Source organism: Salvelinus fontinalis, chromosome 2 (assembly GCF_029448725.1).
Source record: "Salvelinus fontinalis isolate EN_2023a chromosome 2, ASM2944872v1, whole genome shotgun sequence".
NCBI lineage: Eukaryota > Metazoa > Chordata > Actinopteri > Salmoniformes > Salmonidae > Salvelinus > Salvelinus fontinalis.
Genome location: NC_074666.1, coordinates 60280774 through 60413997, shown reverse-complemented (window position 1 = coordinate 60413997; position 133224 = coordinate 60280774). Strand labels below are relative to the sequence as shown.

At 43.2% G+C, this 133224-nt stretch overlaps 3 protein-coding genes and 1 non-coding gene across 7 annotated transcripts; 2 read left to right on the top strand and 2 right to left on the bottom strand.

The window, feature by feature from the left end:
• Positions 1 to 27008: 27008 nt before the first annotated feature.
• LOC129822436 (interleukin-3 receptor class 2 subunit beta-like) lies at positions 27009 to 39159 on the bottom strand. Of its 2 annotated transcripts, none has more exons than XM_055880721.1 (13): positions 38884 to 39159; positions 38479 to 38608; positions 38153 to 38304; positions 37801 to 37955; positions 34642 to 34786; positions 34166 to 34301; positions 33827 to 33981; positions 33304 to 33431; positions 32879 to 33062; positions 31957 to 32053; positions 31196 to 31265; positions 30412 to 30521; positions 27009 to 30289 (listed from the first exon to the last, which is right to left on the bottom strand). In XM_055880721.1, the coding sequence occupies exons 1-13, from the start codon at positions 39032 to 39034 to the stop codon at positions 29476 to 29478; spliced, it is 2427 nt and encodes an 808-aa protein (XP_055736696.1). In that variant the 5' UTR covers positions 39035 to 39159; the 3' UTR covers positions 27009 to 29475. The 2 variants fall into 2 exon arrangements, with proteins under 2 accessions (XP_055736696.1, XP_055736704.1); XM_055880729.1 differs by having other exon boundaries at positions 30412 to 30518.
• Positions 39160 to 51664: 12505 nt separating this feature from the next.
• Positions 51665 to 103462, top strand: LOC129822421 (parvalbumin-7-like). 2 transcript variants are annotated; one of them, XM_055880702.1, is made up of 5 exons: positions 51665 to 51919; positions 100180 to 100248; positions 102248 to 102380; positions 102633 to 102742; positions 102867 to 103462. In XM_055880702.1, exons 2-5 carry the CDS (start codon positions 100188 to 100190, stop codon positions 102890 to 102892), a joined length of 330 nt encoding a protein of 109 aa, XP_055736677.1. In that variant the 5' UTR covers positions 51665 to 51919; positions 100180 to 100187; the 3' UTR covers positions 102893 to 103462. The 2 variants fall into 2 exon arrangements, with proteins under 2 accessions (XP_055736677.1, XP_055736685.1); XM_055880710.1 differs by lacking the exon at positions 51665 to 51919 and adding an exon at positions 92681 to 92747.
• On the top strand, positions 95643 to 95718 carry trnaa-ugc (transfer RNA alanine (anticodon UGC)). The gene has a single exon. It is a non-coding gene; the product is annotated as a tRNA-Ala (tRNA).
• A 523-nt stretch (positions 103463 to 103985) lies between the features above and the next one.
• LOC129822409 (brain-specific angiogenesis inhibitor 1-associated protein 2-like protein 2) lies at positions 103986 to 128923 on the bottom strand. 2 transcript variants are annotated; one of them, XM_055880680.1, is made up of 13 exons: positions 124760 to 128923; positions 124350 to 124509; positions 123593 to 123679; positions 114659 to 114720; positions 114280 to 114351; positions 113452 to 113532; positions 112946 to 113071; positions 112272 to 112461; positions 111783 to 112002; positions 111440 to 111505; positions 111082 to 111253; positions 110416 to 110459; positions 103986 to 107592 (listed from the first exon to the last, which is right to left on the bottom strand). In XM_055880680.1, the coding sequence occupies exons 1-13, from the start codon at positions 124811 to 124813 to the stop codon at positions 107514 to 107516; spliced, it is 1413 nt and encodes a 470-aa protein (XP_055736655.1). In that variant the 5' UTR covers positions 124814 to 128923; the 3' UTR covers positions 103986 to 107513. The 2 variants fall into 2 exon arrangements, with proteins under 2 accessions (XP_055736655.1, XP_055736664.1); XM_055880689.1 differs by having other exon boundaries at positions 124350 to 124425.
• Positions 128924 to 133224: the final 4301 nt, after the last annotated feature.

Sequence of the window (133224 nt, the reverse complement as noted above, 5' to 3'; positions counted from 1 at the left end):
GAGCTTTCCTCTGACGCCGTCTAGTATATAGGTATTGGATGGCAGGTAGCTTGGCCCCAGTGATGTACTGGGCCGTACGCATTACCCTCTGTAGCGCCTTACAGCCAGATGCCGAGCAGGATGCTCTCGTTGGTGCAGCTGTAGAACTTTTTCAGGATCTGGGGACCCATGCCAAATCTTTTCAGTCTCCCGAGGGGGAAAAAGTGTTGTCGTGCCCTCTTCAAGACTGTCTTGGTGTGTTTGGACCATGATAGTTTGTTAGTGATGTACACACAAAGGAACTTTCGACCCGCTCCACTACAGCCCAGTCAATGTTAATTGGGGCCTGTTCGGCCCACCTTTTCCTGTAGTCCATGATCAGCTCCTTTGTCTTGCTCACATCGAGGGAGAGGTTGTTGTCCTGGCACCACAGTGCCAGGTCTCTGACTGCCTCCCTATAGGCTGTCTCATCGTTGTCGGTGATCAGGCCAACCACTGTTGTGTTGTCAGCAAACTTAATGATGGTGTTGTTGGGTGAACAGGGAGTACAGGAGGGGACTAAGCACACACTCCTGAGGGGCCCCAGTGTTGAGGATCAGCGTAGCAGACGTGTTGTTGCCTACCCTTAGCACCTGGGGGCGGCCCGTCAGGAAGCCCAGGATCCAGTTGCAGAGGGAGGTCTTTAGTCCCAGGGTCCTTAGCTTAGTGATGAGCTTTGTGGGCACTATGGTGTTGAACGCTGAGCTGTAGTCAATGAATAGCATTCTCACATAGGTGCTCCTTTTGTCCGGGTGGGAAAGGGCAGTGTGGAGTACAATTGAGATTGCATCATCTGTGGATCTGATGGGGCGGTATGCGAGTGGGTCTAGGGTACCCGCGAGAAAGCTGTTGATGTGAAGCATGACCAGCCTTTCAAAGCACTTCATGGCTACCGACGTGTGTGCAACGGGGCGGTAATCATTTAGGCAGGTTACCTTCGCTTTCTTGGGCACAGGGACTATGGTGGACTGCTTGAAACATGTAGGTATTACAGACTCGGTCAGGGAGAGGTTGAAAATGTCAGTGAAGACACTTGCCAGTTGATCATCGCATTCATATGTTTATATGTTGAAGTTGAAATGGTGCTGGAATAGTGGAGGCAGTTCCAGTATTCTTTGCAACTTGCAGGAACTCTCCGTGGTTCTAAATCAATAGTTGTTCATTAGTCCAAAAATGTTGGAAACATTAACTTTCTTGACCATGCTGTAGGACATGTAACTGTTTGATACATGCAATATGCTTTGTGGACTTTACTGGACAGAGGTTGTTCTCCGGTTTTGTGATGAAACAAAGGTTTTGTTGAATTTATTCTGCCACTGTGTCTTCTTATTGTTATAAGTTATAGAGAAAAACAATGTAATTATCACAACACATAGGTTGTAATATTTCTCTTTTTTCTGGCTTGGCTTCCCACTGATTTTACCCACACATCGCTACTGTTGGGGATAGAAGCTGTTCAGGAGCCATTTGGTGTCAGACTTGATGCACCGGTACCGCTTGCCGTGCGGAAGCAGAGATAACAGTCTATGGCTTGGGTGGCCTTCCGGGCCTTCCTTTCACACCGCCTGATATAGAGGTCCTGGATGGCAGGGACCTCGGCCCCAGTGATGTGCTGGGCTGTCCGCACCACCCTCTGTAGCGCCATGGGATTGAAGGTGGTGCTGCTGTCATACCAAACAGTGATGCATCCAGTCAAGATGCTTCCATTGTTGCAGCTGTATAACCTTTTGAGGATTTGAGGGCCAAGGGGAAAAAAACTTTTCAACTTCCCGAGGGGGAAGAGGCGCTGTTGCGCCTTCTTCGTGACTGTACGCGTGGACCATTTTATGTCCTTAGTGATTTGGACATGCAGGAACTTGAAGCTCGCGACCCATTCCACTGCAGCCCTGTTGATGTCCATGGGGGCATGCTCACCATCACGTAGATATTTTGCGTTGAAATGACGTGGAAACAAAGTTGATTCAACCAGTTTTTGCCCATTAGGATACTTTAAATGATTTTGTGAAGTCATGTCTATCTGTTTCCAAAATAGAATAAGGCCTATAGGCCAGAACCAGTGGAAGTGACTCGAATTTACCACTGTCACATTCTAAACCTATCAGGTCCATTTACTTTATTTTACTTCAGTTTGTGAGAGTTGGTCGAGAGAGAGTTCCCTTAAACGAAACAATACATTTTTGTCTGTGAGCCAACAATAAGGACGAACAAGGTGAGGCAGAGCGATCAGAATATCTTAGAGAAGTTTGAGAAAAAAAGACTTACAGATTCGAAAAGCAACTCGTGCTTTTTCACAGAGAAGCATCAACAACAGATGAGTATGAAGTGGGAACCAGCTGGGAAAAAACTGCTATGTAAACTGCACTTTGGTTCTCTGACAGTGTTTTGGCGCGTGAGTCTCTCGCTGATGCAGTGCTGAGGCGAAAATGCAGCAGGTGCTCATTCCAAAGCGACTGCGGTGGGGACACACATGAACTCTGGCACACCTCGTCATTCTGTGGTTTACTTTGCACACTTACCCTCTACTCGACTTCTGGAACCCACAAACTCAGCTGTAAAACTGCATCTCAGCCCCTGCTACATGCAGCACATTTTCATATTATCTCAATATCTTCCACTTCTCTGTGACTGATTATGGCCTTTGAACTCAGTAGCTGTCCCTCTCGTGTATATTGGGCTTGGGCACACACGACATAGCTTTATGTTCCTCTCAAGACAAGTCCCAGAATCCCATACCCAAGGCCCATGGCCCTACCGTCAACCTCACATCCCCATACTACTTTTAAACAGCACACCATCTCAACATTCAGCACAGAGGTGGGAGGATATATTCAAGGAAGGGATGGGGAAGTTGTTTAACCCCCACAAACATAAAACAACAATGAGAGAGCACAGAGGTGGGCCTGTTGACTGGCCCAATAGCCCCCCAGTTGATTGGGTTCATTCACCATGGCAGTGGGTGTCTGTGTGGGACCAGGGACCATGACTAAGGAGACATGGTTCGCAGATGACTGGGCCACCCCTACACTGATCTGGGTCATTGGATCAGAACAACACCATCCCCAACTCTGGACATTCACTTCCCCTGCCATGTGAGATATCTCATCCTCTTTCTCGGTTTGTAGGGACTGTTCAACCTTCCAACTCTGTTCCTCTTCTGCCCTTTCTCCACTGGTATTCAATGATGACTTGAGTGGAGCAGGGGATTGTGGCGTGGACAGGGTAAGTGATAGATGCCATGGTTCTGGTGGTGATAGCACCCTTAGAAATCTCCTGAAGGCTTCACAGTTTTCTTCTTTTCTATATTTAGGCATTATATCTACAGCACTCTGCAAGCTAACACACACACACACACACACACACACGGGTGCAACATTGGTTTTAGAAGTGTGAGGGACAAAACCTTTCGGGGGGTCTGGGGGTCCTACCTAAAGCTAAAACCCTTTTGGGGTCATTTTGGGCTCACTTTTATTGTAAATAAGAATAGAATACATTTCTAAACACTTCTACATGAATGTGGATACTACCATGATTCTGGATTGGTCACTTTGGAGTAACTTTTATTGTAAATAAGAATAGAATGTTTCTACCACTTCGACATTCATCTGGATGCTACTGTACCGTGAATGAATCGGGAATAATGATGAGTGAGAAAGTTATAGACGCACAAATATCATACCCCCCAAAAATGCTAGCTTCCCCTGTTATTGTAATGGTGAGAGGTTAGCATGTCTTGGGGGTATGATATTTGTGCATCTGTAACTTTCTCAGTCATCGTTATTCGCGATTCATTCGTGGTAGCATCCACATTAATGTAGAAGTGTTAGGAACATTCTATTCTTATTTACAATAAAAGTGACTCCAAAATGATAATACATTATTTACCATTTATTTCATTTTGGCACGAAATACTCTAAAACACAACCTAAACAAACAGCAAATGCATCCAACAAATGTGTAGTCACAAGCGTGATGTAATCATTGCGTGCTATGAATGTGGGACCAAATACTTTTTACTTCTTTAAGACACATACAAGTGAATTTGTCCCAATACTTTTGCTCCCTTGAAATGGGGGGACAATGTACACAAAGTGATCTAATGTCTAAACGGTTCACCCGATATGGATGAAAATACCCTCAAATTAAAGCTGACTGTCTTCAATTTAACTTAGTCATTGTTTGATTTAAATACACACTTTTAGAGTATAGATCCAAAAGAAGAAGAAAATCCAATAATTACGGAGGGCACTGTAATTCATATCATAGGCCTATCAATACTGTAGAGCTCATTTTACTGGCACACAATATAGCTGGATTTCCCCATCCTGCTCCTAGACGTCCACCACCCTGCAGCCCCCCAACACAACACACCCCACTCAGCTTTAGGATCTTAGTGAAACATTCATTATTGGTTTCAGGTGTGTTAGGCCAAGGGTAGAGTGACAACCAAGAACCCCAGGGCCGGGACTGAGCAGCCCAGCAGCTAGGGATCTCCCCTGACGTGGGCATGTTTGCAATACAGACTTCTTTTGTCGTACAATATTCCATATAAGGCATCCAGACCTTATGAAAGTTATCCAGTATACCTTTAATCTTGTAATAAATCAAATCTAGTGATACATAACTTGACATTTCTGACATCCATTGTGACATAGTGGGAGGCTAACCAACCTTCCCATTAAACACCAGCTGGCGGGTGTGTTAAGGGACATATTCAATTTCTCCCTATCCCAGTCTGCTGTCCCCACATGCTTCAAGATGGCCACCATTGTTCCTGTACACAAGAAGGCAAAGGTAACTGAACTAAATAACTATCGCCGCTTTGCCTCTCACTTCTGTCATCATGAAGTGCTTTGAGATACTCGTCAAGGATCATATCCCCTCCAACTTACCTGTCACCCTAGACCCACTGCAATTTGCATACCGGGCCAATAGGTCCACAGACGATGCAATCGCCATCACACTGCACACCGCCCTATCCCATCTGGACAAAAGGAATACCTATGCAAGAATGATATTCATTGACTACAGCTCAGCATTCAACACCATAGTACCCTCCAAGCTCATCATTAAGCTTGAGGCCCTGGGTCTCAACCCTGCCCTATGCAATTGGGTCCTGGACTTCCTGACGGACCGCCCCCAGGTGGTGAAGGTAGGAAACAACATCTCCACTTCGCTGATCCTAAACACTGGGCCCCCACAAGGGTGCGTGCTCAGCTCCCTCCTGTACTCACTGTTCACCCATGACTGCGTGGCCATGCACGCCTCCAACTCGATCATCAAGTTTGCAGACGACACAACAGTAGTAGGCTTGACCACCAACAACGACGAGACAGACTTCAAGGAGGAGATGAGGGCACTCGGAGTGTGGTGTCAGGAAAACAACCTCTCACTCAACGTCAACAAAACAAAGGAGATGATCGTGGACTTCAGGAAACTGCAGAGGGAGCACCCCCCTATCCACATCGACAGGACAGCAGTGGAGACGGTGGAAAGTTAAGTTCCTCAGCGTACACATCATGGACAAACTGAAATTATCCACCCACACAGACAGTGTGGTGAAGAAGGCGCAACAGCACCTCTTCAATCTCAGGAGGCTGAAGTAATTTGGCCTGTCACCTAAAACCCTCACAAACTTTTACAGATGCACAATTGAGAGCATCCTGTCGGGCTGTATCACCTCCTGGTACGACAACTGCACCGATCACAACCGCCGGGCTACCCAGAGGGTGGTGCGGTTTGCACAACACATCACCGGGGGCAAACTACCTGCCCTCCAGGACACCTACAGTACCACACCCGATGTCACAGGAAGGCCAAATAGATAATCAAGAACAACAACCACTCGAGCCACTGCCTGTTCACCCTGCTACCATCCAGAAGGCAAGGTCAGTACAGGTGTATCAAAGCTGGGACAGAGAGACTGAAAAACAGCCATCACTAACACAGAGAGGCTGCTGCCTACATACAGACTTGAAATCATTGGCCACCCTAACAAATGGATCACTAGTCACTTTATTAATGCCACTTTAACAATGATGTTTACATATCTTGCATTACTCCTCCCATATGTATATACTGTATTTTACACCATCTATTGCATCTTGCCTATGCCGCTCGGTCATTGCTCATCCATATATTTATATATACATATTCTTAATCCATCCATTTACTTAGATGTTTGTGTATTAGGTAGTTGTTGTGGAATTGTTAGATTACTTGTTAGATATTGCTGCACTGTCGGAATTAGAAGCACAAGCATTTCACTACACTCGCAATAACATCTGCTAACCATGTGTATGTGACCAATAACATTTGATTGGATTTTGATTTTATTTAATGGCAATGCATCTCTTAGCTGCTATAAATGCTAGGTTACACAGTTTCTTCAGATAACAGTCTCCAGTATCAACATTTCCAAGGAAACAAAAACAGTCAGAAGGGAGAATCTGTAAACATGCTGACATAAAATAACATTCTCTTTTCCAGAATACAGCCAACCTTCACAAGACCATAACATATGCAAATGTGTCCCCTTTTATTTTTTACACCACCAGCAGAAGAATTACATTTCAGAGTGCATGATATGCCATTTCACTGTCATATAGTACGTTCTATGGATGGTCTTAAAACCTGTCTGGCTCCGGCGTTCCGCTAGCGGAACTCCTCCCACATTCCACTGAAAAGGCAGAGCGCGAAATTCAAAAGATATTTTTTAGAAATATTTAACTTTCACACATTAACAAGTCCAATACAGCAAATGAAAGATACACATCTTGTGAATCCAGTCAACATGTCTGATTTTTTAAATGTTTTACAGCGAAAACACCACATATATTTATGTTAGCTCACCACCAAATACAAAAAAGGACAGACATTTTTCACAGCACAGGTAGCATGAACAAAACCAACCTAACTAACCAAGAACCAACCAAACTAACCAAGAAACAACTTCATCAGATGACAGTCTTATAACATGTTATACAATAAATCTATGTTTTGTTCAAAAAATGTGCATATTTGAGGTATAAATCAGTTTTGCATTGCAGCTACCATCACAGCTACCGTCAGAAATAGAAACGAAGCAGCCAGAGTAATTACAGACACCAACGTCAAATACCTAAATACTCATCTTAAAACATTTTAAAACATCTTAAAACATTTCTGAAAACTTTCCGATTTTTTAAGTGTTTTACAGCGAAAACACAATATAGCCTTATATTAGCTTACTACAATAGCCTACCACACTACTGCATTCATTCATCAAGGCACGTTAGCGATAGCAATAGGCACGTTAGCGATAGGGAATAAACCAGCAAAAGATATTAATTTTCACTAACCTTCATAAACCTTCATCAGATGACAGTCCTATAACATCAGGTTATACATACACTTATATTTTGTTCGAAAATGTGCATATTTAGAGCTGAAATCAGTGGTTATACATTGTGCTAACGTAGCATCTTTTTCCCAGAATGTGCGGATATTTTTATGACACTCCAACTATTCTGACCAAATAACTATTCATAAACGTTACTAGAAAATATATGTTGTATAGGAAATGATAGATACACTAGTTCTTAATGCAATCGCCGTGTTAGAATTCTAAAAATAACTTCATTACGATATGCAGTTTACGTTATGGCGAGAGCCTGCCCAAAACCTGGCCGCAAACGACTATTTCACATGTTCGACAGATATATGAAATAGCATCATAAAATGGGTCCTACTTTTGATGATCTTTCATCAGAATGTTGTACAAGGGGTCCTTTGTCGGGAACAATCGTTGTTTGGATTTAGAATGTCCTCTTCTCCAGTCAATTAGCACGGAAAGCTCTCCTTCCTGAACAAAGGCACAAAACGCAACACGCCTAACGTCCCGAATAAATTTTAATAATCTAATAAAACTATATTGAAAAAACATACTTTACGATGATATTGTCACATGTATCAAATAAAATCAAAGCCGGAGATATTAGTCGTCCATAACGACAGCTTATCAGAAGGCAAATCCAGGTCCCTTCACGCGCTCTATCAAGTTACACACTCCATTTCTTCTTTCACTGCCTGTCGACATCTAGTGGAAGACGTATGAAGTGCATGTATTCTAATAAATATCAAGGACTTTTATAGGCAGGCCCTAGAACAGTGCATCGATTTCAGATTTTCCACTTCCTGTCAGGAAGTTTGCTGCAAAAGGAGTTTTGTTTTACTCACAGATATAATTCAAACGGTTTTAGAAACTAGAGAGTGTTTTCTATTCAATAGTAATAATAATATGCATATTGTACGAGCAAGAATTGAGTACGAGGCCGTTTAAATTGGGCACGATTTTCCCCCAAAGTGAAAACATCGCCCTCTGTCCTCAACAGGTTTTAAACTGCAGTAATTTATGTCTGAGATTATATGAAAAAGACTGGGTATTCAACCATATCTGTATCCATTCATCATCATTAATAGTGTCTCCCAGGTCTTCCTCACATTTTTGTTTTACATGTTTTGTGCCATCGGGAAAAGCCTCTCAGCAATTGATACAGTTTGGAAATCAACTTTAGAGGTTTGACAGACTGCCTTAATATAGTTTCAATCTTTGAAGCTTCTTGCTTGTCCAGTGTTTGCTGCACAGGGAGAATAAAGTGTTGCATCTGCAAAAGTTCACCTTAGCTCCATCACAGACTGGTCTTCCCTGGTTGCCTGACCCTGCTGAGATCCCAGTCGCCATATGAACCTGCTCAGATGAGGCATGTCAAATAATTACCTTGGTGTACATTTATACATTATTTCATCCAAGAATAGAGTCAATGGTTCAATAATGGAAATGACCATTATTCCCAGATCCCAGACTTGAGACAGTAGCCCATCCATCAACTCAAGATCGAACTTTGTATCCATTCACTGGTTGTTATAATATACTGCAAAATTCACCTGAGCTCCGAAGACTGGTCTTCCCTGGCTGTCTAACACTGCTGGGACACCTGTCACCATCTGATCCTGTTAAGACATGATGAGCATAGTGTTGTGTACCGACTGTGCATCATGACAACGATGCCTGTAGAGCTGTTTATACCATGTCACTGTGAAAAGTAGGGAATTAGCTAGGGAAACTGACATATCAATAACATTACATTGCTATTCTGACCCCCTCAAAAATTCACATTGCGCTGTCAAAAACCAGAAGTCAGAATACTGCTCTTCAATCGTTTGGCCGCTGGTTTCATCATTTGATTCAGGTCTAGACTTGTATGATTGAGGCAAAAAGAATAGCTACAGTTCGTGAGCTAGCTACCTAGCTAACGTTAGCCAACAATTGGCTTGCTCTAATGGTATATCAACTGGCAAAAACTAGCCAAGTTAATTTACTTCTGTTGATACAGGACAAAACAAAGGCTACAAAACATTGCCATACCCACAACAGCTGTTTTCTACTGCTTCCTGACAGACAGCTAGAGACTAGAGCTGTACTGGCTGTGGTAGCTACAGTACTAGCTAGCTAGCTAGTTCATTCACTTCAGAGAGAACTTCAGTCGAGAGGGGATGAAACATGTAGCTAAAGCATTAGTTAACGTTTCATGTCAGTTACACTACAAACTCAGTACTGTGAATATATTTTTTCTGTTAAGTCAAATAGCAGTTACCTTGCCAGCTACATCAATCACATGAAGATTTGTGTTTACTTTTACAACTCATAGAAAAAGCACACACAAACAGCTGCTTATGTTCACACGCTCTGTGGTGTCTGTACTGTGGTGTCTGTGCTCCTAAATCCAGCCGGTTGAAACGCCAAACAGCCTACCCGACCGCTCTGAGGCATCCATATGGTCCTTATGCACACGATGCCCCTTTTTGTATCACAGTGAAAGTTGTGCCCCTGCACACACACACACACACACACACACACACACACACACACACACACACACACACACACACACACACACACACACACACACACACACACACACACACACACACACACACACACACACACACACACGGAGGAAGAAATCAAGCCAGAATAAGATAACAGGAAGATCCCTTGTGCTGCAGGGAAATATAAAGATCATATCCATTTTGTGTGTGTGTGTGTGTGTGTGTGTGTGTGTGTGTGTGTGTGTGTGTGTGTGTGTGTGTGTGTGTGTGTGTGTGTGTGTGTGTGTGTGTGTGTGTGTGTGTGTGTGTGTGTGTGTGTGTGTGTGTGTGTGTGTGTGTGTGTGTGCGTGTGTGCGTGCGTGTGTGTCGTGTGTCCCAGTACTAAAGGAAGACTACAGATGACCTGTAGCCTAATGTTGCTTACTTAATTGGGAGAGTCCTCAATGTCTCCTTCACAAAGCTTTTGTGGCTCCCTCACTACCTCCATCTCTTTGACGTAGAGAGCATGGAACATGTTATTTTACTACATGAAAAGTCTGCAAACATCAGTAAACAACTTTTTCACTTCTCTGTTCAATTTCCAAGACTTTCACATGATCAGAGATATAACAAGCCTGAGTCTCTGTTCCAAATGGCAGCCTATTCCCTACTTAGTGCACTACTTTTGTGTAGGGCCTTATGGGAAGCATATTTAGAGGCGTAAGAATTAGGGGAAGGTCCATTGAACACAAAGTCTCAAAGTACTGCAGTGCATGGTGGTAGTTTTTTTTTTTTTGGTTGTAGGTCATTCCTGAGTTGGAATTACAGTGTAGGAGTGGAGGCTCCTTAAAGGAGGAAGTGGAGGATAATCCTCCTCGGTGAATTTCATGAAAATAAAATAGTGAAACATTTAAAATATATATATTTTTTAGATGAAACTATACTAAATACTGCATATTCACGTCACCAGATTTATTTATTTATTTTTATTTCACCTTTATTTAACCAGGTAGGCTAGTTGAGAACAAGTTTACAACTGCGACCTGGCGAAGATAAACCAAAGCAGTGCGACACAAACAACAACACAGAGTTACACATGGAATAAACAAACATACAGTCAATAATACAATAGAAAAAGTATATATACAATGTGTGCAAATGAGGTAGGATAAGGGAGGTAAGGCAATAAATAGGCCATAGTGGCGAGATAATTACAATATAGCAATTAAGCACTGGAGTGATAGATGTGCAGAGGATGAATGTGCAAGTAGAGATACTGGGGTGCAAAGGAGCAAAATAAATAACAGTATAGGGATGAGGTAGTTGGATGGGCAATTTACAGATGAGCTATGTACAGTTGTATGGATCTGTGAGCTGCTCTGACAGCTGGTGCTTAAAGCTAGTCAGGGAGATATGAGTCTCCAGCTTCAGTGATTTTTGCAGTTCGTTCCAGTCATTGGCAGCAGAGAACTGGAAGGAAAGGCGGCCGAAGGAGGAATTGGCTTTGGGGGTGACCAGTGAAATATACCTGCTGGAGCACGTGCTACGGGTGGGTGCTGCTATGCTGACCAGTGAGCTGAGACCTAGCAAAGACTTATAGATGACATGGAGCCAGTGGGTTTGGCGACGAACATGAAGCGAGGGCCAGCCAACGAGAGCATACAGGTTGCAGGGGTGGGTAGTATATGAGGCTTTGGTGACAAAACGGATGGCACTGTGATAGACTGCATCCAATTTGCTGAGTAGAGTGTTGGAGACTATTTTGTAAATTACATCGCCGAAGTCAAGGATCGGTAGGATGGTCAGTTTTACGAGGGTATGTTTGGCAGCATGAGTAAAGGATGTTCTGTTGCGAAATAGGAAGCCGATTCTAGATTTAATTTTGGATTGGAGATGCTTAACGTGAGTCTGGAAGGAGAGTTTACAGTCTAACCAGACATTTAGGTATTTGTCGTTGTCCACATATTCTAAGTCCAGAGTAGTGATGCTGGCCGGGCGGGCAGGTGTGGGCAGCGATTGGTTGAAGAGCGTGCATTTAGTTTTATTTGCAATTAAGAGCAGTTGGAGGCCACGGAAGGAGAGTTGTATGGCATTGAAGCTCGTCTGGAGGTTAGTTAACACAGTGTCCAAAGAATGGCCAGAAGTATACAGAATGGTGTCGTCTGCGTAAAGGTGGATCAGAGAATCGCCAGCAGCAAGAGCGACATCATTGATGTATACAGAGAACATAGTCGGCCCGAGGATTGAGCCCTGTGGCACCCCCATAGAGACTGCCAGAGGTCCGGACAACAGACCCTCCGATTTGACACACTAAATTCTGTCTGAGAAGTAGTTGGTGAACCAGGTGAGGCAGTCATTTGAGAAACCAAGGCTGTTGAGTCTGCCGATAAGAATGTGGTGGTTGACAGAGTCGAAAGCCTTGGCCAGGTTGACGAATACAGCTGCACAGTATTGTCTCTTATCGATGGCGGTTATGCTATCGTTTAGGAACTTGAGCATGGCTGAGGTGAACCCATGACCAGCTCGGAAACCAGATTGCATAGCGGAGAAGGTACGGTGGGATTCGAAATGGTCGGTGATCTGTTTGTTAACTTGGCTTTCGAAGACCTTAGAAAGGCAGGGTATGATAGATATAGGTCTGTAGTGTTAGTGTACTGCATAATCATAACGAGTTTACTAACGCGTTAGTTGTAGTAGCTACAATATATATACAAAAGTATGTGTACACCCCTTCAAATTAGTGGATTTGGCTATTACAGGTGACAGGTGTATAAAATCAAGCACACAGCCATGCAATCTCCATAGACAAACATTGGCAATAGAATGGCCTTACTGAAGAACTCAGTGACTTTCAACATGGCACCGTCATAGGATGCCACCTTTCCAACAAGTCAGTTAGTCAAATGTCTGCCCCGGTCAACTGTAAGTGCTGTTATTGTGAAGTGGAAACATCTAGGAGCAACAATGGCTCAGCCACAAAGTGATAGTCCACAGAAGCTCACAGAAAAGGGCCACCGAGGGCTGAAGCGCGTAGCGAGTAGAAATCATCTGGCCTCGGTTGCAAAACTCACTACCGAGTACCAAACTGCCTCTGGAAGCAACGTCAGCACAAGAACTGTTCATCAGGAACTTCATAAAATGGGTTTCCATGGCCGAGCAGCGAGACACAAGCCTAAGATCACAATGTGCAATGCCAAGCGTTAGCTGGAGTGGTGTAAAGCTCGCCGCCATTGGACTCTGGAGCAGAGGAAACACATTCTCTGGAGGGATGAATCACGCTTCACCATCTGGCAGTCCGACGGACGAATCTGGGTTTGGCGGATGCCAGGAGAACGCTACATACCCAAATGCATAGTGCCAACTGTAAAGTTTGGTGGAAGGGGAATAAAGGTCTGGGGCTGTATTTCATGGTTCGGGCTAGTTCCAGTGAGGGGAAATCTTAATGCTACAGAATACAATTGCATTCTAGATGATTCTGTGCCTTCATCTTTGTGGCAACAGTTTGGGGAAGGCCCTTTCCTGTTTCAGCATGATACCATGACTAATGCTCTTGTGGCTAAATGGAAGCAAGTCCCCACAGCAATGTTCCAACATCTAGTGGAAAGCCTTCCCAGAAGAGTGGAGGCTGTTATAGCAGCAACGGGGGGACTAACTCCAAATGAAATCCCATGATTTTGGAATGAGATGCTCGATGAGCAAGTGTCCACATACTTTTGGTCATGTAGTGTATGTTGACTATGACGTTATCTAATATAGTCTTAATGATGTAGGCTGTGTGTAGCAGTTAGCGGTTATGTTATAACATTTTGTCTTGGAAAGCTTTTTTCGCCTGGTCACAGAATGGTGTGTAGATGCGAGAAGGAATTATACAATGAGCAAAGCGATCATGCTGTTTGTATGTGGCTGCTATGTAAGTGAACTGTATTTGGTGATGATCAGGGGTGTATTCATTCCGCTGATTCTGTTGAAAAAAATTTCTTAAACGGAACCTAATGAAACGAAACGGGGATAAACATACCTGAATTTGTCCTGAACTGAACTGTTGGACTAATGACTACACCCTACATCAGCTAGATGCAGGCAACAGCGTGCAAGGCAGTATTGAATGTGTCACTGTCCGTCCCCTTGATTACTTTTCTCTCGACCGATGTTGTAAATGTTCATTCGTAGGCTAGGTTGTAGCAACCTCACGATGGATATAGGGAACATTTGAGTATCATGTAGTAGCCTAAACCTATCGATGTTCCATTGAACTGGGTGAATGGAATATAAATGGCAATCATCCAAAATGCTGTAATAGAAGTAAGGCCATGCTCATAAATGTTTTTAATAATCCTCCCTAATCTTAAACAGCACTGACTGCCACTGCAGTGTAGGTATGTGTAGGCCTACCCTTCAGAACTGATCTAAAGACAGAGGTAGCGTACTGTGCTTGGGGTTTCCTGTAGTTGCCATGGTGGGTAAATGACGTGTTGAAAACTGGTCTTGGCTCTTCTCGTTTTATGTTTTCGGTTGGCTTTGGAACTTGAAAGTGTTGTTTGGAATGTTCAAGCCTAAAGCTCCTCAATTGTGATCCTTTTTTAAATTGCATACAGTCTTCGGGTGGGGGGGGGTGATATAATGGCGTCCTCTGTGGCACTACCTGGTGGCTCCCGCCTGTCAGGGGTGAGGTTGACCTAGATGAATTGATCCTGTCGAAAATAGAACAAAAAACTTTGAACAAGCCGTTGCATAAGCATCTGTGTGGCGCCATGCACCCCCTACACCTTCTTCACTTTTTATTTTCTTGTTCTTATTTACGACAAAGGATGGGGACATACAGTACACAGACAAGCCCCCAAGCCCCCATTCCAGACATCACCGACTCTACCTCAACCCAAGCCGACCTCTCTCTCTCCCTTCTGTCTTTCTCTCTCTGTCTATTTCCCTTTATCTCTCCCCCCTCTCTCTGTGAACAATAGAACTGTGGTGGTGACAGAGGAATGTGGGACAGAGGAATGTGAGTGTTTTGGGGGCAGTTTCAGCATCTGAACCAGTCTGGAATGTTTGGAAAAAATGAATCACCTTTTTACCTTCACGCCACGGTCAAGGCCGTTATCACAATAGTAAAAAAAAAGCTATATGAGCATGTTTGGGGGCAGTTTGACCGACATGCACACAAACAACACACACACACACACACACGTCTCTGAACTGAACCTCAGAAGACAGGATGCTGTACCTTGTGAACAGGAAGTAGTACCTTGTGATGGGTTGAAAACACAGGAAGTTCTTATCATCATGCCTGAAATTCTTGCATTGTGTTTTCTGTGCAGACAGAGACACGCACAAGTACACACACACACACACAACACAAATGACGAATGACACCCACACTAAGGGCCACTGAGATATTAACCATGAATATATGCTACTGTAATTCTCACATACTGACACCAGCTCAGAAAGTGGTTAGTTGGATGAGCAGATACACATGGTCATACATTTGATGATAAGTCATTCAGTACTGCAGACACAGGAATATTCCCCACGAGCCAGGCTTTAGCTGCCAACAGACAAACCAAATTTCAACGTTCAAATACCTGGAGACCTAGCACCTATAAGCAGAAACATACAGGGACTGGAGAGAAACTAGGTTTTTCACCAAATTAAAATAAAACATTTAAAATATGAACACAAATGTTTTTCATAACTTCTCACAAAATCGAACGAGTGACACTGCACAATTTCAATTCAACTACTTCAGTAAAAGTAATTCTCCATAACCAGGTTTACATCCAACCATTTAATGCGGATTAATTACCTGACGGATGGCAAAACCGGATAGCAACTATTAACAACTATTGATTTAGAACCACAGAGAGTTAACGCAAGTCGCAAAGAAAACAGGAGCTGGCTCCACCATTCCAGCACCATTTCAACTTCAACATGATCAAATCCCCTCCGCATAGTTTAATAAAGTGACAACTAAAATATACCAAAAACTATTTAGTCCAATCAACATAAACTAAATATGATGTGGCTGTCCATGGTTCTGATTTCTGTGTGCATGTGTGTGCATGTATATTCATGCAAGTAGAAAAACATGTTGACTCACCCTACTTGTAGAGAAACGCCAATGCCATAGTCCTCTCTTTCATGTTGACGCATTAACATCTGCTAACCATGTGTATGTGACCAATAAAGTTTGATTTGATTTGAAACGGTCTATCACTGTCACACAGTACACACTTTTATTTGTTGATGTCCTAGGCTACCTGGCTAAAATGCTATCTCGCTAGCCTAACTTCATGGGCAACGTTAGCTAGTTAACATGAATCAATCAATCAATCAAATGTATTTATATAGCCCTTCTTACATCAGCTGATATATCAAAGTGCTGTACAGAACCCCAGCCTAAAACCCCAAACAGCAAGCAATGCAGGTGTAGAAGCACGGTAAAAATACGATTTGTGGTTAAATTCATTCGGTACATGAATTTAACCACAAATCGTATTTTTACGTGAACTACTTTCATCTGCAATAAGTCTGTTTGATGGAAACATCTCTGGTGGGAAAATGAGCATATTATTTTATCCAGATTTGAGAATATTTGCATAAAAATCTGTCGCAAATTGGACGGAAACCTAGCTTATATGTGCGGCCGAAATGGCACCCTATTCCCTACAGTGCCCAATTTTGATGTTCTGGAAACTACTGGATGTAGCCCTCATGTCTGCTCCACTTTTTCAGGTTTTCTGGAATGATTCCAAGAAAACCAAAAAAGTACAGCGCTGCTGAGGCCCTTTGCTCCTTTAGGAGCTATAAAGAATAAGTCAAGTCATGTGCTAACTTTATTGGTTAGCCCCGAATCCAGCCATGATATAAGGTTTCACGAGTAGGATCAAGATCCATAGGTCAAAAAGTTCCCAGAGAGCAAGGTTCTGGAGAGACTGCATAAATCTGAGAAAGAAAGGTGACGAGAGCGGGAGCAAAAGTGAGATACACTTACTCTAGCGTAAAGGTGGGTCAAGAACATCATAAAACAGAAGTACGTGTTGAAAAAGAAAGGAAAAAGAGGGAATAGAGGAAAGAGGTGGTGGGGTCTTGAGGGGTCCACCGGGTGCTGAGAGCCCTGACTAGAGGGATTATAAATCTCAGATGGGGTGTATGAACAGCTGTTTCTCTCCCACTCCAGATGTCTGTCAGAGAGGGGGTGCCACAGAGACAACATATATGTGCACAAGAAAGAGGCTTGAATTATCCAAGCATATATTGTACTTCATGTATATATATATATTTTTTTTTTTACAGTATTTTTATTGTAATTTCACAATTTTCACCCATATTAGGAGATACAACAACAGAGACAAGGCAAAAAAATATAAATATACATATACATACACATACACACACATACGCACACCACTTTCCTCTCCCCGCTTCGCTTCTCTCACCCTATCCCCATCATTGCGTCTCTCAATACATACATTTTAAACAAACTTACAAACAGAAATTAAACAAAAAAGCTTGGTTTAAACTAAGAAGTTAGTTTCCACACATGGAACATACAGTGTAATTCTGAATACATAGATCACCACCATTCTAAGGGAATCCTTGCAGCATAATAGCTGAAACCTCAGGTTCTAGGTCATTTAGATAGGGTTCCCACACTTTGTAGAACTGATCTGTTTTAGAATGCAATGTACATGTCAGATATTCCAGAGGCACCCATTTAAATAGTATCTTATGCCAATCTTTAATAGAAGGAACCTTATTGCTAATCCACCGTAAAAGGATGTTTTTCCTTGCAGCAAAGGTAAGGATGTTGTAAAGCCTCCTCTTACACACAGAAGTAACATGCCTACTAGGAAGACCCAACAGTAAAGAAACTGGGTCCAATTCTAGATCAACCCCTAGGATCTTTTCAATTTCTTGCAGAACACCAGACCAGTATCTTTGTATTTTGGTACATGACCATAAACAATGTGTTAGGGTGCCTGTATCAGTTTTGCATTTAAGACACTGAGGGGAAGAGGGGCTAAAGGCATGTCTGCGATTTGGGGATATATGCAATCGGTGTATTATTCTTAATTGGATTGCTCTAGTACGATTACATATAGATATTGTTTTTGCATATCTCCAAATGTCCTCCCACATCTCTTCGTCAATAGTCACAGACAATTCTTTCTCCCACACTTGTTTCACCCTCTGTGTGTCGACAGCAGGAAATGACCTTAAAGCATCATAAAACAGACTTACAGACATTTTCCTTTGTGGAAAAAAAAGCATTCTCTCAATGACCGACATATCAGGGTTACCAATTAAGGAGGTGCTCTTCACAATATAATGTCTTACTTGTAGGAAGCGGAAAAAGTCCTGCTTTGGGAGTCGATATTTCTCTACCATCTGCTCGAATGACAATGGAATCTTATCAGCAAATAAGTCATTTAGTCTGCGTATGCCCTTATTAAGCCAAAGGTTAAAGCCAGCATCCAGCAATCCTGGACCAAAATCTGTGTTGTTAAGAATTGGGGTAAGAGCAGAGGTGAGTTTGGACCTTCCCAGGAAGCGCTGAACTGCCCTCCAAACCTTGAGTGTGTTAAGTGTAATAGGATTATTGCAGTGATCTTCTACAGACTTGAAACTTCTGAAAAATAAAATATCCTGTAAGGGGTATTTTGAAAGAGAAGTCTCAATGTCTAACCAAATAGAGGAGTCATCGTTTGTGATCCAATCAGAAATATAACATAGGTGGGCACACCACTGATATAACCTGATATTGGGCAGATCCAAGCCCCCCATAGAACTTGGCAGCTGCAATATTGCCATCTTAAGCCTTGGCTTGCGTTTGCTCCATATGAAGGAACTTAGCCATCCATTTACATCCTTTATTACCTTATTGGAGAGTAATACTGGGATCATTTGGATTGGGTAAAGTAGTCTAGGTAAAATGTTCATTTTCAAGAGGGATATTCTACCCAACCAAGAAATCGGGAGAGAGTTCCAGCGCTCCAGATCCTGTCTTATTGTATCAAACAAGGGAACAAAATTGGCTTTGTACATTTGCTGGAATTTAGGAGTTACAAATATACCCAGATACGTAAAGCCTGAGGGATAATAATTTAATAATATTAATAAGAGATGTAGTTGAGGTCTCGGGATTAGAGATGAATATCAGGACATCATCAGCATACAAGCTTATTTTATGGTGAACATCACTAATGAGCAGCCCCTGTATAGCAGGCGTTACCCTGATGGCCTCGGCCAGCGGTTCCATAGCGAGTGCAAATATGAGGGGGGACAAAGGGCAGCCCTGTCTGGTACCCCTGTATATAGAGAAGCTATTTGACCGTAGCCCATTAGTAAGGACAGCAGCCTGAGGATCCTCATATAAAACTTTCACCCATTTTATAAAGTTGTCCCCTAGACCAAATTTATTTAGAGCAAAGAGTAGGTAAGACCACTCCACACGATCAAATGCTTTCTCAGCATCTAGGGAGAGCACAAGACCATCCCTAGCACTTTGTTGGTAGGCTTGAATTACATTAAGAAGCAGCCTGACATTGTTGCACGACTTACGGCCCTTAATGAAACCAGTTTGGTCTCCTTTCACAATTAGTGGCAGTGAGCCCTCTAATCTTGTGGCTAGAATTTTACAAAGTAATTTTCTATCCACATTCAGAAGGGAAATTGGTCTGTACGAGGAACAAGACTCTGGACATTTTCTCTTTTTGAGAATAAGTGATATGTTGGCTTCCCTCAGCGTTTGAGGGAAAATTAGTGGTTAAACATATCACGCAATGGCTCAAGGATCAGGCCATGAAACTCTTTATAGAATTCACTACCAAACCCGTCTGGTCCTGGGGCCTTATCGTTTTGCAGATTCTTAATTGCGAACATTATCTCTTCCTCGGTAATAGGGGCATTAAGGAGAGACCTCTGTTCTTCAGAGATAGTAGGGAGCTCAATCTTAGAAAATAAATTCTCCATTAATTTGGGTGCGTCATTTGGCAGTTCTGAGGCATAAAGATTTGCATAGAATTTCTTAAATGAGTCATTTATCAATTTATTTTCATATAAATGATTGCCATCTAAATCAGTAATAGTAGCAATTGACTGTGAGTCAGCTCTCTTTTTAGCTAGGTACGCCAAGTACTTTCCTGGCTTATCGCCATGTTCATATAGTTTTTGCCTGACAAATCCCATTTTCTTTTCAGCGTCCTGTGTTAGGAGAGAGTCCAACGTTGATCTGAGAACTGATATTTCCTTTAATAAGGCAGGAGTGGGAGTTTTAATGTAGTCCTTCTCTTTAGTTCCTAATTCAACCTCTAACCTTTTTTGCTTTTCACGCTTTTTCCGCCTCTTAGTGGCTGTGTATGACATAATCAGACCCCTGGCGTACGCTTTACAGGTTTCCCAAAGGAGCGAGGGATTATCTGTTGATTGAGAGTTAATAGAGAAAAATGCTTTAAACTCTGTAATAAAATATGATGTGAACGTGTGGTCTTTAAGGATGGTTGTATTCAACCTCCAATGTCTTGACAGATGGAATGCCCCGTTGAGTTTTATGTCCAGGATCACCTCCGCATGATCAGATATGACTATGCTTCCTATCCTAGTGGATAAAACAGACTGCAAAGACGTCCTGGGCATAAAAAAGTAATCTATTCTAGTCTGACATCCATGAGGTGCAGAGAAAAAAGTGAACTCTCTGTTGGAGGGGTGAAAAGTTCTCCAAAACATCAGCATACCCCAGATCATCACAAATAGCTTTAAGTGACTTAGCTCGAGGAGAGAGTGAAGCTATACCGCTGGGCAACTTATCAATAAGAGGGTTCAACAAACAATTAAAATCTCCTCCAACCACTGCAGTGTCTGAGTTTTATTCTGAAAAGTCTAGAAATACCTTAGTAAGGAAATCAGGGGGTGGGCAGGGGGGGGAAGTAAATATTCATTATGGAGATGTTCTGCCCTTGTAAAGTACCATTAATTATAACAAAGCGACCAAGTTTATCTTTCACACAATTCAAGACCTTAAGTGGTAAGTTCTTCTTCACAAGAATTGCTACACCTCTACTTCTGGATGTAAATAATGAGAAAAACACTTGACCAAACCCCCCTTGTTGTAATTTCAGATGCTCCTTATCATCCAAATGAGTTTCTTGCAACAGGGCAATATCAATATTTTCTTTCTTCAAAAAAGACAGTACCTTCTTCCTTTTAATGGGATTATGGCTCCCTCTAATGTTCCATGTACATACACGCAGTGTGTTACCTGCCATTGCACTTTGACCGTTTCCTATTCAGACTGAATCCCACTGTAAAAATGGGGTGGTACCTTTTTCCATGTGCTGAACTCTCTTCTATCTCACCGAGCATAACCAAACGATATGAACCCTGAACTCTAACTATACTAAACCCAAAAATTAAACATGTAAAGATCCAAAAGGGGGTTTTCCCACTAGCTAACATGCAGGGGATTTCAACTTTCCAATGTCGACTCTTAAGTCTGCATTGCCACTCAATAGCCTCGTCCTTTATACATATGAAAATGAAAATCAATAGGAGATTGAGGCTCTTCCACCTAAAACCAAGCCCGGGCACCAATATAGATTCACCCATATCTCAGCCTGAGCTATAGCGGCAGTTACTTTAGCAAGAAAAATAATAAAAATACGAATATTACTGAACCGGAGCATGTGAGAACTCACACCACTGTTTCCTGATCAGATTCAAATAAGATAATAAAGTTATCCAATGCTGCGGCGGCGCAGCTTAAAGTTATTTACCCGAGAGAGTCAATAAACGCAGCAGCCTCCTCAGGTGTGGAGAGTTTCTTAGGCGATCCGTTGACCATAATCTTCAATGTGGCCGGGTACAACAGAGCGTAGTCCATCTTCATTCTCCTGAGTCGAGCCTTCGCCTCATCAAACCCTTTGCGTCTTCGTACAACCGCTGTGGAATAATCATTGAAGAATGAGACCTTTGGACCTTTACGTTGTCTACCGTCAGAGCCGATGTTTCTAGCCGCATCCATAACGCGCTGCTTGTCGGTGAAGTTGTGGAACTTTATAACCACTGGCCGTGGGCGCTGGTTGGGACCGGGTATCGGTGCTTGAGAGCGATGGGCTCTGTCCAGCTTCACACGACCAGCCTTAGTGTCCATTTGTAAGTAGTCAGGGATCCATTCCTCAAAAATTTTTACTGAACGTGTCCCTTCAGAATTTTCCGGGAGTCCCACAACCCGAATATTGCATCTGCGTCCTCGATTATCCAAGTCGTCAATGTGCTCCGCCATTTCGCGCACCTGTTTCTCAAGTGCTTTCATCTTAGCGTCCATAGATGTAGTTGAAGCTTCCATTGTAGCAATTCTTCCTTCCGCCTCATCGACACGTTTGACCACCCTCTGTAACTCAGCTGAATGGCCTGCTATTGCTTCCAAGACCGTTCTTATCTTAACATCGATAACTTTAGTAATGTTGTCCGTCATCTTTTGAATCACCAGGTCCATTGTGCCTGGATCCGCAACGGTGTTAGCTTCGCTAACGTAAGCTAGCTCCTCCTGCACATCTACAGGGATGGTGGTTTTGGTCGAGTTCTTAGTAGCTCTGCTGGGCATGTTGTCGGAGATTTTTGAGAAATAACCGTCAAGACTCATTGCAGGATAACTTATTTAGCCAATTCTACCACTTTATCAAGCTAGAAGATTAATGAAAGAATATAAATTTACGAATGCCACGGGAGCTCGCTGGAACACAGTGTTCTCTCTACGGCGCCATTTTGTCCCCCCCCATGCATATTTTCTATAATATGTGTCTGTAGCAGTGGAGGCTGCTGAGGAGAGGACAGTCATAATAATAATGTCTGGAATGGAGTGAATGGATGATAACTATGTGTTTGATACCATTCCATTCACTACATTCCGGCCATTATTATGATCCGTCCTCCCCTCAGCAGCCTCCACTGGTCTGTAGCTTATATGTAGGTATATACAGTGCATTACGAAAGCATTCAGACCCCTTGACTTTCTCCACATTTTGTTACGTTACAGCCTTATTCTAAAATTGATTAAATAGTTTTTTTACCCCTCATTAATCTACACACAATACCCCATAATGACAAAGCAAAGGTACATAACTATTCAGACCATTTACTCAGTACTTTGTTGAAGCACCTTTGGCAGTGATTACAGCCTCGAGTCTTCTTTGGTATGATGCTACAAGCTTGCCATACCTGTATTTGGGAAGTTTCTCCCATTCTTCTCTGCAGATCCTCTCAAGCTCTGTCAGGTGGGATGTGGAGCATCGTTGACAACTATTTTCAGGTCTCTCCAGAGACGTTCGATCGGGTTCAAGTCCGGGCTCTGGCTGGGCCACTCAAGGACATTCAGAGACTTGTTCCGAAGCCACTCCTGCATTGTCTTGGCTCTGTGCTTAGGATTGTTGTCCTGTTGGAAGGTGGACCTTTGCCCCAGTATGAGGTCCTGAGCGCTCTGGAGCAGGTTTTTCATCTAGGATCTCTCTGTACTTTGCTCCTTTCATCTTTACCTCCATCCTGACTAGTCTCGCAGTCCCTGCCGCTGGAAAACATCCCCACAGCATGATGCTGCCACCACCATGCTTCACCGTAGGGAGGGTACCGGGTTTCCTCCAGATGTGACGCTTGGCATTCAGGCCAAAGACTTCAATATTGGTTTCATCAAACCAGAGAATCTTGTTTCTAATGGTCAGAGAGTCCTTTAGGTGCCTTTTGGCAAACTCCAAGCAGACTGTCGTGCCTTTTACTGCAGAGTGGCTTCCGTCTGGCCACTTTACCATAAAGCCCTGATCGGTGGAGTGCAGCAGAGATGGTTGTCCTTCTGGAAGGTTCTCCCATCTCCACAGAGGAACTCTAGAGCTCTGTCAGAGTAACCATCGGGTTCTTGGTCATCTCCCTGACCAAGGCCCTTCTTCGCCAATTGCTCAGGTTGGCTGGGTGGCCAGTTCTAGGAAGAGTCTTGGTGGTTCCAAACTTCTTCCTTCTAAGAATGTTGGAGGCCACTGTGTTCTTGGGGACCTTCAATGCTGCAGACATTTTTGGTACCCTTCCCAGATCTGTGCCTTGACAATGGACAATTCCTTCGAACTCAATGCTTGGTTTTTGCTTGTCAACTGTGGGAACGTACACTGCTCAAAAAAATAAAGGGAACCCTTAAACAACACAATGTAACTCCAAGTCAATCACACTTCTGTGAAATCAAACTGTCCACTTAGGAAGCAACACTGATTGACAATACATTTCACATGCTGTTGTGCAAATGGTATAGACAAAAGGTGGAAAATATAGGCAATTAGCAAGACACCCCCAAAAAAAGAGTGATTCTGCAGGTGGTGACCACAGACCACTTCTCAGTTTCTATGCTACCTGGCTGATGTTTTGGTCACTTTTGAATGATGGCGGTGCTCTCACTCTAGTGGTAGCATGAGACGGAGTCTACAACCCACACAAGTGGCTCAGGTAGTGCAGTTCATCCAGGATGGCACATCAATGCGAGCTGTGGCAAAAAGGTTTGCTATGTCTGTCAGCGTAGTGTCCAGAGCATGGAGGCGCTACCAGGAGACAGGTCAGTACATCAGGAGACGTGGAGGAGGCCGTAGGAGGGCAACAACCCAGCAGCAGGACCGCTACCTCCGCCTTTGTGCAAGGAGGTGCACTGCCAGAGCCCTGCAAAATGACCTCCAGCAGGCCACAAATGTGCATGTGTCTGCTCAAACGGTCAGAAACAGACTCCATGAGGGGGGTATGAGGGCCCGACGTCCACAGGTGGGGGTTGTGCTTACAGCCCAACACCGTGCAGGACGTTTGGCATTTGCCAGAGAACACCAAGATTGGCAAATTCGCCACTGGCGTCCTGTGCTCTTCACAGATGAAAGAAGGTTCGAGAGAGCCTTAGAGAGCCTTTTTATTTCTCTTTTTGGTTAGGTCGGGGTGTGATTTTGGTCGGCACTCTATGTGTTCTATTTCTTTGTTGGCCGGGTAGGGTTCCCAATCAGAGGCAGCTGTCTATCATTGTCTCTGATTGGGGATCATACTTAGGCAGCCTGTTTTCCACCTTAGTTTGTGGGATCTTGTTTTGTACAGTTACTGTGTAGCCTGCAGAACGTTACGTTCGTTTATCTTTTGTTTGGTGTTCATCTAAATAAAGAAAGATGTACGCTTACCACGCTGCACCTTGGTCCAATCCATCTTTCAATGAGCGTAACAGAAGATCCCACCACCAAAGGACCAAGCAGCGTGGCCAGGAGGAGCAGGGATCCTGGGCCCGGGAGAAAAGGGAGACATCATGGACATGGGAGGAGATTATGGCAGGGGACAATACCCTGCCATGGAAGCAGGCGGAGGCAGCGAAGGAGGATCAACGATGACTCCGGGATTCGCAACCACGACGGAGGCCCGAGAGGCAGTCCCAAATGTTTTTGGGGGGAGGCACAAGGAGTGGTCGGCGGAGCCGAGGGGTGAACCAGAGCCAGTCAGGGAGTCGAGTGGGGAACTCGACGAAAGATTCCGGAGAGAGGTGTTGGCGTTGAGAGCACTGCAGAGCGGGCGAGCTGAGGAGCGTGACACCAGTCCGGTGTCATATGCACCAGTTTCACGCATCTGGCCTCCAGTGCGCCACCCCAGTCCGGTACGTCCTGTGTCTCAGTCGCTCACACACTCGCTTTAAGGAGCGTGTGACCGTCCAGGCACCGTGTTATGCGGTTCTACGCATGTGATGTGATAAAATGTGATAAAATGTGACAACATGTGAAGCAACATGTGATAACATGAAACTACACATGTGACAACGTGAGCACATTTTAACAAAGCTGAGATTTACTTTGAAGTCCAAAGTGCACGAATACAGGTGTGGTGGTGTAGCCGAAATATCATAATGCCGTGAACCAAGAGGTTGTGAGTTCAAATCCCACACATTGAATAATAATTATTGTATAAATAAACATACACCATGTAGTCAAATATGTAAGATGAAAACACTGTATGTTAAAAGCACATTTTTTGTTGTCCAAAAACATGTTTTCACATGTGAAATGTCACGTGAACTGTTCAAAAAACACAATCGTTCAAATGCGAAATGTCATGTGAAATGTTCCAAAAACACGTTTTCAAATGCGAAATGTCATGTGAAATGTTCCAAAAACACATTTTCAAATGTGAAATGTCACATGTGAGAAGTGTTCTCAAAAAACACATGAAACACATGTATTTTTGCGTGTATGTCATTCAAACTTCCCTACATAGTGAATAGGGAGGCATTTGGGACTCAAACTTCCCTACATTGTGAATAGGGAGGCATTCGGGACTCAAACTTCCCTATGGAATAAATCTTCTCAGGGATAGCCCCCTTTATTTCAATTTTTGCCTAAATGACCTACCCAAATCTAACTGCCTGTAGCTCAGGCCCTGAAGCAAGGATATGCATATTGTTGGTATCATTTGAAAGTAAACACTTGGAAGTTTGTGGAAATTTGAATTGAATGTAGGAGAATTTTACACAATAGATCTGGTAGAAGAAAATACAAAGAAAAAATCAACCAGCTTTTTTTTACCACCATCTTTGAAATGCAAGAGAAAGGTCCCAGTTCTGGCAATCACTCTGGTTGTAATTCTGATGGTGTCCACAAGATTGCAGCAGTGTATGTGAAAAGTTTCAGACGGATAACTTGAAGTAATGAGCGTTCTACATGACATTTAGTTTGAAGTCACCCAGGTACATTTGGGCAAATCGGGTACATTTGCATTCATATTACATTTTTCTGCAAGAATATCGTCAAATCTGTATATTTGGACTTTGATTTAGCTTTTCCAGTATGAGCAGTCATGTTATAAGTTCAACATTTGCAAAACAACCAGTTTTCATAACTTCATAACACCGAACTTCCCTACATAGTGAATAGGGAGGCATTTGCGACTCAAACCTCCCTACATAGTGAATAGGGAGGCATTTGGGACTCAAACCTCTTCTGATGTGTAACAAGGGAGATTTACATGTATCTCTTCCTGGGGTCGATAGTACGCCACATTTTTTATATACGCGAGGGGAGGTCCTCGGGACTAATCTAAAACATACAGGATCTCAAACATCAGGGAGTGGAGCATGGGAATAATAGTTATAACGAACAATATAAGAGGTATAGCGAACAACATTCATTTATTTTACAGCAAACAAAACAATATTTTCATCTTCATCTCCAGGCATACATGTTCCTTGGAAGCTCTAGCTCATACTCATTCCCTATCACAGGACATAAACAAACTTTAGTTGACATACAAATCCACAATTACATTCGATATATGCCTGAGCTATGGCATAACACAGATCAGATCAATTACTCGTGGTCACAGAACATGTAGCACAATATTCTCAGGAGGGCATGCCATAGGTGAAGGAGAGCGGGTCAAATTGGCATACGGGTACTCTTGCCATAAACAAAAGATCCCCGGATATGCTTCAGAATTTGGACTAACCCAGTGTCGCCACTCCCATCCTCCCTGCGCATGCCAACCTTACCATGGTAATGCCAATCTGTAGAACAACAAGAACAGCCAGGTTAAATACTGAAGGCCACACCCTTAATTACAATCAACAATCTCACACACTTGGCACTGACAGAGGCACGAGGCTACATTCACCAACTTAACAGTTCCACCCTGTTACATCTTTCCCCTCTATTTTTGAAATGTGTTCTCACATTTAACCAAGAAAGCAAAAAGCTTGCCACACAGACCCTTAAAACACGTGGGCCCCTCAGGGGTGCGTGCTTAGTCCCCTCATGTACTCCCTGTTCACCTACGACTGCTTGGCCGCCCACAACTCCAACACCATCATTAAGGTTGCTGAGACCACCTACAGAGAGGAGGTCAGTGACCTGGCAGTGTGGTGCCAGGACAACAGCCTCTCCCTCAACATCAGCAAGACAAAGGAGCTGATCGTGGACTACAGGAAACGGAGAGCCGAGCACGCGCCTACCACATCGATGGGGCTGTTGTGGAGCAGGATGAAAGATTCAAGTTCCTTAGTTCCACATCACTAACAAATAAACATGATCCACACACACCTACACATTCGTGAAGAAGGTACGACAAGGCCTCTTCCCCCTCAGGAGGCTGATAATATTTAGCATGGGCCCTCAGATCCTCAAAAAGTTCTACAGCTGCACCATAAAAGGCATCTTGACTCGCTGCATCACTGCTTGGTATGGCAACTGCTTGGCATCCGACTGCAAGGCGCTACAGAGGGTAGTTCGTATGCCCCTGCCGTCCAAGACCTCTATACCAGGCGGTGTCAGAGGAAAACATTTGTCAAATACTCCATCCACCCAAGTCACAGACTGTTCTCTCTGCTACGACACGGCAAGCGGTACCGATACACCATGTCTGGAACCAACAGGACCCTGAACAGCTTCTACCGCCAAGCCATGAGACTGCTAAATAGTTAATCAAATAGATACCCGGACTATCTGCATTGACCCTTTTTGCACTAACTCTTTTGACTCATCACATACGCTGCTGCTACTGTTTATTATCTATCCTGTTGCCTAGTCACTTTACCCCTTACCTATATGTACATATCAACCTCAATCACCTCGTATCCATACACATCTACTCAGTACTGGTACCCTGTGTATATAACCAAGTTATCATTACTCATTGTGGATTTATTCCTTGTGTTATTCTCTTTTTCTATGTTTTTCTCTCTGCATTGTTAGAAAGGACCATATTTAAGCATTTCACTGTAAGTCTACACCAGTTGTTTACAAAGCTTGTGACGAATGACATTTGACCAGGAGACCGTCATCACTGTTCGCATTCTGTAATACAGCACTTTGTGGCCCGCGGGCCGACCCCTGCTGTAGAACGACAGGTACAGCCACTGGCACTGACAGAGGCATAAGGCTGCGTTCACCCGCTCAACAGTGCCACCCTGTTACACATGTGCCATCTATGTGATGTGGAGGAAACCTGGGAATCTGGCCCTCAGTCACCTTACCACCCAGAGAGGAATGGCTTACTGCAGTATGCTTCTGTGTTTGTAGTTAGTCCTTACAGTAGAATCCATAGGGGCGACAGCGTAGCCTAGCGGTTAGAGCATTGGACTGGTAACCGAAAGGTTGCAAGATCAAATCCCCGAGCTGACGAGATACAAATCTATTGTTCTTCCCCTGAACAAGGCAGTTAACCCACTGTGCCTGGTCTGTCATTGAAAAAGACAATTTATTCTTAACTGACTTGTCTAGTTAAATAAATAGGCCACCTCTGAGTTCAACAGATACACAGTAAGTACAGTGCTGCCATCTGCTGGGCATTGTGAGTAACCAAGGGAGGCTTCTCTATGAGGCTCCAACAGTTTTCCCTCCCAGAAATAGAAGTGTTTCTCAATCTCAACCCAGTCTTCAGTGAACACAAATCAGTAGTTTTACACATGTGGTCCATTCCAACACGAACACACCTGAATGAACTAGTCCAACAAATAACCAAGCTCTTGTGATTAGTTGAGACAGGTGTGTTAGTGTTAGAATGGATCAAATATTGAGAACAGTGATGTATAGTGGCCCTCATGTAGTCCAGCATTAGATGGGGTTAGCTAGTTAGCTAAGTGGCTAGCTGGGACAGTCTGACATAGGGATCCTCCTTGCACTGCTCCTCCTTGCACTGCTCCTCCTGCCTCATCTGCCTCCTACAGGCCTGCTGCTCTTGACTGCCCCCTTTAGGTGGTCCAGAAGACTGCACATGGTCCCAGCCCCCAAGTGCCTGTAGGGCCGGGAGGAAGCAGTACCCAGAGGTGTGTAGGGTAGGGCCCACTGGGGGCAAGGTGAGGGGGGTGGTGGTGGTGGTGGTGGGAGGGGTGTACGCTGGAGGATGGTCTTCATTCTCACTTGGTGGTGAGCAGGTGGACATAGAGCCAGGTCCGGGTGGGAGGAGCTCTGACTTGGGCCATGCCATGATGTCGTTGTTGCCGTTGTTGTTACCAGTGTTCTTACTGTCGTCCGCTACTACAGCGCTCGTAACAACATCCGACACTCCCTCTGTTGATCTGGACAGGCCACCACAGGCCTGAGGCATCGCCACGTAGTCCTCACTCGACTCCGAGAGGGATGGGGCAGACCTCTCCGAGGAGGACGGAGAAGTGGGTTCAGAGTTAGAGAGAGTGTTGTCGGACTCCTCACAGGGAGGCTCCAGACTCAGAAACTCACTCGGCGCCGGTGAACTGTCGCCACAGAAGATGTAAGGGCCACTGAAGCTGAAGCCGGATGAGTCTAGAGCAGGAGGGCCAGATCTGTCCACAGACAGCAAGTGGCGGGAGGAAGAGTTTGGGTCACACTTCTTCCACCCCTCCTTGGTAATGGAATGGAACAGTCCATTGGCCTTTACATCTGGGTTCAACCACAATGGACTATCTGAAGAGCTGCAACACAACACAGTGAGGTAAGGGTTAGGGTTGAGCCAGGTCACCATGTGTACGAGTTATCTTTTTTAAGTGTTGGATAGTGTAGGTTAAATAAGTATAAAGATATGAGCTAGTTTTACCAGCTGGAGCAGAGACTGTTATCCTCCCTGCTCTCCTGTGTCTGTACCCTGCAGATGTAGGTCTTCTCACTTCTCTCACTCTCATGGAATAACAACCTATCAGAAGACTTCTAGGAAAGAGAGGACATACCATTATCTGTGAGTGATGAACGATGAAAGATGGATGGATACATGCAGGCACGTGCACAGATAGGGGTCTACCTTTACTCTCCCACCTGCCCCTTTGCCCTCCCACTCGCCCTTTTGGGTGGCGGTATATTTTGTGTATACAGTTTTTGTGCTTGTTGTTCTGAACCCATTGCCCCCAAGTCGTCGTGACATTGTCAAGTTCACAAACTAGCAGATTTACATCAATCAACGTGAATGATTAGCTGATAGCCGACCCTCGTATCCCGATGTCAATCATGTCTTTTGGAGGCACTGTAACTAGCTGGTTTACAATCTTGAAAGTGAGTGTGTTGTTGCAGAAATAAATAGGCCAATGCTAAAGCGTGTTTAAATGTTCGCTACAGAGGCAGTTAGTATGTTATGAATTTCGAGATATGAATTGCCATTTTTTTTTTTCATTTTGAGCACCTGCCCAGTAAAAGGTCTGTGCACAGCCCTGGATACACACAATGGAATTTATAGTGGTTATGAAAAATGATCTTTGTGCACAGTCTAGATGATTTGTATTATTATTGAGTGCAGTTGTCATATATTCAATAGCTGAGTAGTCCACAGCGAGATGCTTTGTGAATAATGCTGGATGAATACTCAGCCATTCAGATGTATTCAGACTTACCTTAATGACCTCTCCCAGTACCTTGCTCTTGAGGGGAGACGGGACAGACACCTCCCACAGGACTACCCTCCTACAGACAGAAAACGAACTCATGAATCAATGGATGGACGAATGAATAGAATGACAGCTAACCGCCAAAATAAAGGAAACACCAACACAACTTTGGCATAGATTCTACAAGTTTCTGGAATTCTATTGGAGGGATGCAATGCCATTCTTCCATGAGAAATTACATCATTTGATGTTTTGTTGATGGTGGTGGAAACCGCTGTCTCAGGCGCCGCCCCAGAATCCCCCATAAGTGTTCAATTGGGTTGGGATCTGGTGACTGAGACGGCCATGGCATGTGGTTTATATGGCTTTCATTCTCATCAACCCATTCAGTGACCACTCGTGCCCTGTGGATAGGGCCATTGTCATCCTATTGTGTTCCCATAGCTATGGTAGCCAAAATAATTGCCTGCCCAGCATTTCTATGCATGACCCTAAGCATGATGGGATGTCAATTGCTTAATTAACTCAGGAACCACACGTGTGTGGAAGCACCGGCTTTAACACTAGTAATAACACAAGGGCATCTACTTGGTAAATATTTTATTTTTCTTGAACAGCACTGTTGGTTAAGGGCTTGTAAGTAAGCATTTCACGGTAAAATTGGCACTTGTTGTAATTCGGCCCATGTGACAAATAAAGTTTGATTTGAAGGGTGAATTAAAATGGTAGAAAACAGTAGAAACAGTTGGAGAAGTCTGAGTAATCACCTGTGACAGGCTGGTATGGTAACGTAGAGAGCGATGAAGACAATGGCCACCAGTATACTGATGAAGACGTAGAGGAAGGTGGTGATGGACCAGGAAGCTACCAGGAGACATGGGACAAAAGATGCATATGTGAGAGTGGGAAATGTAGTTGATTATCATCGATGAGTAATTTATTAGTAGTGTCTGGATATTCCTGTCTGTCATGTGATCTGATTGAGATGGTGGTTTCTTCAAGAGAACAAAGTCACATTTGATCAGCTCCTGTATGCTGCCTTCATCAAGTCTAGTCTTCATTTCTTTTTATTTCACTCTCCGAACCCTCCAAACGGCGTGTTCAACACATTTCAATATTATTTTCTCATTTTTTTATTTTCTCATTTTTCACACGAAAGCAAATATCGTGGCTTCACATAAGACTGACACATGGCAGCAAAAAAAACCCGCTCTTTAATACTTAATGAAAGACTTAACATTTGTTTTTGAAAACATTCTTCAAGGGATATGAACTTTGGTGCTTTTTCATTCAGCATCTCATGAATAGATAATCATATTATAGTTTTTAGAGCTCTGCTATTTTGACTCACATGGCTGGCACGTCTAGATGAATTGTAAATAATAAAATATGGTTCACATCCCCCCCATTTGTACTTATTTCAGTGCAGACTGGTTATCTGTGATGATAAAATATGTTTTCAGAGTTATTTGAAAAAAATAATAGAATTCGCTTGGTCCAAGTTTGTGCTCTTGCCAACTCCATTGCTGTCATTGTGAAGCAATATACAGCAATTGACATGACAATGAGTGACAAGGAGTTGGCATAATAGCAAAAACAGACTCTCTCAGGCTAGAATAGAATACAACAATAGATTAGAATACTATTAAAAACATGCTTCAACCAGGAGTTACCATCTAGGTCCATTACCTGGTTGTGTGGTCCACTCCACTGGGTCGGTCCATTCTGAGGGGCGTCCGTCAAAAGTATCACCCTTTCCCGGGACCACCAGGGCTCTCACCTTAACCAGGTAGCAGTCAGAGGGGCGCAGGGACACCCCCAGGATGGAGAGCGAGCGGGACCCCTGGGAGACATTGAGGAATGTAGTATCCTCCTGAAAAAGAGAAGGTTGGACAGAACCAAGTGAGACACAGTCGAATTATCAGTCATTGTCAAATGATCTATTCATTGAGATGCTTAAAAAAGCATCAGCCTCTCTCGCTTGATGAGCGTTCTTTAGCTGATGAACTAGAGATGATCAAATGTAATAGTGAAAATGAAAAGACATTGCTTTTGGATCATCCCACTTCCTGTGAAAGTATAGCACAAAAAATAAGATCAAATACTTCTCCTACCTGAGTCTCATTACTCCAGTAGTGCACCTGATAAGTGAGATCAACTTTAGAATTTGGCGGATTCCATTTTAGAATCCAGTTCCCATCTCTCTCTTCTATCTGCACTTTGAGTGGACGGTTTGGACGAACTGTGTAGAGAGAGACATCAAGAATCAGACATTATGAATCTTTAAAGAGATTGAACGGGATCTTAAGTACTTACGAATGTATTTATTTTTTGCAGGACGTAACATATTGTACTAAATGGATGACGTCGTACACAGTTGTGCACAATTTCCCGGGACCCGTTTTGGCTCATGAGCACTAATTTCTAAACCACTGGCTGAAATTATACAAAACCTTCTAGAAAATTGTGCCTGTAATACCACAATATAAACTCCAGGTGGAAGCACTGATACACAATCACTGAGGCAGTATATTTTATGGGTTGCAACAAAACAAATATCATCATAAATTGAGTCTCAGCTATGAGATTTTATACTCCCCCAAATATCACCCCTGTCTCGGTGTGGAAATGACTCACTGTTTTTGTGCGTTTTAAACGCTTTGCTGTTGCGTGTGGGTACGAGCTCCACCTCTAGCTGCTCTAAGTCTTGGACATGGAAGGAGCAGCTGTATTTGAGCATTGGACCCCTGGATGGAACGCCGACCATGGTGTTATCACAGCATTTTTGGGCTCTGTAGAGATGGTCGAAAGGAAGAGAGAAATGGATGGATGGGTGGAGAAGAGGGAGGACAATGCTGTGAAAGAGAGTAGTCATCTATGACACTGAAGTGTAGTCAACTGTTCTGTCTCATCCATGGGCACGCGCACATGAGCGCACACACACACACAAAGGCATACACACAGATCTTAACTCACGGTGCAGTGTGGTTGTGTTTGCAGGACAGATGGAAGGTAAGGAACTGAGCCAGGTCTCTCTTCACCTCCCAGCTGCATGTCACCGCAGTCTCATTATCCAACACACACTGCGAATTGGAGGGGCCTGGCACAGAGTCTGAGTGAGGGAGGGACGGGAGGTGAGGGAGGGAGGGAGCAGGAGGACAGGAGGAAGAGAGAAACAGAAAGAGAGGGAGAGAGAGAGAGGGGGAATTAGGGAGGACGGGAGTGAACAAAAGGAAAGTAAAAATTGATGCACGACTGAGCAATGCTAACATGACGTGATCACAACTCTCTGACACCTCTAAGTAAATCACATGCCATCGCAAGTCGGTCCTTACAATTTCATTACAAACTCATTACAATGCTATCAAACTAATTACATTTCATTGTATGACATTACATTATGGAGGACAGAGGATGGAGTATGTTTATGTATATGTAGGGTTTCCACTCACCCTCCTCAGTCCACCAGGTCACTAGGGGGCTCCACTCGCTCCACACTCCCGTCTTCCCTCTTGCCCTCACTTTGGCTTCATACTGGAAGCCGGGCACCTGAGCCTCAGCCTTCACACTCAGCTGGGTGTCCTGAACCTCCACTGCCTGCACAGAGAGAAACAGACAAAGAATATTGAGTCCCAAATGGCATAGTGCCCCACAAGGCTGTGGTCTAAAGTTGTGTCCTATAAAGGCAATAGGATGCCATTTGGCACGCACATTATGTGTGCATCTCAATTGACTAAAGTGGCTCTCCATTGGGCACAGACATCAATTCAACATCTATTCCACGTTGGCTCAACATAATTGAACATAAACATCATTGAAACAACATGGAAACAGCGTTGATTCAACCAGTGTGTTCCTTTCTTTGTTTCCTTTCCTTCATCTGCACTAGTGTGAAGCACCTGGTCTGGACAGGTGAAAGTAGACTTCCTGAAAGACTCTTTCAAACTGCTTCCACCTATCCTGTGGCTTGAATCAGTGCATATGAAAGGGTGGAAACCACTTCAGACTATTGAGACAGAGCCCTGATCTTTATATGACTCCCACCGGTGGTTTTATTTCCTATACTATTGCCGTGCGATATCCTCTCAGTCTTAGATAGTGGCGTGGTAATCCTTGGTAAGGATCGTGACGAGCTAGAACACGGACGTCACCAGGATTTTGGGTCAGCCCCAAATCTTTTGCGCTGTTGCAATGGTGTGAAAAAAATGGTAGTCAACTGAATGCGCCACTTATACTGAACAAAAAAATAAACGCAACATGCAACAGTTTCAAAAATTTGACTGAGTTACAGTTATAAGGAAATCAGTCAATTATAATAAATTCATTAGGCCCTAATCTATGGATTTCACATGACTGGCCAGGGGCACAGACATGGGTGGGCCTGGCTCCAAAGGGTGTATGCCTATGCCCACCCATGTCTGTGCCCCTGGCCAGTCATGTGAAATCCATAGATTAGGGCCTAATGAATTTATTATAATTGACTGATTTCCTTATAACTGTAACTCAGTCAAATTTTTGAAACTGTTGCATGTTGCGTTTGGGCTGGCGTTGTTACACGTTGTCTTCGGTTGTGAGGCTGGTTGGACGTACTGCCAAATTCTCTAAAACGACGTTGGAGGCGGCTTATGGTAGAGATATTAACATGACATTTTCTGACAAGTGCTGGTGGACATTTCTGCAGTGGTGGACATTCCTGCAGCCATTTCTCAGAATGGTGCAATGTCTAGCAAGATCACTTAATGATTCATTCGTATTCTACATAACAAACCAACTACACTGCTCAAAAAAATAAAGGCAACACTTAAACAACACAATGTAACTCCAAGTCAATCACACTTCTGTGAAATCAAACTGTCCACTTAGGAAGCAACACTGATTGACAATAAATTTCACATGCTGTTGTGCAAATGGAATTGACAAAAGGTGGAAATTATAGGCAATTAGCAAGTGGTTCTGCAGGTGGTGACCACAGACCACTTCTCAGTTCCTATGCTTCCTGGCTGATGTTTTGGTCACTTTTGAATGCTGGCGGTGCTTTCACTCTAGTGGTAGCATGAGACGGAGTCTACAACCCACACAAGTGGCTCAGGTAGTGCAGCTCATCCCGGATGGCACATCAATGTGAGCTGTGGCAAGAAGGTTTGCTGTGTCTGCCAGCGTAGTGTCCAGAGCATGGAGGCGCTACCAGGAGACAGGCCAGTACATCAGGAGACGTGGAGAAGGCCGTAGGAGGGCAACAATCCAGCAGCAGGACCGCTACCTCCGCCTTTGTGCAAGGAGGAGCACTGCCAGAGCCCTGCAAAATGACCTCCAGCAGGCCACAAATTGTTTCAAAAAGTCATAAGGCCTACATCGTTTTAACAACAATATAGCTGAAACCACTAATGGCTTCATTGATTTACTGAATTTATTCTCTTGTAATTTTAGGCTAGGCTGTTTGCTGCTTGATTATTTAAAATATTACTGTAACAGTAGGCCTACCTATACAATAACCTCGTATGGGGTTACTGACCACAATCCATTTAATTAATAATAAGAAGTGTTGATTATTTGGCCTTGGGGGGAGCATAGCACATGGAAGAAACCATAGCGCTGCAGGAAGGGGTGCTGGAAGTGCTGCAGATAAATTGAATTCATTTTGACAAATTATATAATTACTCCTGTCTTTATAAAAATACATGAAATATTTATATAATTATTTAAAATATTTGCTGTAGATTGTGTTTTGTCACATTGTGAGCGATTGCGGCAAATATAAAACGGCTGATTGTTGAGTTGTGGCTGTCAATGAACAGCAGGCATTTAAGACATGGGTTGTTTGTTTTAGCAGCTTGACATTTAGATAATTTGTGTGGTATAAAAAAATATTACTGTAATGTCTCCAGTCATGTAAAATGATTTACAGGAAATTACAGGAATTGATTTTTAGAAAAGACCCTTTTTTCTCTCACCCACAAACCCCTCAGCCCCTGGTCTTCAGGACTGAGCCCCCAAATGTTATGAAACTCTGGTGATACCACTGGGCAGGAAGCAAAGGGGTAGTGATGAATCATTTTAAAGAAGTGATTCATCATTTTGTCACTGAGCAAAACTACCCTAAGCTTGTGCGGGTTTTGCGGGGGATGTCTCATGCCATGATGAAAAACCTAGTCAGAAAACATAAGCAATATGTTTACTAACACTCTTAAAAAAACAGGTGGTATCTAGAACCTGAACAGGTTATTTGGCTGTTCCCAAGGAGAACCCGTTGAAGAACACTTTTTGGTTCCAGGTAGAACCCTATTGGGTTCCACGTAGAACCCTTTCCCATGGAGGGTTCTACATGGAACCCAAAAGAGTTCTAACTGGAACCAAAAAGGGTTCTCCTATGGGTGCAATCGAAGAACCCCTTTGGAACCCATTTTTCTAAGAGTGTATACTGCATTTATGAAGATTCAGAAGCACAAGTCTTAGATGAATAGGTCTTTAAGAGCACATTGTATGTAACCTGGTCCCAGATTTGTTTGAGCTTTTTGGCTGCTGTCCTTGACAATGAGTAACAGGGAGTTGGCAATATATAGCATAAACAAGATATGGCACTCAAGCTAATTGTTTGTTACTCCAGTACATACTGTCCAGTCATCCTGGTTAGACCTCCTGTAGTTGACCTGGTAGTTGAGAGTAGCGGTCAAGAGGGATGATGGGGGGTAGGGGCTTTCCCAGCTGAGCAAACGGTCCCCTCTCTCTACAAGCTGCTGGGATAGGTGGACTGGTGCACGCACCCTCACTGTAATACACACATGCACACACTGTCAAAAACAAATCAACACATACATGAATAGTCAAATACAGATATAGGACCCTATATATTTTGACTGAATTTGGTGATATGCTAGCTAACTTGTAACTCAAATGAAACATGTAAACGTAAAGTAATTGAGAACCAATGACTTATGACAGGGGTCCTGCAATGTTTAAACTCACCATTCTTAGACAAAAGCAGGGCAGGGGGACAGGAGGTATTGAAGAAGAAGACATGGTTGGTATTGATGCCAAAGTCATCAGTGTTGTACTGACACTGGGGAGGGAGCTTGATGTTGTTGGGATTCGGTGCTGGCTGACCACACAAGGACTCACTAGAGGGTCGGAGAAAGAGGGAGACATGAGTTCATTGACTACATTATTTTTCGGTGTCCACCCCTCCCTCCCTCCCTCCCCCCCTCCCTCCCTCCCTCCCTCCCTCCCTCCCTCCCTCCCTCCATCCCTCCATCCCTCCATCCCTCTCATCACCCCATCAGCTCTATCCTTACCGGTTCTCAGGGCTGTCCCAGTATAATAGGGCTAACGGTTGTGAGGACGGGTGTGGACTCTCCTCCCAGCTACAGCGGACGTAGGAGGTGTAGTCATTGTAGCACCGCAGGGACTCAAGCACAGGGGACACTATGGAGAGAGGGAGTGGGAAGAAGGATATAGACAATATAATTAGAACACATTGTGCTGTATGATGTAGTGTACAGTTCTCTCTATAGAGTAGAAAATATGATCTACAGTCACTTCTGGAAAAAATGTATTTCCAAGTGGGTGGCAGTGTTGTGCTAGTGTCTGTATCTTAATAAGACTTTCTATAATGTCCACAACTAAACATTTAATGTCTAAATTATACATTTTGTTGTCATCGATATCTGCTAAAAAGATTCTTAGACTTAGACGCCTACCGTGATATTGTTTGTTGTCCTGGATTGTGCAGCGTTCTTGTCCATTATAGCAAAGGACCAGGAGAGGGAGAAGTGATCCACAAGACATCCAGAAGAGGGGCATGTTTTCCGGGGAGCGCAGGAGGACAGGTCCCCTGGAGCAGAAGAACATGGGTAAGGGTCAGTAGGTGGGTCTCAGTAATTAACCTTCTTGGTCTAGACCATCTTGGGCCCGCATTATGTGGACTGACTGCTATATCTGTCAGAGTTCAGAGAAAAATGGCTCAGATACAAAAAGTCTCTCTCTCTCTCTCTCTCTCTCTCTCTCTCTCTCTCTCTCTCTCTCTCTCTCTCTCTCTCTCTCTCTCTCTCTCTCTCTCTCTCTCTCTCTCTCTCTCTCTCTCTCTCTCTCTCTCTCTCTCTCTCTCTCTCTCTCTCTCATATGAACGTGCACACACACGCAAATATCATAATTCTCGGAAAAAATGACATCATTACCACTCACTTCCCTTACAGTATATTCTTCACTAAGTGACTCTGATGTTCCTCCTACCATCCGCTGTAACCACACATCCGTTCCTCTCGCCCTTGTTTGCTTTCTCTGGCTTCAATATGTTCCAAATGGCACCCTATTCCCTATATAAAGTGCACACTACCCTATGGGACCCAGTCAATAGTATTGAACTTTGTATTATGGTGGCATTTTGGACGTAGCCTCTGTTCTTTATGATTGTGGTACGGTCTTCACTGTAATGTCCTTTTATCAGCCACAGACATTTTGGAAGAGAAGCGTGAAAAAAAAGTGGCGGAGAGTTGTGACTGTAGTGGCGTTAAGAAATCCCCATCAGATACTGTGTGTGTGTGTCTGTGTCTCTGTGTGTGTTTGTCTGTGTCTATGCGTGCGTTTCAAAAAAGAAGCATTCTAAGAATACATTGTGGGATAGAGGTTAAAATACAAAGAGATGGTAAGAATCCCCAAAAATGAACACTTGTATGTAAGCTTATTTATACAACTTAAGTTGTTCTCGCCTAGTCTCCTATTCAGTGTTCAGTGAATTCTGTAGTTCTATTTCCAAGAAGTTATGGTGTATGTCAAGACTCATGCCAAATGTGTCCGGTCTGTTGCCTCAACTGTATCTGCTTCCTCTTTTCATGTGGCTGTTTACCATGTGGTCAAAAAATGACACTTAATCAACAGTGTGATCAGTACACTCCCAGTGAGCACAAAACATTGAAAAAAAACTTTTCTACCTAAAATACACATTTTCAACCAAAAGGGTATCTTTTCAACATTTTCAACAAAAAAAAGGTGTCTTTTCAACATTTTCAACGTTTTCAACATCATTTCACGTATTGTGCTCATAGGGCTATAGTATGGAATGAAATGCTGCACTGAGGGTAGCATACGTAGCTTAGTGTGTATAGTATGCATAAATTATGAATATCACTTTCACACAATTTATCTAAAATAACTTATTCCTTTTCTGTCATCGTATAATTGTCTTGCTGTTACACAAGAGTGAGCTTTTAGCCCAGGCCTTTTATGGGTGATGGGGATTTCCAGTGACGTGCTACTGAACAGTGTGAAGATTGATCAGTGAAGTCTCTTAGTTGGTTCAGACAGTGTCATGTCAGTACAGTAATTATCTTCGTCCCAAATGGCACCCTATTCTCTATATAGTACACTACTTTTGACCAGATCCCTATGGTCCCTGGTCAAAAGTAGTGCATTAAATAGGGAATAGGGTGCCATTTGAGACGCAAACCATTGATGTCCTTTATGTCCTTTTGGCGTGCCAGGACTGCACTTCAGTAGCAGAGCAAATCCATTGTATAATACACCAGTCCTTAGCTAGCACACCGACAGACAGGGAAACGCCTGAGTCTGGATCCTGTGTCCCAAATGGCACGGAGTCTGGAGCTGTGCTGGGCTGCTAGAGCAGCTTATCCAGGCTCACTGTGGCGTGAAGGGAGAGGCTCGATATCTGTAGAAGAACTCCTGTCTAGTCCCTAGCAGGGAGACGACTTGACTCTGTTAAGTGCATGTTACTCACATAGACCACTGATGAGGTTTTTAAGCTGACTCAAAGGCCCAAATCTACAATCGAATATCATTACTGCGACACATCACAGAAAGAGCAGTGACAATTGAGGATAATGATAAAGCAACACAAGCTCCAAAGAAAACACCACCATAAACGCCGCAGCAGAGATATGCCATCCCTAGCCATTTTAATGATGGTGTGTGGGACAGGCTGTGGTGCTGTCTATAGACTATGGACTGTGTGGCTGTTTTATTTACAGAATATTTTGGCATAGGGGAGACCGGGGATGGTTGTAACACAGGATAGTTGTAACACTCAATATCTCTAATCAGTAACAAGCTAGAATCATGTGACTCACTGTGCACATGGTCAGTTAAGTCCTCCATCCTCATGTGAAGAAACAAGACCCTGTGATAAACTTTGCAGATTTTATTGACCGAAATATGATTTTGAGGTAAAAAAAAAATCAAATGCCATTACCAAATGTATGTGGGTGATGGCATCACCTGCTTTGTTGTTTGAATCACAAAACTTTTATCAGGTTTATAACCAGTGTGTGTAGATACATTTGATGTAAGTTAGCCATGCTAAAGTTTGAACTTATGAAGATAACTAATGGCTGCAAGGGTCAGGGTTAGTTGGAACAAGCCTAAGGGAATGCAAATTATGGGCCCTCCAAGCCTGTACCCCAGGACTACCATACCAAGGTTACAACTGTGACTCTGATTCAGTGAGCATGTCCAGCATTCACTCACACACACACACACACACACACACACACACACACACACACACACACACACACACACACACACACACACACACACACACACACACACACACCAATCACACACAAACATGGAAAGAAACATGTGGTTTTGGAAAACTTCCCATGTGACATTTCACATGTCAATTGATGTGTTTTTAGAACACTTCACATTTCCAAAACGAATGCAATCATTATTCACCCAGGGCAAACTCCTCCCACCGGGGCAAACTCCTCCCACCGGGGCAAACTCCTCCCACCGGGGCAACCTGTGTCCGATACTCAAATCCCCTCAGTATCTCATGTGAAGTGTTCTAAAACCACATTTGCACATGATTTCACATGTGACATTTCACAAATAGTGTAATTTCATGGTATCACATGGTATCACATGTTGCATCCCCACATTTATTTAACATGAGATCATGTTCTCACATGTCACATGTGTAGTTTCGTGCTGCAACATGTTGCTTCGCATGTTGTCACGTTATCACATAAACTTTACATAAAATGACATGTGATACATGAGGAATTCAAATGTTTAGTCCAGATGTTGTTGATTCGTTGTCCGATGTTGTTTAGTTGAGAAGGGACAGCTAATGGAACGTAAAAATAAACCGTTTATGATTTGTATTATTATTTTATTATTTCTGCCGCACAAATTTTGAAACATGGCAATGTTATGATTTTATAATTTTTTTCAAACTGTTACGTTTCACTACAAGCCCTGTTACTGACCGAGGAGGTGGGATAAATTTTAACATTTCACTCCTTGTATTTGAGACAAAGTCACACCTTGTCTGTTTGATTTAGAGAGTTAATACCAAATGTAGCAGACAGATGGAAGCTGTTCCTATCACATTTTGAATGTACTGTAGGTGCTCCAACAATCTCTGAGAACTTTTTCAAATGCTCAAAGTGCTACAACCTTCCCCGGTCTCCCCTATGTTAGCTGACAGTCAAACAGCGCAAAAGTGAAACCAAAACCTACATTGACGGTTAATTTTATTAATTCATTTTGAGACTTTGGCTTAAGTCCATCCTCAACCCCATCCGCAACTTCGTAGCTCATCGCAAGCCTACTAGATGGTAATAGGGGTTCGCATTGCCCCTAGTGGACGGTAGGACATTGACATTGAAATAAAATGACACCCAGTGCCATAATTTCACCATTTCAATTACGGCATTGGGTGTCATATTCCACTAGAGTCTGGCCTGTGATAAAGTCAGGGTCTGCATCACAAATGGGACCTAATTCCCTACATTATGCACTACTTTTACCCAGAAAATGATTTGGGATGCAACAAGTCCTTATTATGTTTGTTTCTTTACTTCACTTCCATAACTAGCACAAATAAGCCATAGTCCTGTGCCATCTGTCCCCGGCTGTAACCTCTTTCTACAACTACTGTTCTACCTTTGTATTCAAATGAACTTGTTCTATTCAATTCTATTTGATTCCATTCTATTTCTGTAAGGCCCCTGACCCCTATCCCTCACGAGCAGCAGTCATACAGTGCCCTTCTAATGACAAACCTGGCATGTCTGTATCAGTCACACAGACAATTAACCCCTGAGTCACTGAGCTCAGATCAGATACTCTCAGCAACACTGTTCACTTCACTCCCACCAGACTCCACCTGGTCGCGTACTCAGAGACACCTCTCTAGTCAGTCAGACACGGTTGTTGTTTTTGCATTTCAGAAAACACCATTTGACTTTTTCACAAAAGCGTCACTTTCTGTGGATTATCAATTATACTATGTTGGACTATGACCTTGTTGTTTAGGTTAAAACAATCTGGCATACTCTTAATCTCTACTCAGTCCACTCAGAAGAGGATGGACCACACGTCTGACCCGGGTCTCCTTTCTGTTTCTTCCCTCTACTGAGTTTTTTTTCCTGGCCACTGTGTTCTCACTTCTGCTTTTATTGGTCTTTGGTGTCTAGGCCGGGTTAATATAAAGCACTTTGTGACAACTGCTGATGTTAAAAGGGCTTTGTCAAATAAATGCGATTGATTGGTTGATTAAAGTCAAAGAGTGTGAATGGGATGTAACAGTACATTGCAGTTTGTTCGCGTTCAACTCCCTTTTCCATTCACCATCTGGCTGCCAATTAAATGCTTTAACATTGTGTAACGTACACGCCGGGAGGACCAAACAAAGGAACAAACATGCGCCGCATACTGAACGTGAGAGAAAATAATAACACCTAAGGACTGATAACAACTGAGGGCTAAATAAAGGGGGAGTAATCAGGGTAGTGATGAAGTCCAGGTGTGCGTAATGATGGGGCACAGGTGTGCGTAATGATGGTTGCCAGGTGTACGTAATGATGGGTTGCCATAACGGAGCGGTGGGGCGGGAGTAAACGTGACACATTGTAACTATCTGTCATCTAGAGACCGGCAGAACTAGGATCAAAGAGTTAGCCAGATAACTTGCCTAAATATTTTTCTTTTTGTATTTCTTTTTTAAAGATGAGCTTGACATGGGTATGGTCTTATTGGCTCAACAACCCAAAACACATGTCTAAGTTTAGCTTTCTTAATTAACCAGAAAATCAATAGTTATTTATCAAAGTTAGCTGGCTAGATTCTGCTTTGTTGTGTACCCCTCTGAAGTGTCTTAATGTGTTGTTGTGTCTCACTTGCGTTAACTTCCTGGAAGAAAGTGCCAAACTAAGCAGCAAGTAGTTCCTCTTTTTTTCTCTGAAATAAATGTGCTCTTAGAATTGTCTCGTGGGTATTCGGTGCCTTTCCAAAGAAGGAGATATTCTATCATCAAATACAGTAATCGGTTGCACTGTACATCATTTCACACGTTATCACAGTGTTGAGAAATATTGATACATACAGTAACTAAAGAGGAGGAACTTACTGTTCTCAACACAATGCCCTCGCCACCCTAGATTATAACAGTGATTGTAATAGTGATACCGTTAGGTTTTTGAAAGGTGTTATGTGTAGAATTCGCACTCTGCATAAGGGTGTTATAGAAGTACGCCTATTATGCAGAGTGCGAATTCAACCGTGACATTAGGGGTCTCTGTACTGAAACATGTTTGTGGGCCTAATAATATCAAATGCATGACCTTTTAATGTGGCATGAACACAACCAGTCATGATATTTTTCATCTGATTGTCAAACAAATCACTTCAAAAAGTAGGCATGTTCGTCCACTCCAAAAATGATTCCAGCATCCAAACTGCGTCGACCTGCGCCATTTGATGAATGGAAATAGACATCTGTTACAAAACACCAAAAAGTGTGCCTAATGACATGTGCAGATTGCCTATGATTAGGCCTACATGAATTAGTTCTATATTGATTAGTCCTACATTAATTGATGCTCTTGCTGACAAATTAACTTTTTATTATAGCCTGAAAAGTCGGGACACCTGAAATGGGGCTGAAACTGGCCCGGGAAATACAGGATGATCATGCTAACACACATGGTCAATTTACTAGACGAGGCTACAATGTGTATTACCATGAACTTCAAAAGGGCCTACCAGTAGCCAGTGATGTATTGTTAAAAAAAAAAATGTGAGTAAACTCTGACTGCCGGTCGCGTGAAAAAAGTAATACTCCCTATACTTTCAATGCATTTAAAAAAAAGTGGTTAACAGTGTTTGCTTGTGTTTACCCTCCACTAGGCCTAATCACTGCCACACGAACACACCCAGAATAGGTAGCCTACATTCAATATATAGTCATTCGAGTTGAATCTAAACATGTTTTACACCCTAGTACATGAGTTGTCCATAGTTCGTGTGTTAATGCTTGGAGTCGTCACAGATCGTGTAACATACCTTTCTTTCCTTACATGAATGACATTTATGACAGTGGTATTTGTCATTATTAAGCATTTAACAATTAAATTAGAACACTGAACTTAAACGCCGTACCAAATCAAGGATCTTAGAGATCAACAGAAATGCACTGTAGGTCTAAGTGTAACTATGCCTACTTAACGTTTCATTCCGTTTCCCTGTGAAAACAGTTTTCATGGGAACACAACTCTAAAATAATGTAGGCCTATGCCGTTGCAAAATGTAAAGCTTCTAACCGAAAGAGTCACCTGTAGGCCTACTGCCATTAATGTATACTTGTTGAATGGATGTGCATTGGTGTCTAGCTGTAGGCTAGTTGTCTAGTAATATTGTCAACCATCATCAGCTGATCCAGGAAAGAAAACAAACAATGATAGAAAAGAATGAAGCTAGATAAATGGTCTACTTCCTCTGGACACAGACAGCACGGAGAACAGCAGGAATCGCGCGCACCTGACAAACAAAAGCAAAGACGCTCTCTTAACAGTTGACTGACAAAAGTAAACAATGATAAATCAATGAATAAATCTAATGCATTGGAATAAAGGCAAATTTTTTTTTTATCAAGGACGCATGGCAAACAAATGGCGAAAATGAGGACACACAAAGGAAAATCTGAGGCCGAAATTCAGCACTACTGAATGAACAACTTTGCCACATAAAAATAAATGGTTTAAACCATTACAGAGAGGTCGGGGTGTTTGTTTCATTGAAATATTTTATTTTCATATTTACTACTGTAAAACATATTTACCACTGCATTTTAAACAAATTGGAGAATGGTTAAATTAGCATTATTTAGAGACCCCTCCCAAAGTTTGACTTTTGTTGCATTTTGGGGAGTTAACGTCTCATCAGGGAAACTGGCTCCCTCGTAATGCCCTTACGCCAATAAACCTCTGAAAATGCCCCTAGGCAAACGCAATTTATATTAACCTCACCACTCCCATCTAGTGACCACAAAATTGTACTCTCATACAGTTGATCAGAAAAGGAAATGTCATTTTCAGTTGATTTTCAATGTAATGTTTGTTTTTAGAAAACCCTTCCATAGTGAGTTCACAATCATATGGACAGTTTTCCTAATAGGCACTCTTCTCAGAAATAGATTTTCAGAAGATACTTACACACGTCTCATAAAAAATGGCTTTTCTCCAGGGCTTCTTCTTTTTGTTACTGACAGACATTTCATCATGCATAATTTCCACGCTACTATGTCACAAGAATGACTTGTGATAGAGCAAAGCAACAGAAATAGGAAGCCGATTCTAGATTTAATTTTGGATTGGAGATGCTTAATGTGAGTCTGGAAGGAGAGTTTACAGTCTAACCAGACACCTAGGTATTTGTAGTTGTCCACATATTCTAAGTCAGAACCGTCCAGAGTAGTGATGCTAGACGGGCGGGCGGGTGCGGACAGTGATCGGTTGAAGAGCACGCATTTAGTTTTGCTTGCATTTAAGAGCAGTTGGAGGCCACGGAAGGAGAGTTGTATGGCATTGAAGCTCGTCTGGAGGTTTGTTAACACAGTGTCCAAAGAAGGACCAGATGTATACAGAATGGTGTCGTCTGCGTAGAGGTGGATCAAAGAATCACCAGCAGCAAGAACGACATCATTGATGTCTACCGAGAAAAGAGTCGGCTCGAGAATTGAACCCTGTGGCACCCCCATAGAGACGGACAACAAGCCCTCCGATTTGACACACTGAACTCTGTCTGAGAAGTAGTTGGTGAACTAGGCAAGGCAGTCATTTGAGAAACCAAGGCAGTTGAATCTGCCTATAAGAATGTGGTGATAGACAGAGTCGAAAGCCTTGGCCAGGTCGATGATTTCGGCTGCACAGTATTGTCTTTTATCGATGGCGGTTATCATATCGTTTAGGACGTTGAGCGTGGCTGAGGTGCACCCATGACCAGCTTGGGAACCAAATTGCATAGCGGAGAAGGTACGGTGGGATTCGAAATGGTCGGTGATCTGTTTGTTAACTTGGCTTTCGAAGACTTTTGAATGGCAGGGTAGGATAGATATAGATCTGTAACATAGAGTCTGTAGTGTCACCCCCTTTGAAGAGGGGGATGACCGCAACAGCTTTCCAATCTTTAGGGATCTCAGACGATACGAAAGAGAGGCTAATATTAGGGGTTGCAACATTTCCATTTACATTTCCATTTAAGTCATTTAGCAGACGCTCTCATCCAGAGCGACTTACAAATTGGTGCATTCACCTTGTGATATCCAGTGGAACAACCACTTTACAATAGTGCATCTAAATCTTTTAAGGGGGGGGGGGGGGGTTAGAAGGATTACTTTATCCTATCCTAGGTATTCCTTAAAGAGGTGGGGTTTCAGGTGTCTCCGGAAGGTGGTGATTGACTCTGCTGACCTGGCGTCGTGAGGGAGTTTGTTCCACCATTGGGGTGTCAGAGCAGCGAACAGCTTTGACTGGGCTGAGCGGGAACTGTACTTCCTCAGAGGTAGGGAGGCGAGCAGGCCAGAGGTGGATGAACGCAGTGCCCTTGTTTGGGTGTAGGGCCTGATCAGAGCCTGAAGTTACGGAGGTGCCGTTTCCCTCACAGCTCCGTAGGCAAGCACCATGGTCTTGTAGCGGATGCGAGCTTCAACTGGAAGCCAGTGGAGAGAGCGGAGGAGCGGGGTGACGTGAGAGAATTTGGGAAGGTTGAACACCAGACGGGCTGCGGCGTTCTGGATGAGTGGTAGGGGTTTAATGGCACAGGCAGGGAGCCCAGCCAACAGCGAGTTGCAGTAATCCAGACGGGAGATGACAAGTGTCTGGATTAGGACCTGCGCCGCTTCCTGTGTGAGGCAGGGTCGTACTCTGCGAATGTTGTAGAGCATGAACCTACAGGAACGAGTCACCGCCTTGATGTTAGTTGAGAACGACAGGGTGTTGTCCAGGATCACGCCAAGGTTCTTAGCACTCTGGGAGGAGGACACAATGGAGTTGTCAACCGTGATGGCGAGATCATGGAACGGGCAGTCCTTCCCCGGGAGGAAGAGCAGCTCCGTCTTGCCGAGGTTCAGCTTGAGGTGGTGATCCGTCATCCACACTGATATGTCTGCCAGACATGCAGAGATGCGATTCACCACCTGGTTATTGCGGCGGATCAATTGCGGCGGATCATTTTAGAAAGAGAGGGTCCAGATTGTCTAGCCCAGCTGATTTGTAGGGGTCCAGATTTTGCAGCTCTTTCCAAAAATCGGCTATCTGGATTTGGGTGAAGGAGAAATGGGGGAGGCTTGGGCAAGTTGCTGTGGGGGGTACAGAGCTGTTGACCGGGGTAGGGGTAGCCAGTTGGAAAGCATGGCCAGCCGTAGAAAAATGCTTATTGAAATTCTAGATTATAGTAGATTTATCAGTGGTGACAGTGTTTCCTAGGCTCAGTGCAGTGGGCAGATGGGAGGAGGTGATCTTATTCACTTTACAGTGTCCCAGAACTTTTTGGAGTTTGATCTACAGGATGCAAATTTCTGTTTGAAAATGCCTTCCTAACTTTCCTAACTGCCTGTGGGGCTTTTCGATGCTAATGCAATACGCCACAGGATGTTTTTGTGCTGGTCAAGGGCAGTCAGGTCTAGAGTGAACCAGGGGCTATATCTGTTCCTGGTTCTACATTTTTGGGATGGGGCATGCTTATTTAAGATTGTGAGGAAAGCAGTTTTAAAGAATAACCAGGCATCCTCTACTGATGGGATGAGGTCAATATCCTTCCAGGATGCCCGGGCCATGTCGATTAGAAAGGCCTGCTCGCTGAAGTGTTTTAGGGAGCGTTTGACTGTGATGAGGGGTGGTCGTTTGACCACGGACCCATTACGGACGCAGGCAATGAGGCAGTGATCGCTGAGATCCTGGCTGAAGACAGCAGAGGTGTATTTAGAGGGCAGGTTGGTCAGGATGATATCTATGAGGGTGCCCGTGTTTACGGATTTAGGGCTGTACCTGGTATGTTCCATGATAATTTGTGTGAGATTATGGGCATCTATTTTAGATTGTTGGATGGCCGGGGTGTTAAGCATATCCCAGTTTAGGTCACCTAACAGTACAAACTCTGAAGATAAATGGGGGGCAATTAATTGACATATGATGTCCAGGTTACAGCTGGGGGCTGAGGGGGGTCTATAACAAGCGGCAACAGTGAGAGACTTATTTCTGGAAAGGTGGATTTTTAAAAGTAGAAGCTCGAACTAATGTAACCTTATAGGACCATTTAGACCAATAGATAGAGAGGGATGGATGGGAGAGAGCTGTTAAGTTCGGACTCCCCTTTATAGATACATTATTGTAATTATAAGGCACTTGGGGTTTTAATCTAAGTGAAGTGCTTTGGGGAGATAAGGCAGTGGACGGGCAGAGCGGAGGAGATACCTCTCTAAAACTGCCTTTGAATGAGATGTATGGAGGGGAGCGGATGTGCATCCACAGCACATCGTGTCGGCTTTGTCTTAAAGCCTCTCTCTCCATCTCTCTCATTCCCTCTCTCTCCATCTCTCTCATTCCCTCTCTCTCCATCTCTCTCATTCCCTCTCTCATTCCCTCTCTCATTCCCTCTCTCATTCCCTCTCTCATTCCCTCTCTCATTCCCTCTCTCTCTCTCATTCCCTCTCTCTCATTCCCTCTCTCTCATTCTCTCTCTCTCATTCTCTCTCTCTCTCTCTCTCTCTCTCTCTCTCTCTCTCTCTCTCTCTCTCTCTCTCTCTCTCTCTCTCTCTCTCTCTCTCTCTCTCTCTCTCTCTCTCTCTCTCTCTCTCTCTCTCTCTCTCTCTCTCTCTCTCTCTCTCTCTCTCTCTCTCTCTCTCTCTCTCTCTCTCTCTCTCTCTCTCTCTCTCTCTCTCTCTCTCTCTCTCTCTCTCTCTCTCTCTCTCTCTCTCTCTCTCTCTCTCTCTCTCTCTCTCTCTCTCTCTCTCTCTCTCTCTCTAATCGCTAAGGTAGAAGTCCACTCTGACTTCTCAACATCTCACTCACTACAAAGAGATGTAACATAGTAAGAGTCAATTATATGACATGTTTCAAATTCTAACGTTAGCTAGGTGGCTAAGTCTCTAATGCTAACATTAGCTAGGTGGCTAATGTTAGCTAGGCTAGGGCTTAGGGGTTAAGGTTAGAGTTAAGGTTCGGAGTTAGGTTAAAGAGTTAAGGGTTAGGGTTAAGGGAAGGTTAGCTAACATGCTAAGTAGTTTAAAGTAGCTAAAAAGTAGTAAGTAGTTGCAAAGTTGCTATTTCACTAAAATGCTAAAGTTGTCTGTGCTGAGATTCAAACACGCAACCTTCGGGTTGCTAGACGTTCACGTTATACGCCTACCCACCCAGCTCGATCGTTTTTGCCATAAGTAACCGTCTGTCTTATGCAACTATACCAAACGTAACATATCATAATTTGAGTGTCCCAGATTTACATTTAGTATGTTATGTCTAGTCTATAAGACTTGGCTGGCTGTTCTAGACCTTGGCTCAGTGTTAGTCCTGGAATTCACAAGTGTCTCATCTACGGTCAACTTAGATTTTTAGATCAAAATTATTGAGGGAGGACCTGATCCTTGATTAGCAACCCCATCACAAGTTGCTTTGTGAATAGGTGAAGGTGTCTCAGTTGATTTGCAGTGAGTGAGATGTCAGAGTGGACTTCTACCTTAGCAATTGGAGAGCTTTAGGGGCAAGGTTGGAACATGAACTTCTACTGTCTAGATGCATTTTGTATAAAATAGCCTCAAAATAGCCTGTTCTTTTCTTCCTCTGTCCTCCTCCCCGTAACCTTTCACTCCTAAGTGCACTCACCCCAGGCCCCAGAACAAACTGACATTCTCTCTTATCTCTCATTGCCACTCTCTCCATTTCTCCATCTCTCATCAGCACTTCATCTACAGGGGGTTCATCCCTCGCTCCACATTGTACTCCTCCTTCACTCTTCCCTTTTCCATTACTTTTTCATTCCTTTTCTGCCTCAAGTTCTTACTTCCCTCCCTCCTCTCTCCACTCTTCTCCATCTTCCTAGCGACCCTCCCTCTCCCCATCCCTTCTTCCACAATCTCCCTCCACTGCTGCAATCCCTCCTCTTAAACATCACAAAATACCCTCCTATCCCAATCCAGCCCTCTCTCCCTCTCTCCCTCCCTCTCCATTTATCTGTCCCTCCCTCTCTCTCTCTCCCCTTCATCTCACCTCCAGCCACTCAGCGCTCCCTCTCCCTCTTCAGCAGCACCGCCCGCTCTCATTCTCTTTCTACCTTTTTCTCTCTCTCGCTCCCTTTTTTTCCTATCTCTCCTTCTCTCTTTGGCTCACAGAAGGTTCCCAGGCTCCTGGTCCGTCCTTTCTGTCCTTCTGCCCGTCCGCCTGACCGTCCGACGATCCCACTGAAGCTCCAGCACCAACCGGGACCCAGACTCTCACAAAGGTAAGAAATAAGGGAAGATGAGAGGGGCTCTGCTTCCCTCAACTATCACTGATGCTGGAGGCAGACAGGACGAGGGAAAGAAAGGGAGAGGGAGTGGGGAGAACCAGAAATGAGAAGAGATGAAGTGGAAAAAGAAGAGGGAGAGAGGAGTGGAGAGGAGGGGCGGTAATGCAGTGCACTGTTACTTGTGAGAAGAGAGGAATGTAGAAAGAGATGTTCCGACTGAAATTAGGTGTCTTGAGGAAACTGTCTGAGAACAGAGAAAGAGAGACCAGTTTGATGCATGCAGCGGGCAGAATTGCAGAAAGGGAGAGAGGGATGGAGAGGGATAGAGAGAATGTCATGAACATGTTGGTGTATCAGCTGTGCTGCTGCAGAAAGCAGAGGCAGCTCTGCCTCTCCGTAAAATCCCATTCACAAACAAGAGCTGAACTCTGGCGACTCCGATTAGTCCCCGAGCGGTGTGTGTTTGCTTCAATGTGTGTGTGTGTGTGTGTGTGTGTGTACTGTATTAGAGAATGAGATTGAGTAAGGGTGAGAGGGAAAGAGGGAAAGCGGGAGGGAGAAGGGGAATAGAAAGTCTATTAGATAGCTCTTCTGTGGGTCTGGTGCTAATGCTGTGCTTGAGCGGCTGCTCCGGCAGCACACACCATGCAGACTAACAGAGAGAGATGAACTGAGTAGGCGTGTACACTTTAATACAAGATGTAATGTATTGAGGAAGGGGGGGGTCCAAATGGAAATAATGAGTGATGTCGCCGGTGTGGGTTGGCACGCTTGTCATAATGCAGGCTATAGATACAAAGACGATCAGTGTGACTTTGCGACAGACTTTGGGACACTTTCCCTCCTCAACTCCTCCCTCCCCTTCCTTTCCCCTACTCCCCTACTCCCTGATTGCCTCATCTCTCACTCCAGATTGCTCCCCTTTGATAACATCTGTAGAAACAGAGCGGCACTCCTGGCATGCAAACAGCAGCCTGTAAGAGTGACGTTACATTTCTGGGAAACAGTCGTTGGTGCGGCAAAGTACGGGCAAACCTGAAGTACATATGGGGGGAGGAGAGAGGAGAGAGGGGAGAGAGAGAGAGAGGAGAGAGAGGAGAGAGAGAGAGAGAGAGAGAGAGAGAGAGAGAGAGAGATGGAATGAGAGAGAGAGATGGAATGAGAGAGAGAGATGGAATGAGAGAGAGAGAGAGATGGAGAGAGAGAGAGAGAGAGAGAGAGATGTGTGGAGAGGTAGGCGGTAATGCAGTGCACTGTTACTTGTAAGAAGAGAGGAATATAGAAAGAAATGTGTAGAATAGAGAAAGAGAGAACAGTTTGATGCATGCAGCGGGCAGGAATGCAGAAAGGGAGACGGAGAGAGATAGGGATTGTAAGAGAGAGGGATAGAGCGAATGTCATGAAAATGTTGGTGTATCAGCTGTGCAGCTGCAGAAAGCGGAAAGCAGCGGCAGCTCTGCCTCTCCGTAAAATCCCATTCACAAAAAAGACCTGGAATAGACTTTGAATTGACGTCGGTTCCCAGTGTGTAGAAAGATACTTCTTTCCCCTGCTCCATCCATCCTCCATCTCTTTTTCACTACATATAGTATCTCACACCCCATCACTCCTCTTTCATTAGAAGTGAATGTGAGGGGTGTGATGCGTGACTCTAGTCTATATCATCTCATGAATTTCTAGGGATTCACTGATTTAGAGGCGAGCGGCTCTTTGGAGTGTGAAATACGACCTTGTGAAATATACCGCCGAAGTGTCTGTCGCATTTGTGGCAGCTGGGATCTGCTGGGATACCCAGTACAGCACAGGACAGGAGTGATGGGGGTGTGCACGGGAGCATGGTGGAAGGGTGGGACTCTGGAGAAATTTAAGGGTTGTGTCAGTGCGGGTAACCGAGTTCTTGTGTGGTACACCTTCTGCTTGGTGGCAGCTATGTGTTCATGGGTTCAGCCTCTGGTTTGGTTTGCCGCTGCAGTGTGTGTTAGAGTGACTTTCATCCTCCTTCTTCTTGAGGTGTCTCTCCACAAACCCTGTCTAAAATAGTGGAGTAATTCAAGCATGTTATTGTGTGTGTGTGTGTGTGTGTGTGTGTGTGTGTGTGTGTGTGTGTGTGTGTGTGTGTGTGTGTGTGTGTGTGTGTGTGTGTGTGTGTGTGTGTGTGTGTGTGTGTGTGTGTGTGTGTGTGTGTGTGTGTGCGTGTGTGCAAACAAACCGGACCAGCCCAGAGCAGGCATTCTTCAGCGCAATGTAGCACCGCAGTTAATGAAGCATATCTCATCCCCGATCCCTGTCTCTGATTCAGCCACGGGCAGATTAATGACACCATGGAACGTGGATGGGATTAGAGTACCAATCCAACAGAGATGATCAATCTAGCCTGCTAGTACCAGTGTGCCAGTGCCAGTTTAGCATCCCCACATATATCAAACTACAGATCTACTTATTATCTATATATTTTCTACAATTCCACATAGACGTGTGTGGGTGCCTTTCTGTGTGTGCAGCGCACGTATGTTTGAGTGAGTTTGAGTGAGTGGGTAGCTAGCTGGGTGCCAGTGGGTGAAAGAATAGGAAAATGTCATGATTACTTGGAAGAAGAGAAATTTGTTGTGTGGGATTGTGTAGGTGAGAGGTTGTTAGATGTTAGATAGGACCAGCTAATTGTGTGCGGACGGATCCAGAGTGCGTGTTTGAATTTTTACGTGGGCAGCCTCAGAACTGAACTGTATGAAACTAATGCACAGCTGCGTTCTACGGTCCGAAAGGCATCACTCGCAATTCAAAAACACACCCACAACTACACTCTTAGAAAAAAGGATTCCAAAAGGGTTCTTCGGCCGTCCCTATTGGAGAACCCTTTATGGTTCCAGTTAGAACCCTTTTTGGTTCCAGGTAGAACCCTTTTGGGATCCATGTAGAACCCTCTGTGGAAAGGGTTCTTTATGGAACCCAAAGGGGTTCTTCAAAGGGTTCTCCTATGGGGACAGGCAAAGAATCCTTTTCAGTTCTCTTTTTCTAAGAGTGTACAGAGATGTGACTATAATATGTAGCTTCCTCCACTTAAAAGGCTACTTGCAAGTAGCCACATCCATAAAAAATATATTTTTTAATGTGCATTTCTGATAGATGAAATTGAATGAATTTTAACAAAGCTATTCTCAATTTGCATTGATAGATTTTGACAGTAAAAACAGGCAATTAACACAGAGTTAATCGACCTCCGGTGCAGAGCGTTAATTAAAAAACAGATCGCCATCATTATAAAGAGGAGAATAAATGGGGGGACGAGAAAGAAAAGAGTATTTTCCTCTCTCTTTGCTGAAGTGGCAGGCTGTACTTATACTGTAAGGCAGTGGCGGTCGGTGCCATTTAAGATAAGGAAGGGTCTTTTTTTTTGTGAGCATGGCCTTCTTTCTATTATAGCATATTGGATGACTGTCATTCATATTCCATTCACTCAGCTCAATATATCATTGATAGGTTTAGGCTAATACATAATTCTCAAATTTTCCCTATACCCATCATGAGGATGGTACAACCTAGCCTATGAATTAAAGTTTACAACGTAGGTGCACACAGGTGGAGGGAAACATTTGAGATGACAGACAGTGACACATTCAATACCGTCTTGCACGCTCTTGCCTGCATCTAGCTGATCTAGGGTGTAATCATTAGTTCAACAGTTGCAAACGTTTGCATTCTTTTAAGAAACTTTTTTTTCAACAGAATCAGCAGAATGAATACACCCCTGATCATGCATAAACACAGTTCACTTTCATAGCAGCCACGTTGTATTCCTTCTTGCATCCATGAACTCTCCTCCTCTTACCCTTTCCCTTTGTTTGTGGACTTCAATGCACAACAAATCAGCTGTATGTGACCAGGTGAAAAAACCTTTTCAAGCCAAACCATATCATAACCTCTACACACAGCTTGCATCGATGTCACCATATTAGCTAAATTAATGTCATAGTCAACATAGCTAATAGAACTAATGTGTTAGTAAACCCGCTACAATCATGCAGTAACGTTACAGTCTGTAAGTACAGTCAGTAAGTACAGTCAGTAAGCAGCTCACCTTGACATGGAAGAGTTCCAGTGTTGTGTTGGCAATTCATAGCCAGCTAGCTAAAATAGCGTCCCTCTGTTTGAGCAGGGTATTTGAGTAGGCTAAACTAGCTAGCTGCACTTGCTAGCTAAGTAAGTGAAACAGATTTTTTTTAAATTATGAAATCTCTCTCTCTATCTCTCTCTCTTGCTTATCCTTCATTTAGGAATAAACCAGAGGAGGATGGAAGCTAGCTGTCCTCCGGCTACACCATGGTGCTACCCTACAGAGTGTGGTTGAGGCTACTGTAGACCTTCATTGCAAAATAATTTTTATAAATTATTTGGGGACATTTGAATATATTTAGTAGAGATTGATCTAAAAAGGATAACTTTTTAAACGTTTTACAAAAAAAAAAAAAATCACTGGGTAGGATGGTTCTCCTCTTCCTCCTTTGAGGAGCCTCCACTGCTGTAAGGAGTGGGAAACTCAGAAGCTGCTGCCTGCCTGCCTGTCAGCATTGTGGGGATTGATCCCAACAATGCTGCCTGCCTGCCTGTCAGCATTGTGGGGATTGATCCCAACTTAGTTTGACACTCATGACAATTCATTTCTGTGTTGAGACACACTCTTGCATTAACCCCCACTTGTGCGCACACACACACACACACACACACACACACACACACACACACACACACACACACACACACACACACACACACACACACACACACACACACACACACACACAGACACAGACACAGACACAGACACAGACACACACACAGACACACACACACAGACACACACACACACACACACACACACACACACACACACACACACACACACACACACACACACACACACACTTATAAACCCATTCACCTAGATGCACACATAGCGAGAGGTCACACACACCGTTCCGGAAGAGGACGTTTAGTTTTTCCATTGCTCAGCAGAACAGCACAATACCATCTCCATCCCTCCATCCCTCCATCCCTCCATCCCTCCATCCCTCCATCCCTCCATCCCTCCATCCCTCCATCCCTCCATCCCCACCTACATAAACTCCCACGGTCAGGTCACCAATGCAATGCATTCATCTCTTGAACTTTGGCCAACAAAATTCACTTAGACATCATCCTCCAACTCATAATGCCCATAATGCTTTGGGGTTAAGGTTAGGGTTAGGGTTAGGGTAAGGGTTAGGGATAGGGTTATGTTTATGGTTAGGGGTTAGAAAAAAATGGATTTTGAATGGGACTGAATTGTGTGTCCCAACAAGGTTAGTTATATAAGACTGTGTGTATGTATGCAGTGTGTGTGTGTGTGTGTGTGTGTGTTACTGATCAGATGAAAGCACATGTGGGACCAAGTGTCATTACAGGGCTGGAAGTTGGAAGCCAGAGGCTGGAAGGGAGCCATACCTTTGAGTCACCTGCTAATAGAGAATTATGACTGTGGTGCTAATGTAGCCTGGTCCCAGATCTGTTTGTGCTTTTCCCTACTCCATTGGCATTCCATAAGGAGTTGGCAAGAGAGCAGAAACAGACTGGCTGCCAGGCTAGCGCTAATGATGCATGATGCTGGAACATCAGCTGTTGTTCCGTCTACATTTGCATCTAGATTTCCGATATTCTAGTTTTACAAACTACCTGTGTTATCGTGCAGTAAGTGTATTAATGTGTGGAGGGGGAAACTGTTGTATTGTTTTGATGGATGAGGGTTTTTTCTGTTGTTGAATATCCAGGCGCTGATGTAATTGCCACCACACCTGCAATACACTCGTTTTCTTGTATCTTCTTTTACTCTCTCTCTCTCTCTCTTCCTCTCTTCCTCACTCGTTTTCTCCCTTTCTCTCTATCACCAGCGCTCTCCCTATCCAAACGAAGGTGTGAAAAGGGGACACTTCCCACTTTGTGCCAAAGTTCAGTCGATCTATTTTAGAGATTTTGGCCATGCAATTTTTTTAAGGCCAACGTATTTTTAAACCGCCCGAGCCACAGAGGTCGCTGAGAGCGAATCTAACTTTAGTAGTGACACAGAGGTCACCGCAGCGCTGCAAGGAGTCAGGCCCAGCAATTAAAACCTCCACAAACTCCTAAATGAGATCATTAGTGTGATGGGATGGATGGAAGTCATCTGGGACGAGGCAGTGGAGACGAAAGTGGATTGAGATTTGTCTTTTTATGGGTCACGGAGGGAGGGAGTTTTTGGTGAAGTAAATGGGATGATAAAGCAACGTTATGACCTATTTTGATGCGGTGTGACTTAAGGTCCTTACTCTTTTGGGAGAGTCAGTGGATGCGGATGAGATATAGACATAGATGTACACACGTACACACGCACAGCACAACAAATGACGCTTCTTACCCAACATCATTTGCAAAAGTGTACTCCTGCTCTGTGTCCTTTAAACAGCATCCCCCTGCACCGCAGTTCATCGAAGTGAGACAGGGGGCACTGTTTCACAGACAAGTGGATGAGTAGATGGAGATACTGCTGCATTCCCTATATGAGGTCTCAAACTTCTGCTCCATCTCCTCCTGAGGTTTCTCATGAACCCGCCACTTACCGGCTACACAATTAGTCCCTTACAGAAGACCGCTGCCTGGTCCCTGGCAGAACAGTTCAATCTTAGAACTACTGTTCTCTACTCCCTGCATAGAGAATAGATGCCAAGAAAGAACAACTTAGTGGGCAAAAGTGCAGAAGTTACCAAACTCTATTCTATTCCGTTCCAATGTGTTGTATTCTATTCCTAGCAATGACTACGATGACCAGATGTCATTGCATTATCAGTGTGATACAAGGGATAAGCAGGACTTGGAATATCATTCGTTGTGACCAATATTCATCATATTCCACATCAGCTGTCATATTATCATACATTCCTGAAAATGAGCGAAGAGGATGATGGACGTTTTTCTCCCCTCCTCTCTCCCATTGCTTTGCCGGCCTGCTAATATATTTTAGACGGGAGCTGGGAGCATTCCGGACTGGCCCCTGATCATCATAGAGATCATCTGAATGCAGGAAACATGCAATCCCGTCTGTGTCCGAAAATCCTCTATATCCCTACATAGTGCACTGCTTTTTAATAGAGCTCTATGGGCCCTGGTCAGAAGTAGTGTACTATCTAGCAAATAGGGTGCCATTTTGGATGCAATCGTTATGTCAGTGTGAGCAAGGGGCCTGCAGTATAGCCAGCGCTAAACGTCTCTGTTTATCGCTTATTACACTGATGAGCTTCATTCACTTGAATGTCATTCTCTATTTGGGAGTGTTAGGTTGAAGCCTTATCTGTGAATGGGCTTTGGTCATGATACTGTAGTACTGTAGATTCACACGCACACACGCACGCACGCATGCACGCACGCACACACACACACACACACACACACACACACAATCATACCGTGTGTGTGTGTGTGTGTGTGTGTGTGTGTGTGTGTGTGTGTGTGTGTGTGTGTGTGTGTGTGTGTGTGTGTGTGTGTGTGTGTGTGTGTGTGTGTGTGTGTGTGTGTGCCCAGTTGCCAACAGCCCCTTTAGCTCTTTCAGATTGTGTTAATCTCGCTCTATTTTCTATCTTTATGAATGACAACGCATATCGTTCCTTTGTAGAACCATGAATGTGTGCATCCCCTTCTCCCTCTTTCCTCTCCATCTCTCTCCTCCTCCCTACCTCTTTTCTGTGTGGAGCTGTGAGAGACACTCAACTCAGTTTGCCTCAGGCTCGGCCCCGGCTCCCACCAGCAGAGTGTGAAGACTGTGTCAGAGTAAGAGAGGAGAGCAGTAGAGGAGGAGTGGAAGCCCAGTGCTGGACTGGCTTTTATGGTGCAAGGTCAATGGAGGGTTTATATGGCCGAGCGTGCACACACACACACACACACACACACACACACACACACACACACACACACACACACACACACACACACACACACACACACACACACACACACACACACACACACACACACACACACACACACACACACACACACACACTTCTGCAAGACAAGAGGCGCTGTCAGGTGGCCGAGTTTCTGCTGCCACTACTGCTGACAAGGCAAGCCACTGCCAATGGGACAGGGGCTTCAGCTTCTCTCTTTGAATACACAGACACACTTCAACAATCTACACTGAAGCACACACACGGACACACGCACACACACCCTGACTCACTCACACACTCAGTAAAAACATGAGCAGAGGAATGTGCAGATCTGCGTGGATGGTGGGCACCCACCCAGTCACCCACACTGCACGAGGAAACACATCAAGAGCTAATGCAAATACATGAACACATACTCGATATCTGGTTTATATTTAGTCTGATGCAAACAACCACACACAACAAAACATATTAAAGTGACGTGATGTCATGTCAAAGTTCTGACAGATAGGCCACTTATGTAATGTACTACTTATTTGCCGATAATCCGTAATTACGATTTTGAGAGCTGTGCAAGAAGAAGACTGAATTACTATTACTACTGAGTTATTACGATAACAACACAATTATAGGGTTTTGGGCTTTTGTGTTCGGAGCCTGCAAGGACCATGGGTTAAATCCCAGACAAACAGAGAATGTGCTGACAATGTAACGCCCAAACAAATTGTATGTTCAACAATTTTAAGCAGCCCACGACTGTGACTTTAAACCTTGTCTCCCTCTTCCTTCATCCCTCTTCTAGCCCTCCCCCCCCTTCCTCCCCTCTATCAAAGACTAGCGCAGAATACAAATTGTGTTGCGCTTTAGTTTTTTGGTACCGTAAGCCTAGGGCATGAGGAGAATGGGGAATAGAAGTGAATCTGTCCCAGGAAGAGAAAGAAAGGATCCAGCACAATAGAGAGGCTTAGACCAGCCTGATGCAGACAACGAGCTGAGAGGAGAAGAAATGAGAGAAACAGAGAAGAAAAGAGCAAGAGAAAATGGGAAGAAGGAGGAGGACCGTCGAAAGGGAGGTGCTGGAGGGCATGCGAGAAGAAAGAAAGAAAGAAAGAAAGAAAGAAAGAAAGAGAGGAAGAAAGAAACCGATGAGAAAAGGAAAATGCAAACCAGAGACAGAGGAGAGGAGCCAGAGGAGCGAGGGATAAAAGACAAGAAAATAAAGGAAGATGAAGGAGTGTGTGATGGATGGACAGGCACTGTTCTGCGGATGTACGAATCCTCAGCCTCAGCACCATGCTAGTTGGCTAAGTGATACACAGGACCCTGATATCCAGCCCCTCCCCATAGTCTCTTTCTCTCTCTTTCTCTCTCACTCCTCCCCCAGGATCCTCTGTCACCCTCAGTGGCCATCAAAACCCATCAGACTCATCCTGGACAGGCCTGGCTGCCACTCACACTATACTAAAGGAAACAGGAATCCCCTTCATACACTTAGACACACACACGCACACTTAGACACACACACACACCCAAACACACACACACACACTCCTGACACCACCATGACCTCTTTTAGCCTCCTTTGTTCACTACAGTGGCCTGCCCCTGTGGATACTGCTCTCTCTCTCTCTCTCTCTCTCTCTCTCTCTCTCTCTCTCTCTCTCTCTCTCTCTCTCTCTCTCTCTCTCTCTCTCTCTCTCTCTCTCTCTCTCTCTCTCTCTCTCTCTCTCTCTCTCTCACGCGCACACGCACGCACACGCACGCATACACTCAATCCCAATCACAAACACACACACACAGCATTGGGGGCGAAAACATCTGTCTCACTTGATTTAGTGTCTTTCTCTACACACAAAGGAAAATTGGGGTGAACAGTAGAGTTTTATAGTTCAGAAAAAAAATAAGCCCTTACATCACACCGTGTAAGGCACTCATGCTTGAAAGGGGCTGTGGTTTTTGTCCTTGCAGATAGTCCCTCTTAGTAGTGGAACCTATAGGACACTTTTTATGGTGTGAATAGCTATCTGTAAATATCACGACAATCTAACATTGACTAGTGGAATGCAGTCATATACATATTGTCCTTGAAGGTACAGAAGGGGTTCAATACCGAAAGAGCATTTCCCATCCCTGCCCATCTGGCAGTTGTCACTCGAGACTCAATCAAACGCTCTTAGCATATTTGGAGGGGGAGCCAATTTGAACCAGAGGCGGCTGGTGGGTGAATAAATAAGAGGAGGGCTCATTGTAATGGTTGGAATGGAATAAATGGAACGGTATCAAAAACAAGGAAATGTGTTTGATACCTTTCCATCCATTCCATTGCAACTATTACGATGAGCCCATTTGTTGGGAGTTGTTCCCATGTGGTGAATTGATGCTCAGTTCAGAGTTGTTCAGAGTACTCCTGCCCCCCTGCTGAGACGAGACTTGTCACATATGTTGGGTGTTAGGCTCCGTGGAGAGAGGAAGAGCACTACTGACTGTCCATAAACCCTTCACTGCCAGTGGATTACCATAGACTTCAACGTTTTACCCATGATCACAGAATGTGTGTGTTTATATGGGAGATCACATGTCATGATGTCATTACCAATAAAGGCAAATAAAGACCCATCAAATCAGATGAAGTAGCAGTGGAATAACATCACAGGAGCACCTAAATATAAACAATACCGGCACCCAAAATGAATTCCCGGAACCTGTTTCAGTCCAAGTCCAGCACTGCATGACAGTGATGGAATAGTCTTAAGTGTTATTGGAAATAGTGGCTCTTAAAAAAAAGTTGAGTTGAGTAATTAACGTAATAAGAAAAAATCCCCACCAAAATCCGTCTGTTTAAGCTAGAGATATCTGTTTGGTATGGGCTGCGTCTCAATCCACCACATCCGCCGATGTCCGCCTTCCACAACCACGGTGGAAAGTGGCAGAGCTACAGCTTTGTTTGTCAGACCAGGAGACATCCCGAAAATCGATCCTCTCACAAAAATGGGACTCGTCTCATGGGACTCGTCTGAAGTCGGTGCCGCCAATGTGCCAACTTCTGTCTGTTGCGCCTGAACAGTTTGGGCTAAAAAACAACTATGATCTCACGGGACTGTTCTGAAGGTACTGGTTAAATTGCTCATTTGCATGTCACGTCAATGATATCATGTCACCATATGGGACTGTGGGTCAATTAACCTTGTCGGAGTGGGCACCCTGATTCTAGTTTGTGAGCTAGGCAAGCTACTGCCTGGGAAGGTCTCCCACTCAGAAGTACGAGATGGGGAGGGGGCGGGGGTTGGTTGACCTGAGGTCTCCACACTGGAAGCCTGAGGTAGAGGGAGTGGAGGAATCTATTAAATAGCACACCTCTATCTTTGTACAGTACTGCAATTAGTAATGCAATTAGTTGTGCAATGTAGTTTGTGTGTTTCTTGTTTGAAGTGCAATAGTGTAATTATCAGGTTCTCTTCTTTATTAGTGTGTTATCCTATTTGTGTATTTGTATGATATAGGATTTGTGCTTTTTGTTAGCTATAGGGTAATAGTGTAATAATTTGATTATGTTCTTTATTTGTATTTATATACTACAATTAGTTTTTTTTGCCTTTGTTACTTATTTTTGTATATATTTTTTATATTTATATAGTTTTAAATGTTATGATTATTTATACGTCTGAATAAAAATTACAAGTAGTGCAGAATGGTGTTTTTTTGGGGGGGGGGGGGGGGGGGGTTGCCCAGGGAGCCATACAAGCTAGAACCGCCACTGGCAATAATGAATACGACCCTGATGTTATTTAACGTAAAGCCACTGACTCTCTGCCAAGGTACATCTGGTCCTCATTGTTATTATTATATCTAAACCACCTGGAACAGAGGGGGCAGGAGCCAAATGATACAGTCATGATAATGGATTGAGAGAGAGAAACACAGAGAGAGAGAGAGAGAGAGAGCGAGAGCGAGAGGGAGAGAGAGAAGTGAGTGTCAACATGGCTGGCAGACAGTCACATAATTTCTTAATATCTTAATCTCTGCTGTTTCAAGAGGCTCAAGAGAATCTCGTGAGAAGGCATTTGACAAATAGATAAAGAGCAAGCTATCAATGGAGAAAGCTAAAGAGAGAGAGAGGAAATATGTCACAGAAACCGGAGAGAGGGAGCCAAGGACTGGAGAGTTGCATGCAACAAACCAAAAACCATTTGGAGAAGGAGCAGAGCGGAATATATATATATATATATATATATATATATATATATATTTCTTTAATAAAGAGTAGCGTATTATTTAATAACTAAGTAGAGTCCTTCAAATGGGCTGATTAAACATGTACTCTAGCTAGCTAAGGCATCTGCGAGAAGAGACTGGTGATTCCACATGCATAACAGGCCCTTGACAGGGAGAGGGCAGGTGAGGTGCCTCCTGTCTGGCAGGTAGAATACTACTGAGCTCCACAGATTTCCACTCCATTTGAACAATTGACAGAAATACAGGGGGCAGAGGAGAGTAAAGGAGAGGAGAGGAGGTGGCACTCTTGCATTTCATTTGGCGCTGGTTGCATTTGGAGGAGCAGAGCGATGAGGAGAAAACTCAGCCAAGCCAGCAGCATGGCACCTCAATCACACCGTATCTATCTCTGCTCAGAGCAGCATCCACTGGGCCGTTACTGAAGCAGTTTAACTTATCAGCTCCCCTCCTCCGAGGCTTCCCTCACTTCCATTCCTCCCTCCGGGGCGCTGCCACCTCACAAGCCTCACAAGCCTCACACGCCTCTCCTAATTATGCCCCCCTGTCTGTCTCCCAGTATCCCCCTTCCTCCCCTCTCTCTCTCTCCCAGCCTCCCCCTTCCTCCCCTCTCTCTCTCCCCCCCACTCATCTTGTCAACTCCAATTCTAGTTCAGGTGGCTTATTGGCAGGGCCACTTCAGGTTAAAAACCAATGCTGGCATTCTGAGCAGATTCCAGTATCATCACGGCAACAGTAAATCAAGGTTGGTAGCAGAATGGTAACAGTGGCCAACTTCAATAGATTGTCATTGTTCTGAACCCTGGTCAGTTCCTTGGGATTACCCTGTTTAATTAGGGGCTGTTTCGAAATGCAAATAGCCAAGGTCATGCACGAGCACTAAGGCTGAGAACGATTGCCATTTATCAATGGTGATCTCCTACCGGTGTGTCTATGACACTCATTGGATTGTTTTATAATCACACTTTTTCTACGCGTATGAACATTCTGAAATCCGTTTGTAAATAGTATTTGAGATAAATTGATATATGAGGCCCCAGGTGATCCTTGTCTATGTTCTGTTGATTTACCCACTGCCTATGCTCTATAAGAGGAATGAGACATAGAGAAAGTACTGGTTAAAAAGTTCAAATGTCCTTACAACCCCCAAAAATATTTAGTATTTTGCCCTCAGTCTGATAGTCTTTATCATGTGTGTCTTTCACTAGTAGAAGAGCTTCTAGCCAAGCCTGGCTACAGATGAACTAGTCCCGTCTTTGTGTTCACATTCAAACCCCTCTGCCGATACCTGTGAGACTAAGATATAGAGAGAGAAATAGTGGAAGACATGAAAAAAAGTGAGGTAGAGCAAGCCAGTGGAAGGATATGAGAGAGAGACAGCGTGTGTGAAAGTGTGGGCATCTAAGTGCCTCGGGAGAAAGAGGCAACATTAGTATGTGAGTAACTGAACTGAGCACTCGTGGCTCTCTGCTCTAGCGTGATGTCTTTAAAAAGCAGGCTCCTTCTCAAATGCATTGTTGCCTTTTGGACAGTGAGTATAACCTCCAAGATAACTCATATCCTTTCACCAACCCGTAATTGTGTGGAACGAGTCACAATACAGTTTACAACTCAGTTAGTTATTATGCGTCTGTATTAACCAGGGTTGGGGTTAATTCCATTTAATTTCCAGTCAATTCAAGAAGTACAATGAAATTCAAATTAACTTCAATGCTTTTCAATTAGGAAACATTTGAACTTGAATTGGAGTTTGGTTCACTTTTTAGAATTGACTGAAATTGAAATTGAATTGACCCCAACCCTGGAATTAACCCTCCGACCCTACACTACACCACACTTGTCCCTCCTCTCCTCTCCTCTCCTCTCCTCTCCTCTCCTCTCCTCTCCTCTCCTCTCCTCTCCTCTCCTCTCCTCTCCTCTCCTCCCTAGGCGACGTGGACCCATCCTACTTGTTAACACGACAGTGAACCTCATCCTACATTGACTCACTGACTTCTGACCCGAGGGGAACCAACAGGGTCATGAACCATCCTCATCATATACTGTAGGCAGGCCTATAATGTGTCTCTCTATGACTCCGTCTCTCTATGACTCCATCTCTCTGTGTAGGCAGAAGAAAACACAATGTACTGGCAGAGAGAGAAATATACACGGCAGGCATAAAAAAAATAGCCTACAGTGGCGCGATAATCTAAGAGTGAGCACTATCGGGTCCTTGCTCGCTAGCTGCTGACAGTATGGGCGTAATATCAAACCCTAGTCCTTCCTCTGACCGTCAGGCTCTGTGAAGCATGAGAGGGTGTGAGCGGGTTTAAAGCTTGATCAATAGCTCGACCTTTGGGCCGATATGGCTGAATAGTATCCGTTACTCTCCTGGGACTCTGCGTTCGTTCGTTTGTTCAACGGGCAGAATCAAAAAAGTTGCGCAAGCCAGGCGAATGTCAATGTTCTTGACTTCCAAAAAGAGTGTGCATGTGTGTGTGCATGTGCACGTGTGTTGTGCATGTTTAATAGTGCTCTCTGTCATCTCCGAGAACAAAGAAAGAGTAATAGAGTGGACAGTAAAAGGACATAAGAAGATGGCAGAGAGAAAGAAAAAAAGAGAGAGAGATGGCGATAGAAAGGGAGAATGTGTGAGAGAGAAAGAGAGAGTTGAAGAGAAACCAAATACTTTAACCATATACAGTACATTTGGAAAGTATTCAGACCCCTTGACTTTTTCCCAATTTTTTTTTACATTGCAGCCTTATTCTAAAATTGATTAAATAAAATAATGTCCTCATCAATCTACACACAATACCCCTAAATGACAAAGTGAAAACCAAAATAACTAATTTCCATAAGTATTCAGACCCTTTACTCTGAGACTCAAAATTGAGCTCAGATCAACCCTGTTTCCATTGATCATCCTTGAGATGTTTCTACAACTTGATTGGAGTCCACCTGTGCTATATTCAATTGATTGGACATGATTTGGAAAGTCACACACCTGACTATATAAGGTCCCACAGTTGACAGTGCATATCAGAGAAAAAAACTAAGCTATGAAGTCGAAGGAATTGTCCGTAGAGCTCCGAGACAGGATTGTGTCGAAGCACAGATCTGGGGAAGGGTACAAAAAAACAAGATTCTCTGGTCTGATGAAACCAAGATTGAACTCTTTGGCCTGAATGCCAAGCGTCACGTCTGGATGAAACCTGGCACCATCCCCACGGTGAAGTATAGTGGTTGTAGAGCAAAGTACAGGGAGATCCTTGATGAAAACCTGCTCCAGAGCGCTTAGGACCTCAGACTGGGGCGAAGGTTTACCTTCCAACAGGACATTGACCCTTAGCACAGGGCCAAGACAACCCAGGAGTTGCATCGGGACAAGTCTCTGAATGTCCTTGAGTGGCCCAGCTAAGAGCCCAGACTTGAACCTGATCTAACATTTCTGGAGAGACCTGAAAATAGCTGTGCAGCGATGCACCCCATCCAACCCGACAGAGCTTGAGAGGATCTGCAGAGAAGAACAGGAGGAACTCCCCAAATACAGGTGTGCCAAGCTTGTAGCGCCATATTCAAGAAGACTTGAGGCTGTAATCGCTGCCAAAGGTGCTTCAACAAAGTACTGTGTAAAGGGTCTGAATACTTAAAGTACAGTGCCTTGCAAAAGTATTCATCCCCCTTGGCGTTTTTACTATTTTGTTGCATTACAACCTAATTTAAATCGATTTTTATTTGGATTTCATGTAATGGACATACACAAAATAGTCAAAATTGGTGAAGTGAAAGGAAAAAAATTACTTGTTTCATAAAATTCAAAAAAATAAAAATGGAAAAGTGGTGCGTTTGCTATGAAGCCCCTAAATTAGATCTGGTGCAACCAATTACCTTCAGAAGTCACATAATTAGTTAAATAAAGTAAATAAAGTGTCACATGATCTGTCACATGATCTCAGAAAGGCCCCAGAGTCTGTAACACCACTAAGCAAGGGGCACCACCAAGCAAGCGGCACCATGAAACCCAAGGAGCTCTCCAAACAGGGCAGGGACAAAGTTGTGGAGAAGTACAGATCACGGTTGGGTTATAAAAAATATCAGAAACTTTGAACATCCCACGGAGCGCCATTAAATCCATTATTAAAAATGGAAAGAATATGGCACCACTACAAACCTGCAAAGAGAGGGCCGCCCACCAAAACTCACGGACCAGGCAAGGAGGGCATTAATCAGAGAGGCAACAAAGAGACCAAAGATAACCCTGAAGGTGATGCAAAGCTCCACAGCGGAGATTGGAGTATCTGTCCATAGGACCACTCCACAGAGCTGGGCTTTAGGAAAGAGTGGCCAGAAAAAAAGCCATTGCTTAAAGAAAAAAATAAGCAAACACGTTTGGTGTTCGCCAAAAGGCATGTGGGAAACTCCCCTTAACATATGGAAGAAGGTACTCTGGTCAGATGAGACTAAAATGTTGCTTTTTGGACATTATAGGAAAACACTATGTCTGGCGCAAACCCAACACCTCTCATCACCCCGAGAACAACAACACGGGGATGTTTTTCATTGGCAGGGACTGGGAAACTGGTCAGAATTGAAGGAATGATGGATGGCGCTAAATACAGGGAAATTCTTGAGGGAATCCTGTTTCAGTCTTCCAGAGGTTTGAGACTGAGATGGAGTTTCACCTTCCAGCAGGACAATGACCCTAAGCATACTGCTAAAGCAACACTCGAGTGGTTTAAGGGAAAATATTTAAACGTCTTGAAATGGCCGAGTCAAAGCCCAGACCTCAATCCAATTGAGAATCTGTGGTATGACTTAAAGATTGCTGTACACCAGCGGAACCCACTCAACTTGAAGGAGCTGGAGCAGTTTTGTCTTGAAGAATGGGAAAAAATCCCAGTGGCTAGATTTGCCAAGTTTATAGAGACATACCCCAAGAGAATTGCAGCTGTAATTGCAGCGGAGGCTCTACAAAGTATTGACTTTGGGTGGGTGAATAGTTATGCACGCTCTAGTTTTCCGTTTTTTTGGTCATATTTCTTGTTTTAATTCCAGGTTGTAAGGCAACAAAATAGGAAAAATGCCAAGGGGGTGAATAGTTTCGCAAGCCACCGTATGTAAATGTGATATTTCATTTTTTAACATAAATAATAATAAAAACTGTTTTTTCTTTGTCAGTTATGTGGTATTGTGTGTAGGTTGATGAGAAAAACAAGAACAATTTAATCAATTTTAGGATACGGCTGTAACTTAACAAAGTGCAGAAAAAGAGTCAGAATACTTTCAGAATGCACTGCATATGGTCAAAATCACTCCACTAAAGTGTTTAGGGAACATACAATGCCGTACCATGAAATACAATGGCACAACCAAAAAAAGCTATGAAAAACAAACAGAAATAGAGGTGCTAGTGTCAGAGGTTAGGTACAACCAAAAGGTTTAATTTGGCTCGCTCAGTTGTGGCTTGACCAGTAAAAAATAAAAGTACTACGAGAGGACCATTAGGACTATTGAAGTTGCTTTAGCTATGGCAAATATACTTCAAATGAGTAGGCAACACTCACCAATAGGCCATCCATCCTCAACAGCTTCCTCCTGTAGGCGTGTAGGACAATATTTCTGTTCTGCAGAATGAACGAGTCGTGCTATTGCTGTTCTGCATGAATGAGTCGTGCGCTCCACCTGGTCACCTTTCCACCACATTCAGCAGCGTTTTTAGCGCATCACATGGCATTAACCATCGTTGAACTCATTTTGGGATAGTGCTTTAATGGCACTGTGGGTGACATCTATTGCTCCTTTCGTATTTGGGAACCCACTGAAGGCAAAGAAACCCCTCTTACATCAACCTGTTGTGCGATGGTGTATGGAAAGTGTACATAACTGTTTGTTTTGCTGATTATTCATCCAAAACATTGGCTCATCGAGGTCTGTGAGATGCAGATTAGCAAACTCCAGCTGAAAAGTGCCCATTGCCAAAACCCACCGCTGGATAGCACTTGGATGTGCACCGGAATGGTATGTGTTCGCCTTTTTAAAGTAGGTCTAAATCCTTGCTAAAATCCTAAAAGATTGGTTTTGGGAAACAACCTCTGATGGCCAAATCTGTACTTTCTGCAAAAACAAGTCTCACCTTTCTTTAAAAACAAGCTCTCTGTGAAATGCGTTGTGTGCCAAAACCTTGAACAGAGCAAGATCAGCATCTCTCATTCGATGTAGCATTATGTCAGTGTTTTCAGCAATGGTTTCACTTTCACACATGCCTCTAATTTAACAAATTACTTTATTTGAATTATTATCTTAACTGATGTGGTCAAATTATATGATATAGATGTCAATAAATGTTGCATGAATTCACAATGGAAATACAATGAAATAGAAAAATTATTTAATTATTACTCTCACAATTGTACAAATTTTCTACACTCCCTTGAATGTTTTTCTCATTTTGCTGCCTTAATTAAATCTAAAAAGGGTTACATTTGATTTTGTCCTACAAATCTACACAACTTACTCCACATTTTCAAAGTGAAAAAAAGTGTTCCACAAAAAAAAAAAAAAAAAAAAATACCAGTATCATAATTGAATAAGTCTCCACCCCCCGAGGTAAAACTTGGTGGAAGCACCTCTGGCAGCCATTACAGCTGTGAATCATTTTCATTAAGATTCTACCAACTTTGCACAACTTTTAGGAGAACATACAGTGCCTTCAGAAAGTATTAGCACCCTTGATCTTTTCCAAATTTTGTTGTGTTACAGCGGGATTTAAAAATGTATTAAATATAGATTTTCTTTACGGACAATAGCCCATATTGTCAAAGTGGAATTATGTTTTTTGAAATGTTCACTAATTAATTAGAAACGAAAAGCTGAAATGTTTTGAGTCAATAAGTATTCAACCCCTTTGTTATGACAAGCCTAAATAAGTTTAGGAGTAAACATTTGATTATTAACAAGTTAATAAGTTGCACGGACTTACTATGTGTGCCGTAATAGTATTTAACATAATTCTTGACTATCTCATCTCTGTACCCCACACATACAATTATCTCTAAGGTCCCTCAGTCGAGCCGTATATTTCAAGCACAGATTCAACCACAAAAACTAGGGAGGTTTTCCAATTCTTCGCAAAGAAGGGCACCTATTGGTAGATGGGTGAAAATAAAAAAAGCAGACGTTGAATATCCCTTTGAGCATGGTGAAGTTATTACTTACACTTTGGATGGTGTATCAATACACCTAGTCACTACAAAGATACAGGCATCCTTCCTAACTCAGTTGTAGGAGAGGAAGGAAACCGCTCTGGGATTTCACCATGAGGCCAATCGGGATTTTAAAACAGTTACAAAGTTTAATGGCTGTGATAGAAGAAAACTGAAGATGGATCAACAACATTGTTGTTACTCCACAATACTAACCTTATTGACAGAGTGAAAAGAAGGAAGCCTGTACAGAATACAAATATTACAAGACATGCATCCTGTTTGCAACAAAGCACTAAAGTAATGCTGCAAAAAACATGGCAAAGCAATTCACCTTTAGAACTGAATACAAAGTGTTATGTTTGGGGGAAATGTAATACAGCATTTTACTGAGTACAACTCTCCATATTTCAAGTATTTTGGTAGCTGCATCATGTTATGGGTATGCTTTTAATCGTTAAGGACTGTGGAGTTTTTCAGGATAAAAAATAAATGGAATGGAGCTAAGCAGAGGCAAAATCCACAGGGAAAACCTGGTTCTGTCTGCTTTCCACCAGACACTGGGGGATTAATTCACCTTGCAGCTGAACAATAACCTAAAACACCAAATATACACTGGAGTTGCTTACTATGTTGTTTCTACTGAGCATACAGTATGTACAGTATGTATGTGTAGAGCATAATATATTTACAGTTTTATTCACATGTTTTCAAGTACTGCTGACAAATCATGCTTTCCGATTATTGCATAGATTGTAATGGACACATATGATGTGTGTAAAATACTTTTTTGAAGGTTGTACTGATTATAATGAGCTAATATTAAGCTATTTGCCAGCTATGTGTGGCGCCATGTTTGTTGACATTATACAATGCATTCTGGGTGTCACGTAAACGTCTGTCAGACCAAAGATGTTGAAGGAATGGTTCACTCATCTTTCTAATAAACTTACGCAATTGAATGAAGGGAAGGGAATGATTGTATATGACACACCCCCTTCAACATACATAATGCAAACAGACCAAACTCATCTTGTCTCCTCGTATTATCTTTGGTTGACGTGAAAAAACAAACATGGTGGCATGCACAAACTATCCATCATTGGATTACTTTTGATTCCTAGAAAGTGTTTTACTCAATCATTTTGATCAATGTTGATCTCACCAGTGATGCGATTAATTATAAATAGTAATTGCTATTAGCTAATTCATATTGTGTTTTCTGTCAGCCGAGAGTTCTCTAAATAGGACCACTTGTGTTACATCAATCTTTCCTCAGTTAGCGATAGGACTAATGTAGCCTACATTTTCCGGTTAGGATGATTGTGTATGCTGTCGCTACTTCTGTGAATGTCTGAACATTGCATCCAAAAATAAAGTGGTCACATTCAGGACATAACTTTGTAAGGACTGTGTTTGTGCAAAATATTTCTGTGAAAAAACTGTGGCTAGCTCAAATGCTGGCTGTTGTGTCAATCAAAACTAGATGTTCTAAATAAGCGTTCTAATCACACTGGTTTGAGCGTACGCTCCAGGACCACTGTAGAATGATCACACCCATTTGTTGGTACACGTGAAAATGTTAAATCCATTTTAATCCCCGTTTGTAACACAACAAAATGTGGAAAAGGTGAAGGGGTGTGAATACTTTCTGAAGGCACTGTATTTGTTAAAATTGCTCATTAAAATGATTTGATGAAAAAAGTGTTTTTGGCCTGCTATTAGCCCATACAAACTTATTGAATAACATATTCACTACATGGAACCACAGATAGTCTCCCAAAAATGTCAAAAGGCAGTTTGCTTTGAAGTGTCTCAGGAAAAAATTATTTGTATTTAACTCCATATTTTTTGCCAATAAACAGTCTCCATATATGCTATACTTCCAGACATCTTTTCAACTGGTAGCCAGACCTTCAGACGAGTTTTGTGAGGCCTGTGGGTGTTCGTGAGAGTCTACCCATTGCACAGAGGAGGTAGTCCAAACCATATTAGTGGGTAGCCCAAACGTAGTCCAAACGGTATTAGTGGGTAGCCCAAACATAGTCCAAAAGGTATTAGCGGTTCGTATTAGCGGTTTATTAACTTCGGACGATACAGACAGAAGCTGTGTAGACTTTCTGTAAGCACTGTACGCTTGACAAGCAGTTCCCTTATTCCACCACTTGGCACTGTGTGTACACATGGTCATGGCTGTGTGTAAATGTACGCACCTTCTCAAGCAAACATTTATATAGATAAATCTCACACTTTGAGTGGAAATGATCTCACCCATGGTTTACGCACAGATTTGGGCCTATGCATGACTGAGAAATGAGGTCCCTGGTGTGCAGTCAGCTACTATTCTATCTTTAAAGATTAAACTGAAGCTGGGAATATTTACTTTTATTCTGTTTCAAAATTCTTCTTTTATCTTTTTTTAACCAGTGATCCCTCTATGACTTTTCTCAGATGTAACAGCACGGGTTGGTTATTCTATATTTTTGGTAAAAGATTCATTGTTTCCGTTTGTTCATACAAATCATGAATGATTCAGAAAGAGAGTTGTTCAAAGACTCGGAGAAATATCACCCGATACCCCAATTAGAAGACAATGGCTTGTGTGTGCATGCGTGCGTGCGTGCGGTGTATGTGCGTGCATGCATGCGTGTGTGTGCGTGTGTGTGTGTGTGTGTACATGTGTGTGTGTCTCACCCAATAAATTGGGATTGTGTCGACTAGAATTCCCCAGATAAGTGTGAATAAAAATGAACCAACATTTTGGTTAGTTTCTCCGAAACTGAAATGTGATATTTTGTGAATGTAATTTCATCTGAGAGAGATGACAACAGTTACTGGGCTAAAGCTCATTTCCGCCTCCCGGGTGGCGCAGTGGTCTAGGGCACTGCATCGCAGTGCTAACTGCTAACACCAGTTCGCGCCCAGGCTCTGTCGCAGCCGGCCGCGACAGGGAGGTCCGTGGGGCGACGCACAATTGGCATAGCGTCGTCCGGGGTAGGGAGGGTTTGGCCGGTAGGGATATCCTTGTCTCATCGCGCTCCAGCGACTCCTGTGGCGGGCCGGGCGCAGTGCGGGCCAACCAAGGGGGCCAGGTACACGGTGTTTCCTCCGACACATTGGTGCGGCTGGCGCGCTGTGTTAAGAAGCAGTAAGGCTGGTTGGGTTGTGCTTCGGAGGACGCATGGCTTTCGACCTTCGTCTCTCCCGAGCCCATACGGGAGTTGTAGCGATGAGACAAGGTAGTAATTACTAGCGATTGAATACCACGAAAATTGGGGAGAAAATGGGATAAAAAAATAAATAAATAAAAAAAAAAGCTAATTTCCTATATTGAGCACATCTGAAAAACCACTCATGATTCCCCCACTTCAAAATCTGCAACACACTTTCAAACCTAACACCACCTATACTTTACATACAGAGTATGTTACTAAATAAATAGCCCAAAACGATGAATGCTTCTTTAGGTAATTACACTATGGTGCTATTGCATCGACCATGATAAATATGATGGGTGCATCCCAAATGGCACCTGATTCCATATATGGGGCGGCAGGTTGACTAGTGGTTGGAGCTTTGGACTTGTAACTGAAAGGTTGCAAGATCAAATCCTGAGCTGACAAGCTAAAAATCTGTCGTTCTGCCCTGAACGAGGCAGTTAACCCACTGTTCCTAGAGGCCGTCATTGAAAATAAGAATTTGTTCTTGACTGACTTGCCTAGTTAAATAAAAAATAAAAAATATATAGTGCCATTTTGGACACACACTGGCACTGCTGAGGGATATTAGAGTATAGTGGATCGATGTGCAAGCGGGGGGGGGGGGGGGGGGGGGCATTAACTTGGCTTAATTGCTCTATGGTGGCCACTCCCTGGCTCCCATACGCTACACACACATACGTACACACACACACGCTGCCCATACATATACACACACAAACACACACACACACACACAGAGACACACACACCGCCCTCATAGCCCACGTAACAGCTAATTGAGTGTGTGAAGTAATAATACAGACCTTCCCAACCAAGCGACTCAAGGCATCCTTCACCTGCGAACAGACTTCGATTTTAACTGCAATGCGGCTGGGTCCCGGGGCAGAACAGGGAGCGTAGAGTTAACGGCAGTGGTTTGTTAAAGGGCCCTTCAAGAAGCATTTAACATTTAACATTTAAGTCATTTAGCAGACGCTCTTATCCAGAGCGACTTACAAATTGGTGCATTCACCTTATGACATCCAGTGGAACAGCTACTTTACAATAGTGCATCAAGATCTTTTAAGGGGGGGGGGGGTCAGAAGGATTGCTTTATCCTATCCTAGGTATTCCTTAAAGAGGTGGGGTTTCAGGTGTCTCCGGAAGGTGGTGATTGACTCCGCTGTCCTGGCGTCGTGAGGGAGTTTGTTCCACCATTGGGGGGCCAGAGCAGCGAACAGTTTTGACTGGGCTGAGCGGGAACTGTACTTCCTCAGTGGTAGGGAGGCGAGCAGGCCAGAGGTGGATGAACGCAGTGCCCTTGTTTGGGTGTAGGGCCTGATCAGAGCCTGGAGGTACTGAGGTGCCGTTCCCCTCACAGCTCCGTAGGCAAGCACCATGGTCTTGTAGCGGATGCGAGCTTCAACTGGAAGCCAGTGGAGAGAGCGGAGGAGCGGGGTGACGTGAGAGAACTTGGGAAGGTTGAACACCAGACGGGCTGCGGCGTTCTGGATGAGTTGTAGGGGTTTAATGGCACAGGCAGGGAGCCCAGCCAACAGCGAGTTGCAGTAATCCAGACGGGAGATGACAAGTGCCTGGATTAGGACCTGCGCCGCTTCCTGTGTGAGGCAGGGTCGTACTCTGCGGATGTTGTAGAGCATGAACCTACAGGAACGGGCCACCGCCTTGATGTTAGTTGAGAACGACAGGGTGTTGTCCAGGATCACGCCAAGGTTCTTAGCGCTCTGGGAGGAGGACACAATGGAGTTGTCAACCGTGATGGCGAGATCATGGAACGGGCAGTCCTTCCCCGGGAGGAAGAGCAGCTCCGTCTTGCCGAGGTTCAGCTTGAGGTGGTGATCCGTCATCCACACTGATATGTCTGCCAGACATGCAGAGATGCGATTCGCCACCTGGTCATCAGAAGGGGGAAAGGAGAAGATTAATTGTGTGTCGTCTGCATAGCAATGATAGGAGAGACCATGTGAGGTTATGACAGAGCCAAGTGACTTGGTGTATAGCGAGAATAGGAGAGGGCCTAGAACAGAGCCCTGGGGGACACCAGTGGTGAGAGCGCGTGGTGAGGAGACAGATTCTCGCCACGCCACCTGGTAGGAGCGACCTGTCAGGTAGGACGCAATCCAAGCGTGGGCCGCGCCGGAGATGCCCAACTCGGAGAGGGTGGAGAGGAGGATCTGATGGTTCACAGTGTCGAAGGCAGCCGATAGGTCTAGAAGGATGAGAGCAGAGGAGAGAGAGTTAGCTTTAGCAGTGCGGAGCGCCTCCGTGATACAGAGAAGAGCAGTCTCAGTTGAATGACTAGTCTTGAAACCTGACTGATTTGGATCAAGAAGGTCATTCTGAGAGAGATAGCAGGAGAGCTGGCCAAGGACGGCACGTTCAAGAGTTTTGGAGAGAAAAGAAAGAAGGGATACTGGTCTGTAGTTGTTGACATCGGAGGGATCGAGTGTAGGTTTTTTCAGAAGGGGTGCAACTCTCGCTCTCTTGAAGACGGAAGGGACGTAGCCAGCGGTCAGGGATGAGTTGATGAGCGAGGTGAGGTAAGGGAGAAGGTCTCCGGAAATGGTCTGGAGAAGAGAGGAGGGGATAGGGTCAAGCGGGCAGGTTGTTGGGCGGCCGGCCGTCACAAGACGCGAGATTTCATCTGGAGAGAGAGGGGAGAAAGAGGTCAGAGCACAGGGTAGGGCAGTGTGAGCAGAACCAGCGATGTCGTTTGACTTAGCAAACGAGGATCGGATGTCGTCGACCTTCTTTTCAAAATGGTTGACGAAGTCATCTGCAGAGAGGGAGGAGGGGGGGGGGGGAGGAGGATTCAGGAGGGAGGAGATGGTGGCAAAGAGCTTCCTAGGGTTAGAGGCAGATGCTTGGAATTTAGAGTGGTAGAAAGTGGCTTTAGCAGCAGAGACAGAAGAGGAAAATGTAGAGAGGAGGGAGTGAAAGGATGCCAGGTCCGCAGGGAGGCGAGTTTTCCTCCATTTCCGCTCGGCTGCCCGGAGCCCTGTTCTGTGAGCTCGCAATGAGTCGTCGAGCCACGGAGCGGGAGGGGAGGACCGAGCCGGCCTGGAGGATAGGGGACATAGAGAGTCAAAGGATGCAGAAAGGGAGGAGAGGAGGGTTGAGGAGGCAGAATCAGGAGATAGGTTGGAGAAGGTTTGAGCAGAGGGGAGAGATGATAGGATGGAAGAGGAGAGAGTAGCGGGGGAGAGAGAGCGAAGGTTGGGACGGCGCGATACCATCCGAGTAGGGGCAGTGTGGGAAGTGTTGGATGAGAGCGAGAGGGAAAAGGATACAAGGTAGTGGTCGGAGACTTGGAGGGGAGCTGCAATGTGGTTAGTGGAAGAACAGCATCTAGTAAAGATGAGGTCAAGCGTATTGCCTGCCTTGTGAGTAGGGGGGGAAGGTGAGAGGGTGAGGTCAAAAGAGGAGAGGAGTGGAAAGAAGGAGGCAGAGAGGAATGAGTCAAAGGTAGACGTGGGGAGGTTAAAGTCGCCCAGAACTGTGAGAGGTGAGCCGTCCTCAGGAAAGGAGCTTATCAAGGCATCAAGCTCATTGATGAACTCTCCGAGGGAACCTGGAGGGCGATAAATGATAAGGATGTTAAGCTTGAAAGGGCTGGTAACTGTGACAGCATGGAATTCAAAGGAGGCGATAGACAGATGGGTAAGGGGAGAAAGAGAGAATGACCACTTGGGAGAGATGAGGATCCCGGTGCCACCACCCCGCTGACCAGCTGCTCTCGGGGTGTGCGAGAACACGTGGGCGGACGAAGAGAGAGCAGTAGGAGTAGCAGTGTTATCTGTGGTGATCCATGTTTCCGTCAGTGCCAAGAAGTCGAGGGACTGGAGGGAGGCATAGGCTGAGATGAACTCTGCCTTGTTGGCCGCAGATCGGCAGTTCCAGAGGCTACCGGAGACCTGGAACTCCACGTGGGTCGTGCGCGCTGGGACCACCAGATTAGGGTGGCCGCGGCCACGCGGTGTGAAGCGTTTGTATGGTCTGTGCAGAGAGGAGAGAACAGGGATAGACAGACACATAGTTGACAGGCTACAGGAGAGGCTACGCTAGCCTATTGTATTTGTTCATATGTGAAGACACTCCACTCCAACCATCTTGTCTGCGTGCTAAATGGACTGAATGACTGAATGGATGTTTAGCTTATTTCTGTCAAATGTTGTGCATAAATTTGTTTACACCTGTTAGTGATAATTTCTCCTTTGCCAAGATAATCCATCCACCTGACAGGTGTGGCATATCAAGAAGCTGATTAAACAGCATGATCATTTCACAGGTGTACCTTGTGCTGGGGACAATAAAAGGCCACTCTAAAATGTGCAGTTTTGTCACACAGATGTGGAATTGGCATGCTGACTGCAGGAATGTCTACCAGGGTCACGTTGGCGTGAAGGATCGGGAGACAGACGCAGGAATGCGTAATCGTATTTTTTATTAAGCCCAAATTACGGCGTGCCGTGTAAAGGCACGGGGACAAAGACCAAACAAACACGTAACAAAACACAGGGTAGAAACAAAAGAGAGAGGAGTACCTTGAACAAATAACACACGAGCACAATGAATAACCCACGGGACGAGACCCGTAATCATCTGCACAATCCACAAGGGCACGAAAGCCCTAAACACACAGCACATGTACTCACACGCACCAACGGACATTGTAACAATAATCAACAAGACCATGGAAACCAAAGGGCACATATATACAAATACTAATCAGTGGGAATAGGGGACAGATGTGCGTGATGAAAGTTCCGGAGGGATCCGTGACAGTACCACCCCGACGCGCTGCACCAGTAGCGCAACAACACCAGCCTCGAGGACGACCACAGGAACACAGTGCAGGTTGATAAGGACCCGATGCAGCTGCCGAAGTTGCGTCGTCATCGGACGGGCCAGTTGCCGCTGCCAAAGTTGCAGCAGCGTAGGACGGACCAGTAGCAGTGGCGTCGGATGGACCGGTTGTGACGGCGTTGGACGGGCCAGTTGTGGCTGCTGAAGTGGCATCGTCGGATAGACCCGTTGTGGCGACGTCGGACGGCCCAGTTGCAGCCGCCGCACATATATACAAATACTAATCAGTGGGAATAGGGGACAGGTGTGCGTGATGAAAGTTCCGGAAGGATCCGTGACAACCAGAGCTTTTGCCAGATAATTGAATGATCATTTCTCTACCATAAGCCACCTCTATTGTCGATTTAGAGAATTTGTCAGTACATCCAACCGGCCTCATAATCGCAGACTACGTGTAACCACGCCAGATCTCCACATCCGGCTTCTTCACCTGCGGGATAGTCTGAGACCAGCCACCTGGACAGCTGATGAAACAGAGTATTTCTGTCTGCAATAAAGCCCTTTTGTGGGGAAAAACTAATTCTGATTGAAAGTCCTGGCTCCCCAGTGGGTGGGCCTGGCTCCTAAGTGCGTTGGCCTATGCCCTCCCACCCATAGCTGCGAACCTGCCCAGTGAAGTGAAATCCATAGATTAAGACCTAATGAACTGATTTCCTTATATGAACAGTAACAGTAAATTTGTTTAAATTGTTGTATGTTGCGTTTACATTTTTGTTCAGTGTACATTTAGGGGAATAATGATCATTGTAGTAGTTATTATAATGCTGTGATGTGGCCATTTGGGGGCGCAGTTTAAGCCTGACTGCATCTAATGTCAAATGAACTTTAGCGCTCTCGCTGCCTCAGGCCTTGAGCTGGTGTTGTGCTCTCTGTATATATTAGAGCTACTATTTACAGTCTTATCGCAGTTCATTCACACTACATACTGCACCCACACATCTGACACGTGTAGCCTAGGACTTCAAGGTCAAACCGATCTTGGTGTGCATGTGTGTGCCTGTGCGTGTGTGTGTGTGCGTGCGTGTGTATCAACATGCATGCTTGCATTTTTGTGCTTGCTTGGTGGTGTGATTCTCAAGTGACACGGTTATAAATGTCGTGTTGTCAGTTGGCCTACAGAGGAAGAGAAGGTATCACTGACTCGCTGACATCCTTCCTAAAACAAACAGGAACACACTGATATTAGAACCCAAGGAGAGCTAGAAAATGTATGACAAAAATGCAAACTGGCCAGCATCCAACATTAGTTATGACGACATCGCCAGGGATACAGTGTCTGTCTCCCATAAAACATTTGTAGCATCGCCGGGTGCAACTCAACACCTATCTCTTGAGTTGTAAGTCGACAGATGCTCCTGAGGAATCTCCTCACCCCTCTACTCCATCTCCCGCACCTCCCTCTCGCTTGCTCACTCGCTCTCCCTCCTCAAACTCATATTTCTTCACCTTCCTTTCACTTATACCTACCTCTTCAAATCCGCACACCCTTCTACTCTGCCTCTCTTCCCGCTCCTCATATCGCTTTCCCTGTGTTCTCCCTCTTTCCTCATATCTCCCCTTCACAACCTCATATTCTCCCAAAGCCTGTCTCTCTGGTCCCAAGGCATCTGCTGAAGGGATTATACACACCTCCCTGTGCCAAGTCCAGTACAGACCAGCTCTGATACACGCTGCGTCCCAAATGGCACCTTATTCCCTATGTAGTGCACTACTTTTGACCAGAGCACTTAGGACCCTGGTCAAAAGGAGTACATTGCATATAGGACTAGGGTACCATTTGGGACATATACTCCGTGTGAATAACCCACCCCATCGTCTCTGTTGAGGTTCAGCTTTTCTATTGCGGCCACCGTCATCTCAAGGGGCTTTCAAGACTTTTTGAAATGATTTAGTTCAGATTTGTTGGCGCGATTCACATTGGTTGTCCATACTGGTGTGACCAACGGGGTCTGTTAGCCTGCTAAGCTAAAGCCTAGGTGTTAACTTGAGGAGCTAACACAAGTCTTCAGGTCTAAGAAAAGGTTAGTCTACCAATCATGCGAGCGCAGTTCACCGAATCACCTCCTTTACACTGTCCATCGTTGATGATTGATTGAGGTTGACGACAAGACACTGGCGTCCATCTGATTTTTTTCCCTTATAGATTGAGCAACCTTCCTTCATCACATCTGACCAAAACTCTATTTGACCTCTTTCACTCCCTGCCTCTCCTTTCTCTTTCTTCCTGTCTCTTTCCTCTGTATCTTCTGCACACTACTTCTCTCCTAGCCTCCTGACTGGCCCATCATTCTTACTGTCTCTTTCCTCTGTATCTTCTGCACACTACTTCTCTCCTAGCCTCCTGACTGGCTCATCATTCTTACAGTCTCTTTCCTCTATCTTCTGCACACTACTTCTTTCCTAGCCTCCTGACTGGCCCATCATTCTTACAGTCTCTTTCCTCTGTATCTTCTGCACACTACTTCTCTCCTAGCCTCCTGACTGGCCCATCATTCTTACTGTCTCTTTCCTCTGTATCTTCTGCACACTACTTCTCTCCTAGCCTCATGACTGGCCCATCATTCTTACTGTCTCTTTCCTCTGTATCTTCTGCACACTACTTCTCTCCTAGCCTCCTGACTGGCCCATCATTCTTACTGTCTCTTTCCTCTGTATCTTCTGCACACTACTTCTCTCCTAGCCTCCTGACTGGCCCATCATTCTTACTGTCTCTTTCCTCTGTATCTTCTGCACACTACTTCTCTCCTAGCCTCCTGACTGGCCCATCATTCTTACTGTCTCTTTCCTCTGTATCTTCTGCACACTACTTCTCTCCTAGCCTCATGACTGGCCCATCATTCTTACTGTCTCTTTCCTCTGTATCTTCTGCCCACTATTTCTCTCCTAGCCTCAAGACTGGCCCATCATTCTTACAGTCTCTTTCCTCTGTATCTTCTGCACACTACTTCTCTCCTAGCCTCCTGACTGGCCCATCATTCTTACTGTCTCTTTCCTCTGTATCTTCTGCACACTACTTCTCTCCTAGCCCCATGACTGGCCCATCATTCTTACTGTCTCTTTCCTCTGTATCTTCTGCCCACTATTTCTCTCCTAGCCTCAAGACTGGCCCATCATTCTTACTGTCTTTGTGTGTCTCTGGATATTCCTCAGCCCTGTAGCATTCTGTCTTTTCTTGCATCAGAAGATGCTCGCGGCGCAAAATAGCGTTACATGATTGCAACGGAATGGCTGATCATGCGGAGTGAGAGAAGAACCCCATCTGTCTTAATGTTTCAAATGCAGACTCCCATTTGTTAAGGCTAAGGGAGGATCCCTGCAGATGGACGACCCAGTAGCTCATTTATTTAATAACTCATTAATTTCTGTCCCATGGGCGTCCAGCTCTCATTCCCTCTGTCAGGGCCCATGGATGTCCTTGTCCATCTCTCTCTCTCTCTCTCTCTCTCTCTCTCTCTCTCTCTCTCTCTCTCATCCCTCGTTCCCTTCATCCCTTGTTCCCTTGTTCCCTTCATCCCGTGTTCCCTTCATCCCTGTCAGTGTCATTTTTTGCACTGCCTCTCCATTGGAGAAAATGCTGAAACCGAGAAATGTAATAGTTGAAGGGAGGACGACGATTCTCTGTAATGGGTCTGTCATTTGATGTCCCACAGCAGGCCAGACAGCCGGTAACAGTAATGCCCCTACATACCCACTCACCTACTGCCAGGTGGCAAGGCTCAGCACAGCACAGCTAAACAAGTAAACAATGCATTGCTTTCAGTGGTTTACTGAAACATACTTCACCAGTATTTCACTGGATACTGATGATACAGTCAATAAACCAAGTGACAAGAAAAGGCTAGTACTCCAAAATGTACATAAAAAAAAAAAAATGCTAAAGCGTTTATTTAAACTGTGGTTGTTTCAAGCCTTCATATTGTCCAACTTTTCATCCAGACCCACATTGTTCTGCAAAGATGACATTTGGAGATCCCACTACCTCTCATCTCACCCTGGACCAGCCGCACAGCCCTGACTTCTGCTTCTTCAAAAGCTGTCAGTTTCAAAGGGAATGAGATTTTGTCTGTTTTAGCTGAGCTTTTTTTAGGACTTTTTCAAAGCTTCCCTCCGTCCCCCATCCCTTCTCTTTGTCTCCCTGGAATTTGGCTTCCTCTAAAATGTATTCAGTTTTATCCTCTCACTTTGTCTTCCTCAGAATAACTCTGTCTTTGTTATTCCAGGCAGTGAAACAGGGAAATATGTAAACGTATTTGTGCTTTCTTCAGCCACAGGAAGTGGCTCTCGCTAGGAAGTGTGTTATAAAGAGAAGGACTTGGAACGACAGGCGTCCACCAGAAATGTAAAAACTAAATATGTGGTTTGGAAAAAGTTTTATAACCATATTTGACATTTTGTTTCATATTATAACTTTGTTTCAGAGTAGGCCTAGTGTGAACATATCAGTGTGTTCAACAAACAGTCGGAGACAAATTGAAGTCAAACACTAAAAGACCTTTACTGGAAATGACTTACAACTGAACTCATTACAGTTTGAAATCAAATCAAATGTTATTTGTCACATACTTCGTAAACAACAGGTGTAGACTAACAGTGAAATGCTTACTTACGGGCCCTTCCCAACAATACAGAGAAAAAAAAGAGAAATAGTAGAGAAAAATAGAAAATAATAACACAAGCCATATTCTAAAATGTATTAAATCATTTTTTCCCCTCATCAATCTACACGCGGTAGCCCATAATGAAAAAGCTAAAAACATTTTTTTTCAAATGTGTGCACATATATTAAACATAAAAAACTGAAATACCAGCTCTTGACCTGTCCCACAACAGCCCGTCGATGTGCATTGTGTGCTTTGTTGGGGGTAAACAACAAAAACACGCAACCTTTAAACAAATCGACAAGGAACTTTTGATTTCCCCATTAACATGCTAGTCAGAACACATTTTATTGATGCATCCAAGTCAACCTCAACAAAAACCTTTCAAATGAACAGAAATGTAAATAAAAAGTCATTTTGAATCAAAGAAGCGGATAATTCCATCACCTTCCATCAATTCCCTTACAAAACCACGACATGGATCACATTTTTTACAAGGTTTTTGGTGGTGTCAGGTGCCATGCCTGACCTCTTGATCCTATGGTCAAGTGCTATTTCGATCTTGGAAAAATGAGTTCCCAGATTTAACTGCCTCGTACTCAATTCTTGCTCGTACAATATGCATATTATTATTACTATTGGATAGAAAACACTCTCTAGTTACTAAAACCGTTTGAATTATTTCTCTGAGTGAAACAGAACTCATTCTGCAGCACTTTTCCTGTCAGGGAGTGAGATTTCAGAAATCGTGGTCCCTGTTCTAGGGTCAGTTTATAAGTCCCCATGTAAGCTATGGGGCTACATGCACTGCATACGCCTTCCTCTAGATGTCAGTAAGCGGTGAGAATTTGAATGGAGTCGATTGCGCAATCCGGGACCTTATATAGGACCGTGGAACTGAAGGACCGTCCTTTTCAACAGTGCACTTGACGCATTTTTTTTTTTTTTTTTTTTATTTCACCTTTATTTAACCAGGTAGGCAAATTGAGAACATGTTCTCATTTACAATTGCGACCTGGCCAAGATAAAGCAAAGCAGTTCGACACATACAACAACACATAGTTACACATGGAGTAGAACAAACATACAGTCAATAATACAGTGAAAAATAAGTCTATATACAATGTGAGCAAGTGAGGTGAGATAAGGGAGGTGAAGGCAAATAAAATATATTAATAAATAAAAATATAAAAAAAGGCCATGGTGGCGAAGTAAATACAATATAGCAAGTAAAAAACACTGGAATGGTTGGTTTGCAGTGGAAGAAGGTGCAAAGTAGAGATAGAAATAATGGGGTGCAAAGGAGCAAAATGAATAAATACAGTAGGTAAAGAGGGAGTTGTTTGGGCTAAATTATAGATGGGCTATGTACAGGTGCAGTAATCTATGAGCTGCTCTGACAGCTGGTGCTTAAAGCTAGTGAGGGAGATAAGTGTTTCCAGTTTCAGAGATTTTTGTAGTTCGTTCCAGTCATTGGCAGCAGAGAACTGGAAGGAGAGGCGGCCAAAGGAAGAATTGGTTTTGGGGGTGACCAGAGAGATATACCTGCTGGAGCGCGTGCTACGGGTGGGCGTTGCTATGGTGACCAGCGAGCTGAGATAAGGGGGGACTTTACCTAGCAGGGTCTTGTAGATGACCTGGAGCCAGTGGGTTTGGCGACGAGTGTGAAGCGAGGGCCAGCCAACGAGAGCGTACAGGTCGCAGTGGTGGGTAGTATATGGGGCTTTGGTGACAAAACGGATGGCACTGTGATAGACTGCATCTAATTTATTGAGTAGGGTTTTGGAGGCTATTTTGTAAATGACATCACCGAAGTCGAGGATTGGTAGGATGGTCAGTTTTACAAGGGTATGTTTGGCAGCATGAGTGAAGGATGCTTTGTTGCGGAATAGGAAGCCGATTCTAGATTTAACTTTGGATTGGAGATGCTTGATGTGAGTCTGGAAGGAGAGTTTACAGTCTAACCAGACACCTAGGTATTTGTAGTTGTCCACATATTCTAAGTCAGAGCCATCCAGAGTAGTGATGTTGGACAGGCGGGCAGGTGCAGGCAGCGATCGGTTGAAGAGCATGCATTTAGTTTTACTTGTATTTAAGAGCAATTGGAGGCCACGGAAGGAGAGTTGTATGGCATTGAAGCTCGCCTGGAGGGTTGTTAACCTGTCTAGGACGGGGGTGCCGCTAGCGGCACTCCTCCCACATTCCACTGAAAAGGCAGAGCGTGAAATTCAAAAAAATTTTTTTTTTTTAAATATTTAACTTTCACACATTAACAAGTCCAATACAGCTAATGAAAGACACAGATCGTGTGAATCCAGCCAACATGTCCGATTTTTAAAATGTTTTAGAGGGAAGACACAATATGTAAATCTATTAGCTAAACACCTTAGCAAAAGACACCATCTTTTCTTTGTCCACCAACACCAGTAGCTATCACCAATTCGGCTAAACTAAGATATTGATAGCCACTAACCAAGAAAAAACCTCATCAGATGACAGTCTGATAACATATTTATGGTATAGGATAGGTTTTGTTAGAAAAATGTGCATATTTCAGGTAGATATCATAGTTTACAATTGCACCCACCGTCACAAATCGACTAGAATAAATACATAGAGCAACGTGTATTACCTAATTACTAATCATCAAACATTTCGTAAAAATACACAGCATACACTAATCGAAAGACACAGATCCTGTGAATACAGACAATATTTCAGATTTTCTAAGTGTCTTACAGCGAAAACACAATAAATCGTTATATTAGCATACCACATGTGCAAACATTACCAGAGCATTGATTCTAGCCAAAGAGAGCGATAACGTCAACATCGCCAAGATATATTAATTTTTTCACTAACCTTCTCAGAATTCTTCAGATGACACTCCTGTAACATCATATTACAACATACATATAGAGTTTGTTCGAAAATGTGCATATTTAGCCACCAAAATCATGGTTAGACAATGACAAAAGTTGCCCAGCTGGTCAGACAATGTCCGTGCGCCATATTAGACAGTGATCTAGTCGTATACATAAATACTCATAAACGTGACTAAAAAAATATAGGGTGGACAGCGATTGATAGACAATTTAATTCTTAATACAATCGCTGATTTACATTTTTTAAATTATCCTTACTTTTCAATACAGTTTGCGCCAAGCGAAGCTACGTCTAACAAAATGGCGTCATAAGCGATTAACATTTTTCGACAGAAACACGATTTATCATAATAAATTGTTCTTACTTTGAGCTGTTCTTCCATCAGAATCTTGGGCAAAGAATTCTTTCTTGGGTCTAATCGTCTTTTGGTCGAAAGCTGTCCTCTTGCCATGTGGAAATGCCCACTGCGTTCGGCATGAACTGGAAATGTGCCCAGAGATTCAAAGTGTCTCAGAAATAAATGTCCCAAAATCGCACTAAACGGATATAAATTGCTATAAAACGGTTTAAATTAACTACCTTATGATGTCTTTAACACCTATTACAAGTAAAAACATGACCGGAGAAATATTACTGGCTACACTAATGCTTGGAAAAAGAGCAGGTCGGTGTCCACCGCGCGTCCGGCGCAGCTGGAAAAGAGTTACTACCTACACGTTGATCTGATTTATAGAGGCTGTGATTGCGCAATCGACTCCATTCAAATCGTCATCACGTAAAGACATCCAGGGGAAGACGTAAGCAGTGTTAGTATCCTCATAGCATTCACAGCGACCTTTAAACTGACTCCAGATCAGGGGCCAAGATGTGTGAAATCTGACTCCATGTCCGGGAAATTGCTGTAGAATGAGTTCTGTTCCACTCAGAGACAAAATTTCAACGGCTATAGAAACTAGAGTCTGTTTTCTATCCAATAATAATAATAATAATATGCATATTGTACGAGCAAGAATTGAGTAGGAAGCCGTTTAAAAATTACACGATTTCCAGAAAAAGTGACAACAGCACCCCCTATCCTAAAGTTAACACAGTGTCAAAAGAAGGGCCAGAAGTATACAGAATAGTGTCGTCTGCGTAGAGGTGGATCAGAGACTCACCAGCAGCAAGAGCGACATCATTGATGTATACAGAGAAGAGAGTCGGTCCAAGAATTGAACCCTGTGGCATGAAGACATCACAATGGCGTCCTGCAAACACTTCGTTTTAGTAGTTCTATATCTCCGGTCATGTTTTTATTCGTTATAGGGGTTAAAGATATCATAAGGTAGTTAATTTAAACCGACTTATAGCAGTTTATAGCAGTTTATTGCGATTTTCTGGGATTTCTTTGCCATGCGCTTTCACGAGTTGGACACCACTCCAGTTGGCGGCTAACATTAGCGGCTATTTCGACCGGACAAGAGGACATCTTTCAACCCAAAGACGATTGTTCTGGAGAAAGGACACCTTGCCCAAGATTCTGATGGAAGCTCAGCTAATAGTAAGCAGTCTTTATGCTGTTAATTCGTACTTATGTTGACAAATGTCAGATAATAATTCCGCCATGAATTATGGTGCGGTCTCGCTTTAGCGCACGCTGTATGCTTGAAGTAACGTTAATTTTAAAATGTAATTCAGCGATTGCATTAAGAACTAATTTGTCTTTCAATTGCTGTCCAACCTGTATTTTTTGGTCAAGTTTTGGAATAGTTACTGATTAGATTAGGTGCCTCTTCAAAGATTTCTCCCGCCATTTTCTGGGCAGCTTTGCTACTTTTCTCATTGTATAACCACGATTTGTGCCGCTAAATATGCACATTTTCGAACAAACTCTATATGCATTGTGTAATATGATGTTATAGGACTGTCATCTGAAGAATTCTGAGAAGGTTAGTGAAAAAATTAATATCCTTTGGTGGTTTATACGTTATCGCTCTTTTTGCCTTGAATCAATGCTGGGGTGATGTTTGCACATGTGCTAAGCTAATATAACGCTATATTGTGTTTTCGCTGTAAAACACTTAGAAAATCTGAAATATTGTCTGGATTCACAAGATCTGTGTCTTTCAATTCCTGTACGCTGTGTATTTTTAAGAAATGTTTTATGATGAGTAATTAGGTAATACACGTTGCTCTCTGTAGTTATTCTAGTCGAGTTGTGATGGTGGCTGCAATGGTAAACTATGATTTATACCTGAAATATGCAAATTTTTCTAACAAAACATATGCTATACAATAAATATGTTATCAGACTGTCATCTGATGAATTTGTTTCTTGGTTAGTGGCTATTTATATCTTTATTTGGTCGAATTTGTGATAGCTACTGATGGAGTAAAAAACTGGTGGAGTAAAATAAATTGGTGTCTTTTGCTAACGTGGTTAGCTAATAGATTTACATATTGTGTCTTCCCTGTAAAACATTTTAAAAATCAGAAATGATGTCTGGATTCACAAGATGTGTATCTTTCATCTGGTGTCTTGGACTTGTGATTTAATGATTTTTAGATGCTAGTATTTACTTGTGACGCTATGCTAGGCTATGCTAGTCAGCTTTTTTACTGGTGGGGGTGCTCCCGGATCCGGGTTTGGGAGGAACTAGAAGTTAATGACAGCTAGGGCATTGGGGTAGAGGTTGAGATTTGGAAGAGAACAGATGTCATTTCACCCTCCACCCTCCAGGCCCTGACACCTTGGGATGAAAAAAACCCGGTCAACACTGATTTCCATACAACCTGTTTATGTATCTCACCACCCTTCGGCCCGCCTTTCTGCTTCCCGCTTCCCCCTTGCACCACCTCTCCACCCAGCGAAAGTCCGTGACCAGAAACCGGCCGGGCATTTCCTTGAGGTCCCCACACCAACCCATTTTTTCGTTGCAGACCCTTCAATAAATGTATCACCGACCCAATGAGCTAAAGATGGACCAGCCTATCTGTTATTTTCCCGAGCTGCCCTATGGCCAGTACGTTTCTGCCACCACCCTGGCTCCACCACTGAGCACCACTGTCATCCCTCCCTGAGAGAGCCCCAGACAACAAACAAGCAAACTGTTAGGGTTAAGTCAAGCCTCTTGGTGGCTCTTGGCTGCATGGCCCTGAAAGGCAGAGAGAGGAGGAGGATACATTTAGTCTAAGGAAGGTTGGAGAGCACACAAGTTTAGTGGAAGAAATGAAGAAAGGGGCTCCTTAAAAGGAGGGTACGGTATACACCTCTTCATGCAGTGAACGGAAGGCGGAAGGGATGCTATGTTGAAGGGAAAGAGAGGAGAGAAAGAGTTAAAAAGATTAAAGTGCTTGAGCGCATTAGAATTGGACGGGGGAATAACATTCCCATGAGTGGTACCAGAGGGAATAAGGGACAGGAGAAACAGAGGGATCAATTATAGAGTGGTAAATTATAGTGGTAAATGGCAGAGAAGTACAGATGGGGAGGTGTTCCATATCAAAGTCATTGATTGAAAATATGTCACGATGACTCAACGTCGAATCAAACTGCGTGATTAACCTCATTTGAGAAGTTCATGTCATTCCAGAAACAAAACTTTATCAGGTTATTTTTTTAAAGTATAGCATCTGCTCCCTAAACGGTCCCAATGAGGTAAGGTAAGAAGGTTAAATAGCAACAGTCACTGAGGTCCTCTACAGAGCAGCAAATCCCTCCTCATCACACCGTGTCCCAGTACATTTATACATGGGAGCTCAGTGACCCACACCACCACCACAACCACCACCATTACCTCCCCCATCCTCTCCAATAGTAAACCTGTTTATTGCTCTCTTTATGTACAATACAGTAGCACCGCAACCCACATCGCAGTCCCTATCTGTAGCCTTCAAAACCCACCACCCACAACTCAACGACTACACACACACACATGCTTGCGCACCCACACACACTGTACACACACACAATCCCACACACACTTCAATAATATCTCAGACATGGAAACAGCTGATGTGTGCAGTCCATTGGTACAGCCATAATCAGTAATACATATCTATATATGACAGGCTTTGGAGATTCCTGACAGGGTGCCGCTTACGCCAGAGTGACCCAAGCCTCTATGTTTTATGGTTAATTGATGCCGAGACCCTGTTCGGATTGTGTCCCAAATGACACTCTGTTCCCTATATAGTGCACCACTTTTGACCACACCTAAACTGTACATATATAAGATCTTAATTTGATCACTCTTTTGTTGCTGAGAATTCACATTTAAACACGCTATGTTAACACTTTTATTGCACTTTTCATGTAGTCTAATTTTTACCAGCTAATAGCCTAACCACGGATCAAGCAACGTTCAATTCCTGTTGCTGCAGAATTATTTTGCTGCAACAATACTGGTCAAATTAAGATGCTACATCTGTATACAGGAAATAGGGTGCCATTTTAGGACAAACTCATATGAGCATAGAGCATAAGGTAGCCCACGGATATCAGATTTCAGTTACAGTTATGATCATGGATGTAAAAATAAGTAATGATTGTTCAGGATTTACCTTCAGTTTGGCTTTGCCTTGTGTCTGCTAAATATAGATTCATTAGGGACAGACAAAGAAAGGAATAGGACAGTGAAGGTGGATATAAAGGGATGGATTCAGGAAGTTGGCTGATGGTTTGAATCCCCCATGAGAAAGAATGGTAGATGGGAGAGACTTTGAGATAGGGATGGGCATAAATTAGAAATTACAATTAGAAAATACAACTACAAAATACCCTAAAGACCAATGTATCAAAATAAAATATAAGATACCTTTGCAAAGTATTGTATTTAATTTAAATACATGTTTTTTGTATTATAAAGTACAAAAACACATTTGCAACTAACCGGCCGAACAGAAACAACAGTCTCAGTAACGGTTACAGAAACTTCTTTCTTGCTATGACTGATATTTTTTGGTTTATCTACCTTACTTGAATGCACTGTCACTCTGGATAAGAGTGTCTGCTAAATTACCAAAATGTATATATGAAAATTAACAACTGCAAAGCACACTGGTTATTGTAATTGGCCTTGTTTCGGGGTGGTGCTCATTAGAATAATACTCAGCATGCCTTGCAAATGTTCATTTTTTACATACACTGTACATTTACATTAAGTTAATTTAGCAGATAGTCTTATCACTCCATAGTGCCGTCAGACTTTTGATAACAATGTAGGGTGAAAGAGGGCCACAAAATGTTTCACTTCTATAAGGAAATGGTATAGAAAAGTATTTTGTCATTTGAAAATTACAGCTTTCGAAAATATATTGTTACAAAGTACATTGGACTGTAGTTCAGCCCAGTGTAATACAACGTACAAAATACTCAGAAGTAGTTCAAATACGTATTGCAAATACATGTAACAGCACTATTACCTATCTCTGCTTTGAGAATGGTTAAGTGTGAGAGATAGGGGACGTTGGAGGACAGAGGGCTTAGGAGATGAAGAGAGTGACAGAGAGAGAGGAGGAAAGAGAGAGAGAGAACACAGAAAGAGAGAGTTTGTGAGAACGAGTGATCTCAAAGGAGGATTTAAGGACAGAGCCCCCTGAGCAGGAGAGAATTAGGTAAGAAAATCAGATGGGTGGAGGGAAGGCAAGAAAGAGCTAGAGCAAAGAAAAAGGTGTCAGGTGGAATGGGTGCTGGAGACTGAGCAGGTGATTATTAATAGCAGGGGCTTGATTAGTTAAGTGTGGTTAAAGTAAGCGATAGGGTTTCCATCTTTCCCTCCTAAAATAGGCGGAGGGGAGGGGTATAAAAAAGAAAGGAGTGGACCCTCCTCTCTTTATCAGACCTCCACCCTACCTCTCTGGCCCATTTCTCCATCTCCTCCCCACTACTCCTCACCTTAACTCAGGTAAGGCTGCGTGCTTTGGTCAACAACCAGGATTGGGGTCAAGTCCATTTCAAATTCAGCCAAATCAGAAAGCAAACATTGGGATTTCAGTTTACTTCCTGTATTGACTGAATTGAAATGGTATTGACCCCAACCCTAGTAATGACATGGAAGAGGTTTCATAAATTGGTCACCACAGTAGAGAATATCTATAATTACATTTTAGGCAGTTTTGCAGTACACTTACTAACAACTACTTTCGGGGTAAAATTACAAAAATTCTACGCAAAGTTGTGAGGGTAAGCTCTTGTTTAAGTATGCAGGTAGTTACTTGTTGGAAAATAGCATGTGCAGGTGCAATTTGTGGTGTTAGTTGTATAATGGGAATGGCTTCTGTATAAAGAATATGAACCAAACGACCAAACCTTTCAATAATGACGAAGAGGACATTAAAGTATGGTGCAAATTGCTGACACTGGCAAATTGTATTTATTAATTAAATTTTTTAACTAAGTCGCCTCTCGGGACCATAACCTTCCCTCATTATCATTCTGTATGTGATTACGTTGAGTCGTTGAGTATGATTAGTGCATTTGCATGATATTCATGTGCTCATATCTCTATGTTAATGCATATTCATAGAGTCAGTGAACTGTTTTAGTGGCTATAGCCCCTGTTAATTAAACAGAGACAAATAACAACTCAATAGGGCTCTGGTCAAAAGTAGTGCACTGTATAGGGAACAGGGTGCCATTAGGGACATATTTAATGTGTTGTTTGTGTGTCATAATGAAATATGTACGACTTAAAGACTTCAGATGTTGATTTAAATGCTAATGGATAGCTTAAGCGACTTACACATTTCTATTTATTTAGTAATATTATATTATTCTGTTTGTGTTTTATGTAAATGTGTCGTGACGTGGTTTTCGTTATTGACATGTTTGGAATTTGCATGTAGATTATTGATTGTCCCATTGTCCCAAATGGTATTATGAGACGATGTGATTAGTTGATTAGACAAGATTACATTATCATAGCGGTGCCTTTGTGTGCCAGCCAGGAGAGTCCCTACTACTACACAATGCCTATTGTTGTGGCTGCCCAGTCATTGAATTGTGGGTACTTTGGTATCCAGACCTGGGTTCGGATACTATTTTAAATATTTTTATCAGCCTATCAGCCTACCTGGACAACCAAATGGGCAAGGTTTGCACTCGGACCGCTGTATTGGTTCCATTGCAACAGTCAAATTTAGTCCAGTACAGATAAAGTATTTGAAAAGGTTTTTGAAAGTATTTGAACTGATTGTTCAGTTGTACTGTGGTGGTACAGCAAGTAGGTAGCTCAGCAGTTATTTTCAGCACCATGCTGTGAGATAAGATAGTGGACTTTGGCGTCATGTCCAAAGATGATCCCCCACAATCCATCTGGATGTTGTTATTATGGCCGTGCCACTCGGACCACTGGCCTTTGTGTTTTGGTATTGCTAGCATGATGAGAGTCTGACTCCACTTTTTAAAATGAAATCAATGACTTGCTGAATCAATAGCATTTGTTCTGATGGACCGTGAATAGCAAATATTAGATTGGATACACAAGATAGCAGCCATAACTAAAGACATCATTACCATTGGAGCTACAGCATTGTGTTGTAGCCACCCAGTTGACCTGTTCTCGACACACTTTCAGATATTCATTTACAAGTTGGCTATCATTCTGAATCAAAATCCTCCAATAAAATGTTGCTACTGTACAGCATGCTAAAAACAAGCACAGTCCCCAATTTGTTGTGTTTAAATCATTCTGATTCACTTACATAGTGACTATTTAAATGTGAAATCAACTGTGAGTAAGAGCTCTACAATGTACAGTTGAAATCGGAAGGTTACATACCCTTAGGTTGGGGTTATTAAAACTTGTTTTTCAACCACTTCACACATTTCTTGTCAACAACCTATAGTTTTGGCAAGTCGGTAAGGACATCTACTTTGTGCATGACACAAGTCATTTATCCAACAATTGTTTACAGACATATTATTTCACTTATATTCACTATATCACAATTCCAGTGGGTCAGAAGTGTACATACACTAAGTTGACTGTGCCTTTAAACAGCTTGGAAAGTTCCAGAAAATTATGTCATGGCTTTAGACGCTTCTGAGAAGGCTAGTTGACATCATTTGAGTCAATTGGAGGTGTACCTGTGAATATATTTCAAGGCCTACCTTCAAACTCAGTGCCTCTTTGCTTGACATCATGGGAAAATCAAAAGAAATCAGCCAAGGCCTCAGAAAAAAAATGGTAGACTTCCACAAGTCTGGTTCATCATTGGGAGCAATTTCCAAACGCCTGAAGGTACCACGTTCATATGTACAAACAATAGTACGAAAGTATAAACACCATGGGACCACGCAGCCGTCATACCGCTCAGGAAATAGACGCGTTATGTCTCCTAGAGATGAACGTACTTTGGTGCGAAAAGTGCAAAACATTCCCAGAACAACAGTAAAGGACCTTGTGAAGATGCTGGAGGAAACAGGTACAAAAGTATCTATATCCACAGTAAAACGAGTCCTATATCGGCATAACCTGAAAGGCCGCTCAGCAAGGATGAAGCCACTGCTCCAAAACCGGCATAAAAAGGCAGACTACTGTTTGCAACTGCACATGGGGACAAAGATCGTACTTTTTGGAGAAACGTCCTCTGGTCTGATGAAACAAAAATAGAACTGTTTGGCCATAATGACCCTCGTTATGTTTGGAGGAAAAAGGGGGAGGCTTGCAAGCCGAAGAACACCAATCCAACTGTGAAGCACGGGGATGGCAGCATCATGTTGTGGGGGTGCTTTGCTGCATGCGCCCTTCACAAAATAAATGGCATCATGAGGTAGGAAAATGATGTGGATATATTGTGGCCCCGTGTGGCTCAGTTGGTAGAGCATGGCGCTTGCAACGCCAGGGTTGTGGGTTCGATTCCCACGGGGGGCCAGTACAAAAAAAAAAAGTATGGATGTATGTACTTGTAAGTCGCTCTGGATAAGAGCGTCTGCTAAATGACTTAAATGTAAATGTAAATGAAGCAACATCTCAAAACATCAGTCAGAAAGTTAAAGCTTGGTCGCAAATGGACAATGACCCCAAGCATACTTCCAAAGTTCTGGCTAATTGGCTTAAGGACAACAAAGTCAAGGAACTGGAGTGGCCATCACAAAGCCCTGACCTCAAGCCTATAGAACATTTGTGGGCATAATTGAAAAAGCATGTGCGAGCAAGGAGGTCTACAAACCTGACTCAGTTACATCAGCTCTGTCAGGAGGAATGGGCCAAAATTCACCAAACTTATTGTGGGAAGCTTGTGGAAGGTTTCCCGAAACGTTTGACCCAAGTTAAACAATTTAAAGGCAATGCTACCAAATACTAATTGAGTGTATGTAAACTTCTGACCCACTGGGAATGTGATGAAAGAAATAAAAGCGGAAATAAATAATTCTCTCTACTATTATATTGACATTTCACATTCTTAAAATAAAGTGATGATCCTAACTGTCCTAAGACAGGGAATTTTTACTAGGATAAAATGTCAGGAATTGTGAAAAACTGAGTTGAAATGTATTTGGCTAAGGTGTATGTAAACTTCCGACTTCAACTGTATATGAGTCCAGACACACAATGTCGCAAAATATTATCTCACCAACAGCACACAGACGTACATATATGTACATTAACACACACAGAAACTCATCCCCACCCCATGGGAGCATGCACGCACACACAAACTCATAACCCCCCCCCATGTGCACACATAACCCATACCAAGCACAAAGATCAAATCTAAGTTCACACACGTCAGACATATTAGCAAAGCCACACATTCATAGACACAAACCCACACTCTCACTCACACACTGACACTACAAGCGGCCGCGTACAAACATACACATGTTATAGTAAATTGAGATCGAGGGGGCTTAACTTAAGGGGCTCGAGTTTCTTGAGACGCAAGTGCATTCTCCCTTGATCCCCCAGAACCCCTCTTCCCAAACGCACATGCACACACACCCACCATGCAGCTGTTGTACTGAAGGCTAGGAGTCGGTCCGTTCTCCTGAGGCGCGGTTGTGTTTCTCTCACCTCTGGGTGAGAAGAAGGGCACAGCCGGCTCTCACGCAGGAAAAAAGGAGGGTTTCATATTTCTACTTTTCATTGGAGCCAAAGAATTAGCCAAATGGAGGAGTGTTAGAAAGGGGTTGGGTGAAAGGAAGAGCTATATCTCAGCCTCAAGATGAGGCTGACTGTTGAGGCATTCGCATAGGACAAACTGTGGAAAGAGGCTAACTACTAAATAGGGTCTTGTAGGATCCTGTAGAGAGCAATAGTAGTGGCGTCTTTTTGTAGGCACTAACTTCACCACGGCTCATTGGCCAAAGCCTATGGGGAAATGAATGGGGTGTTATATGTGGCATATTTCAACATGTGATACCATGAAACTACACGTGACAACATTTGAGCACGTGAAAACACAGGTGTCGAATGTCATTAGGAATATTTTACTTTAAACGGCATAATTGACATGCATTCAGTTTAAACAGTCATGGTCCCCTGCAAGTTTAGTCTAGTTCCCAGGACATCCCCAACAACCTTTTTAGAACATTGTGTCATGGTCCCCTGGATTACTTGGGACTAAACCTCAGTTGTGATTTTAACTCACAACTTCTTTGTTGGTAGCCATCTGAAATGTCCTGCTACACCACCAGGTCTGTGAGCATTAAAGAGATACGGCTACAGGCTTATTGGCAATAAAACGTCCCTGCACTTTAATAAAAGCTGCCCAGAATCAAGCAAATAATTGCCCAATGTTGCATTAACCTAAAACTAAAACTAGCAGTGCTAGACATAGAGTATACATAAATATTTGGGGGATTTAAACTTTCAACTGCTTGGTTGAGTGCATCAACGTTTCTGCAGTGCCACCGGGTTCATACTTATTGCTTGGAACGTTTTAAGACATACAAAAAAATAAGGGTATGGTTAGTGTACAGTGTTGTTCCCTTGGTTACAATAAAAGTAGAAAACGCTTCATTAAGCTACAAAAGTGTCCATGCTCAACTTTAACATGTGTTGACAATACAACAGAACAGATTAACTGGAACAACATTTACTTTCACAGGTGGCCAAAAAGAACTGAAAGCCATGCCTCCAGTATTCTGTATTCTGATCTGACATGCTGGATCATAGCTCAATAACCCAACTAAGTGACACAACTGACTGGGTCAAAAATAACCCAACACGTGTTCTGTCCACTATTTAGCCAGCTATGGGTTGCTTTTAACCCAGCATTTTTTGGAGTGCAGTAGTGTTTGTACCTAGAAAAAAATACCATTATAGTAGATTATCCGCACAAGATATTGACCAGTACCCAGGGCCATATTAAGAAATCATTGGCCCGGGTGCCACAAGCTGTATATTTGGTGTGCATGCTTGCCAAAAAGGTTGGCCTTTCCGACTGTAGGCAACAAGTAACTGCCAAAATAAAGGAAACACTTAAGTAAACGAGGGATTCAAATAATGTTATGCTCTGGTGTGCATTTTACTGACATGGTTTGTTTTAAGTCCACTTGTAGTCTTTATGCCAAGGCGCATTGAAGCTATTCCGACAGCCAAACCCTTTATAGACACTGTGTTAGTGTTTCCTTTATTTTGGCTGTTACCTGTATGTGCTCGTGATAACATTTTAGCCACAGTAATATTTTTGAAACTATTGTTCCTCTGTGGCTAAATTATGCTCTCTGGTGTATTTTAAGGACGGGCTCCTGTGGTTGGAAAAAAACATATATATAACAACTGGGTCCCTTATGGGCTTGGGCCACTGCCCCTGACTCACACAATTGACCAGTCACATGTATCTCCTCCCTTGATCTAACGATTAGCAGAGTAGCAGCAGGCTATCTACACTCATTGAGAGTAGGCTCCTGAATCCTCCTGTGGTTGGCAGTTGCAGAATATTATATATATAATATATACTGTGTATTTTTGGGGTAAGCCCCTGCATTAAGCCAGCCCTGCCAGTACCATGTGAATTCCTGTGTATCTCTGAAGGTACCTTATGTGTACCTTCAACCTTTTATTCTTGCCTATAAATCTGTGGATACATACCTGGTTGTGTATCTGGAAATTCAGATTGCTGGCATCCCCGTTACGGAAAAACCACATGATTTCACATGTGGAAAATCACATGCAAGAAATGTGAAGTGTTCCAAAAACACGTTTTCACATGATTTCACATGTGAAATGGTGTGTTTTTTCTGAAAGGGAAACGCTTCATAATTCATAAAGGTAATTTTAACTAACTGATATTATCTTATAGAACAAAACGTATAAGATCTAAGCCTGTGTTAACCTCAGACCTTATTTTCATCGTTTATCCCAAAACCCCATTCTTTCCCCCCATAGGAACGGCTGAACGAACCAGAGGCAACGCATTTCCGTTTTTTAGGACTACAAGCTGGCGAGCTCTATTGTACTATATATGTCTAGCTGGGCCTTTTTGCTCAATTATCCCATGAGCCTTTGCTTCAGCGGTGTCTTAGGGAAATATCTTAGAGCACCCTACTTGGCCCTGCGGTCCTGACGTCCTGGAGCAGGGCCACTCCTCGGGGGCCATTGCAGACGTAAACTAATCCAAAAATAGACTTAGAAATTGTCCTCGCATGATATCATAGCATGGCCACCACACAGCAACCATACCTCAACCCACTAATCCATTCCTCAATAACCCCTTAGTCAACACCACTCACTCCCCAGCTCTCCTCCTCCTCTCCTCTCCTCTCCTCTCCTCTCCTCTCCTCTCCTCTTCTGGGAGACAGATGGGAGCTGGGGTAGGAAGGGTAAGGTGATACGTTTATAAGTAAGAAGCAATTTACTTCAATGGCACACAGAGTTGGACACACAGCTCGCCTTTCAAAGTGTGAGACAGAAGGAGCCCCCGGCCCACACTATAGCTCTACACAGCTCCAACTCTGCGATATATCCAACGGCCTCCTAGCTCCACAGCTCTTGTTCTTGTTCTATGGTATGTCCGACACAGCACAAGGCACAGATCCTATGGCACTAACCTTGCTGAGTAGACGCCTGGAGACCAGCCATGTTTCTCTTATAATAACCTCAACCCCCTCCCAAAAAACCACACACACACACTAAATGGAGGACTGAGCACCACCCACCCCCGCTCCAGTTTCTCCTCCTCCCTCCTCTCCCTCCTTTCTAATTTGTTCTCTCAACATCTCGCTCTCGCCCTGATTTCTTGCTCCAGTTCACAAGTCTCAGCAGTGTAATATGAGAATGTCTCTCTCTGTTCCCTTTGCTCTCATGTACCCTCGTGTTTAACTTGGTTCCCCCCTTTTCTTCTCCCCCTTCCTTCTCCCCCCCCCCCCCCCCCCCCGTGACGTTCCAGCTGCCGAGATGGCGATGAACAGCATTCTCAAAGCTGCCGATATCAAGAAAGCCCTAGACGCATTCGCAGGTGACCAAACACTTTTAACTCCATTTTATTTTCTTACATCACATTTAGGAACAGTTTCCCAGACATACATTAAACCTAGTCCAGGACTAAGAAGCATTCTCAATGAAGATTCTGCATTGAAAGTTTGCCTGTTGTTGTCCAGGACTAGGCTTAATCTGTGTATGGGAAACCGTCCCATAATGTGTAAACAAGAAAATACTGAATAGAGGCAAAATAAATGGCTAATAATACTTAGTAAAGGTATAATTAATTTATTGTATTGCAAGTTAGTGGCTAATATGTGTTCTCTATACTAAAGTGTTAACAGGAGGAGCTCCTTGGTCAAACATACACATTGGATGTGTCCCAAATGGCACTTTATTCCCTATAGTGCCCTCCTATATAGCAAGTAGGGTGCCATTTGGGATCAACCCATTTTTACATAATTATGATACTGTAATAGCACATCAGATCTGACATAATTACGATAGTGTAATAACTGGTATTGTGTAACACATCTGCCAGAGGATGCCAGCTAGTCCTGGTGTTGGCACAGTCCTCTAACCGATAGAATTGATATGACCACTGGCACAACACATGCTCTGAATCCACACACGCACATATACTCAGACAAACGCTGTATCATAGTGTAAAAATAGTAATTTCTTAATGATTGTTCGGCATTAACGTTTAGCCTCTGGAGTGTTGTATCCAGGCAGCCACCCATGCTGTTTTTTGGATTTTGTGTGTGCGTGTGCAAGCATCCGTGAGTGCGTGCCTGTCTCAAATCAAATCAAAGTGTATTTGTCACGTGCGCCGAATACAACAGGTGTAGTAGACCTCACAGTGAAATGCTTACTTAATGCTCTAACCAATAGTGCAAAAAAAGGTGTTCGGTGAACAATAGGCAAGTAAAGAAATAAAACAACAGTAAAAAGACAGGCTATATTTTATTTATTTATTTACCGTTATTTTACCAGGTAAGTTGACTGAGAACACGTTCTCATTTGCAGCAACGACCTGGGGAATAGTTACAGGGGAGAGGAGGGGGATGAATGAGCCAATTGTAAACTGGGGATTATTAGGTGACCATGATGGTTTGAGGGCCAGATTGGGAATTTAGCCAGGACACCGGGGTTAACACCCCTACTCTTACGATAAGTGCCATGGGATCTTTAATGACCTCAGAGAGTCAGGACACCCATTTAACGTCCCATCCGAAAGACAGCACCCTACACAGGACAGTGTCCCCAATCACTGTCCTGGGGCATTGGGATATTTTTTAGACCAGAGGAAAGAGTGCCTCCTACTGGCCCTCCAACACCACTTCCAGCAGCATCTGGTCTCCCATCCAGGAACCGACCAGGACTAACCCTGCTTAGCTTCAGAAGCAAGCCAGTAGTGGTATGCAGGGTGGTATGCTGCTGGCGACAGTAGGGAGGCTATAAAAGTAGCGAGGCTACATTCAGACACCGGTTAGTCAGGCTTATTGAGGTAGTTTGTACATGTAGATATGGTTTAAGTGACTATGCATATATGATAAACAGAGAGTAGCAGTAGAGTAAAAGAGGGGTTGGCGGGTGGCGGGACACAATGCAGATAGTCCGGTTAGCCAATGTGCGGGAGCACTGGTTGGTCGGCCCAATTGAGGTAGTATGTACATGAATGTACAGTTAAAGTGACTATGCATATATGATAAACAGAGAGTAGCAGCAGCGTAAAAAGAGGGTTTGGGGGGGGGCACACAATGCAAATAGTCCGGGTAGCCATTTGATTACCTGTTCAGGAGTCTTATGGCTTGGGGGTAAAAACTGTTGAGAAGCCTTTTTGTCCTAGACTTGGCACTCCTGTACCGCTTGCCATGCGGTCTGTCTGCGTGCATGCGTGCCTGTCGCGTGTGTGCATATGTATGTGTGTGCCTGCCTCCATTTGTGTCTGTACTCTGTGTGTGTGTGTGTGTGTGTGTGCGCGCGCACATGCGCGTGTGTTCACTAAACTGTGTGTGTATTATGCCGTGCAGCGGCTGACTCGTTTGACCATAAGAAGTTCTTTGAGATGGTGGGTCTGAAGGCCAAGTCAGCTGAGGATGTGAAGAAAGCCTTCCTGGTGCTGGATGCTGACGCCAGCGGATTCATAGAGGAGGAGGAGCTCAAGTAAGAGACACACACAACCAGAAAGACACAGACAGAGAGACACACACACACCGACACTTTGACTAACTACACACTCCTTCATTTATGAAATAATATACAGTGCGTGGTGACTCTCCAGTGACCACGCGGACATGCATCCACATCCCATATCCACAAACAAACACTCACGTTTAACTGTTAAGGCACCAGAGCATTCCTAGTTGTTGTACGGTCTCTATTCAAGCCTCTCCGCCATCCTCCTGTTGTCCATAGGTTCGTACTGAAGGGATTTGCCTCAGACGGCAGGGACCTGACCGACAAAGAAACCAAAGCGTTCTTAAACGAAGCCGACAAGGACGGAGACGGCATGATCGGCATCGACGGTAAGTCAACTATTTCTCTGACCGACGGGACACATATACTCACCTGTGTCATCATAGTGTCATCCGATTTCCCACAGACTCCAAAGTGTGCTCTAACCTCTTGTCTCTCCTTGTTCTCTTTCAGAGTTCGTTGCCCTGGTGCACGAGTAATAGACACATCCCTAAACCGACTAGTGCTCCACCACCCGGCCCCGATATTCCCCCTCTCCCAGTCTGCAGCATCCCCCCTCCACCTCATCCCTCACTGACACCCAGCTCTCTCCCACTCTAGCGCACTACTACTACTACTACTACTACTACTGCACTGGAGGAATGGGGTCGTGGCTCCCGCCCCCCACCCCGCTAACTACCCCTCTCCACCACTCCCACCCACAACCTATTTATTTTTTCCTTTTTATACAAAACGTATGTGTTTCTGTTTATGTATAGTTATCAGACCGCCTGGAAGGCCAATAACCTCAAGTTAAAATAATAATGTAGATATTTCAAAATGAGAGAAAGTCATTTTACTTCACCCCCCTTTTACTCTGTCCCTCTTCCCCCACTCTTTATCTTTATCTGTCCCTTGTTTCTGTCTCTTTCTATCTCTATTTCAACTTTCTGGCACTGCTCCTTTCCTTTCCTCCCCTCTCTCCTTCGGTAATGAGCTGTTGTAAAAACACACCAAAAGATGAAGCTGTGAACGAACAAACTAAAAGAAATAAAAAAATGCATCAAGAACAGCTGACTCACTCTGAATGCTTCCTCTGCTTGTCTCCTTCTCTTCTCCGATTGGTATTGCTGAGCGATTAGTGCTTTTTGAGGTCGGTTTCGGTTTGATTACAAAAATGTAATCACGGGTTTTCGATTTCGGTTTCAATAATATATTTAGCCTTTTACTGCAGTGAGCTAAATCAGTCACACCGAGTGTTGGTTAGAGATATCTACTTTGAAACAAAAGTATACCCCTCATTCACATGTTTATGGGCTTAAAAAAATAAGACACCTGTACCATGTCAGATATAGAGTTGAAATGTATTAAATTTTGAGTTTGCTTCCCAATATTACATCACAGACGACAGAAATACAGCAAAATTGTTTGACATAGATTTTCAGCAGCTTTTTAAAAAGGATGTTAATTAATTGTGAAATTATGAAAACTATTAATAACATTCCACCAATGAGGCCACTAGAGGGCAATTTGGTCCTTTGACTGCAGGGATGGGGTACACATTAAATGCATTATGAAATAAAACAATTTAAATGATTTTAAAGCTTTTTAATGGAAGTTACAAACCAAAAATAGTGAACATTATATTGTCAAAACATTTCAAATATTCCATTGTCTCTGTCAGGTCCACATTGGGTAGACATCCATTGAAAAATAGAAAATTACTATTATAATGATAACATATTTCAGTTGTGTACATTACTTCATTTTTATCTGATGTCTTTATAATTATTCATTCCTTCATCTCATCTCTGCTCAAGTAGTAGCAGCCAGCCATCCCGACCATCTAACGTTACAGTATTTCTGTGCTTCAAGTACCGTACTGTCTTTAGTCATCCTGTTTAGCTAGGCTAGCCTGTCTAATAATGTTGCAGAGCAGTCTGTTAAAAAATAATTTTACTAACTCTTCAAAGAAGGTAAGGCATACTTTCACAAATGGTCTCTGTCCCTCTCATCGTTGTGTTCTGTACATTCCTTTCATGCGGTCTATTTGGTCTGTGTGTATCTAATCTAACATCCAAACCGGGAAGTACATGCGCAGTGGATTATGGTCATTGTAGTTAATTACCACATTTCTGTGCTGAATTATGTTTAATTATTGACTTAATACTACAGCCAGCGTTCCACATAGTTCTTGACCTGATTTTGACCGTGAATTATTGGATTTCTCTCTACAGAAACGGCGCGTTGGGCTCACAAAAAACTAAAAAAACTAAATGGAATTCAAATATATTAACCGACGTCGGTTAATTGGTTGTTCAATAAATTTCAGTTAATCGCTCAGCACTACCGATTGGCCCTCAATAACTAGAAAATAAATGTGTAAAATATCAACAGCAACTAAAAAACAGAATCAGAGGATGTATTTCTGTCTGATTAAAGGAATTGGAAACAATGTGAAAAGCAGCTACCATTTTTATTCTAGCAGTAAAGTCAATGTTTTGTTAGAGCTATTACATTAGCTCAACACTCTCACATGTCAGGCATTTACATAGCTGGGTACACACTAAGGGTCATTTAGGTAAAGTATCCCCATTGATGGATTAGAATTGACAAACCCCGGGTACTTCACTAGAGTAGTAGGCCACCCTACTGCCTGCATGAGCAAAAAAAACACAAATCACATAGTACATTTACTAAAGGCACTGCACAAAACAGCACTGTGAAGTTAAGCGCTAAAATTCACTTGTCATAACGATCTACCTGCATGGCATTCCTAAGAGAAAGATTATCTCACTGTGGTTCACTGTAGTTTAGCATAAAAGTGAAGTATTGGTTTAATTGGCATATTGTTACTGTACAAGCAAAACTAAACAAAAGTGCTACTTGAAGAAAACAATGCAAAAGGCTTTGATAAAAACAACTACTTCTACCACAATATTTCCTGTACCTGACATGTTGAAGTCGGAAGTTTACATACACCATAGCCAAATACATTTAAACTCCGTTTTTCACAATTCCTGACATTTAATCTTGTAAAAATTCCCCGTCTTAGGTCAGTTAGGATCACCACTTTATTTTGAGAATGTGAAATGTCAAAATAATAGTAGAGAGAATGATTTCAGCTTTTATTTCTTTCATCACCTTCCCAGTGGGTCATAAGTTTACATACACTCAATTAGTACTTGGTAGCATTGCCTTTAAATTGTTTAACTTGGGAAAAACGTGTCGGGTAGCCTTCCACAAGCTTCCCACAATAACTTGGGTCAATTTTGGTCCATTCCTCCTGACAGAGCTGGAGTAACGGAATCAGGTTTGTAGGCCTCCTTGCTCGCACACACTTTTTTCAGTTATGCCCACAAATTTTCTATAGGATTGAGGTCAGGGCTTTGTTATTGGCCACTCCAATACCTTGACTTTGTTGTCCTTAAGCCATTTTGCCACAACTTTGGAAGTATGCTTGGGGTCATTATCCATTTGGAAGACCCATTTGCGACCAAGCTTTAACTTCCTGACTGATGTCTTGAGATGTTGTTTTAATATATCCACATAATTTTACTACCTCATGATGCCATCTATTTTGTGAAGTGCACCAATCCCTCCTGCCGCAAAGCACCCCCACAACATGATGCTGCCACCCCCGTGCTTCACGGTTGGGATGGTGTTCTTCGGCTTGCAAGCATCCCCCTTTTTCCTCCAAACATAACAATGGCCATTATGGCTAAACAGTTCTATTTTTGTTTCATCAAACCAGAGGACAATTCTCCAAAAAGTACCATCTTTGTCCCCATGTGCAGTTGCAAACCGTAGTCTGGCTTTTTTATGGAGGTTTTGGAGCAGTGGCTTCTTCCTTGCTGAGTGGCCTTTCAGATTATGTTGATAGAGGACTCATTTTAATGTGGATATAGACACTTTTGTACCTGTTTCCTCTAGCATCTTCACAAGGTCCTTTGCTGTTGTTCTGGAATTGATTTGCACTTTTCGCACCAAATTACATCCATCTCTAGGAGACATAACGCGTCTCCTTCCTGAGCGGTATGACGGTTGCGTGGTCCCATGGTGTTTATACTTGCGTACTATTGTTTGTACAGATGAACGTGATACCTTCAGGCGTTTGGAAATTGCTCCCAAGGATGAACCAGACATGTGGAGGTCTCTATTTTTTTCTCAGGTCTTGGCTGATTTCTTTAGATTTTCCCATGATGTCAAGCAAAGAGGCACTGAGTTTGAAGGTAGGCCTTGAAATACATCCACAGGTACACCTCCAATTGACTCAAATGATGTCAATTAGCCTATCAGAAGCTTCTAAAGCCATGACATCATTTTCTGGAATTATCTAAGTTGTTTAAAGGCACAGTCAACTTAGGGTGTAAACTTATGTAAACTTCTGACCCACTGGAATTGTGATATAGGGAATTATAAATGAAATAATCTGTCTGTAAACAGTTGTTGGAAAAATTACTTGTGTCATGCACAAAGTAGATGCCCTAACCAACTTGCCAAAACTATAGTTTGTTAACAAGAAATTTGTGGAGGGGTTGAAAAACAAGTTTTAATAACTCCAACATAAGTGTATGTAAACTTCCGACTTCAACTGTATATGAAGTCAGAAAATATTCCTGATTCTGAAGAAAAGTGCATAAATGAGCGCCCTCAAAGATTTGTCTCACTAATTAAATAAAAAGTATTAATGCACTTGCCAGGTCAATCAGTGCACCAAGCATCAGTTAGGGTTCCTGGCATCTTACATTGCCCGCCGAACTTTCTTTATCACTGTAGTCATTCGATAAAGTCCATCATATTTTTAAATAACCAACTGTACAAGATTGATATTAGGGGCTGCTTAGAGAAAGCATGGGGCAGTTTTAAGACAGATTTCAACAGTTTGGGAAGATTTGGGGCAGTTTTAGGGCATCAACCATTTGCATGACTACATTTCAGACACCTGCCAGATCTCACAACCCCTGGATAGGTATGTATTTAACATATCAGTAAATCATATGATATAGCAGTCGACTGCACAGTCAATAACGTGGAATGAAACCATTTGTTGATGCAATGCAATGACTGAAATGTAGTCGAACTGGAACGCGCCCAATACCTCCCAAGGACGTGACCTCTTCACCGACGGAGACGTGGCGCAGATCTGTCATCGGTGGATGTGGGCTTCAGCTTGACAGTGGCGAAAGGGTTGGTGCCCCTATACAACAAAGATAGTGAGAGAACAGAGATATGTTAGCTCACGCATTATGTTTTAACGAGCCTGAAAGAAAAACGAAACTCACACGTAGTTTGTTAACCAGCATAAACAGTCCAGAATGATGATTTCCCATGAAATAATCAAGTTGTCGTTTATTTGGACGAACAGAGTGTACAGCAGCACTAACCCAACACACACCGGCGCCTCTCCAAAACTAACTGACCCAGCATCATCACATACAGCAACTCATTTGCATAACATTGTGTGATAGGCTGAGAGACATTTGAATGTGTACGCAGATTACAATATCCCCAACAAGCTCTCACAGTCTCACTGGAGAATTAGCCATTTTTCCACGTTCTCCAAAATGTCAAATTTTGAAGTTGCTCCAAATGTTTTTGACACCCCGGGTTGGCTCTTGCTGCTCTGTATCGTTCCATTTCTCCAAATGTCAAATTTCAAAGTTAAGGGCTGCGTTTAGCCACTCATTCCAAAGGTTAAGGTAAGGGTTAAGGTTTGGGATAGGGTTAAAACATTACGTTTAGGCACTCATTCTGAATGGTTAAAGCGGCAATCAGCAAATGCTACATCCATTCTTGGACTTATACATTTATGATATGTACCCATTGATTCTTGAAGAATATAACTTAGAAATGCCTCAGAAGCTTAGTTCAACTGTCGTACCCCAGTAGAACTTAAAATATCAGCTTGTTTTGCTCAACGTTTGTAAACAAAGAAAATGTTAACATGGTTAAAACTCTAATTTTGATATCGTGGATGGTCAGTCTTTGCATCCATAGTCTGTCTATGAATTCGAGAGTGATTGCATTTCTCCAGCCCCATTCCTCAGCTTTTTACCGAACCAGTGGCAGGGAGTCCGCTTTGTTATTGTTTCTACTGCTGATTGCTGCTTTAAGGTAAGGGTTAAGGTTTTGGATAGGTTATATACAGTGCCTTCGGAAAGTATTCAGACCCCTTGACTATTTCCACATTTTGTTACGTTACGTTAATCCATACTCTAAAATGGATAAAATAAATAAAATAAATACTCAGCAATCTACATACAATAGCCCATAATGACAAAGCAAAAACAGGTTTTAAGAAATGTTGGCAAATGTATAAAAGAACTAACATTTATGAGACATGAAATTGAGCTCAGGTGCATCCTTTTCCATTGATTATCCTTGAGATGTTTCTACAACTTGGTTGGAGTCCACCTGTGGAAAATTCAGATGATTGGACATGACTTGGAAAGGCACACACCTGTTTAAATAAGGTCCCACAGTTGACAGTGCATGTCAGAGCAAAAACCAAGCCATGAGGTCAAAAGAATTGTCCTTAGAGAGCCGAGACAGGATTGGGTCAAGGCACAGATCTGGGGAAGGGTACCAAAACATTTCTGCAGCATTGAGGTCCCCAAGAACACAGTGGCCTCCATCATTCTTAAATCGAAGAAGTTTGGAACCCCCAAGACTCTTCCTAGAGCTGGCCGCCCGGCCAAACTGAGAAATCGGGGGAGAAGGGCCTTGGTCATGGAGGTGACCAAGAACCCGATGGTCACTCTGACAGAGCTCTAGAGTTCTTCTGTGGAGATGGGAGAACCTTACAGAAGGACAACCATCTCTGCAGCATTCCATTAATCAGGCATTTATGGTAGAGTGGCCAGACGGAAACCACTCCTCAGTAAAAGGCACATGACAGCCCGCTTGCAATTTGCCAAAAGGCACTCTCAGACCACGAGGAACAAGATTTTTCTGGTCTGATGAAACCAAAATTGAACTTTTCGGCTTGAATGCCAAGTGTCACGTCTGGAGGAATCCTGGCATCATCCCTACGGTGAAGCATGGTGGTGGCAGAATCATGCTGTGGGGATGTTTTTCAGCGGCAGGGACTGGGAGAGTAGTCAGGGTCGAGGCAAAAATGAATGGAGCAAAGTACAAAGAGATCCTTGATGAAAACTTGCTCCAGAGTGCTCAGGACCTCAGACTGGGGCGAAGATTCACCTTCCAACGGAACAACGACCCTAAGCACACAGCCAAGTCAACGCAGGAGTGGTTTCGGGACAAATCTCTAAATGTCCTTGAGTGGCCCAGCCAGAGCCCGGACTTAAACCTGATCAAACAACTCTGGAGAGACCTGAAAATAGCTGTGCAGCAACAATCCCCATCCAACCTGACAGAGCTTAAGAGGATCTGCAGAGAAGAATGGGAGAAACTCCCCAAATACAGATGTGCCAAGCTTGTAGAATCATACCAAAGAAGATTCAAGGCTGTAATCGCTGCCAAAGGTGCTTCAACAAAGTACTGAGTAAAGGGTCTGAATACTTATGTAAGTTTAATTTTTCCGTAACATTATTTTTTTTTGTATGAACAAAAAAATAATTTAAACTGTTTTTGCTTTTTCATTATGGGGTATTGTGTGTTGATTGACGAGGGGAAAAAACAATTTTATAAATTTTAGAATATGGCTATAACCTAACAAAATGTGGAAAAAGTTAAGGGGTCTGAATACTTTCCGAAGGTACTATGTATAAAAAAAACTGTGTCCACAAAAACAGTGTCCACAACTGGGATCGAACACACAACCTTCTGACCCAGAATCATGAGATTACACCCAGGCACCATGCCCTAACAAAACCCCAGCCTACTTGATGGTAATAGCGTTCACTGTTGCCCCTAGTTGCCGGTTTTGATGGCATTTCCCTCGGGACATGGATAAACATCCAATTTCGAAGTCAATCTTGAACGATCTCTCTAGATATCACTTCTTAGTAATGAATAAACACAAATAGGACTGATGAGAACTGCAATGGCTGTTCCTTACTTTGGGAAGAGGTTTGGCCCAGGTCCACCATGGCGCTCTCCTCTCTGCAGGGGGAGGAAAGAACACAACTTTAAACGGTGTCTATTCCAACCCATACAAACATGTTTACATATAGAGCTGTAACCCAGGGAGGGGGGCAGAGCATCTACGGGTGTGCAATCCACACCATGCAAAGATCCAACACCATGCAAACACACACACAAACAGACACACACACAATCACACACTCACGCACTCCTCACCCCCCTACACTGTCAGCAGCTGGAGCTTCCCCCCTGCATCCACCAGAAGGAGGGCTGTGGTGTCATAGAGAACAGCACACTGCCACAGTGCCCCTGCTGGCCGGAGGACAAACATGCAGCAGATTTTAAATACTAATTTTCATGAAACCTTTTCCGCTTTAACTCCATTCTAACTAGCTTTTACTATAGCTAGCTTTTCATTACTTGTTATGCCTCACCAAAAACTTGGAATAGGAATGACTTTCACTCAGAGACTTTCCTCAGACTATCATGTTAACAATAACAAACCAACATTGATTTATTAGAAACACCACGTTAGTGTCGTTCAGCAGGCTCACCATAGAGTAAACAGTGTAAACACTAGACTATAAGAACTTCATGGCCAACATCGATCCTCAGTGATCATTCGCCCAGGCAGCATTACCTTATTGTCAGAGTGAGACTCCGCCCTTCTCTCCATGCTGGGTGTGATTGGACGCATCTCTGTCTGTCTATTGGATGGAGGCGGCGGCGGGGGCGGGGGTCGACCGTGGCTGCTGCCTCCCGATTGGTCCAGCAGGTTGTCCATACTGTGGGCGCTCCTAAGGGTGGAGCTACTGAAGGGTGAAAGGTCACCAAAAGTCAAAATAGCATTAGCATCAGCAACTCATTTGCAACTCTCTCTTAAAGGGACAGTTCACACAAATTTCCCCTCAAGGGAATTTATAAACAAAATATAATTTCCCTTGAGGGGAAATTTGAGTGAACTGTCCCTTTAAGAGACAGTGGAGCTAGTGGATCACCTGGAGCCAGTTGATCTAAGGGCCTCCTCCAGTGTCCCCACATAGGCAGCTGGGAACCAGCCCTGACTGTGGGTGGAAGCAGAGAAGAGATACATTTCTATGAGTTTCTATGAAGGACAGAGAGCTATGGCATGCTAGCATTCAGCACATGTCATAAGCAAGTAGGCTAAAAAATATATATATTAAAATGGTATTTTACGTTTTCTGGTTCATATCCCAAAGACTACAGTATCAAGTGGAGTATCTCTTGAATGGATTTAAGTTTTCCTTATACAATGTTGTTCTGTGAGGGCAGCTCTGCCTCAAAGGCAGGAGCATCTCTCTCTCCCTCCCTCTCCCTCACCGTGAGCTGCTCTCTGCCCGGCCGTAGAGCCAGCCGTTACGGGGCTCCTGCACCAGCACGCTCACCACCTCCCCCCGGGAGAAGGGCAACAGGGTGGGGCTGTTGGAGTTAGCGAGGTGGGATACCAGAGCTCTCATAGGTCTCCCTCCACCACCTCCACCCAGACCTAGGGACTCGCCAAATGAGCTGGAGCGGGAACGGGTGTTCTGGGGTGATGGGCCTGTGGGAGGTGAAAGTGAGAGGGGAGGAAGGAGAGAGGAGAGGATGTGTGAACATCAGAGGGCCAGAAAGGCAGGTCATAGGAGAGGAAAGACACCTGGACACCATGGGTATGGCATGTACATAATATTTATCCAGATGGACGTAACCTGTTTTAGCATGGACATTGATGGCTTCCACCAAAGTAGTCAACCGAGCACGAAGATGAGTACTCTAACACTATAGGTTTGGTATACTGTAGTGTAGATATACAGTATATCATGCCCCCACCTCTGGAGGGCACTCTTCCAAGAGGCTGCTCCTCTTTGCCTGACCATTGGCTCCCCCTGTCCTCCTCCCTCATTCTGGATGTGTTGTCCTGGTCCAGGCGAGAGGGGTTCCGGGATCCAGGTCGTCTGGTGGCGTTGACCTGGTCTCTCCATCCATCAGCAATCTGCTGTAGGCCTCCCCCTGCCCCTGTCTGGCCCATCGAAAACACACACATTACATTACTTTCATTCACCTTGTTTATTCATTGGCTTTAATCTAGTCAGGAAACTCACTCTCTTCTCTCTTACTTACCACTCTCTCTCAAAAAATAAAGACAGAAAGCAACACACTAGGTGGAGCCTCTACTTATTCATTCCCTTCAAATCCACAAATTGGAGATTTGGAAAATGAAAAGGCCAGGAGCAGGTTGTCATATTGCAAACCGGCCACGGTTCTTTCTATGATGAATGTGGTTTATGACAGTATTGGAGAGGGTGGTCCTCTGTAGCTCAGTTGGTAGAGCATGGCACTTGCAATGCCAGGATAGTGGGTTTGCTTCCCGGGACCATCCATATGTAAAATGTATGCATCCCTGACTATAAGTCGGTTTGGGTAAAAGGTTCTGCTAAATGGCATATATTATTGAGTGTGTAGGATTAAATGAGACTGCAGTACAATGAACTAAGCTATACTACCTTGTTCATGAGGTAGATGATGGACTGAGTGAGACCACAGTGTTTCTCAGCCAGGAAACGGTATCGCCTTTCTTCCTCCATCAGAGCCTCGCGCTGACTCTCCCTCAGGAAGTGAATGTACTCATCCTGTGAGCACACATGCAATGTGTAAATATAGAACTTCCTCTGACACAGACACGTACTGTGTAAATACTTTACAGAAATGTAATAGCGTTCTCCCTGGTGCACTCTTAATCTTTTTTATTTATTTTACTCATACTCGTTATCTGACACACACACACACATCAGTGGAGGCTGTTGAGGGGAGGACAGCTCATAATAATGGCCGGAACTGAGCAAATGGAATGGCATCCAACACATGGTTTCCATGTGTTTGATACCATTCCACCTGTTACGCTCAAGCCATTACCACGAGCCCGTAATCCCCAATTAAGGTGCAACCAACCTCCTCTCGCACGCACGCACGCACGCACAGACAGACAGACAGACAGACAGAGTGGATTGACCTGGTGAGCCCCTCTCCTCTGCTGCCTCTCCAAAGATATGGCCTGGCTCTGTACCTCCATCTCATATCGCCTCCTGCTGCCCTGGAGGACGCATTACATCAATGCCAGATACATTTACACTGAGTGTACAAAACATTAGGAACACCTGCTCTTTCCATGACATAGACTGATCAGGTGAATCCAGGTGAAAGCTATGATCCCTTATTGATCTCACCTGTTAAATACACTTCAATCAGAGTTGATGAAGGGGAGCAGACAGGTTAAAGAAGGATTTTTAAGCCTTAAAACAGTTGAGAGCTGGATTATGTATCTGTGCCATTTAAGTGCCCTTGCCAGACGCACCAGTTTGAGTGTGTCAATAACTGCAACGCTGCTGGGTTTTTCACGCTCAACAGTTTCCCGTATCAAGAATGGTCCACCACCCAAAGGACATCTGTGGAAAGCATTGGAGTTAACATGGGCCAGCCCCTGTAGTCCATGCCCCAACAAATTGAGTCTGTTCTGAGGGCTAAAGGGGGTACAATTCAATATTAGGAAGGTGTTCCTAATGTTTTGTACACTCAGTGTATACATAATAACACCACCATAGTCTTCATGTAAAAGTATCAGTAAGGATTAAACAGGAATGGTCCAGGAGTAAATAACACTTTGTTTGATCCTCACACAAAGCATCAAACTTGGAGCACTGCCCACTACATCTGCACTACTTCTGTACATTCGGATTCTGTCTGTGTGCCAGTCCATGATCTTTGCTACACTACTTCTGTACTGTCAACACAAGGGGCTACAGTATGTGAAAGGGGTATGTGAAGGAGAGTGGCTACTCACTGCTATGTATTCCTTATCCAGTTTGACATTGTTGTTCATCTCCTGTAGCACCTCAGTGTGGAACCAGCGGAACTTGAGCAACACAGAGAATGGTTATGATGATCGCAGTAGTTGGAACACCACTGGTAAGCCAAACAATCACATCTCAAATTGTCCGATTATAGAATCAACTGTGCTGTTACACCATCTAGTAAAATATACAGTACGATATATTAATAAGTGGGTTGCTTAGTTGTGAGTTGTTTTGACAGGTGTGTAACTACAACCCCAGGTACAATTGCAATACACTCGCAATTCTTCATTTTGAATTCTAATACAGTAAAAGAGCTAGTGCAGTGGCACTGTTCTACTGTTTGATGAGGAGTGTAAAGTAACCTACTATTCCTTCCAGTTCAGTGGTGATACGCTTCTGGTTCTCTGAAATCTGAATCAGAATATCTCCTGTGAGACACAATGAGAAATTATTATCATAGGCAGACATTAAGACACACACACACACACACACACACACACACATCCCAGAAAGAGAGAGACAGTGTCAAAACACACATACACTCCTTCCCCGCCACCCCCCATACACACACACACACACACACTGAATGAGAGCCGGCTTTTATAATCTTTAACAACATCCCAAGGCACATCTCTCTGACTACACTGTAAGACGCTTCTGTAATTTCAACAGTAAAAACACGGTAGAATTCACAGTAAAATATCGTAAACGTGTTTTAAAGCACGTTGTAAGAGTTTTCTGTCATTTTACATTTACATTACACATTTTTGTCATTTAGCAGATGCTCTTATCCAGAGCGACTTACAGTTAGTGCATTCATCCTAAAACAGCTAGGTGGGTCAACCACATATCACAGGCATAGCAAGTGCATTTTTCCTCAATAAAATAGATATCAGAAAAGTCAGAGGTAGAAAGATGGCCAAGGACTCTGCTGTCCTAGATTCAAGGGGAAGCTGGTTCCACCGTTGGGGTGCCAGAACAGAGAAGAGCTTGAACTGGGCTGAGTGGGAGCTGCCCACCCGTAGGGTTGGGAAGGCCAAAAGCCCAGAGGTGGCAGAAAGGATTGCTCAGGTTGGGGTGTAGGGTTTGAGTATAGCCTGAAGATAGGAAGGGGCAGTTCCTCTTCCTGCTCCGTAGGCAAGCACCATGGTCTTGTAGTGGATGCGAGCTTCGACTGTAAGCCAGTGGAGTGTGCGGAGGAGCGGGATGACATGGGAGAACTTGGGAAGGTTAAATACCAGGCGGACTGCAGCGTTCTGTGAAAGTTGCAGGGGTTTGATGGCACAAGCCAGTAAAACACTGTAGAATGCACAGAAACATACCTTAAATGTGTTTTACAGAATACATGATGGTGCATTGTGGGAAAATGCTGTGGGCGGGGAAAGAATCTCATTAACATATTTTAAGGCATGCCTTCTAAGAAGCTCTAGTTGAGTGAGAATGTTCTACCCCCAGAGAATACAGTAATATACAAACCTTGCCCCAAAAATGTACAGTAACTTACTGGTCAATTTCTGCCAGTAATTCACTGTTATGCAAAATACTGTATCATACTGCATTTTTGGAGCGTAAAAACTTTTTTAACACCAGTGGGTGCAGGGTGACTCATTAACATATTAATGAGTAACATAACTCATTAACATATTTTTAGGTGTGATTTGGAAGAGGCTGTATTTGTTGAACCCATTAGTGAGAATGCTGTATGAATTTAACTGACATATTGTAATCAATCAATCGTATTTATAAAGCCCTTTTTAAAAATCAGCAGATGTCACAAAGTGCTATACAGAAACCCAGCCTTAAACCCCAAACAGCAAGCAATGCAGGTGAAATTTCCCAGGTTTTACAGAAATCCCAATTGGAAGATTCCTGGAAATTCTTCAACCAGGATTTTTTTTTTTAAATCAGGACATTTGGGGAAAGTTACTGGATCTTTGAAAACCTACTTGCTGGCCTGATGTGTGTGGCCTGTAAACCATGTGTTTCAGGCCACTGTATTAAGGTAAAGCTAGGCCTCAAAATAAGAACTATCTAATGTATTTTCATAGAAATTCATTATAATGATAACATTATCCTATTAACTCACTTGGTGAAGACCAAATTACTGAAAATGAACGAATTCAACAACCATGTCTCTTTTGCCCTGTAGTCACTGTCAGTTTCGAAGCCTTTGTTAAGGCCCAAAGTACAAGTGATATAAAACACCAAATATCAGTTGGTATGCTGTAATATAGAATTACATTTTCACTATTAGCAATTGCTGAATAGCTTTTCAGTACAATTCAACAATAAAGTACAGTATTGCTCTTTTGCTGTAAAAAAATAGGGGGGAAATAATCGCTAACATTAACATTAAAGGCGTGAACCCTTGACTTTTTTCGCATTTTGCTACGTTACAGCCTTATTTCAAAATAGATTATATAGTTTTTTTTCCTCATCAATCTACACACAACACCCCACAATGACAAAGCAAAAACCAAGCCATGAGGTCGAAGGAATTGTCTGTAAAGTTCCAAGACAGGATTGGGTCGAGGCAGAGATCTGGGGAAGGGTACCAAAAAATTTCTGCAGCATTGAAGGTCCCCAAGAACACAGTGGCCTCCATCATTCTTAAAAGGAAGAAGTTTGGAACCACCCAGACTCTTCTTAGAGCTGGCTGCCTGGCCAAACTGAGCAATCAGGGGAGAAGGGCCTTGGTTAGGGAGGTGACCAAGAATATAAATAGTAAAGTAAAGTACAGATCCCCCAAAAAACTACGTAAGTAGTACTTTCAAGGATTTTTACTTAAGTACTTTACACCACTGGTTTTGACAGTAATTGATTAGCTATCTAGACACTGAAAATGCCGTACACCACCCCACAAGTATCACTAACTAACCAATGACTGTCTAATCAAGTAACGCTACTGTTCAAATATACAAAGAATTGCTAAGCTAGCTAGCTAACTTAAAGCTAACGTTAGCTACTTTCAGTAACGCCAGCTCAATTAGTTAGCTACCGTATCTGTTGAAAAACAAAACTCGATAGCTGAATTAAATAGTTTTTCCAATTTATAGAAGATAGGAAATTCTTGAGAAAGAGGGCTAGAGATGCAGCTCACCAAACACAGACTGAGACGGTTGTTGTATTTGCAGGAGTAAAGTGAATAGATTTTGTGTGTGTTTACAATACAATTATTTAGCATCTAGCTACATAGATGGGTTGGCTGATAATGTCACGAAAACGATGTGCGCGCTTCCATGGGGCAGAAGTCAGCCTGTTGTGATTCTGGATTGCCTGATTGCTAGCAAGAATGACAAACTGCCATGTGAGGAATCGTAAGTGACTCATTTCAGCATTTTTCATCATGTTATTGATACCATGTCTTGTTTTGAGATATTTTGACTGATTTCATGTCAATGCAAATATTCGCTAGCTAGCTAACCAACAACTGTAACAATGTATTTGAGACAACAAGTGGTCATTGTGCAAATGTATTCGTTTGCAATAAACATTGGAGACGAAATATAGCTTACATGTCAACTGTATAAGCCAACCCTATTTGTTTTGCCCCATGGTTGAATACATATCGATTGTGTTGCTAAAGTGACAGAGAGAGAATGAACACAGGTATTGTTGCTTGTGAAGGGTAAGATTGAGTGAACTGCTAATATCAATACGGAACAGAAATTATCCCAGATTTTACCTTTAGCTCAATTCAGGTAAACATTATTTCAAATCAAAGTTTATTTGTCACGTGCGCCGAATACAACAGGTGTAGTCCTTACAGTGAAATGCTCACTTACAGGCTCTAACCAATAGTGCAAAAAAGGTATTAGGTGAACAATAGGTAAGTAAAGAAATAAAACAACAGTAAAATGACAGGTTATGTACAGTAACGGGGCTATAAAAAGTAGCGAGGCTACATACAGACAGGTTAGTCAGGCTGATTGAGGTAGTATGTACATGTAGATATGGTTAAAGTGGCTATGCATATATGATAAACAGAGAGTAGCAGCAGCGTAAAAAGAGTGTTTTTCATATTGCGTGTGTGTGTGTTCGTTGGTTCAGAATACTCCATATTGTTACGGCACTGATATTATGCCGTCTCTGTAATAATATAGGAGATCCAGGAATGCAGATAGTCGGACAGCAAGGAAGAGAGGAGAGCGAGAGAGAAGAGCAGACAGGACAGAGAGAGAACACAGGAAAACCTAGAGAGCTGAGACCAACACAAGACAAACATGTCATATTCCTTCTCCAGCCAGAGGAAGTAGTTCTTGCTAAACATTACCTCTCGTAAAAAGAAAGATGCCGCTTCTGACATGTCCTGTGTGTATAAAATGTTAGACCCTGATATGTTTCCATCACTGAAAGCAATCATACAGGCCGCGCTGACCGTCCCAGTTAGCAGCTGTGAGATATTTCAGTGCATTAAGACGTCTACATACAGTTAAAGTATACATGTGATGTGTTATGTAAGATATGTAAACATAATTAAAGTGGCATTATTTAGAGTGCATTGTATAAAGTGACATCCATTTATTAAAGTGGCCAGTGACTGGGTCTTTCTGAGTTAGTGATTGCAGTTTAGCAGTCTGATGGCCTTGAGATAGAAGCTGTTTTTGTCTCTCGGTCCCAGCTTTGATGCACCTGTACTGACCTCGCCTTCTGGATAGTAGGGTGTGAACAGGTAGTTTGCCCCCTGATGCGTTGTGCAGACCGCACCACCCTCTGGAGAGCCTTGCAGTTGAGGGTGGTGCAGCTGCCGTACCAGGCTGTGATACAGCCCGACAGGATGCTCTCGATTGTGCATCTGTAAAAGTTTGTCAAGGTTCTAGGTGACAAGGCGCTGTTGCGCCTTCTTCACCACACTGTCTGTGTGAGTGAACAATTTCAGTTTGTCTGTGATGTGTAAGCAGTGGAACTTAAAACTTTCCAACTTCTCCACTGCTGTCCCTTCAATGTGAATAGGGGGGTGCTGCCTCTGCTGTTTCCTGAAGTCCACGATCATCTCCTTTGTTTTGTTGACGTTGAGTGAGAGGTTGTTTTCCTGACACCACACTCCGAGTGCCCTCACCTCCTGCCTATAAGCTGTCTCGTCGTTGTTGGTAATCAAGCCCACTGCTGTTGTGTCGTCTGCAAACTTGATGATTGACTTGGAGGTGTGCATGGCCACGCAGTCGTGGGTGAACAGGGACTACAGGAGGGGGCTGAGCACATACTCTTGTGGGGCTCCAGTGTTGAGGGTCAACGAAGTGGAGATGTTGTTTCCTACCTTCATCACCTGGGGGTCGGCCCGTCAGAAAGTCCAGGACCCAATTGCACAGGGTGGGGTTGAGACCCAGGGCCTCCAGCTTGATGATGAGCTTGGAGGGTACTATGGTGTTGAATGCTGAGCTGTAGTCAATGAATATCATTCTTGCATAGGTATTCCTTTTGTCCAGATGGGATAGGGCGGTGTGCAGTGTGATGGCGATTGCGTCGTCTGTGGACCTGTTGGGGCGGTATCCAAACTGAAGTGGGTCTAGGGTGGCCGGTAAGGTGGAGGTGATATGATCCTTGACTAGTCTCTCAAAGCACTTCATGATGACAGAAGTGAGTGCTATGGGGCGGTAGTCATTTAGTTCAGTTATCTTTGCCTTCTTGGGTACAGGAAAAACGGTAGACATCTTGAAGCATGTGTGTACAACATACTGGGATAGGGAGCGATTGAATATGTCCGTAAACACACCAGCCAGCTGGTCTGCGCATGCTTTGACGAAATGGATAGGGATGTTGTCGCTATTCATGGCTTTATTATGTGTGCCGACGTCGGCAACATGGCTACAGAAAAATCGGCATGTATAAATCCAAACTGTACAAAAAAAATCAGATTTTACTGAGTTACAGTTCATATAAGGAAATCAATGAAATGAAATGAATAAATTAGGACTTAATCCATGGATTTCACATGACTGGGAAGACCGATAATATTTTAGTCAGGCAATGTCCATGTTATTCTCACATATTTCAGAATGAAACAATGTGAATATCAAGGCGGTAACAGTGTAACAGTGGTAACAGTGTAATTTTTATTTTACACTTTTTGCAAGGATGGGGGTTCTATATTAGGCCCTATATGTACAATTACATAGATTATACAATTGTATAACATTCAGGTCCTTGAAAATTACAATGAAGTGCTTGAAAAAGTCCCTTAAAGTCCTTGAATTAGACTTGCCAATGTCTGTATGAACCCTGCTTAAAGAATGTATAGTCCTAGGCCTATGTTGTTGTATAGGTAGAGTTATGGGCCAATTTGCAAATATTCACTCTTATTCCTCTAAGTACACATGTTGAACTGCATAAAAAACATTTAAAAAAAAATGTCAATCCATTTAGACATTTTTATCCCACATTGGTCAATCATTTTTAGAAAGACCCATATACCGTATACAGTAACTTTTTTGCACTTACTCTCTTGCACTGACTCTATGCACACACACTGGACTCTACTCACAACCTCCCACATACTGACACCCCAACACACATATACACACTACATACCCCCACACACACATAACATGCACACACACTCACATTTACACACACACTTTCTCACTCACCACAGATGCTGCTGCTAGTCACTTTACCCCTACCTATACAGTGCCTTCAGAAAGCATTCACACCCCTTTACTTTTTTCTAATTTTGTTGTGTTACAGCCTGAAGTTAAAATGGGTTAAATTAAGATTATGTCACTGATCTACACACAATACCCTATAATATCAAAGTATAATTTTTTTTGTATGAACTTTTTTGAAATTAATGCAAAAATTTATTGATGCGATGTCTTGAGTAAATAAGTATTCAACCCCTTTGTTTATATGAAGCCTAAATACATTCAGGAGTAACAAATCACATAATAAGTTGCATGAACTCATTCCTTGTTCAAGAATAGTAGTTAACATGATTTTTGAATGACTACCCCATCTCTTTACCCTACACATACAAATATCTGTAAGGGCCCTCAATTCCAGTAGTGAATTTAAAGCACAGATTCAACCACAAAGACCAGGAAGGTATGGTAGATATGTACAAATAAAAAAGCAGACCTTGAATATCCCTTTGAGCATGGTGAAGTTATTAATTAGGCTTTGGATGGTGTATCAATTAACCCAGTCACTGCAAAGCATTATGTTTGGGGCAAATCCAACACAACACATCCCTGAGTACCACTCTTCATATATTCAAGCATGGGGGTGGCTGCATCATGTTATGGGTATACTTGTCATCAGTAAGGACTAGGGATTTCTTTAGAATGAAAAGAAACGGAATAGAGCTACTGTAAGCACAGGCAAAATCCTAGAGGAAAACCTTGTTCAGTCTGCTTTCCACCAGACAGAGACGAATTCACCTTTCAGCAGGACAATAACCTAAAACACAAGGCCAAATTTACACTGGAGTTGCTTAACAAGACAACTTTGAATGTTCCTGAGTGGCCTAGTTACAGTTTTGAATTAAATCCACTTACCAATCTATGGCAAGACTTAAAAATGTCTGTCTACAAATTATCAACAATTAACTTGACCGTTTGAAGAATGTTAAAAAGAATATTGGGCAAATATTGTACAATCCAGGTGTGCAAAGCGCTTAGAGACTTACCCAAAAAGACTCACAGCTGCAATCGCCGCTAAAAGTGCTTCTACAAAATATTGACTCGGGGGTGTGAATAATTACATAAATGAGACATTTCTCTATTTCACTTTCAATAAATTTGTGAAATATATAAAAACGTTGTAAATTTAATCAATTTTGAATTCAGGCTGTAACAAAACAAAATGTGGAATAAGTTGAGAAGTATGAATACTTTCTGAAGACAGACAGATAGATAGATGATAGAGCTTTAAATAGATATATCTGACCATTTTATAAATGGTATAATTGCGTGATATGATAGCATTTGACACCACAAGTGTTTATCCAGATAATGAAAAAGCACACGTGAAAAAGAAAATTGTCACTTGAATTGTGCATGATCATGAGCAAAGTCATTGTAGCCTATCATTCCACTTCTCTTATGAGAACCATGAGCACGGGCTGACTTGGCGTTACTGCCACGTTGCTGCCAGTAAGTTACTGTATATTTTACAGGAAATGTTTTACAATGTGGGAGAAGTTCAATCAGTGAATGCTCAACTACACTGAGTCCGTTTGCTATGTGGGTTTCCATAGTCAACCTTACATACAGATGTCAGATCTTAATTTGAGACAGTTTCCTACAGCAGGAAAATAACCCAGCAGCAACAGGAAATGTGAATTATTATGTATAATTAATGGACTTTTTTGTAGGGGTTGATACATTTTCCGTAAGGTAAAATCATGTCTGAAATTTCTAAGTGGAAATTACAAACTTCAGAAGCCTTTTTAAACCTCAAATACAGTACATGTTTTACATTTCCTACATTGCAGGAAAGTTCTCCTGTAACAGGGTGATCAAATTAAGATCCTACATCTGTAACGCCTTTTAGCCTCAGAGTGTCTGTGAGTGGCTAGGTTCAGGTTGGGTTAAATGAACTAAACAGGACCCACAGCCTGTTACTCTATTATGCATACGGCTCTGAAGACTACCTGTCAGTCTGTCACCTGATTCCACTGCTATAGTACAGATAACACCCCCTAACAAGGGCTCCGGTTACATTATACCTCTTATTAGCATTATGAGGGAAATGGGAAGACTGACTGGACCAGTTGTTATGGTTAGACTCAAGCACAGTTTGTCTTGTTATCTCAAAATGCATCAACATTACAGTCACACTGATGTGGGCAAAGTTAATTTTAATTCATATTCCACTATGGGGTAAAAAATAACATAGAAATACACACCTATGCCCTCTATAACTCTGCTCTATACAAACAGGAACAGACATACTGTGTATGGCAACAACAAAAAAGCTCATACGCATACAGCACAACTGCTATTCAACCCAACCCAGTGTCCACCCACTGTCACATACACACACGCCCTTGTCTAAGAAAGCTCCAGAGGTTTTGTGATGGTAAAAGGAAGTGTACCAATGTGCTGCCTGTCAGGTAAACTTTGCTCTGTGTGGTTCGGTGAAGGACACTGCATTGATTGGGGTAATAACCATAAACAGCACATAGGACCCATACAGTACATTGGTCCTTTGTGTTTCTCTAGCTTTGTTCCTGCATCGCTACCTTTCTCATACTCTTTAACTGACCTGACACACACACACACCATACGGCAGACACACACACACACACACACGTACACGCGCACACATACACACACACACAGTGAATGAAGAGGTTCTTACCAATAGAGCGAGATGACATGGTGTGGAAGGCCTGCTCCCCTATCTTAGCAAGGGTGCTGAAGTAAGCCTCACTGGTCACAGCAAGGGCTAAACACACACACACACAGAAACAAACAAGCAATTGAATTGCATATCCAGTTGATATAATTCACTTTGCTGAAATGCCAGAGTTAGACTCACGCCAGTAAAAGCACAACAAACACATGAATCTGAAAGCAGCAAATTGCAGAAAGGTTGTTTAATATGATTAATATGACAGATGAATCTATAATTAATTCAAATAGCTGGGCCCATCACATATACATGTTCCATATCTCATTGCTTTGGAGTGGAAAAGGACTGCTGCAGACAGAACATAAACTGGACAAACACATTTACATTCAGCAGTTCAACCAATAGAAACATGTGTAGGTCATATTGTGTCCTATAGGTTCATCGTAATAAACACTCCCAAGTGATATGGCAGTACTTTACAAGGGAAACCTTATGAACTCTGTTGACAAAATGAAAAGTAATTTGTATTTATTTAGGTTTGTTGTGTAGAAGGGAGGAGAGGCGGCAAGGATGGGCACGACAAATGATCTCTCATTGATGATATGTGGAAGCATTGTATATTTCTGAGAAGGACCTCTAGTATAAATCAGAGTCATATACTGTATGTACGACTCTGCTGAGAATGACTCTTTTGTCACAACGCACGCATCGTATTCAAATGAATGCCACAAAGGTCATCGGTTTCACTTCCTTTCTTTCTCACCTTGGAAAGCCTGCATGTAGCTGTTTCCCAAAGACACTAGCTTCTGTAGACTTGGGTTGAACTGATCCATCAGGCTCTGTTGACACACACACACACAGAGACAGAGAGAGACACACACAGAGAGAGACAGAGACACACACACACACAGAGACAAACAACACTGAGACACACACACACAGTGAGACATTGAAAGGTCTGGTGCTTATCTTGAACAGTAAGCTGTATAGATATACCCTGTTCATAAGTCATATTGTATTTATCCATAGAATACAGTACTGCTCACAAGTACAGTGCGCCAAATTGAACAGAATATACAAAAAACAAATGTGCATTGCAGATTAGGCCTACAGTTGAAGCTTATATCTAGGGCTACGCTACAATAGTCAAGAGTTCAAACCAATCTCACTCACCGCATATATGCCCAAAGTAGAGCGATGCAACTGGTCGCTGTTTTGTCCAGACATTTTGACGCTCAAATTTTTCCCACTGGCTGCCTATGAAACGTTCAATCTATTTACTTATACGTTGTGAAACATAAGGTGACAGTCCCGAAAGTCTCCTGTCCGTATCAACGCGGATGTTCTAATTCACAGGAAACTGGGCGAGGAGTGTGAGTAATTGACACTGGAGCTCAGAGAGGACTGTTGTCAATTATTAATCAAGTCAAAGCTATAAACGACTCAACACCACAGAACACGCAGCGACTAGTGACCTAAGCTTTACAAAGATAGGTTAGTTGTGTAAGTAGGGGCCTTAAATGGCCATTTTCATTATCTCAATTACAATACCAGCGTCTACACATGTGAAAACTGTGCATTTCTACGTTTTGTAGAGAAATATATAAAGTTCTACCCGATGACATCAAAAGTTAAAACATTTTAAAGATAGTGATTTTCAAACACTATGGGTTTCAGGTGACGTGGAAAAGCAAGAAAATACCGATCCCTCTGGCTAGAAACTAGTTGCAGGTTTAGAAAATCTGTCACGCCTGCTCCCACTCCCCCTCGAGCGCCAGGCTTCCGGCTCATCAGGCTCCCACGCCTCAGCGGGTTTGGCAGGCTCCCATTCTGCATCATGCCTCAGCCGGCCCATCAGGCTTGCCCAGGTGGGACGCCGGGTGGCGCCCCTAGAGGGGGGGGGGGGGCTACTGTAACACCTGCTTCCACTCCCCCTCTATGCCCATCATTACGCACACCTGTCATCATCATTACACGCATTAGCGCATCATTGGACTCACCTGAACTCCTTCACTTTGTTGATTGCTCCCTCTATATCTGTCTGTTCCTCAGTTTGATCCCAGTGTCAGCATTGATGTCGTTATGTTTTTTATGTCCAGACACTGTCATGTCTTATTTCATGTCTGTTTATTAATTAAATGTTCACTCCTTGTACTTGCTTCTCGTCTCCAAGCGTCTGTCCTCACAAAATCTGTTTTTCTTACTTTTAATCCTACTCTGTTGTCACGATTTCCACCGAAGGTGGCTCCTCTCCCTGTTCGGGCGGTCATCGTCGCCAGCCTACTAGCAGCCACCGATCCATTTTTCCTTTTCGTTTGTGTCTGTCTGTTTTTGTTATCACCCGTGTCTGATTGAAATTAACTAGTGGGTTTATTAACCACCGCTGCCTGCTAGTCTTTGTGCGGGATTATTTTGCTGTGTTACCTCTGTTTAGGGGTGTGTGTTTGCGCCACAGGGATTTTTGTTTCCTCACAGTCGTTCTACCGTTAGTACTGTATTAGGAGTAGAGGTTTCTCCTCCGTGTGTTTCGTGATTTTCCCCGCCTGTTGTTGGTGGGTTGGGACTTATAATAAACGACTGTGCCAACTGGAATTCCTTGCTCTCCTGGTCCTGACTCCTGCGCCTATCTCTTCTTAGGAGGCACCTAACAACTGTGATGTCACAGAGAATAATTGTTTACATTTTTAACCACAGATCAATGAAAGACACCATGTAGTCACTGGTATGATGCTGGAGATAATGAATACAAGGTTGAAAAGTGGCGGAATTGCCCTTTAATTATACATTTCAACCATCATCAACACTAATCAGTTAACTGGAATGATTCAAAGAGTGAATTTTATAACATTCACAATCTGATGAGCATGAGCTCATGTTCACACCCAGGATAGTGTGTGCTTGCGGATCTGTGTGTGTGTGCTATCCCAGCATGAGGATTCAGATGTATCACTGGGGGAACTATAGGGCCCTGACCCAATCAAAGAAATAGACCAATTAGAAAAACTTATCAGATTCTCTTGTGACCTCAAACACATACAACTCTCAGGTATGTGAGCTGAGGCAGTGAACTAGTCAATAATAAATCATTCTCCCATCTCCCCACGGACTACTGTTACCAACCTTTCTGTTCATGTCACGTTCTGACATTTATTTCCTTTGTTTTGTCTTTATTTAGTATGGTCAGGGCGTGAGTTGGGGGAGTTGGGCAGTCTGTGTGTTTTTCTATGTTGGGGTTTTGTGTTCGGCCTGGTATGATTCTCAATCAGAGGCAGCTGTCAATCGTTGTCCCTGATTGAGAATCATACTTAGGTAGCCTGGGTTCCACTTTTGGTTTGTGGGTGTTTGTTTCCTGTGTCTTTGTGTATTTCACCAGACAGGACTGTTTCGTTTCGGTTTATTCTCCTTTATTCGTTATTTTGTTGTTTTGTTCGAGTATTTCGGTTTTCATTAAAAGGAACATGAATACTCACCATGGTGCAGTTTGGTCCTCCTCTCTTTCTCCTAATGACGAGCGTTACAGTTCACATATAATACAGATTATTACAGAGGCTCATGATGGTAGCTAGAACTATAGTTCCCAATTTCTAACTACGAATAAGATGAATTATTAATTATTATTAATATTTAATATGACAATATGTTAGAAGAATCATTGTATTTCCTATTTATATACAGGTAACTGCCAAAATGTATTATAAACATGATGATAGTCTCGCCTATATAGGTATTGGTTGAAGCTCACTGTTAAATTCAAATCTCCCTACCATCATATATCTAAGCCAATATGACACCAATTTCAAATCAACTTGATTGGACATACACAACTCACTCTCCACCTCTCGTCATGATCCGTTCATCTGTTACCAAGGACCAGTGTTGCCAACTTGTTTAGCGAGTATTCAGACACCTCTAGCGACACATTTTCAAAAAATCGACTAGTGACAAATCTAGCGACTTTTTCTGATGTTCTTGGAGACATTTGGAGACTCTGACGTGAAAGCACGTATCATTCTTACTCTTCTCAACGACCAGCAGGTGCTGCCGTGGGCCCCACCCCCATCCCAAAGCACTCACAGGCGGCCCAGTCCTGCGCAGCAGTTACTCCCAGCTGCAGTCAGAGCAGGAGATGTTCACCCCTCCGGGTCCAGACTGCAAATTAATCGCTCATGCGGGAAGCCGCCGCTGGCTGATCCCGTCCTGGCTTACATTCAGGGCGAGATGTAAATGTAAAATGTTCTTTATCTAAAATAAATCACTGCATTTTACTCACACAGCCTCAGTCACTTACTCATCTTGTCCACTGTGTGTGTGCCTCTCTGTGACATGAGCTAAACATCTAGCTGGCTAGCTCATCATGTCTCAGTCTAAACTGTACACTCACATACAGAAAGGAGTGGGAATCAAACCCTGAATTCAAAGGCTGGTTGAAGCCGTTTACTGAAGATGATACATGGGCATACTGCCGGTATTGTAAGGCTGACACCAAACTTAGTGATGTAAAAATACACATGACAACTCAAAAACATACTCAAAAGGCAAAGCCTTATAACAGTTCCACCCAAAACAAGCTGCCATTTATGGTTTTAAAAAATTACTCTGCAAAAAAGGCTGAGACCACCATGACATTAGCTATCGCTGAACACTGTTCCATGCTGGCATGTGATCACATTTGAGAAGCATGTAGAGCTGCTTTCTCAGACTCCACTACTGCTACCCACTTCAAAATGCACAGGACAAAGTGCACAGAAATGATTAATGGTGTTCTAGCACCATACTTTCTGAAAAAGTTGGTCGCAGATGTGGGTGACCAGCGTTTCAGCCTCCTCCTCGATGAGTCCGCGGCTGTAAGTGCTTCTAAGTACCTGGGGGTTGTGATAAGGTAATTTACTGATACCAAGCAGACAATTTGTATCAACATTTCTGTTTGTTGAGTTGGAGGGAGGAGATGCCAAATCTGTAGCCCGTGCTATTGTGGCTTTCCTAGAGAAGTGTCTCTTAAAAAAGAGAAACTCCTGGGGATAGGGACCGACAATGCCTCTGTTATGACGGGGATTAACAATGGGGTCCATAAAGTGCTGAAGGAGGAGTATGGCCTCAAATATCTGGTTTTTATTTGCTGTGTGTGCCACTCTCTGCAGCTTGCTGTAAGTCATGCTTCCAATGACACCATCCCCCGTAGTGTGGAGTACTTGGTACGAGAGACTTATAACTGGTTTTATGTGTCTCCAAAGCGCAGGGAGGCCTACAAGGCCTTATGAGACCAACTGTGGAGAGAAACCTTTACAGATAACCAAGGTATGTGCCACACGTTGGCTCTCCCTTGAACCAGCGGTTTCACACATTTTTGACCAGTGGGAGGAGCTTAGGCTGCATTTCGCAGTCACCAAGTCCAGTGAACACTGCTACATGACTGAGGTTTTATACTCCATGTACAGTGATCCTCAAAACATAATCTATCTGATTATTTTGAAGTCAGTGCTGGGTGAGGTACAGTTGGCCATCAAGGCTTTTGAGGGAGAGCAAGTAGATCCTCTTAAGCTACTTGACAGCTTGGTTAGCCTGATCAAGTCTGTGAGCAGCAGGGTGCTGAATCCACTGGCAAATGTTGATGTACTTAAAGGGCCAATAGATGGATACATCAGTCCCAAACCGTACCTTGGTTACCTTTTTGAGTCAAAGGCAGCTGAGCTCCACCTTTGCGCCTGAGGATGAAAACAATGTCCGAAAGCGGTGTGTAGCCTTCACCATCTCCCTCACTAATGAGTTGAGGGTGAGACTGTCGGACAACATCGTAGCATTGCATTACATGTCAGTTTTCAATGTGGAGGAAACTAAAGCACAATAAGAGCCCTGGAGAAATAGAAAATTAGCCAAGCTCCTTGGCTACTCCCCTGCAGAGATAGACAAGATTTCCCAGTAATGGCGTGCCATCCATCTTAGTAAATGGAATGAGCCAAAAAACACAATGGGCTTCTGGAGTGAGATTTGGAAGTTCAGGGATGCAGCTGATATCAACCCGTTTCAAGAACTTGCCATGGCTGCTGTGTCTGTGTTGTCCTTGCCACACTCGAATGCTGAAGTCGAGAGAGTATTCAGCCAGATGAGTGTGGTAAAAAGCAAGCTTAGAAGTCAGATGTCCTTGCAGACTCTTAACTGCATCCTGTACATTCAATATGGACTGAAGCTGTTTGGTGATGCTTGCTATGAGCACCAGCTGCCTGATAATGTTTTGGAGCTTTTTGGCACATCAGCTGCTTACTCATTTAAGTCAGCTCCCTCAGTTGTTGAACCTGTCATAGAGAGCCTTGACCAAAATGACGATGACCCACTCTTTCTGAGAGCCAGCACAGCCTGTGTGTGTGTGGAGGGGGGTCTGGAAAACCCCCAAATTAATCTGAATTAGGGCCAGACTAGTTACCATGATTTTCTCACATTGCAATTGACAGTTTTTTCTATTGTCTCTTTTTGGTTAATTTAGATTGTTAATGTAGATTGTATACAAAAAAATGTAAAAATGTTATGGTTAAAATTTTTACTGTTTTACTGTGACTTGTTGTTGGCTCCTAAGTGGACCATAAGGTTAAAAACCAAACCAAATTAAGAAAACTAAACAAAAAAAAATCATTAAAAAAAATAAAATAAAAAACTAAGTAACTCTGCCAGAGTGTCTCTTTTGGTTCACTTGTGCCGGTCCCAAGCCCAGATAAAGGAGGAGGGTTGGAATTGTGACATAAAAAAAAACAAGAATCAACAGAAGAAAGTTAATTTTTCAGTTCTAAACATATTTAGGGTTTTTTTTACTCACTTTTAGTCTCTCCCACGACGTTATTCCTCTCTCCTACAGCGTCCATCACAATTACATGCACATGGCCAATTATGCAAATTATGTGATGACGTCATTTAGCGACTTCAGTGACTTTTAGGACAGCCAATAGCTACTTCCTTACTGAGGAGTTGGCAACACTGCCAAGAACCACATTTCTTTTAACATTGTCATTAGCAATTGAGTATTTATTGTGGCTACCTAGCTCAAATTCTAGAAGTCGGATTAAAAGCGAGACTATAGTGTCCGTAAAGTGACCATTGAATTTAAACAATTACATTTACATTTAAGTCATTTAGCAGACGCTCTTATCCAGAGCGACTTACAAAACAATGTCGTATAGGCTAAGTTTGTAGGTGCAACAGTTTTTATGAAATGTATCATTTATCACGTGCACATTTCCGTCAGTTAGAAAACAATGATGTGCCAACTTTTTGGAACATTTCTAATCAATGCTAACATATTTTCAGATGAATCTCAGAGGGCTCAGCAACTCGCCAACACAAACAGGTCGCCGCCTTTATCAGCAAGCCATGATAAGAAGCGGTTGAGGACAAACCTAAGCTACTATAGATAGCTATATGTTGGTATTCAAGATTAGGTTAATCAATAAATGCACACAGATAATTGTCCAACATGAAAAATGGGTTGGTTGTTATTAGTGAGCTGAATGTGGTTTTGTTTTGATTAGCTAATGTTAGCTAGCTAGCCAGCAGCTGTAACGTTAGATAACTAGCTAACGTAACATTATGCTGCAGCATAAGTTACCTGTCAGATGAGAACTAATGTTGGCTAGCTAGCTAACCAACAAGCGAAGAAAACTACCTACCTATATTTTGCCTGGGAAGGTTTTTTATAAGGCTGAAATCATCTGTGTAAACAAACAGATAAACTAGTTAATGTCCTTGCCTGCTATAGCCAGTTAGCTAGCCAGAAAAAACTCAATGTTGACAATAACTATATCGCACAAAGCATAACTAGCTAAGTAAAGTTCATAGTCAACACCAACATTTGTCTGGCAGTAACCTATATCCCACACAGCTAATTTATAATACATTGTGCAATGGGCATTGCTCATCTAACGTTAGCTACTCCATAAAGTAAAATTGGCTTACTTGCTAACGTTACATGTACAAACAGATTTCAATTTATAACAGCTGCTTGCTAGCTAGCTTGCTCATTTAACGTTAGCTAACGTTACAGACCTTACCTTATGCATTGATTCAGTACGCGCCCTCCTCTCTCAATGCAATTATCTTCCTGTCATTATAATCCAAATTTGCACTGACTGATCAATACAGTGTCAAATTACTTTTCAGTGTGTTCACAAAAATCTGAATTTGCCACACGTGCACCCAGTTAAAACTTGCTATTGCAACCGAATCTGAGCGCAGTTTAAAGAAAATGCTTGCTAACCTGGTTAGAGCTAACTCTATATATGACCTATTTGAAATGATACTGTTTTCAACACATCAACTGTTTAAGACAATTTATTTTTGAGCAAGCAAGATAAATACACGTCCAATCAGTACTGAGTGAGTGAATGAACAACCAAAACATTGTGCAACAAAAGCTTCCAGGCGCATGTCCACAATCCGCCACTCTGCCATACAGCACTGTTTCCCTGGGCAGTACTGTAGGGATGGCATGGGCGAGACGACCTCTTTCTTTCTTGAGAGTCTGAGAGCTGGTCTCTCCTCCGTTCTAGCGAGACGGATGCAGTAGTACTTACCAGCCCACTCACTGCCTCTTGCCTGCCACTCCACGAACCCAAAGGCTCTTTTAAGAGCCACATATACACTGAAGAGAATGGTCAAACTGTGTCCTCAGTTCCAAAGACGGTGACTCTAACCGTTGCACTACGGACCTTGTTATAAGCACATCAACTTGACACTATATGGACAGTCTGGCCTATTTAACTGGACATTCTGATGATGAAAGGAGTTGTCTTGATGATGCACAGCGTTATGCAGGCTTTTCTGATCAAGCCCAGTGCTACAACACCTGATTCTACTACTCAGCTGTTCATCGAGACCATGACTAGTAGAATCAGGTGTGGTAGAACTGGGCTTGAACAACAAAGCCTGCATAAACGTGTAGCTGGTCAAGAGCAGTTGTGGCCATCCCTGAATTGTATTTACAAAGTTGACTGTACATTTTTTTGTAAATTTCATATTTAGTTATAACTCACTTTTGTTTACAGGTAGTGTAGTACTAGGCCTTTCTTCAGTAAACTATAAGGTACAGTTTCATGTAATTAGTTCATGTGTACATGTTGATTATGTGTGTATTTTCCAGGAGGTTGTTCGATTGTCTTAAAATCTAAGTAACATGATTTAAAAAATCCCCATCAAAATCTGTCAGTTTAAGCTATAAATTTAAAGTCCATTTAAAATCCATTCCTCTGAAGAGTAGGAAATAGTCTGTTTGAGAAGGTTTGAAACAAAAGAAACAAAGATGTTGGTGGGAAAGGGGGGAGAGAGATATAATGAGATAAAGAGAGATGGGAGAGAGTTAAAGAAACAACAGAAGGGAAAGAGAAGAGAGAGAGCTGAGCGAGAAAGAGAGAGAGAGAAAGAGATCTGACACTGAGAGAGAGAAAGCTGAAAGTGGGGGAGAGAGAGAAAGTGAGAGAAGGCCATTGAGCTCTCATAAAACTAGTGGCACAGTAATCATGGTCTGTCTGTCTGATGGTAATTTGTACACTAGGTGGCACCATAAAACCACCAGAGACATGACTGGAATTTTAAACAGCTGAACTCTCCATAGACATACATCATTGACTCTCTCGCAGCGGCGCTGTAGCATACCCTTC

What these genes read in the sequence shown, in the direction of transcription:
- LOC129822436 (XM_055880721.1), bottom strand. Translation starts at nt 39,034, where the DNA reads ATGTTCTTCTGCTCCAGGGGACCTGTCCTCCTGCGCTCCCCGGAAAAC. An exon ending in TGGGACAGCCCTGAGAACCG is followed by an intron (nt 38,305 to 38,478) that starts GTAAGGATAGAG and finishes CCGACCCTCTAG; the next exon opens with TGAGTCCTTGTGTGGTCAGC. An exon ending in CTAACCAGGATGACTGGACA is followed by an intron (nt 34,787 to 37,800) that starts GTATGTACTGGA and finishes CTCTCTGTGCAG; the next exon opens with GCAGTGGAGGTTCAGGACAC.
- LOC129822421 (XM_055880702.1), top strand. Translation starts at nt 100,188, where the DNA reads ATGGCGATGAACAGCATTCTCAAAGCTGCCGATATCAAGAAAGCCCTA. An exon ending in AGCCCTAGACGCATTCGCAG is followed by an intron (nt 100,249 to 102,247) that starts GTGACCAAACAC and finishes TATGCCGTGCAG; the next exon opens with CGGCTGACTCGTTTGACCAT. An exon ending in CGGCATGATCGGCATCGACG is followed by an intron (nt 102,743 to 102,866) that starts GTAAGTCAACTA and finishes GTTCTCTTTCAG; the next exon opens with AGTTCGTTGCCCTGGTGCAC.
- LOC129822409 (XM_055880680.1), bottom strand. Translation starts at nt 124,813, where the DNA reads ATGTCTGGACAAAACAGCGACCAGTTGCATCGCTCTACTTTGGGCATA. An exon ending in TGGATAAGGAATACATAGCA is followed by an intron (nt 113,533 to 114,279) that starts GTGAGTAGCCAC and finishes TGCGTCCTCCAG; the next exon opens with GGCAGCAGGAGGCGATATGA. An exon ending in CGGGCAGAGAGCAGCTCACG is followed by an intron (nt 111,506 to 111,782) that starts GTGAGGGAGAGG and finishes TTCCACCCACAG; the next exon opens with TCAGGGCTGGTTCCCAGCTG.